The sequence below is a fragment of the Bos grunniens genome, chromosome 20 (genome assembly GCF_055505025.1).
Source record: "Bos grunniens cultivar Pamir isolate PY7600 chromosome 20, Bosgru_T2T1.0, whole genome shotgun sequence".
Taxonomy (NCBI): Eukaryota; Metazoa; Chordata; class Mammalia; order Artiodactyla; family Bovidae; genus Bos; species Bos grunniens.
The window spans coordinates 38,468,917-38,613,095 of NC_141184.1; the positions used below are offsets into that span (position 1 = coordinate 38,468,917).

General features: G+C 39.3%; 1 protein-coding gene across 2 annotated transcripts; it reads right to left on the reverse strand.

Annotated features, from left to right (window-relative positions):
* Positions 1-6,039: 6,039 nt before the first annotated feature.
* On the reverse strand, positions 6,040-84,772 carry C6 (complement C6). 2 transcript variants are annotated; one of them, XM_086362546.1, is made up of 18 exons: positions 84,657-84,772; positions 77,192-77,354; positions 75,014-75,170; positions 71,827-71,971; positions 64,704-64,845; positions 59,810-59,948; positions 54,365-54,565; positions 48,086-48,326; positions 42,625-42,747; positions 37,275-37,441; positions 35,647-35,872; positions 34,064-34,235; positions 33,385-33,496; positions 28,818-28,950; positions 27,728-27,916; positions 22,222-22,312; positions 15,773-16,014; positions 6,040-6,596 (listed from the first exon to the last, which is right to left on the reverse strand). In XM_086362546.1, exons 2-18 carry the CDS (start codon positions 77,332-77,334, stop codon positions 6,421-6,423), a joined length of 2,799 nt encoding a protein of 932 aa, XP_086218672.1. In that variant the 5' UTR covers positions 77,335-77,354; positions 84,657-84,772; the 3' UTR covers positions 6,040-6,420. The 2 variants fall into 2 exon arrangements, with proteins under 2 accessions (XP_086218672.1, XP_086218673.1); XM_086362547.1 differs by lacking the exon at positions 84,657-84,772 and adding an exon at positions 84,199-84,299.
* Positions 84,773-144,179: the final 59,407 nt, after the last annotated feature.

Sequence of the window (144,179 nt, forward strand, 5' to 3'; positions counted from 1 at the left end):
ATTGCTTTTGATATCATAGATTGTTAGGTTTTTGACTTCAAACATTGAGCCATCTCCATTTATATGGTATGAAGCATGATTCATTCTAAAGAGAACTTAAAAAACCTTTACTGCTGGTGTTGCTCATTGTGGTCATGCCTGCATGAGCACAGTGAACAAGCACATTTCATCAGCTTAGTCTGAATGCTTAGTTGGAATATTCTACCCATTTCTCTCCCCTGAACAATCTAAGTAAGCCCACGGGCTCTTTAATAAATCACAATTCAATGGAAAGAATGGCAATAGATGAAGGGTCTCATACGGCAGGAAATAAAGGGAGAAGTCCAGCTACTCTCATCCACTGGTGTTAAATGATAATAATAATAGTATTTGAGTAGGTGAATGCACATAGAATTCCAGGCTTTTTAGTAGTTGTGTGTATTATATGTTCTAGCCTATTCTCAGAACAAATAGAGAGTTGGCTGGTATTTTCCTGTTTTTATATGAGGAAAGAGTCTTGGATGTTTGTTCAAGTTCAAACAGCTGTTCAGTGTCTCCAACTGTAATAAAACTTTGGAATTTAGATTTTATTTTATTTTATTGATGTTATCCTTACTTCTAATTTTAAAATAGTTTTCTATATTATATAATGCTGATTTAAATACACCTTTAAAATCTCCACAGGGTACTGTAGGTACCTCCAAAATCTTTGCACAATTATAGGTCTAACCCTTGTGACTTGGCAGGTATTCAGACAATGCTTATGAATGAATGAATGCATCCGTGTGAGGCTCACATGTCTACCCTAGCTGAAGACTACCATGTGTGCAAATCTAGACCAGATGAGCTGTCTGACCTCCAAGGCCAATTTGCTATCAGTTTTCTATAAAAGCAGAATCAGTTATCTGTTTTTTCTACGTAGGTTGAAAAGAACATTTTAAGAACAATTTTCATGATTGATTATATAAAAATTCATGCTGAATAATATATTTAATGAATAATAGCAGCAAACGTGTGAGCATAACAGATCAATATGAAAATAATTTGTTAAATGTAAATTATTTGTACTATATTTTCTAAACATTTGCAATAAGCTTGTGCTACTTTTATGATTGGAATAAAAAGAAAAAAGATTTAAAAATACATGCTGATTCTAGAAAATCTAGGAAATGCAGAAAGATATAAATAAGAAAATAAAAATAATTCCAAATTCCAGAGATTTGTTCTCTAAATTATTCTTTCTAAGGGCATGTGGACACACAAAACTTACACAACGGTAAGCATACATAGTATTGCAGCCTGATTTTTCACTTTATTGTGTCCTTTAAAATCTTTTTAAAAGATGCTTGTCAGTGGTCTCATACTGTTCTATCGTATGGAAGGTGCATGATTTATTATTGCACATTTAGGCTCTGTCAATTTTTTGCGATTATAAATAATGTTGTGATGAACATCTTTCTATATAAATCTCTGTGAGCATGATTTTCAGCGCACTGTCCTTCACTTGGAGTCCCTTGATTGGTGACGCACACCTTTACTAACTGATATTAGACATGTGGGGCTGAAGCTGTGTAGCTAGAACTTGTCAAGAAGACAAATAGTGTATCAGTGGCCTGTTTCACGCTCATAAAATAAAATGGTTACAACCATAATTCTGCAGACCATTTATTTGGCTAACAGCTAGATGCTTCATTGATTCCATACACAAAGTATCCCTAAAGAATGAAGGTGACCTTGGAGACAGCCAGCCATCCAGAATCCAATTAATCCAGCCTCAGGATATTTGGTGCCCAGCACCGACCAGACCCAGCATGATCTATTAGATCCTTGTTACTCAGAATTAGAATGTAGGAAGGGATATGGGTTCTGTTTAGTTGTGGGTGCTCTTCAGGAGAACAGAATAGCTTAAATTTTAACTCTAAGGAATATTGGTTGTGGAAGTTGTAGGCCTTTGTAGAAAGAGTAACAATGTAGTCTAAAATTTACTGAGCTTTACTGAAGATTACCAAAAAGAGGAAATATTTGGTTAAGCTTGAATGTCACCACACCAGAGAACTAGAAAAAATCATAGTCTTAGAACTCTGCTTCTAGGACATTTGAGATTTATAGCATGTCTATTTATAAAGTTCTTTAAACTGAGGTCCCATTTATTTTGTAGAATCAACAAAAAATTAAAATCCATATAAAAAATGGACTTGAGTTGGTTTCCGATTGCTTAAGTTACCAGTATGAGTGCTTAGCATTCATCTCTAGCCTAAGAGGATAAAGCTTTTACCTTTGATCTAGAATTTATTTAATCTTCTAGGACAGCACTGGAGATTCTAGGTCCAAACTCCAGGTATTTAATATGTCTCAGTTTTGCTCTTTGCTTCAGGTGACAATTTTATCACTAGCTTTTAACACTTATTGTACTAAATTGTTATATTAATATTAATGTCAGGGTGTGAAAAATTCAACTGGTAAGTGGTATGCAAATTAGCCTAATGCAAACTTTAATGGATTCATGCACTCAAAAAATCCTTTGAAACAAAGGTAACTAAAGTGATAAAAAGACCAACTAATCACCATTAAAAGGGAATATTACTACAAGTATAAGAACAAAATAATTTCAAGCAAGCAAGCTTGACTGATTTTAATCAAACAATATGAATGTAATAGCTGGTATAAACCTTTGATTATATTATGGGGTATAAATAGGAAATATTTTTTTTTTCCCCCGGTCAGGGTGCTCTGGATTGAATTGTGTCTGCAGTAAAAGACAAGTTGAAGTCCAAATACCTAGCACTTGCAAACAGAACCTTATTTAGAAATAGGGTCTTCACAGATGTAATACAGTTAAGGTGAGGCCCTTGCTAAGTCACTTCAGTCGTGTCCGACTCTGTGCGACCCCATAGATGGCAGCCCACCAGGCTCCCCGTCCCTGGGATTCTCCAGGCAAGAACGCTGGAGTGGGTTGCCATTTCCTTCTCCAATGCATGAAAGTGAAAAGTGAAAGTGAAGTCGCTCAGTCGTGTCCGACTCTTAGCGACCCCATGGACTGCAGCCCACCAGGCTCCTCCGTCCATGACATTTTCCAAGCAAGAGTACTGGAGTGGGGTGCCATTGCCTTCTCCAGGTGAGGTCATTAGAGGGGGCCTAATCCAACAAGATTGCTGTCCTCCAAAGGTAATGCACATTTAGGCAGACAGATATGCACAGAAGGAAGGCAGTGAAGAGGGCCATGAGATGATGGAAGCAAAGACTAGAGTGATGCATCTACAAACCAAGGAATGGGCAGTATTTCTGGCAAACGCCAAAAGCCAGAGGAAGCAGGGAAAAGTTCTCTACCATAAGCTTCAGAAGGAACATGGTCCGGTGGACAGACTGATTTTGGATTTCTAGCCCCCTCGGTCTGTGAGACAATGTATTTTCATTGTTCTAAGATGCCCAGTTTGCAGTGCTTTGCTATGGTAGCTCCAACAAGCTAGCAATAGTCATAGTTTTCCTCTATGCTCTGCCAAACCCCATTCTTCTCTTGCCTCAATTAAGTCTGAGACAGGTCACATAGATTTCTGGTCAGTTACTATTTTTAAAAGTCAGTCCAGTTTACGTTTCTAATCTCAGATCCAATTTATATCTCATCTCCTTCCCTGCCTCCAGTATCAGCCAGGCCTGTTGGTCAGAGGACTCGGAGTAGGGAAGGAATGAGAACGGTTCTTGCAAATTTCCCACCCCTCTTAGAAGTGATGGGCAGAGGCATGTCTCATTCTAGGACACCCTTGTCCCCTGCATCTGTTGGATCTGGTTCTCTGCTGTTGGAAGGAAGTGGACTCGGAAAGATGGCAGAAGCTTCTTGATACAACAGTCAGTGATGGGGCATGCCCTCTGGACTTGTTCTTACTAAATCTGACTCTATGATATTGGTGGCCCCTGTGTTTCCTTGGGGTGGTATTTTGCTTTACTCTTACCCATGCTGTCTCCCAGAACTTTCTGTGAGAGAGGCAGCTATGCTTCCTTTTGGTGTTCCCAATAGGTTCATGTCCAAGACACAGGGTGGCCTCAGAGTTCCTGCCTTTCTTCTTCTCTGTGCTCCTTCCTATGGAGCCATGTAACTCACCAAAGTCCTCCATTCCTTGTCTATGCCTTGGGATTGAGGTGGAGAAAGGGCTGCACCCATCTTTTTTCCCAGTCATGCCACACCACTCCCTGGTCACTATGGAAACAATTCAGACCATTTTGTCAACACTCTGCCTCCCACATGCCCTGGGCAGCAAGAGGTCATGGGCTCATATAAGAGAGAATTGCTCTGGTGTGGATCCATACCTTCCAGAAACTCCTCCAGCAACCTGCTCACTAGCAGATTCCACAGCCTCCAGCCAGTGAGGGTGGCATCACATATCCTGGATATGGGTGCCCTGACGAGTGATTCTCTCAAGGCTTTGGTTGCCTGGCCTCAGGGGATACTTAGAGCATCTCCCTCCCCCTCACCAAGGGGAAGAAAAGGACTTTGGAGAGGTAATAGGATCTTCACTATGAGCACTGCCTCCCTGCGCCTGCAGAGCCTCATAGCCCCCCCGCTCCCCGTCACCCCCAGTCCTGCTGTACAGCCTGGAAAGGTATGGTGCTGGTGTGAGAGCTGGTAGAGCAGAGCCAAGTCAGTCCTGAGCAAAGTTTCCGGACTCAGTTGTTGGTGTCTCTCCTTTGAATGTGGGACTATTTAATGCCTAAACTTTGCCTTCATTCTGGCACCTTGGTTTTGCTGAGGGCACAAAACTTACAAGAGTAGCCTGTGCCACTTTGGTAGTGAGAAGGGCGTGAGGCTGCATGATGGGAAAAGATGGGTCACTGACTCCTGGACAAAGATCAATTCCAGGAAAATGGGTTTTCTATTTCTAGGCTTTTCCCTTCCTCATACTTATCCTTTGATATTGCAAGATGTTTTAGAGGTATTTTTTTTTTTTTTTTGCTGTGCTGCTCAGCATGTGAGATCTTAGTTACCTGACCAGGGATTGAACCTGTGCCCCCTGCAGTGGGGATGCAGAGTCCTAGTCACTGGACCACCAGGGAACTCTGTAAGATGTTTTAGATTTTGGCTGAGATCTTAATGAGATGGAGGAGGAGTGACGTTTAATGTGTAAGCCTAATAAGAGTGCTGCTGGATGGCTGTGACTCATAGCCCCTTCCATTAGGTGAGCATCCCAGTGAGATTTAGAGGAAGGGAATCTGCTTCCACTCACCTGCTTGGAGACTGACTGGCTCAAGTTGGGATCAATTACTTTAGTAATTGGATTAGCTGCTTGATGGCTCCACTTCTAGACTGAAAGTTCTCAAAATGTGATCATCATCAGCAGTCCCACCTGCTGTTGGTAGGAATACAGATTCTCAGGCCCCACCCCAGACCTACTGAACCAGGAACTGGGGGTGGGTTGTAGGCATCTGTATTAAAAAGTGCTCCAAGTGACTCCAACGCACCCTCATGCTGGAGAACCACTGCTCCAAAGACGTTTCTCTTCTCCAATTCAAAATGACACCCTAGCCTCTCTAAGAAACAGGTGTTTACTTGGTAGGGCCTAGTATGATAGATATGACTTACCTTAAGAATTATTCTTTTGAAATTTTCTGATGATTTTTCCATCAATCACACACTTTTAGCTTAAAAGCTTTCTGTTGCACTTTAGCTGAAGCAAAAAGAGTCTCCTAAGAAGGAGGAAACTTTTGGAATTTAAGTACTTTAAGCAAGGCAATTTCCACTTGGATTCAGTTGTCCTTACTATGATGCTTATTAACTATGGAATATTTCCTCACATAAGATGAGGTTTAAGAATGGGACTCACTTTTCCATTGTCTTCTCCATAAGAATCATCACCATCAAACATACTATATATTTTGTATGCTTCTATTATGTTCTGTATGTCTTCCTCCACAAGAACGTGAGCGTCATGAAGACCAGGGCTTTTGTCTGTTTTATTCAGTGCTGGTTCCCCAGAGCCCTAAATAGTGCTAGGTTTGTTACAGACATTCCCAATTATTTATTGAATGAGTGCATGAAAGTTGGGTTTCAAGAATGTGTTGGACAAGTTGTTTAGATTTCTATGTTTATTGATTCATTGAAGAAAATTATGATTTTTATTCTGATTTCTACTTGTCAGTATGCTTAATACAGCAGGCATCATAAGGTCGTCAGAAGTCCAATCATTTTAGTGTGACATGAACTGAAGAATTTACTAGATTGATGTGGAAGTTATTACCTAGAGATATGCTATAGAGCTGCATGGATGGGAACTGGACGAGGGAGAAGACACGAGAGAGGCAGGAAGAGTTATTGTGTGAAACTAACACCTGAGGATTTTTGTCGGTAACTCCTGAATGTGCCAGTCTGATGTTTATTCAACAGTGTCCTTTTGTAGGGGTTATTTGTGGGGGGGGGGCAGTAACTCTGTTTTATGGGTAATCGTGTTAGTGTTAACACCTCCCAGAATGCAGTATTTCCATTTCCCTTTTGGCACATTTTACAGCTCCTACTTCACATATGTTCATTGTTTTCCCGTTCGCTGATGATCCTATTTGGACGCAGAAGAGTTGGTCTCCGCCCTTGGTGCACTGGGAGGGTAACAGGCAGACACACTTGGAGGTGGTGGCTGCAAGGAGAGAGACAGTGTGACTCTCTATAGAGCTTTAGGATTTGATTTTACCTGACTCCTCCCCCGTGCAGCAAGCACTTTGGTGGCAGTGAGTGAGAATGCAGGCACAAAGGCACTGACTCAAAAGACCCAACTGTGGTTGAATGGAGTCATCTGGATGTAAGCGAGGTGAGGCTGCTGGTAAGTCAGTAAGATGTAGGAGCTGGGCTACCTCTGACACCTCCCTCTCCCTCACTAGCCACATCCAATCAGCTGCTCAGTTCAGTTCAGTTCAGTCGTTCAGTCGTGTCCGACTCTTTGCGACCCCATGAATCACAGCACGCCAGGCCTCCCTGTCCATCACCAACTCCCGGAGTTCACTCAGACTCACGTCCATCGAGTCAGTGATGCCATCCAGCCATCTCATCCTCTGTCGTCCCCTTCTCCTCCTGCCAACAATCCCTCCCAGCATCAGGGTCTTTTCCAGTGAGTCAACTCTTCGCATGAGGTGGCCAAAGTATTGGAGTTTCAGCTTCAACATCAGTCTTTCCAATGAACACCCAGGACTGATCTCCTTTAGGATGGACTGGTTGGATTTCCTTGCAGTCCAAGGGACTCTCAAGAGTCTTCTCCAACACCACAGTTCAAAAGACTCAATTCTTCGGCGCTCAGATTTCTTCACCATCCAACTCTCACATCCATACACGGCCACTGGAAAAACCATAGCCTTGACTAGATGGACCTTTGTTGGCTAAGTAATGTCTCTGCTTTTTAAAATATGCTGTCTAGGTTGGTCATAATTTTTCTTCTAAGGAGTAAGCGTCTTTTAATTTCATGGCTGCAATCACCATCTGCAGTGAGTTTGGAGCCCCCAAGATAAAGTCTGACACTATTTTCACTGTTTCCCCATCTATTTGCCATGAAGTGATGGGACCAGATGCCATGATCTTCGTTTTATGAATGTTGAGCTTTACGCCAACTTTTTCACTCTCCTCTTTCACTTTCGTCAAGAAGCTCTTTAGTTCTTCACTTTCTGCCCTTAGGGTGGTGTCATCTGCATATCTGAGGTTATTTATATTTCTCCTGGCAATCTTGATTCCAGCTTGTGGTTCATCCAGCCCAGCGTTTCTCATGATGTACTCTGCATATAAGTTAAATAAGCAGGGTGACAATATACAGCCTTGACGTACTCCTTTCCCGATTTGGAACCAGTCTGTTGTTCCATGTCCAGTTCTAACTGTTGCTTACTGACCTGCATACAGGTTTCTCAAGAGGCAGATCAGGTGGTCTGGTATTCCCATCTCTTTCAGAATTTTCCACAGTTTATTGTGATCCACACAGTCAAAGGCTTTGGCATAGTCAATAAAGCAGAAATAGATGTTTTTCTGGAACTCTCTTGCTTTTTCCATGATCCAGTGGATGTTGGTAATTTGATCTCTGGTTCCTCTGTCTTTTCTAACCAGCTTGAACATCAGGAAGTTCATGGTTCACGTATTGCTGAAGCCTGGCTTGGAGAATTTTGAGCATTACTTTACTAGCGTGTGAGATGAGTGCAATTGTGCGGTAGTTTGAGCATTCTTTGGCATTGCCTTTCTTTGGGATTGGAATGAAAACTGACGTTTTCCAGTCCTGTGGCCACTGCTGAGTTTTCCAAATTTGCTGGCATATTTTCTACCTCCTGTCAATCCATTTCCACAATGTCTTCAAACTGTCCTTCGTGTTCTTTTCTCATTGGCGCCACCTCGGAATACTTATATCACTTATTGAGTATGCATGATGAAACCACAGAATATACCAAGTGCTTTGCATGCTTTATTTCATTTAAGCCTCACAATGAACATATGAACTACAAGGTATCGTACTAACCCTACAAACGAAGTCAGCTCAGAGAGGCTGAGTGATTTGCCCAATGTCCCACGATTTAGTAAGTGGTAGAGGCAGGTTTTAAATCATAAATGACTTATAGGGCTGCCTTCTTATAATTCTGCACTGCATTTTTTTATTTCTTCCTAGAATATTCCTAGGTTATAACTGGGAATCTGGATTTTAATAAGCAGTGAAATTGGGTGATACTTTTCTCAGGCTTGGTTTCAAAACCACCCCATCACTTCATAATTCATATAAATCTTGTATTCATGAAAGAGTTTTAAAATGACCATTTGGGGTAAAGTTACCAAAGCCAAGTATATTAAATCATTTTAGAGTAAAGGGATATAGGCTCATTTAATCAAAGTTCAAGGTCTTCCACCATTTGGCCTCAATATCCCTTTGCAGCAGATATTCTCTGCTTTCTTCATCCCAGATAGGGTGACTCTCGCTCTGTTTCTCAATAAGGACCCCAAGGGTGGTCCAGTTTTTGTCCATTGCCCATCCTATTCCCTTCTTTTGCCAGACTGGTATGCTCTTTCCAATATTCCTGCACATGTCCAATGCCTATAAGCCTTGCCTCCTCCATGAAGCATTGTATAGCCACATATCCCCCACCAAGGTTTTCTATAACTAAATTTTAATGGTGTAAATTTCTCAGTACTACATTTGACATTTTTATAATTTTTTGTTAATTAGCTTCCCTGGTGGCTTGGATGGTAAAGAATCTGCCTGCCATGTGGGAGATTGGGGTTCAATCCCTGGATTGGATAGATTCCCCTGGAGAAAGCTAGCTTTTCATATGTCTTTCTCCCAAGACTGTGTGAGAAAGCAGTAACCACGACTCATCCTTATGTTTGTCCCAACCAGCTCTTAACAAGGTGCTCAATTAATTCTGCTTCATCAATTGGTTTCAATTCTGAATTTGGGGTGCAGATATAAGTATTCAAAAAGAAAAGTATTCGATGGATTTGGGATAATTTATGTTGCCAAAATATCTGAGTCAGACTGAGAAACAGTCTGCAGCTTCTTTTGGGCAAATATCAACTCTTTCTCATGTATCTCAACTGATGGGAGAAAACAGCAAAAGGAAATGGGGAGATTTTGTAAGCACATAAACTTCCTGTCCATGGTAGGAAGCATTTCTTGAAAAGACATGAATTTCCCTTTTACCTTCTTTGTCAACCAGCTAGAGAAGATTTTAGTTGGGGACAGTCTTGTTTGTTATTGGAAACTCTAGGATTTGACAAAGAACAGGAGACAGCTCTACCTCTAGAGAGGATGTCAGGTCCCCAGGCTTGGGGAAAGGCCATGGTCACCACTCTTGCAGTACGGTTTTAACCTAAGTGCTCTTAGCAAGATGATTTTCAGGTTACCAGCATGAAGAGGCCCTTCCTGCCACCTCCAACAGTCGGTTTTCATGCTTCCATCCTAACGAAACCCTTCCAGGCGATAAGATATTTATCTCTCTTATAGCTCTTATCACATACTGTCTTGCATTAAATGTATTCATGTAATTATTGTGAAATTTTGGGGCTTCCCTGGTGGCTTAGTGGTAAAGAATCTACATGCTAAGTGAGTTTGATCCCTGGGTTGGGAAGATCCCCTGGAGAAGGAAATGGCAACCCACTCCAGTACTCTTGCCTGGGAAATCCCACGGACAGAGGAGCCTGGTGGGCTACAGTCCATGGGGTCACAAAGAGTTGGACACGACTTGATGACTAAACAACAACACTGTGGAATGTTATTCCAACTGTGAACAATTTGAGGATATAAAGATCCTTTATCACTATACCCCTCACCTTACTTTGAACAATGACTTTAGCATAGGGGATACTAAAAGGATGTTTATTGAATACATTTTCCCCTCTTGGTAGATATTTTTGAAATTTAGACAAAACATTTAATGCCACAAAATTAGACTCCTTGGGAAGGCTCTTGTGTTCCAACTTTTGAAAAGTGAATTTCATGTTACTTTGAAGTTCCACTTTAAACTTTTTCTCATTTCATTTTAGATAGAGAAGGAAAAGGGTAGCAGACTATACAGTGTAATCAAGAACACAATTTAATCAAGATGACATTGAATTCAACTCAAAATTAATAATACCCCAGCCTGTCATGAGTAGATTGAGTATGAAATACGTTTTTTGTTTCCTCTTTTCATAAATGCTGCAGTCATACTTTTGTTCTGGAGTGCCACATGAACAGATATCTCTGTGACACTGACTTTTGCTCACCAGCTAAAGAAGGCTGGCACAGGCAGATCATATCTTTAGGGGGGAAAATGCTTCAGTTTTTGGACTGTGTGTAGGATCAAAGGATATTTTAAATGACTTAACTCTCTTATTAAGTAAGGTTTATGCTTTATTTTTACTACCCCAAGACATTCTGCTAACTTGACCAATATTTGTTAAGTATTCAAACTTTATATTTCTGTGAAATGAAAATAATTCCTGCCATATCAATAAACAAGAAATGTCACAGCCATTGGGCTTTCCTGGTGGCTCAGCAGGTAAAGAATCTGCTTGCAATGCAGGAGACCTGAGTTTGATCCCTGGGTTGGGAAGTTCCCCTGAAGGGGAACATGGCAACCCACTTCAGTATTCTTGTCTGGAGAATCCCCATGAACAGAGGAGCCTGGTAGGTTACAGTCCATGGGGTCGCAAAGAGTCAGACATGACTGAATGACTTAATCACAGTCATAGCCATCAGCGATTTCTGGCTTCCAAATGTGAACGAGGCCTCCCAAAACTGAGATCTAGCAGATGCTGCCACCACCTGCAGTGATTGCTGAGGAGCTGGGGAAATGCAAGAAGCAGCCATCTGCCACTCCTTAAGGTGAACAAGGAAGGAAACAGGATCGGCTCTAGATAGCTGAGGTGCATATGAAAGGAATGAGTTCAGAGAGCAGAGAGGCTTGCATCTTCCCTTACAAAGAATGCTAAATTCCTTAACTTGGTATCTGATCTTTGATGTTCAGAGGGCCTGCTCCCTTTGTTGCAAACTTGTATAGAGCCTGACTCCCCCTCCCACATCCTTGGAGCAGTTTTCTCAGAGCTACTGAGATCCTGTCTCCTGGGCTCAGGCTCAAGGTCCTAGATGTTCCCACCAAACAAAATAACTCTCTACTTTCAGATTGTGACTACAGTTTTAGTTGACTGCTCTTTTTTAAAGACAAGCTTAGGATCCTGGTGGCTGTGGGATTTAGATATACGTAAGGGTCACAAAGAGTTGGACCTAACCTAGGGGCTAAGCATGCATACACTAAGCAAAGAGCTAATAATAAAGATATATTTTGACTAAATCATAAGTCATGATTGTTACTCAGCCAAATTTGGAAAGAGTAATTTGTAGGAAAAGAAAAAGGGGGGAAAAAAAAGAAACTCTTTGAAACAGAGGAGTTGCATGAAGACCTTTCTCCATGATAAACAAGGAAAATAGATGTTAACACTAAACACATCCCCGAATACCTGTGCTACCTACTGTGGTACAGACAGGCACCATTTGTCCTTCCTGCTGTCCAAGTCCCTTTTATTTTTTGTATGTATTTTTGCAATAATGTTCTTACATTATAATTTTTAGAGAAAAAGTTTATGTTTTAAATCCAAATTTTAAATAAATACATAGCTGTATAGTACTTTCAGCTCTTGTCTACCACAAATTATTGTCTCTGAGAGAGATGTCAGTTAGGTAATGGTGTTGGTCAGGCAACAAAAAAATGAATAGTAATGCTTACCTACATGATGATTGAACAATGATTAGAGTCAAACAATGTAAGTATTTAGGCCTGGTTTTCCATCTCCTACGTGAAATTGGAATGCTCAAACTAATTGCACTCATCTCACACTCTAGTAAAGTAATGCTCAAAATTCTCCAAGCCAGGCTTCAGCAATATGTGAACTTCCAGATGTTCAAGCTGGTTTTAGAAAAGGCAGAGGAACCAGAGATCAAATTGCCAACATCCGCTGGATCATCAAAAAAGCAAGAGATTTCCAGAAAAACATCTATTTCTGCTTTATTGACTATGCCAAAGCCTTTGACTGTGTGGATCACAATAAACTGTGGAAAATTCTGAAAGAGAGGGGAATACCAGACCACCTGACCTGCCTCTTGAGAAACCTGTATGCAGGTCAGGAAGCAACAGTTAGAACTGGACATGGAACAACAGACTGGTTCCAAATAGGAAAAGGAGTACATCAAGGCTATATATTGTCACCCTCTTATTTAACTTATATGCAGAGTACATCATGAGAGACGCTGGGCTGGATGAACCACAAGTTGGAATCAAGATTGCCGGGAGAAATATCAATAACCTCAGATATGCAGATAACACCACCCTTACGGCAGAAAGTGAAGAACTAAAGAGCCTCTTAATGAAGGTGAAAGAGGAGAGTGAAAAAGTTGGCTTAAAGCTCAACATTCATAAAACGAAGATCATGGCATCTGGTCCCATCATTTCATGACAAATAGATGGGGAAACAGTGGAAACAGTGGCTGACTTTATTGTGGGGGGCTCCAAACTCACTGCAGATGGTGATTGCAGCCATGAAATTAAAAGACTCTTACTCCTTGGAAGGAAAGTTATGACCAACCTAGATAGCATATTAAAAAGCAGAGACATTACTTAGCCAACAAAGGTCCGTCTAGTCAAGGCTATGGTTTTTCCAGTAGTCATGTACGGATGTGAGAGTTGGACTGTGAAGAAAGCTGAGCGCCAAAGAATTGATGCTTTTGAACTGTGGTGTTGGAGAAGACTCTTGAGAGTCCCTTGGACTGCAGGGAGATCCTACCAGTCCATCCTAAAGGAAATCGGTCCTGGGTGTTCATTGGAGGGACTGATGTTGAGGCTGAAGCTCCAATATTTTGGCCACCTAATACGAAGAGCTGACTTATTTGAACAGACCCTGATTTGGGGAAAGATTGAAGGCAGGAGGAAAAGGGGATGGAGGATGAGGTGGTTGGATGGCATCACCGACTCAATGGACACGAGTTTGGGTAAACTCCAGGAGTTAATGATGGACAGGGAGGCCTGGCATGCTGTGGTCCATAGGGTTGTAAAGATTCGGACATGACTAATCGACAGAACTGAACTGATGTGAAATTGCTTTATTCGGGGCACAAGGTGAGAAGCCCCAGAGAGTGACCTGCTGAGTTGCCACCATCAGATGGCCTGTTGGCTGTGCCAATCATGGTGACCTTCTGTCATGGATTCCATCCTGCCACCTGTCAAGGGAGCTGGACCTTGATAATCAGCTTTAAGTGGATTGAGAAAAGCCTGGATTTGGTTTATAACGCCTCTCCCTTTTTCCAGGACTGACTCAAAGAACTGGGTTGAAAAGTGAAAGAGAAGTCAAGGGTAATAATAAGGTTTTTATCTTTGTTTTTGCAAAACTAAAGTGGCTTCAGCAAAAGGTAGATGTTAACAATTCAGTAAGTTCCCGTTGCTTACTTTATGCCTCGATTTCAGATGATTTTTTGAAGATGAGCCAGAGGGAAATCTAGCTGCCTATTTGAGTTCTGTTAGGTCCTAATCTTCAACCCATATTTATGTATTATATGAAATTCAGTCGAACTATTTCAGGTTCCAAGTTCACCTTAGTGCAAATGCACTGCTGTGAAGTTTCTGCTTTTAAGCAGTTCACAAATGAAATGCCAATAGGCAATACACTTACAGAAAATAGAAATGTAATACTACTTTTTAAGTATCAAATAGGCAGAGATATAAACGGGTAATAGCTCCAAGGTTTGGTGAGGGTGTGGAAGGAGTTATCACACACTGTAAATATGAATATAATATGATAAAGACATTTCTAGAAAGCAAGTTGATACATAGCATCAACAATGACTTTCTATTTTAAAATAGTATTTATCTAGAAACATTCCATTTAAGTATAATCTAAGGATAGAATCTTGGAGTATAAATTTACCTGTGATAGATTTGTCTATCACAGCACTGTTTCTAACAGCAAAATCTGGGGGAAAATCTAAATATCAAATTAAAGATTGATTAAGTAAAATCACAAAATGCCCATATGAGCTTTTGCAGACATTGAAAATTATGTGGCAGAATAATATATAATGATATGGAAATAGTTTCATGATACATCAAAGTGAAAAAAACAGCAATATATAAAATAAGATGCAGTATATGATCCTATTTTTTTCAAACATATAATGTAATCAATGCCATCCCTGAGGTGTGTGAGGCTCCAGGGAATTTTTAAATGGGGTGTTTCTTTTATATAAATGACTGAAGTCATTCTAAATTAGTGTCAACTCTTTACTAGCATTCCGATCTCAAGCAGTTTTGAGAAAGACTACTCTGCTGGCCAGTGGCTCACCAGGCTGCTCACTGGGAATGAGGGTCTAGCTCTGAGCCGGGAAGGACTCTGTAGATAGAGTCCTAGAGCTTCTTGGGACATCACACCTAATGAGGAGAGAAGCAGTAGAGGGTAGAAGAATGTCCCACAAAGGGGGAACAGGGCTTGGGCTCACAAGGGATCTCATGTGGGTTCAAGGCATCCTGCCGGTGAACCCTACCAGCATGGGCTGATCCCAGCCACTACAAAGGGACTTCAAAACACTTGAGGCAGATGCTTCTGGTAATTGGTATTGGTGAGGAACCCAGTCCAGGCTCAAGGCACTCTACCTATGCTGGCCCAAGCTGGTTCCATCTGCCAGAGAAAACTTAGACAATTTGATAAAGGCCCTCCAAAGGTGGGGAAGAGGGGTACTGAAGCATGAGATCAGGATGGGTGTTCTTACTTGGGGACGATGGGTGGGTCTGATTATGTATGTACAGAAAAAGACTGGAAAGATTTACACCAAAGTTGTTAAAGTAGTTATTTCTAATTGTGGGTAGGTTGGGTTCTAATTTTCCCTTCTATTTAAATCATTTCCTAACACTTTTTTATAATGAAAAAAGAATTAGTTTTGATTAAGGAAAGGTTATTTATAAGAAACAATGTATAAATACAAATAAGATGTACTAGCTGAGGTGATGGAGAAGGCAATGGCAACCCACTCCAGTACTCTTGCCTGGAAAATCTCACGGGCAGAGGAGCCTGGTGGGCTGCAGTCCATGGGGTTGCTGGGAGTCGGACACGACTGAGTGACTTCACTTTCACTTTTCACTTTCATGCATTGGAGAAGGAAATGGCAACCCACCCCAGTATTCTTGCCTGGAAAATCCCAGGGACGGCGGAGCCTGTTGGGCTGCCGTCTATGGGGTCGCACAGAGTCGGACACGACTGAAGCGACTTAGCAGCAGCAGCTGAGATGAAGGTTAAGTGATAGCTTTTCTAGTATGAATTACCACTGGAGCTTACCTGAACATTTTTCCCAGTTGTAGCAGGTGTCATAGCCACAGGATGCATTCTTTGTGCTACTGGATGAAAGTTTTATCCTTTCCAGACCCCATTTTAACTGTGGACCCTCTTCGCATGAACCAATATGTAGAAAATGGAGTTGCTGATTATTTAAACATTTCTCAGCCAAAAGCTTACAAGCAGATGAAGTAAAGTAATCGCTGGATGTTGTATCAAGCACACAGATTTCTTCTGAATAATGGCTGTACGGGAGAGAAAAGCAAGCATTTATACATGAAGACTAGAAAAGATGGTGTGTAGCCAACTCATATGTTAGCTTACCACCTAGTTCTGTACCCCCTACTCTCTTCCCCCCAGTTTCTCTTCTTTCAGTCTCTCATTTAATCTTGCATGCTCTGGGATTCATTTTCCTTAAAAAAATTTTTCATTTTAAGCTTGTTACTACTCACAATTGCCTTCAAATTAAAGTCTGAATTCGTTAATTCTGATAATCAAAATCTTCCGTATTTTGAATTCATCCAATCAACTTTCCTTTCTAGAATCAGTTTCCCATCCTCCTTAATCCTTTTTTATTACCTGACAATTGTATTGAGCATTTTCTAGACTGACAAGATTATTCTTCCTTTGCTACCATCCCATGCCTTGCTCAATCCATGTTGCACTGTCTCCCCTCTCTGGCTGTCTATGTTCAGATCAATTCTTGGCTACATTAATCCTGATCAACCTAGACTATTTTAGTCTGCACTTCCCCTGAACTCAATTGCAACACCAAAGTCTTATACATAATTATATAGCATTGCAAGTGTGTTTGTATTGTGACTAAGAGCATGAGTTTTTAGGTCGATCTCTGAATAAGTCACTAAATCTAAGTAAAGAGATGGGTCCTGCTAACAAGAAGATAGCCATAGTCTTTCTCTTGCTGAGAGGACAAGAACTTGATTACTCCAAGCCTGAGTTTCTTCTCCGATGTCAACTTCAGAGTTAAAAATCAGTGCACCAGTGTGTAAATTTGTTTCCAGGAACTGAAGCCCAGAGAGAGAACAAAAAGCCACTTTCTAAGTTCAGGGAACTTAAGCTGTGGGGCCAGTCACTCTCACAAACACCTTTGATGCCATATCAAAGAGAACTGAGGAGTATAGGAAGAGGCTGGAGAGGGAGGGCTGAGCTGAAATTCAGACAGTTCTAGAGGACAGTCTGTACTCTCATAGTCTGGTATTGCAAAGACAAAGAAAGAAGTTCCCTCTGGTTACATGGGCAATGTGAATGTTGTGAGTTCTCCCTAGAAGGCCATCTTCTGGGTGAGGAGACCCCAGCAGCAGTAGCTCATACAAGGTGGACCACTTGTGGTCGATTCTTAGGAAGGTAGACAGAGCCAACTTTGGGCTGAATTACAACAGTGGGATGTTACAGAAAAAGTCCCTGTAGTGTTCTCATAAATAAATAAATAAACAAAGTGTCTCTACAAGCGTTTGTTTACTTGGAACTCAGAAGAATGTGAGAGGCGATCAGTGTTAAAGCTGAAAAAAAACCTGGGTGCAAAGAAATAGAAGAAAAATTCAAAGGTAGCAATTATGAACTGCTGCTGCTGCTGTTTAGTCGCCAAGTTGTGTCTGACCCTTTGTGACTCCATGAACTGTAGCCCAGCAGGCTCCTTGTCCATGGGATTTTCCAGGCAAGAATACTGCAGTGGGTTGCCGTTCCCCTCTTCAGGGGATCTTCTTGACCCAGGGATCGAACCTGTGCCTCCTGCATTGGCAGGTGAATTCTTTATCACTGAGCCACCTGGAAAGCCCCAACAATTATGTACATGGACAGCAAAAGAGACACAGATGTATAGAACAGTCTTTTGGACTCTGTGGGAGAGGGCGAGGGTAGGATGATTTGGGAGAATGGCATTGAAACACATATAATATCATATGTGAAATGAATTGCCACTCCAGGTTCGATTTATGATACAGGATGCTTGGGGCTGGTGCACTGGGATGACCCAGAGTGATGGTATGGGGAGGGAGGTGGGAAAGGGGTTCAGGATGGGGAACATGTGTACACCCGTGGCAGATTCATGTTGATGTATGGCAAAACCAATACAATATTGTAAAGTAATTAGCCTCCAATTAAAATAAATAAATTTATATTAAAAAAATAAAAAATAAAGATGGAAATTGCCCTAGAACAGCCTGCATTGTTTAAAATATATAAAAAGTGAAATATCACAACTGGACACAGTCTGTTGACTTGTTATTTCCCCATTTATTCATTCTCTTCCTCAGTAACTTAACTCTAATTTTATTCACCATGTAGGACCACCCAAGACAGACAGGTCATGGTGGAGAGTTCTGACAGAATGTGGTCCACTGGAGAAAGGAATGGCAAGCACTTCAGTACTCTAGCCTTGAGAACCCCATGAACAGTATGAAAAGGCAAAAAGATAGGACACTGAAAGATGGGTGTGCAATATGCTGCTGGAGATCAGTGGAGAAATAACTCCAGAAAGAATGAAGGGAAGGAGCCAAAGCAAAAACAACACCCAGGTGTGGATGTGACTGGTGACAGAAGCAAGATCTGATGCTGTAAAGAGCAATACTGCATAGGAACCTGGAATGTTAGGTCCATGAATCAAGGCAAATTGGAAGTGGTCAAACAGGAGATGGCAAGAGTGAACGTTGACATTCTAAAGGAATCAGCAAACTAAAATGGAGTAGAACGGGTGAATTTAACTCAGATGACCATTATATCTACTAGTGTCGGCAGGAATCCCTTAGAAGAAATGGAGTAGCCATCATGATCAACAAAAGAGTCCAAAATGCAGTACTTGGATGCAATCTCAAAAATGACAGAATGATCTCTGTTCATTTCTATGGCAAACCATTCAATTTATGGTAATCCAAGTCTATGCCTGGACCAGTAACGCTGAAGAAGCTGAAGTTGAACGGTTCTATGAAGACCTACAAGACCTTTTAGAACTAACACCCCAAAAAGATGTCCTTTTCATTATAGGGGACTGGAATGCAAAAGCAGGAAGTCAGGAAACACCTGGAGTAACAGGCAAATTTGGCCTTGGAGTACAGAATGAAGCAGGGCAAAGGCTAATAAAGTTTTTCCAAGAGAACGCACTGGTCATAGCAAACACCCTCTTCCAACAACACAAGAGAAGCCTCTACATATGGATATCACCAGATGGCCAACACTGAAATCAGATTGATTATATTCTTTGCAGCCAAAGATGCAAAGAGATGTATACAGAAGCTAAAACAAGACCAGGAGCTGACTGTGGCTCAGATCATGAGCTCCTTATTACCAAATTCAGACTTAAATTGAAGAAGTAGGGAAAATCATAGACCATTCAGGTATGACTAAAATCAAATACATCATGATTATACAGTGGAAGTGAGAAATAGATTTAAGGGACTAGATTTGATAGACAGAATGCCTGATGAACTATGGATGGAGGTTTGTGACATTGTACAGGAGACAGGGATCAAGACCATCCCCAAGAAAAAGAAATGCAAAAAAGCAAAATGGCTGTCTGAGGAGGCCTTACAAATAGCTGTGAAAAGAGAAGCAAAAAGCAAAGGAGAGAAGGAAAGATAAACCCATTTGAAGGCAGAGTTCCAAAGAATAATAAGGAGAGATAAGAAAGTCTTCTTCAGTGATCAGTGCAAAGAAATAGAAGAAAATAATAGAATGGCAAAGACTAGAGATCTCTTCAAGATGATTAGAGATTCCAAGGGAAACTTTCATGCAAAGATGGGCTCAATAAAGGACAGAAATAGTATGGACCTAACAGAAGCAGAAGATATTAAGAAGAGGTGGCAAGAATACACAGAAGAAATGTACAAAAAAGATCTTCATGACCCAGATAATTACGATGGTGTGATTACTCACCTAGAGTAAGACATCCTGGAATGTGAAGTCAAGTGGGCCTTAGGAAGCATCACTACGAACAAAGCTAGTGGAGGTGATGGAATTCCAGTTGAGCTATTTCAAATCTTAAAAGATGATGCTGTGAAAGTGCTGCACTCAATATGCCAGCAAATTTGGAAGACTCAGCAGTGGCCACAGAACTGGAAAAGGTCAGTTTTCATTCCAATCCCAAAGAAAGGAAATGCCAAAGAATGCTTAAACACCGCACAATTGCACTCATCTCGTACTCTAGTAAAGTCATGCTGAAAATTTTCCAAGCCAGGCTTCAGCAATACGTGAACTGTGAAATTCCAGATGTTCAAGCTGGTTTTAGAAAAGGCAGAAGAACCAAAGATCAAATTGCCAACATTCCCTGGATCATGGAAAAAGCAAGAGAGTTCCAGAAAAACATCTATTTCTGCTTTATTGACTATGCCAAAGCCTTTGACTGTGTGGATCACAATATCTGTGGAAAATTCTGAAAGAGTTGGGAATATCAGACCACCTGACCTGCCTCTTGAAATATCTGTATGCAGGTCAGGAAGCAACAGTTAGAACTGGACATGGAACAACAGACTGGTTCCAAATAGGAAAAGGAGTACGTCAAGGCTATATATTGTCACCCTGCTTATTTAACTTATATGCAGAGTACATCATGAGAAATGCTGGGCTGGATGAACCACAAGCTGGAATCAAGTTTGCTGGGAGAAATATCAATAACCTCAGATATGCAGATGACACCACCCTTATGCAGAAAGTGAAGAAGAACTAAAGAGCCTCTTAATGAAGGTGAAAGAAGAGAGTGAAAAAGTTGGCTTAAAGCTCAACATTCAGAAAACTAAGATCATGGCATCTGGTCCCATCATTTCATGGCAAATAGATGGGCAAACAGTGGAAACAGTGGCTGACTTTATTTTTCTGGGCTCCAAAATCACTGCAGATGGTGACTGCAGCCATGAAATTAAAAGACTCTTACTCCTTGGAAAGAAAGTTATATTAAGTTTCAGCATATTAAAAAGCAGAGACATTACTTGGCCAACAAAGGTCCAGCTAGTCAAGGCTATAGTTTTTCCAGTAATCATGTATGGATATGAGAGTTGGGGTATAAAGAAAGCTGAGTGCCAAAGAATTGATGCTTTTGAACTGTGGTGTTGGAGAAGACTCTTGAGAGTCCCTTGGACTGCAAGGAGATCCAACCAGTCCATCCTAAAGGAGATCAGTCCTGGGTGTTCATTGGAAGGACTGATGATGAAGCTGAAACTCCAATACTTTGGCCACCTGATGCGAACAGCTGGCTCACTGGAAAAGACCCTGATGCTGGGAAAGATTGAGGGCAGGAGGAGAAGGGGACGTCAGAGGATGAGATGGTTGGATGGCATCACCGACTCGATGGACATGAGTTTGAGTAAACTCTGGGATTTGGGGATGGACAGGGAGGCCTGTTGTGCCGTGGTCCATGGGATCACAAAGTGTCGGACATGACTAAGCAACTGAACTGAATTGAACAGAATTTTATTGAAAAAGTGCTTTTCCTTCTAGCCAATGATTTTGATTCTAGGCATTTCATCGCCTCCCTTGCAGGGCCACATGGTCATGTGAACAAGAGAAGAGTAGTGAAATGGAAGCCATGATGAATCCCCCAGGAACTCTCCTTAAAAAGAGAGCATGTGTCCATTTCTGGTCTTCCTTCTATTGTACTCCAGCAGAGAAATCTTGGACCATGACATAAGTTCAAGAATGTTAGAATAGACAACTTTAATAAAAAGAAAGAAAGTATCAGCTATACCTCAATAAAAAATCAAGTATGAATATTAGATTAAAAAAAAGCATAGCAGAACAGACAGCAGGAAGGAGCTCCAGTTCTATCTGAAAGAAAAGAATCACCAGACCATCCCTAGACTGCCTTCCCCATGAATTTATTTTGTAAGATAGAGAAACAAAATTTTTCCTTAAGCGAGTCTTACTTTGGATTTTACTCCCATGAATGTAGTCCTGACATTAATAAGCACTCGACACTCCTGGGTTTGTTTTTGTAGAAAAAGGCAATTATAACAACAGAGAGTCATGGCAGCCATATAAGGATATATCATTTTTCTTTATGCTTTCTGCCAACATGTGAAAGGATAAACTAACAAAGAGATGTGTGTGTTTGTGTGTGTTCATGTGTGTGTGAAGTCCATGCTCATACCTCTTTCTCTACTCCAACCTCTTGGAGTCACAACTTTGCCCCTATAGTTAGTGGGGAGAAGAAGGCTTTGAGATAATTGTGTCTGATGCTTTAAACAGGATAGAAATGTCTTTATCACCAGAATGAAACTGTTTTAGTACAAAAGCTATGCAAACTTAGGGAACAAGGCTGAGAGATAATTAAGAATGCCTGCTACTCAGTGGGGAAGGAAGAATTCAACAGAGCACAGGGGTATCAGTTATATTAAAAATTAATATGCTTTGTATTCATGCTTTAAGAAGCCCGGCTCCTTCATGAAGTTGGTTACACTAGACTGGTTTTCTCAGTTCCTAAGCTCAGTCCAGAGAGTATCTCTTACCCACAGTCTTCTTCTGGAGACATGCAAACGCATTCAGATCCCAACTGTTTTTGTCCTGGTTGACAGTGACCCCTTAAGCCTGTCAGGACATCTGAAACAAAAGAAAATGAAGAAAAGAACAGTTCACAGCATGGATTTCAAGTGGTAAGTTTGAATTTAGGAGAAAAGGCTATGGTGAAATGTTCTCACTTATCTCCTAGAGTTAGAGCACTCATTTTAGCTTTTTCAAATCTGTTGTTATGAAATAGTCCATCCGAAAAGTCCTTTCTAGCCCTTGTGAGCTGTCACGTTTCCAACCTAAAACTGCTATTAAGTTCAAGAAAATGAAATTGGTGGAATTTTTGTTCGTTTTTCAAATATTTATTGAACGACTGTGATTTACCAGCACTGTGATAGATTCTGAGGATAGTGAGTTGAGCAAAATTTGACCCAGATCCCATGCTCTCAGAAATTCTAGTCTTGTGGGCAGACAGACATTAATCAAACAAACACACTCTACACATAGAATTTCTGCTGTTATTAGTGCTATTAAAGAGAAAGCATATAATCAAGCAAATTGATGTAGCTAGGAAGGTTATGAACGGTAAAATGGGAAGAGAACAGGGAGTATGATGGAGGGAAAGGAAATAGCAGACATGAAAGTGCTCAACAGAGAGAGAACATTTGACTTTCTTGGAATTGAAAGAAAGCCAGGGAAACAAGGGCAAGCAACAAGAAATGGCCAGAGAGATGGCTGTGCGGTGAACTGTGTAGGGTCATAAAGGGCTTTTGAAGGATTTTTGTCTTATTTCATAAGCAGTGGTAAATCTCTGATAGGTTTTAGCAGGGGGTGGTGTGACAAAATCAGGTCTGGATTTGGAAAAGAATTTAATTTTGGCTTCTGTGTAGAGAATGCATTTGGAGAGGCATGGTGGTCAAGACAGTAGACGATTTATGAGGTTATTATTGGGAAGATCCTCTAGAGATGGGAAAAGGCTACCCACTCCAGTATTCTGGCCTGGAGAATTCCATGGACTGTACAGTCCATGGGGTCGAAAAGAATCTGACATGACTGAGCAACTTTCACTTTCACTATAGTAGTTTGGGTGAAAGAGAATGGTCATTTGGATCAAAGTGCCAGAGGTGGAAATGGAGAGAAGTGGGTGAACCTGAGACATTTCAAGCATGTAAAATGCATGAGATTGCATATTGTGGGTAGGTTATGAGAACTGTCAAGTATAATTCTTAGATTTCTGGTTTGCATAAGAGAATAGATGTTGGTGCCTAAACTGAAATAGTAAATATTAGAAAAAGTTAGTGGTAGGGAGGCAAGGGTGGTGACTCAGGAATTCCTCTCTGCAAATGCTGAATCTGTGATCTCTCTAAGACAGCCAAACAAAACAGATGTATAGAAATTTGGATACTCAGGCCTAAAGCTCAGTGGAGAAGTCTGTGGGAAAGATTTAAATTTGTTATTAGGCTACGGAGGGATCATTGAGGTAGAAGCTAAACCAGATGGCATTGTGTGTTGGAAGCAGGGAAAGAATGCATCTGCAGAAGAAGGTCAGCTCTGTCGAACGTTGCTGAGAGACCAAAGCAGATGAGGACTGAAATATTGTCCATTAAGTTTAGCAATATGGATGTCAGTGTCAACAATTGTGCAAATGGATTTTAGGGGATAATGAAAAGCCAGACTTTTCTTATACGAATAATCAGTGGAGAAATGGACAGCTCCCAAATGTAGCTATTTATCCCTGCCCGATATTCTAGGTACTAGGATATTATGGTGGGAAAAAAGAAGTAGAAAAATGAAGACAGCAGTTATCCTCTTTTTCCATGAATCTAAGCAATAGTGGAAAAAGAGACATTAATCAAATAATCATAGTGATGAGTTTATAATTAAAAGCTGAGTTAGGTATTTGGAAGAAATATGATTTCAGGAGACCATATCAGCAAAAAACAAAAACTGAGAATGGTAAGGAAGATTTATAAGGAAATGATGCTTGTGCTAAGGTGAGCAATTGAATGCTGAATAGGAGGAAGGGAGATTAAAGTAGAATGAAGAACACGGGTATATTATGTTCTGAATGCTGTGTTTAGTTGCTCAGTCATGTCCAGCTCTTTGTGACTCCATGGACTGTAGTCTACCAGTCTCCTCTGTCCATGGGGATTCTTCAGGATACTGGAGTGGGTTACCATGCCCTCCTCCAGGGGAACTTCCCAACCCAGGGATCGAAACCAGGTCTTCCATATTTCACGTGAATTATATATCTGCATTGCAGTAGGTATATTATATGGAAGGGGAAATCTTGGCTATCTTTGCTTATGTTGAGGCTCACCCAAAGAAGCTTTAGTTTTGAATTAAACATGGAGCTGACATCCTGAGCCTCCTGGATGAAACACACGTCCCTAGACTGGATCTGATTAATCAGGCATCCATACGATAGCAGTGGCCTCTGAAGCAAGCAACTGACAAAGGAGGGAAGTAGAAAGGTATATCAGGCAGGAGGTTTGGTAGGGAAGCACGTTTATGTTAGAGGCAAAAATAAAGATTTTAAAAATTGGTACATTTTCTTCTTTGCTGCTATGCATTTCCTACTATTCTCCTCTTTTAGGACCCTCATTCTATCTGGTGAAATTTGGCTCAGAGCTTTCATGAACATGGAGACCTATAACTGCTGCTAAGTTCTCAGATACTAAGATTTCCATTGACACGGGCTTGTTTTTCTTTGGTGTCTTGTGTGGCTATGTCTCTTTGGCTTTTGTAAATAAATCCACACTTACTCAGGTCAAGGAGGGACTCTAAGTTATACATTTCCAAAGAGCATCAGTTTTCAAGCACACAGAGCTTTGCTCCCTGCCTACCAGTTTGACGTCATCAGTGAACACATAAAAGGACTCTTTGCTCCCTCACTAAGTGTCAGGTGGAAGCCAGCACTGGTCCTCAGCTGCTCACACTTTCTGCCCTGCACAATTTGTGAGCAACCTGGAAATGAAAACATTGCAATCTTTAAAGAGTGATGAGGGCAAGGGGATCTTTGGAGGTGCTAACTTCTTAGAGGAAGGGATAAAAATGACAGGGGAGGTGTATGGCATCTCATTTCTTCAGGAAGCAAAATTCTTTTTCACATTAAAAGAATTAAAAGTCTTTCTGGTCAACCAACGACCTGGACATCTCTATATCACATATCTCCTGCCACATTGAGAGGAAAGAGGTTCAGTTTTATTGATGACTTTCTTTTTCTGTGACTCCTTTCATTGATCTTTCTGCCAACGTTGTCAGAGAGAAAGTAGATGAGATAGAGTATTTCTTTCTTTTATCTCGATGTAGAGCATTTCGTTATCTCTCAGTTTGAATTATAATTGCAATTTCTTTTAAAAACATGGAGGGGTGTGTGTATGTGTATACATATGCTGTTATTTGTATAAAGAGAAGTATCTACCTAAGATGCCCAGAGAATCTTAATTTTGTAAACTGTGTGGTCCCCAAACACATTTATCTCTGATGTGTATGATCAAGAATCAAGTGAAGCTAAGCCACAATACCAACCTGAAGTTCTCACAGATTTCCATATGATCTCTTCATCAATAGTTTTAAGGTTATGTAACAGTTGAAAAGTGAAAGTCACTCAGTTGTGTTCAACTCTTTGTGACTCCATGGACTGTTGCCCACCAGGCTCCTCTGTCCATGGGATTCTCCAGGCAAGAATACTGAAGTGGGTTGCCATTTCCTTCTCCAGGGGATTTTCCCAACCCAGGGACTGAACCCAGGTCTCTTGCATTGCAGGCAAATGCTTTACCATCTGAGCCACCAGGGAAACCCATGTAAGAGATTAAGTTTCCCCTTTTCCTTCAGACATTATAAAAGCACAGAACAGGATAAAGAAAACAAGGTAGCAGAGAGCTTGAGGAATTAGCAGAGCTGCTTGTTCGACCCAAACTGTCTGGTTTTGGGTCTAATTTAACCTCTCTTTGCCTTTAGTTTTTTCATAGGCAAAATAGGCCCAATCATATCTGAGCTCAGATAAACCCTCCAGGATTCTCTGATTAAAAATGAGATATAACTTGAACAAGCATGTTGAGAAATTTGGAAGATATGAAACAGATGAAGCTCCCTTCCTTTTCCTCCAAGTAACCAACACGCCAGACTAATGGGAGTTCTCAGCTCCTCCTGCCAGCTGCCTGTCAGAAACTGAACTTCTGGGTTTATATGTTCCTCTCTTTCACAGCTTCACTCTTCTGCATTCACTAGTCCAGTTATAGACTTACCAAGAGTCAGTTTTATTTGTTTCCAAGTCTATTTATGCCAATTCCTATTGTAACTGTGTAAGTTGATTAAATATATCAACTTACATAATATATCAAACTTACATATAAGTTGATAAATATATCAACTGATAAAATGAAGGAGAAAAATTATTTTTATAAAAACTAAGTCAAAAACATTGAGTAATTTAAAATGGTTTGCAAAAATGTTTCTCTGAATTAATTGTGGGTTTGAAACTACTGTAAAAGATTAAAGTAAACAATACATATAAAAATTTTAAAGCATTTTCTAGTCAAACTTGCTGCAAAAGTTGCCTTTAAGCCTTCAACTCTCTTCAAAACAGTAATTCTCAACTTTGGCTGTATCCAGATTAACTTGGAAAGATTTTATATAAACACAAATACTGGCCGTCTTAGCTCAATGACATCAGAATCAGGGAAAGGGACTTAAGCAGAAGTGTTTTTTAAAAAGGTTCCCTACTTGGAGTTTAAAAACTTATTTTTTTAGAGAAATTGATATGGGATAGCAAAATTTCTATCTATGGGATAGCAAAAGATGAATTAGGTATTTGTTTTATTCAAGAAAGAAATCTTGGAACTCAAATCAGGAGACCCTTTATGAAATAAGAGGTTGGTCCTATGTTAGAAAATTGGGAAATATTTGTATATTTCTATCTTCTAAATTAAAAATAATAGGCTCCCAGTACCTCAGCAGTAAAGAATCCACGTGCAATGCAGGGACTGTAGGAGATGTGGGTATGATCCCTGGGTCGAGAAGATCCCTGGAGGAGGAAATGGCAACCCACTCCAGTCTTCTTGCTTCTCCCCATGGATGGAGGAGCCTGGTGGGCTACTGTCCAGGGAGTTGCAAAAAGTCAGACAGGACTGAAGTGACTCACCAAACAAGCAAATAAGTTAAAATAAAATATTTAATTAATCAAAAAGCAGTGTGTATTATTTTTTTGTCACTCTCCACTTGAGCTAAAATTTCAGTTAACTCTCAATTCTGATCTTGTTATATGAGAGCACTTGTGCTGTATCAAAATATTGAAGTATTAGATTAGAAAATAAAATTGATCTCACTCTCCAAGATTTGAAAGTATCCACTTGACCAATAGCTACTTACGTGTTGCCTGAGCTCGTCATCGATACAAGGTGAAATACAACTCAGCCCATCATAAGCAACAGCGTCTCTGTGGATGCTACACAGATAATCTCAAAGGACACCACCCTAGCAGACCCCAGGATCCTGAGCTGTTACCTTTTGCACAGCTGAGTGAGTCCGAAATGGGTGGTGTCCAGGAATCCCCACTGCATGTGTACCTCGATGGCCCATTGACAACCAAACCTCTGGGACAGGTCAGCTCAATGGAGTCACCAATTTTATATAATGTCTGAAATGGTGACAGCGTCAGTCCTTCTGGCACTATTGGCTTGAGGCACTCTGTCCCTGCAGAGAGAAAAACATTTCAGATGCTTTTGGTGGAGCAGAACACTCAAGGGATACAGGCAGATTTTGTGCATTCCAAGAAATGATTTTAATGTGATTGACCACATTGGTTCAGTGTTAATGCTGCCTTTTGAGCAGAAAAACAGGGGGTTGAGGATCCCAGGCTCCCACTGAGAAACTGCCTTTAGTTCCATTAACGGAAGAACTTGCTATGGAAACGATCTCAGATATTCGTAACTTTCACTACATCACTGGGACATTTTCAAGAAATAATCTTTTTCACTCTTCTCCCCAGTGAGCTTTCCCAAAAGCAGGTGGCTGCACCATGGGTGACACAGAGGCAGAAGTTCTAATTGATACTGATTTCAACTTTGTGTTATGGTATTCAATAATAACTCTTTGGAGTCCCCATCTGAACCTAGTTTGATTCACATTTTGACTCCGATGAAGCATGGGTATATGTGGAGCCTACAAACCCTTGCTCTCTTTTCCAGCAAAGCATGCCAATGTGCTCCAAGGAGAAAACCTCATTTCACATGATATGCCGTCTCTGACACGTAAGAGTTAAGCATCATTTCCCTGGGACCCATTAGCTTGCATCTCTTGGTACACTGGGCCAGGCCGATGTCGGTGGTTGGATGCAGTTAGCAAAAGTCCCCAATTTCTTTTTAAGCACAAGCCTCACAGTCCGGCTAACACGCAGGGGCGAGAACTAAAATATGAAGACAGTTTGAAGTCTAACTTTAGCAGACGAATCCTATTTTCTGTTTCACTAAATCTTTTCACCAGAGTTACTGAAAAATGGTAAAATGTACTAATTTAAGGGTGTGACTTTGCTTTATTTATTTTGGGCACGTTCATTCTTTAGCAGAGTCACATAGAGGGTCTGCCCAGTTCTCACGTTGGCATTCCACGTCTCCTTGTCTCCAGCTTCTGTCTGGTAAGCATCTGAAGTACTGGTATCCAACAGCTTTGAATCCAGTAAAGCATAAAATTTCAACTTCTTCTCCAACTGAGTACTGTTTCTTTTCATTCTAGAATTAAAACCAAAATCAGCGCATTACTAATGTGATGAATGGTATCTTCAAACACCTCAGGGCCTTCCTAGATCTTTTCTGTTCCTTCATTCCTGTATCTACTCAAAGTCTGCTAAATTTATACTTCCAAATATCTCTCAAAGTTCACTCCTTTCCTTTGCCATCATCACTGCCTTTGCTCACAGTACATATTATCTCTTCAACTCGATCCCTGGATCAGGGAGATCCCCTGGAGAAGGAAATGGCAACCCACTCCAGTATTCTTACCTGGAGAATCCCATGGACAGAGGAGCCTGGTGAGCTATAGTCCACAGGGTTGCAGAGTCGGACACGACTGAGCGACTTCACTCACCATAACTATCTACCTATCTAACAACTAACTAGTCCCTCTTCTAATCCTTCTTCCATATTGCTACTTTAAATTGATTAGAATATATATATATATATATATATATATATATATATATATTTACTTAATAACTTACTCCCCTCTGTATATGTGTTGGCTTACTATTGCAAGAATAAGAAAACTATATACTATAGGCTGCAGTCCATGGGGTCACTAGAGTCGGACACGACTGAGCGACTTCACTTTCAATTTTCACTTTCATGCATTGGAGAAGGAAATGGCAACCTACTCCAGTGTTTTTGCCTGGAGAATCCCAGGGACGGGAGGCCTGGTGGGCTGCCGTCTATGGGGTGGCACAGAGTAGGACACGAGTGAAGCGACACAGCAGTGGCTATAAACTGAATAAGTAATGTATTCTACATATGAAGCAAATATATGTAATTGCTATGGTAACAAATTGACTGCAAATCGTTTGAAAGTGTTCCTAATAACCTATTGGGCATTACATATTTTCCCAGTTAATGTGTAAATAAGTACAACTATTGGCATGTGGGAGTTCACAAAAAGATTTTAAGATAATGTGGGTTTTATATTCTTAACTTGGAATATGAAACTTAACCCACTTCCCCATCCTCACCTCTTGCCATTTCTTCCCATAGAACCTATGCTCTAGGAAAACAAAGGCATTTAGGCATCTACCATTCTTTGCACATGATATTCTCTTTCATGCCTCCATATCTTTATTAGCTGTTTCCTCTGTCCTCAACATCTTCTCTATTCCATTGTCCCGAGACGCAACTCAAGTAGAATTTCCTGTGTGGGAAATCTCTTTCATTTATCAGTTTCATCACATGTATCATCCTTTCGGTTTTGGAGAGAAACTTGCACAAAGTTCTATTTTATGTTGATCACATTTATCAGCCCCACCCCTATGCTTAAACTTGTATAAGCTCTACTTTATGTTTATCACATTTATCAGCCCCACACCTATGCCTGAGTGGTATTTCTTCTACCAGATCTCTGCCTCACAAATCTTTGTGTGTTAGTTACTCAGTTGAGACTGACTCTTTGCAACGCCATGGACTCTAGCCCGCCAAGCCCTTCTGTCTATGGGATTCTCCAGGCAAGAATACTGGCATAAGTTGCCATTCCCTTCTCCAGGATATCTTCCTGACCCAGGGATCAAACCCTGGTCTCCTGTATTGGAAGCAGATTCTTTACCATCTGAGCCTTACACAGGGCTTGATAACTATGCTGAATAAAATGAAAAACACTCTCCTTTTTAGGAAGACAGTAATGTAACGGTCTCTCCTTACTGAATGGGAGGCAAGTACAAAGGACTGACTAGGAAGTTATTCTCTGAGAATTGAAGATGGGAATTTTGAGGGACGTGAAAGTTCAATTATCAACCTTTGTTACTACGTGGCCATGTGATTCAACTTGTCTCCCAGAAGATGATTAATTTTCTGAATACAAAAAAAGTATCCCATCATTGGTTATTATGGATATGGCTGTGTTTCCAAGGGGAATGGCATGATGACTAGTATTAATGATCTGGATATTTTATTCAAAGGCTGAACATTTTCCCTCACAATCATTCTGAAATAAGTTATTGTCACAAGCTTCTGCTTCATTTCTCTTATGAAGCTATAACCTATAAGTATATGCTGCAGCCATCAAGCTTTGGTCAACACATCTGCTAGACCAACTTAGCAAGGGCCTTTACCCAGAGTCACTGTCACTTGCCTCTGGGGTAAGTGCCTTTGGTCACTAAACAGATAACTTCAAGTGCAGTGGCACGATTGTTCTAGCCTGGAATGAGGCATATCTGCCTTTGACTCCATAAAAGGGGCATTTTGCTACTTGGAATTCTAGAAGGTGCTCATTAGGAAAGTCAAAATTGTCTTACTTTTGAGCAAAAACTATTGTTAGGTAGGAATTAGGCCTTTAATAAAGAGTAAATTGAAGCAAGGAGTGAACTTATTCGTAGAAATGGAAACATATATTCTAATTTTGTGAAGAGTCATTGGAATAATGAATCACTGTTAAACCTTTTGTGTGTTTTTAAAATTAGAACGTCAATCATTTTAACACTTTATGTAAGCAACTGACGCAAACAGATTAAAAATTATTTAGAAATCTGGATGTGACAAAGTGTAATTTTGAGGATAATGTTGAAAAGGGCAAGGATTGGCAAACTATTTCTGTAAAGGGCCTTGAGAGTCAGCTACAGGCCAGGTAGCGCCTGTCACCTTGTGCCACTGTTGCACAAAAAAGTCATAGTCATCATGTAAACAAACGAATGTAGTTGTGTTCCAAAAAACTTCACTTGAAAAAGGAAGAAAAGGGCCTCTCTGGTGGCTCAGTGGTAAAGAATCCACCTGCCAATGCAAGGGACACGTGTCGACCCCTGGTCCCGGAAGATCCCACGTGCCCTGGAGGCAACTAAGCCTGTGCACCACAACTATTGAGCCTGAGCTCTAAAGCCTGGAGGCCGCAACTCCTGAAACCTGCTCACTCCAGGGCTTGTGTCTCAACAAGAGACACCACGGCAGTGAGAAGGAAGGGTAAGCCCTGCTTGCTGCAACTAGAGAAAAAAACGGAGCAGCAACAAAGACTCAGCACAGCCAAACATGACTAAATAAATACTAAAAGAGAAAAGAAAAAGAAAAACAGAGGGCAGACCAGATTTGGCCCATGGGTATAGTTTGCTGATCCCTGTCCTAAAGGATTTGTTCCCCAAGTGTGGCTCCCCAACTAGCAGCACCAGTATTACACAAGATCTTGCTTGTTACGGAAGTTTCTGGGCCTTGCTCAAGACTTTGGAGTTTGAGAATCTCTGGTTCTCCAGTAAGGACTAATGAACGTTCGGTTCAGTTCAGTCACTCAGTCATGTCCGACTCTTTGTGACCCCGTGGACTGCAGCACGCCAGGCTTCCCTGCCCATCACCAGCTCCTGGAGCTTGCTCAAACTCATGTCCATCGAGTTGGTGATGCCATCCCCTTCTCCTCCTGCCTTCAATCTTTTCGAGCATCAGGGTCTTTTCTAATAATTCAGCTCTTCACATCAGGTGGCCAAGGACATTACTCCCCTCCAAAATATTTCTCCCCCTTCACACCTCTAGGCCTAGCACCTTATACATGAGCAGATGTATGAACAGGGAAGATATATAGTGCAGACACTGTTTTGTGGCTATTTATTTGCTGGCTTTGGAGAATCAAAGCTTATTGCTCTTTAATCATAAATATGACACAGTTGGAAACAGATTAAAGGCTTTACTGGGTTTAAGAAAGGTAAAATCTCTTTTAAAAATGTAAAATTGATTAAGGCACATGTCTCCTGTGATCAATTTAAGTATTATGTATCTCCTGAAAATTTATATCTAAAGTCACAGAACTGTCTAACAAAAAAGTTGTTTTTAATCATAGAAACATACAGTGGTTTAAAGAAAAAAGATAAAAGGTAATAAAACTTTGATTGCTTAAGAGTTCTATAGGTATTTAGCCTAATAAATCATTATAGGCTCAACACTGCCTATGTTATAGTCAAACTAGTTTGTTTCCCTGATAATGTGCCATAGATAGGGGGTTAGTTTGTTCAGATTCAGAAATAAACAGTCAGATCTTATTTGTAGACTCTTAGAGAAGTCATCCGGAGAAGGCAATGGCAAACCACTCCAGTACTCTTGCCTTGAGAATCCCAGGGACGGGGGAGCCTGGTGGGGTGCCGTCTTTGGGGTCACACAGAGTCGGACACGACTGAAGCAACTTAGCAGCAGCAGCAGCAGCAGAGAAGTCATCCAATCCATTCTCCACTCACATAAATATGTCATCAGCACATGAGTTAGTGCCAAGGAGCACAAAAGACCCTGCCGTTCTTTGGTCTAACAACTAGGTATGAGGATGTCTTCAGGGAATTCAAGAGGGGAAGTGGTGGAGCCTTTCTAAATATTACCTTTTTTACCTTTTAAGTCAATAGGTTATTAAACTAAGAAAAAAATAACTCCACATAAAAGAAAATGCATGCTTCCTAAGTTCTCCTTTTAGGAGTCCAAACCTAAAGTGAAGGTCAGGATGCTTACCCGAATAAATCCATTTTCTGGAGGGACTGGTTGAGGACACCCTGAATCTGATTCTAATTCAGGGAGATCAGTTTCTTTCATGTCCTCATCATCACTGATGCATGGTTGTCCACTAGAAGGGAAAAAAAAAGACGTGTATAATAAAATAAATATGTACACATACTTAAATGTCTATGTATACATATATGGATGCATATATATATATATATACACACACATTATGTATGTATGTGTGTGTATATATATATTTTAGAGCATGCTAAGTTGCTTTAATTGTGTCTGACTCTTTGCAACCCCATGGACCATAGCCCACCACGTTCCTCTGTTCATGGGATTTCCCAGGCAAGAATACTGGGGTGGGTTGCCATGACCTCCTCCAGGGAATCTTCCTGACCCAGAGATAGAACCTGTGTCTCTTATGTCTCCTGCATCGGCAGGTGGGTTCTTTGCCACTAGCACCACCTGGGAAGCCCATATATATATATAAAACAGATAAAAAAGAGAGAAAATATTAGAGAGGAAAGGGGGTAGTAGCATATCTAACACCTCACTGATATGTTGGAATAGGTAAAATTCTAAGTATTTCTTCACTTAGCAATAAGAAAATAAATATTGCAAGTCTCTAGCAGCGGGGATGGGGGCTGCCCGCTCTCTCCGGTGCCTGTCTTCCCATCCTTACTCGTTCTGCATTATGGAGAACGTGCAGTGCTCCTCTTGCCGCCTCTCCCCCTCACAGTGTTTTCCTCCTTGCTGAGGGGCAGGGTTGTTGCATTCGCGGGTTCTCGATCTCCTATAAGTAGCATCACACGAGCTCCAGGAGGACCAGCAGCCCCAGTTCCCGTCCACAGCATCTGGAAGACAGGGACATCCACCCACCGATCTCAGTGCAGCCCAGAGAACTGGGCTTTGAAGCCAGGCCAACTTGGTTGCCTCGCGTTTTAGCTGTGGGATCCTTTGCAGCATATCATAGAGTTGTTGTCAGGATTAGAAGAAATTCTCTGTGCAAAGTGGCTGATACATCATCTGTTTTTACTTTCCTGTTCCCACAGGAAGAATAAAATGGCAACAGCTCTGAATAATTTTCAACTATCAGCAATGTGTCACATAGTACATATATGCATACACCTATGTGTACACGGAGAAGGCAGTGGCACCCACTCCAGTACTCTTGCCTGGAAAATCCCATGGACGGAGGAGCCTGGTGGGCTGCAGTCCATGGGGTCGCTGAGGGTCGGACACTACTGAGCGACTTCACTTTCACTTTTCACTTTCATGCATTGGAGAAGGAAATGGCAACCCACTCCAGTGTTCTTGCCTGGAGAATCCCAGGGACAGGGGAGCCTGGTGGGCTGCCGTCTATGGGATCGCACAGAGTCGGACACAACTGAAGCGACTTAGCAGCAATGTATACATATTAACATCTTCTGAAAAGTATATCTATCTATCTAATATATATATTAAAATACATTTCTAAAGCTAATAGACTATATTCTTACTCCCATGACACATTTCTTTCTAAAGAGGATTAGAGGTAGCTATGAATATATCTTAGTCCAGTATGAAAATTTTGATTGTGGCGTAATTTGTCCCTTATTACAAGCCATCCTTATTCTACATTATAATGCATAAGAGACTCATAACATCAGTATCATATAGTTTACTTTATAGTCTGTTTTTTAATTTTATTTACCTTATGTTATAGGCATTGTGCTGTTTATTTCATATTCATATGTTGTTGTTGTTTAGTCACTTCCGTTGTGTCTGATTCTGTGTGACCTGATGGACTGTAGCCCGTCAGGCTCCTCTGTCCATGGGATTCTCCAGGCAAGAATACTGGAGTGGGTTGCCATTTCCTTCTCCAGGGGATTTTTCTGACTCAAGGATCAAACCTAGTTCTGTCTCCTGCATTGCCAGGTGGGTTCTTTACCACTAGCACCACTTGGGAAGCCCAACTACATAAACACACATATATAGCTTTCGAGTGTTTAGTGGCCTTATCCCCATTTTATGGAAAACAGATTGAGGCACAGAGAGGTTAGGTGACTTTTCCAAGGTCACACAGCTGATAGGTTACAGCTGAGATTGACATCAAACTGTTTGACTTTTGAGTCTAATTTTCTCCAGGCTTAATTTCCTTGTGAATTTGCATAAGGTGGAAATTGCAAGGACAAGTTTTGTTTGTTTTGCTGTTTTCATCAACCAACCCAGAATACCTTGGGGAGGGGAAAGTTTCCTGCCCCCTAGTAAGTTACTGACACTTACTAGATTTGTAATCCGGGGACCGTCTCTCACAGTTCTCGCCATAGGTGCCGCTCTGGCAAACACACAGACATTCGGTCCCTGAGAGCACGGGGCGGCCATTGTTAGGGCATCGAGCACACTGGCAAGGGTCAAACTTGGCTGCATACTCTCGAAAAGCTCTCCTGAGGTTGTTCCGTCTTGTCACCGCACAGGGGATGTTTCTGACCAGGTCCGTGATGGGAGCAAGCTAAGAGCAGATGGGAGGGGGAAGCTCTAGTCAGAGTCACCTCTTTGGCACATGTTGACATCACCACCCAGTTCTCATGGAATCAGAGGCAAGACCTGGGCAATAGTATGCTTCAAAGCGATTATTGTAGAATACGGCATATCTGTCTATTGAACCAGTAGAGAAAAGCCCTCTCCATGAGGGAAGGGGAGGGCAGGGAGCTTCTTCCCTTCTATCCTGGGTAGAGCAGCAGTCTTCAAGATTAGCTGGCTTTCACTGTCCTTAAAGTACAGCAAGTGTAATGTACTTAGAGTTTACTTTCCCTGCGCTTCTACTATGGAGGAAGCCTCAGATGAGGTGTCACTTATGAGAATCTTACTTATTGAGCATCAGCGTCTGGAGATAAGTGACTAAGAGTCAGGCAGCTCAGGAATGTTTTGGTGAAACATCAACAAGTTTGACTCAAGCAGAAAGATCTGGGAAGAGTGAAGTCTGTGTTCTTTGTTTTTCCAGGGACAATACTATTGGCTTTTGGTGAATCAGGTGAAAAAATGTGGAAAGAGAACACAAAGAAATGAACTTGCTGGTAGAATCTATAGAAGAATTACAATAACAAATATGGGGGCTAACACAAAAATCAAGGCTCATCAACATTTTAAAACCCCAGAGGAATGACTCTCTATGCAGTGTATGACTCACAAGTGCCCAGATGGATGGCTGGACCACATTTTCCTACCATAACCTGTAGAATTCCAAATATCTTCACACTGCATGTAAATCATCCTACTTTCATGATGGTTGAATTCCTTTATTTTCATTTGAATGAAATGAGCAGAATAGCTCCTTCAGTGGCTTTAAAAAATGTGCTTCTGTTTCAGGCAAAACTGGTTTAAGTGGCATATGACTGATTTGTGGACAAAGTATTTCAGACATAATAAAAAAAACCCCTTTAATGTAATTACAACAAATATAAGACTGGTAAATTTAATCAATGGTGATAGAAACAGAATTTCAAATGGATCTAAAATCTCATATATCCCACAGAGCTATAAATGAAGATTTAGGAGTGCTCATCTACTAAAGAATTGCAAGAAAAATACAGAAATCAAATGTATTATATACATGGGAAGATAAAGAGCCCTACTTTAGGCAAGTTTAGGCAGTTTTATGCATCAAATTTCCTCTTTTGGTATTTTATGTATGCTATGAATTCTAAATGCCTAACTACAGAATGCTTGTTCGAACAGCTAAAACAAGGGATGTGTAATTCAATGTTTTTTAAAAAGGTATATTGTGCATGCACACCAAAGAAACACATTTCTTTTATCATCTGAGAAGAAAATGGAAAAGGAATTGTGTGATGCATAGTTTGGGCCGCCAGACAACAGCTTTAGCTCTTACCCATAATGCTTTTTGACCTTACCGCAAAGTCGATCACAGAAGGATTTTCCTTCACTGATTCTAACCAGTCAGAAAATACCCTCTCTTCCGGAACCCGGCTCCCTTTCTCCCAAGCCAAAGCCGCCGCATACGCGCTCCTCCCACCTTGAACCAGCGATATGGATTTCTCTGATCCCTGCATAAAGGAACCTGCAAGGTATTTCAAGAAAATGACTTGTTTAATTTTATTGCAAATTCAAACTTGAAAGTAAAGCCTATTTGCACAGGAAAAAGGAGCAGATGGCAGAACCTTGTAGCTCCATTAAGTCAGCTAAGTGAAAGCTCTGGAACACACCTCCTGTCCCTAGAGGGAGTTTAATAATAGAAATGATAACCATAGTGCTAACAGCTACCATTTATTAAGCAACTCGTGTATGTTGGGCACTCTACTCTCATTATTCATGTAATTCTCATAACAGTCCTGAGAAGTAGGTGTTATAATAAACATGGACTTTGAAGCCAGAAGTAATTTGGCCCAGAACACGTGGTTACTAAGGAGAGAGAAGAGGTGGGATACAGACGTAATCCAAGGCCTAAGGACTCTGCCTCCTGCTCTTTGATGCCAAACCTCCCACTTTTGACTTATATAAGCATATGTCTTGGGCCCCAGAATAACATAAATCACATGGTTTCTGACACCCATTCAGTGGACCACCATGCCATAATTGACTACAGTTACAGAAGAAGGTGATAGAATGCTTTTAAGCTTAAAGATAGGAGTAAAAGTACAACTAACCAAAGGGAAAAATTAAACATAGGAGTTGGCACAATGTTGCTTTAGAGGTAAAGCATTTACTGTATATAGGAAAGATCTTTTACATACATTTTCAGGACAATTCCTATTAACTAATAGTGTCTTTAATATGAGTCTGTGTGCGTGCTCAGTCGTGTCTGACTCTGCGACCCCATGGACTCTAGCCTGCCAGGCTCCTCTGTTGATGGAAGTTTCCAGTCAAGAATACTGGAGTGGGTTGCCATTTCCTTCTCGAGGGGATCTTCCTGACCCAGGGATCTAACCTGAGGCTCATCTCCTGAGGCTCTTGCATTGGCATGTGGATTTTTACCACTACAACACCTGAGAAGCCCAGCTGGGTGATAAGAAATTGTAATGAGAAAATGAAATGGTAAAGAGGTTAGTGATATGGGTAACAGTTAATGGCATTGATTTGATGTCTGTTCTGGAGTTTCAGTAAAGTTCAGCCATGCCCCTGTTTAGAAATTCTGCAGTGAGGGAGACTAGGATGATTAAAACAATGGATGAAATACTCTCTCTATGGAAAAACTATGGTCTTTTTCAAAGTGAGCTGCTTAAGAGGGATATAGGAAGAACATTTTAGAAGGTGTTTTTTTTTTTTTTTTTGCATTTATTTTTCTTGTGAAATACGAGAGAAATCATTATTTACCAATATATCAAATACCTACTGACGGTGATTCTGACTTGCTAGATTGATATCATATATGTCATAAGTGGAATGACACTATGGTAAGAGTTATACATGATAAGCTTGGAATCTTAAAGAAAGAACTAGAGTTAAGTCTATTTATTATTCTATTAAGTACTATGAACAGAATGCTTACAAGTGAATAAATGGCTTAAAAAAAATTCCAGAAAGAAAATTCAGACTGAAGATGATACCTATAGCGCAAACATAAGCAAAACAACTAGAAGGAAGAATAGATATTTCTCTTTCTTATGCAAGCTTCTCATTGTCACAACATGAGTTTGACACCAAAGCTGCCTCAAAACACATCAAAAGTTTCAAGCAGATTTATGAATTATTATCACTGTGATATGATATCAAAACCAGGGGTTTCCTAGTGGTTCAGAGGTGAAGAGTACACTGCAAGGCAGGATAGTTGGGTTTGACTCCTGGCCTGGAAAGATCCCCTGGAGAAGGAAATGGCAACCCACTCAAGTATTCTTGCTTGGAAAACCCCATAGACAGAGGAACCTGGCGGGCTATAGTCCATGGGGTCACAGAAGAGTTAGACTTGACTGAGAGACTCAATGACAACGATGATGAGCAAGATAATGAAAAATTCTATTTTATATAGACTATCTTTTGAAACTAGCTCAGGGTTAGAAATAGACATATCTATATTCTTAAGTGTGCTTTTAGTAAACAACATAAATACGTCTTTGTTTTTAGGCAAATTGTCATTGTGATTGATCAATGTTAGTTGACAATGTTCTATAAACCAGGCACTAAAAACTTGGGTTGGGGAGATGACACAATTCAGGAATATTAGCGATGTGTAAGCTGGGTAGGATGGATGGTTGGGTTGATTATTCGGTTTGGATACCACTGCAATAGTCTCTGGTTTTGCAGTGTCTTCCTGTTATGAGTTCATTTTGGACATTTTCTCATCTCTATGTTGGAGGGATTTTACAGTTGAGTAGTTTTTATTCATTGAGTACTCAAGAATGAACATTTCCAGAATGCTCTCAGGTTTTGAGATATCTTTCTGATGAACACATTTTCTTTTCTGTGTTAGAAGTTTGTGAACATTCCTCTATTGTCTTAGCATTGCATTTTGTGAATAAGTCTGATGCCAGCCAGATTTTGTTGTTATTCTATAGGGAAATTATTTTTTCAGCTAAGGTACTTGAATTCATTTTAAAAATCTTTGAATTTAGTTAATTAGCTAGAATTTGCCTTGAAATTGCATATTTGAACCATATTTCTGATATAATTAATCAAGACACATTTCATCCTTTCTTTCAGGGACACGTTCATATATTTACTTATTTATTAAAATAGTTTTTCTCTTTCATTTCTTGGGCTCGCTATTTCAGGAACACGAATTCCCATATATTAAATTATATTTGTCATTCTATTTCCATTAGATATTCTTTAATAATGGTTAATATCTGAATTTTTCTGCATTTATTATGAATTACTTTGGATCTTTGTTTTATTAATTTTACTTTCAGACAATTATATCTTGAATTTGCAGTGTCTATTTATAACTATAATGGTGATTCTTTTCAATATTTGTGTCCTTGCACCTTAGTTTTGAAATCTTCCTTTTCAGTTAATTCTTATATTTAATCTTTTCAAACTCTGAGCTCTTGATTTATTGAATTCTCGTTCTTATTAGGTTATTCTATTGCAAGACAAACTGGTATAGAATTTGTATATTCTCTGGTTTACATTACAAGGTTGATTGCATACTGCTCTTTTTTTGACTGTAATACAAATGTGTAGTTATCAAATCAGCTCTCATTTTGCTTATACTCAACATGGGCATCCACATGTAAACCATCAATAGCCTCTGATACTTAAAACTATCTACTTATTATTATAAGTAGCTTGGCTATTTTTAATACTGGGTGACCTTGGCTGTCCCCCAGTGACAATATAAGCTTCATATTTTGGGAGTTTCTGTAATTCCCTTTGTTCTGAGCAGTCATCAGTCAGAAAAAATAAGGGAATGAGAGAATTTTACACAGAGAAGGAGGTATTTATAATGACAAGGCACAGTCGAGAGCATGACTTATTTAGGAAAGAGAGGCAGAAACTTAGCTAGGCAGAAAGTGAGGCAGGAACTTATCTTCAAGGCTATGTGAAGCCATGACATGTTTAAGGCCTGAGTGTTTCATGATAAGATTTGCCTTGGAGAATATTCCTCTCACAGAAAATGTGTAGAATAAGGCAAGACCAGAGGCAAAGGGACCAGTTGGGAGGCCTTTGTGGTAATCCAAGTTGGAAATGATGAATGGAAGGCATGTGCATGAAAATGAGGAACTGGGGAGAACTGGGAGAAATATTAAGGAGGAGGAATGACTGCTTACTGCTTGTAGAGGCAAGAAAGAGGGAGGGAGAAATCAAAGGCAGCACTCAGGTTTCTCACTTGGTTGTCTGAGCGTTTTTAATGTATTACTTTTAGAGCTTCCATGCATGCGTCTGCCTCGTTGCAACCTCATGGACTGTAGCCTGCTCGGCTCCTCTGTCCATAGGCTTTCCCAGGCAAGAATTCTGGGGTGGGTTGTCATTTCCTTCTCCATAGGAGGTTCCTGACCGAGGGATCAAACCTGTGTCTCTTGCACTGGCAGGCAGATTCTTTACCACTGAGCCATCTGGGAATCCCCCTTCTTAGAACTTATCAGTCTGTTTTTTCTTTTTTTTTTTTAATTGAAATATAGTTGATATACAATTTTGTGCTAGTTTCTAGTGTACAACAAAATCATTCTGTTTTATATATATATTAAATATATATATATGTAAATATTGGAGTAGGAAATGTGAACCCACTCCAGTATTTTTGCCTAGAAAACTCCATGGACAAAGGAGCCTGGTGGGCTACAGTCCATGGGGTTGCAAAGAATCAGACACAACTGAGCACACATGTAAATATATATATTTTTTTTCATAGTTTTTTCCATTATGGTTTATTATAAGATATGGAACGTAGTTTCTTGTGCTATGCAGTAGGACCTTGTTGTTTAGCTATTTTATGTATAGTAGTTTAGGTCTTTCCTGGTGGCTCAGATGGTAAAGAGTCCACCTGAAATGCAGGAGACCCAGGTTCGATCCCTAAGTTGGGAAGATCTCTTGGAGGAGAAAATGGCAAGCCACTCTAGTAAACTTGCCTGGAGAATCCCAAGGGCAGAGGAGCTTGTTGGACAGAGGAGCTACAGTCAACTGAGTCGCAAAGAGTCAGACACAACTGAGTGGCTAGGCACACATGCACACACAGACTAGTTTATATCTTCTAATCCAAAACTCCTAATTTATCCCTACCTCCACTTCCCATTTGATAATCATAAGTTTGTTTTCTATGTCCATGAGTCTGTTTCTGTTTTGTAAATAAGTCCATTTGTATCTTATTTTAGATTCCACATATAAATGATATCATATGTTATTTGTCTTTGTCTGACTTAGTATGATAATCTCTAGGTCCATTCATGTTGATGCAAATGGCATTATTTCATTCTTTTTTATGGCTGAGTAGTATTTCATTGTATGTGTATACTACATCTTCTGTATTTTTAATGGTTGTCTGTATATATCCTTACTTTGTAAACTCCTTGAATGGAAGACCTAGTTCATGTCCGTCCTTACTTTACGTCTAGTACTGGGTTTGGCCCACAGGAAGAATCAATAAATGTGCATTCAGACAACCTAAATAGGAGATGAAGAAAATACTAACCATGTCCCGTTTTGAGTAGTAACAATATTTGATTTGCTCCCTCCATACCACACATAGGACTCTGAGGCAGATAAATAAAACTAATGCAATAGAAAAATAGTGCAGTCACAGTCAAGTGCAATACTTAAGTTATTGCCAGTCAGAACCCACTAGGTAAGCTGCTACGAGAGTACTGTTACCTTCGTATTTCTCTGACAGTTTGTTAGTGGTGCACCGGTGTTCTACTTTTGTTTTTTTAACAAAAAGGAAGCGTTTCTTTGTTTCAATCCGGATACAATTTTTGGCTTCTTCCTCTGTTAAACCTGGGAAATAAAGGACAAGAAAAAAACCTTGAGAATGCACCCCGGAGAATTCAGAGACGAGCATGAGACTCTGAGCACTCGGGAAGGTACAGGTACTCTGTACCAGCATCCAGCTCCTCTGCTTCCCGTGAGCTTGAATGATTAAGGCTTTTACTACAAAGGCGGTTCTTCACAGGCCATGGGACATCCTGAAGAGTAGAGGTATTTATGAGTCCCTGCCATCCTCCCTGTGGGGATCATGTTGGCCTCTCCATGTTGCCTGCACACAGTAAACCTCTAAGCTTGCCCATGCTGTTGGCCACTGCCCCTGTACAGCATATCAGGAGATGAACACCTGCTCTGTTTGGTGCCTCATCGTCAGGGGGCACTGTTCTTTGGGGGCCACAGCTGATTCTGTGAGGACTGAGTCCGTTTCACTTCTTCCTCTGTTCACCACCTCAAGTGTAAATCTCGTTGGTCACCTCTCCTTCTCTGAACACTCATTCCCGTCCTCCTCTAAGCTTCCTCTCCCTGAGTTGGCCATTCACTCTATCTCCAAAACCCTTTGGTTTTGTCTCAGAAACTGACTTCCTGACTCATGAACTCTTCAGTGTCCTCCGGGACTGTTCACTCTTTCTGTTTATCTTAATTCAAGCCCATACTTGATACGTTTTCCCTGTTGTCTTCAAGGGAGGTTGACGCTGCCTGGTTCCCAGGCTCTTTAGGAACGGGAACTGGGCTTGATACCTTCCTAGTTTCCCAGGACTGCTTGCACAGGATGACACACCACAGTTGTTGTATAAGTCTTGTAAAAACCCTCATGCTCCAAGACTCAGAGTATCCAGTTCTAATACCTTTGGTCCTCGTTGTCCCGATCTTTTGCCAAACTTCCTCGTTTGTTGAAGATTTTGGTATCTGAATCAGTCTTTCCTGCCCTAATGCTGGTCCATTATTCTTTTTTAAAAAAAATTTTTATTATTTATTTATTTTATTATTATTCTTATTTACTTTACAATATTGTATTGGTTTTGCCATACATCAACACGCACCCACCATGGGTGTACATGTGTTCCTCATTATTCTTAAGGACTTCAAAAATTGGTGGGGGATGTCAGGGATTGAGTGGGACAGAGGCAGGGAAACAGGTCTGGCTGTTTGGAGGCTGACTTGGTACTGCGTCTCTGGGGTAGTTTGAGAAGTGTTTCCTTTTTTTTTTTTTTTAACAGCTTCCCAAGTCACCTGACCTGGTACGTGAAACACCAAAATTAGAATCCAATTTTTTTTAAAAAATTGCCTTGCAAAATACAAGCACATAAGAGATAGAGCTGTTAGGTGAACTATCAAGCACCTTAAAGCAAAGTAGTTTATCAATACTGATTCTTAGGGTTGCAGGTTACAAGAGGCAGGGAGGAGTGTTATCAGAGCCAGAGGCACCATGTGAGTATGTGATGCTAGAATATAAACCTGGGTGTGCGGCTCACCAAGGAACGAAGCTGAGTAGATGCGGATGAGGCTTCCTACTTTGTCGTTTTTTCAATAGTTTGACACATTCAAAGAGAGAAATCAAAGATTGGGAGTAAAAAAATGTCTTGGTTTGAGGCCCTCGTGTGTACCTGGCATTTTAATTTCTAACAAAAAAGATGGCTGTTTTGATTAGGCTGAATAAATATGACTCATTCTTCTTCCGGTGGCATTGTTCTTATAAATGGGTTAGTCAAGTGTTTGGGCCGTGTGAGGAATTTAATGGTCCCCTAACCCTTTCTTATTCTTTCATTAGATTTCTATGATTTATTTTAAATGATTTTTTGAGGTGGGCCATTTTTAAAGTCTTTATTGAATTTGTTAGAATGTTGCTTCTGGGTTTTTTGTTTTGCTTTGGTTTTCTGGCCTTGAGGCATGTAGGATCTTAGCCCCCTGACCAGAGATCAAACTTATATCCTCTGCATTGGCAGGCAGAATCTTAACCACCGGACCGCCGGGCAAGTCCCTAGCTTCTATGACTTATAAATGAAAATTAAATTGCATGTGACCAATTCATTAACTATAGGATAATTAATGAACTATAAACCTCGTTAATTTCAGTTTCTGATGGTTACAGGGGAATCCTTCAAGATTTGAATGACGAATCTCTCTTGTGAGCCGTGGTATTGGTCATGTGGTGTTGAAAATGTCAAGGCTTTATCAGTGAATTTCTGTACCAGCCTTTTCTTCCCCACAAGATGCCCTACAGCTTACGTCTGACCCTATCCACACTGACAAAGGAGTTGCTTCATGCTGAAGCACTTGCAGTCTCAAACCTGAGTTTGATGTGGCACAGGAATGAGTATTGCAGAAATGTCCTCAGCTACTCTGGGCAAAGATCAACAGTGTCAATCAAAAATGTCATACTGATAAACAGTGGGGTGAATAGCTTTTATTTTTCAGTCAGAGCAGAACATGACTTCCCAGCAAAAGAAATTTAAAATTACCATGTTGTAATAACATGATATTTTAATTGTTTACTGTTTTCTCTGTGTCCCTGAAGTTCTTTTTACCTTGCACACTAGAGCAAGGTCAACTTTTTATTCAAGGTTTTAAATTGACCATGGAACATTGCAGAATTGAGGAATACATCAAGAGATGCAAATAAAAAGCAATTTAATTTTGTTTTATTCTTCTTGCACTAGAGAAAGTACTCAGAGGTATTCGAGTCATTTTTTTTTTTTTAAATTAATGACAAGGGATATAACTCTTATTGAATAAAGCAAATAAAATTAAGCCTAAACTCTAGCTCTACATTGTGGCAAACGAAGTAAGGGGAAAAGAATTAAAAAGGGGAAAAGGAAGGAGGCCAAAATATGGATTCATCCACATGAGATGAAGCATATGAGAGTGGCAAAAACATTCATCCATATGAGAGTGGGCAAAGACAGACGCACACCCACTGGAGAATTCCATTTTAATGAGATTTTTTCTAAGTGTGTTTCATCTTAAACCACAGTTAAAATTAAGTGCCAATATTATTATTGTGACTCAGAGAAGTATATATATATACACACATATATGTATGCACATATTTCATGACTATAAGATTATATATTACATATAAAATATGAGAATGTATTATATACATATACATAAATATTATATATATGTGTGTAGTGTTTGTATGTGTACATAGGTGTGTATGGTTGTATGTTTCCAGTTTTATATGACACCTCAGACTCTCTTTCTTTCTCTTATTATGTATATCTGTGTGTCTAAAGTCTCTACCTTTATTTAAAGAGAAAGAGATGGAAAGTGAGAGTGTTTCAGGAAGAAAGTATAGCTCATCACTCTTCATTTTAGTTATAGGGCTTCAACTATTAAAATCCTGGATAGTTGATTAAAGATTCACATAGTTCTTTAACTGACCTGAATTCTAAGCCTTTAGCAGCTTTGCTGTAAATACATGATGAGTATAGCTTATCGAATGAGAAATTATTCTCTGGGCTACAGCAGCAGTGACCAGAATAATTTCTTCCCTAGGGTGAGACGAAACCAAGACAAGGGCCAGAGACTTCCCCCAATCATTTTTGCTCAGCTTTAAGGTTGATGCTGTTCTCAATGGCAAAGACATCAAATTCAGTGAGCAAACATTACTCCAGTAGAAAGGATAACTGTAATGAAATGTAAGAGGCAACGTGGAAAGCCCATCGTAGTGTAAATCTCTGGGATTTCAGTTAACTCTGTCAGGCAAAAAATTTTGAAGACTTTCTTACTGAAAATCCTTTTCAAAGACATATGTCCTATCTCCTCTCTTAAAAAGCAGATCATGATGGACCTCTGCTCATTTAAAGTTAGGAAAAACTCAGGGAACCCACATTAAATATAACTATTTGCCATTATGAGATATAAGAATAGAGGGACTGAAATTCTACTGACCCCAGGGTTGGCTTGGTGTCTTTTAAAATAAATTCCTGATTTCTTTTGTAGAAGAGTCAAATGATCAAGAATTCTGATTTATTTAGGAGAATTGGACACTTGGGTTCTGGTTATTACATAGTTCCTAATCATGTTTTAAAGATAGAAGCATCACAAGGATGCTGTGTCATTTCACACTGAAGCCTGAAAACAAATTTATAAAAAGGTACTTAAGCTCTAATAGAAATGAATAGTAGTGACTGAGTGACTTCACTTTCCCTTTTCACTTTCATGCATTGGAGAAGGAAATGGCAACCCACTCCAGTGTTCTTGACTGGAGAATCCCAGGGACGGGGGAGACTGGTGGGCTGCAGTCTCTGGGGTCGCACAGAGTCGGACACGACTGAAGCGACTTAGCAGCAGCAACAGCAGCAAGATAATAGTTAAGAAATCAAAAGTTATTTTTTAAACCAAGATTTATATTATTATTTTATATGTAATCAGAAAATATCACAGATTATATCCCTAGATATAAAATTGCAACTTTTCCTCAAAGAAAAGTGCCTCCCATCTGGTTTCAAGTTTTGACACCAGTAGGGGCATGTCTGGCTCATATTAACTTAGTCCCTTGTCAAGTTATTAATTGCTTTTCATCTTTTGTCCTTGGCTTTTAGTTAAAATCATTAAAAGAAAAAGACTAGGTCCAGTCTTTAGAACTCAGTGCTTTCATTGCCTAGGGGCCCAGGTTCAGTCTCTGTTGGGGAACTGAAATCCCACAAGCCATGTAGCAAAAAAAAAAAAAAAAAAGTGTCAGTGGATTTGTTGTAATTACAATTTTATAAAATTATCTCCTATAAAAATTCTATAAGTAAATTATTTTTTAGAGTTTAGTTCCAAGACAAATTTTGTTTTCCTAGGTGATAGCATGTATCTATCTCTCTTTAGTTTACCACTGCTAGGCAAAATCCCATGGACGGAGGAGCCTGGTGGGCTGCAGTCCATGGGGTCGCTGAGAGTTGGACAAGACTCAGCGACTTCACTTTCACTTTTCACTTTCACGCACTGGAGAAGGAAATGGCAACCCACTCAAGTGTTCTTGCCTGGAGAGTCCCAGGGACGGGGGTGCCTCGTGGGCTGCCGTCTATGGGGTCACACAGAGTCGGACACGACTGAAGTGACTTAGCAGCAGCAGCAGCAGCAGCAGCAGCAGGCAGTTTTTGATGTTCTTAAATGTCAGGAAATTCTGGGACAAATCTGATGCCCAAGGAGGTTAAGCCTGTTTATTTCTCCTTCTTCTTTTGGCCTGAATTTTCTATTTTTATTTTCTTGAGTATGTACATTTTCGTTGTTCTTCATATAATTTTGGAAATAAAGCATGGTCAAAATAAAGTCAATAAAGAACTGAAAGGATATAGTAAGAGAAAAATGCAATACACAGTATCTTATCAGTTAAAAAGAAGTGTTGAAGAAATCGAACCTGAGTTCTTTAGTTCCTCCTTGCTAAACTGATAAAGGAGGTCGTACACGCCTCCCAGGGAGCCAGAGGTGAAATAGTGAGTCCCGAAGTCATCAAAGATCCGGCTGTATAAAGCAGAGTTGTATTCTAGAGGCAGATGGTTAAGTGCTTTCAAGAAGACATCAGAAAGCTGCAGATCTTTAGTTTTCATTGTGAAGTTTAAGACTTTTATGACTTTATGGATCCTAATAAAACTGGAAGCCTAAATGGAAGAGAAGAAAGAAGTGAAAAAAAAAAGATGATTAAAGGTAATGAAAGCTTGAGGTATCAAACATTAAATGTTTATCATCAGCTTCATTGTACTCATAGTATTATAATTGTTAACTGTCCATTGAATGTTCCCACATACAAAATGATAATTTTCATCTTATTTTTCCAGTACCTTTTCCATCAGTTCAGTTTCCTTAGATATCCAAAACGCTAAACAGATAAGCTGACCTCAATCATGTAAATTGTGTGATGGAGGGATATGCTGTCTACCAAAAAGAAATCAAGGATCAAAAAGTCAATCTTGCTTTTTTGATGGTCAATCATGGGTGCACCCCTACTGCATTTTTATTTAGAAAGCCTTGCTAATGCAAATAATTGAAAAAATATTGTATACATTTTCAGCTGGAAGTTACACAATGAAATTCAAGTTGTAGCTTTGTCCACCAGCTGGGGAAAGCATGTCAATTCTCTGGGCCTCAGTTATCTGGGAAAACTCACCTGTGCACAGCCTTCATCTGTGACACTTCACACTCCTTTCAACGCCAAGATGCTATGACTCAAAATTACTTAGGTGGTAAAATTAAGCAAAATCGTTTATATCCTCTGTCCTATATCCACAAACAGAACTATTTGTTTGGAGGTTCTTTTTTCTTTAATAATCTCTTGTTATGTCAGGTTAATTTAGGATTATGTGGTTGGTAGCTGCCCCAAATTTCATTCCATTAAATTGTCCTTTCCCACAGACACTGAATTTTATGAGTATATCCACAATACTGTTGTTTTAAAAAATTTTAGATATTATAACTAATTTCTTAGTTTTAGCAAATTGTAATGTTTAAGTAATAAAAAGAGAGGGGCATATTTTAGCCAAAAATCTGTATTAGTTAAATTGTTAAACCTGTTATTATTATGGCTGCAAATTATTAAACAGCTATCTTTCCATGTGCTATAATTATGACACAAAATGACTATTAACACAGAAGGGAAAAAAAAAAAAAAAACACCACAAAGCCTGAGGAAGAGGCAACATTTATTCCCCTCCCTCTGTTTTCCTCTTGCTATTCCTCCCTCCTCCCCTCCCTTTCTCCTTGCTCCCTTCTTCCCTTCAGTACATGTTTCTCTCAGCTATCTCAGAGGCAGTGGACACAAATGGGAGCAAGGCAGAAAAAATTCATGCCGTTGTGGAGCTTACATTTTAAGTGTCCATTAACTGTAAGTTTAATACTTGAGTTTTGTCATGGAGGTGTGGCTTTGGAAAGGTAGAGGGACATGGTGCTCTTAGGAAGAAGCACCCTTACTCCCTGAATATCTGAAATGCCTGTTTGGTTATGCGCATTGAAATAGGCTATTCAAAATTTTCAGGTCACTTTAAAAACGAAATTGTGGGACATACAAGGTAACTCGGCTTAGCACAAACATCTCCCTGGTGCTCCATTTGTCAGTTTCTGATGGCTAGAGCTGGCTATTTTGGACTAAAAAATTACATGACAGCAAGTTATTAACTATGTATGGTCTATTTCAACATTTTGTGAAATCTTGCATTATTTTAACCATCTTTTTGTTGGTTCAGTTTTGTAAAGCAATTCAAAAACACACTGAATCCTACTGAGATAACTGGTTTTTTGACTTTGAAACAGACTATCTGACCAACCAATGTTTAGTCAGATCTGTGCTTGACAAAGCATTGAGCACCGCTGAAGGGCTTGAAATGATTTTCAAGCTTGTGGGACCTTGTTTTCAGTATTTGAAGATTAAGAGAGGTTGCAGAAGCATTTTCTATTTAACCCGAGATATCCTGATTCCGTTCATATCTAATCAAAGATGTTGGGTTGAACCATACAAAGTTGCCAATCTTGTAAGTCAAAAATGGTTGAATATCAGCAATTTCATATGTTTGAACCTGATACTGTGAATAGTCTGAAATGTTTCCACTTTGAGGCAGATATTAGAGGATCAAATAAAAACTGTTTACCTACAAATAAGAGTTTTGTAAGTATTCTCTAGCATGTTTGAGACATTTAAAAACCAATTCTGAGAAGCAAATCTTAATATTGAAAGTGAAAGTGAAGTCACTCAGCCTTGTCTGACTCTTTGCAACCCTATGGACTGTAGGCTACCAGGCTTCTCCGTCCATGGGATTTTCCAGGCAAGAGTACTGGAGTGGGTTGCCTTTTCCTTCTCCAGGTTGTCTTCCCGACCCAGGGATCGAATCCAGGTCTCCTGCACTGCGGGCAGACTCTTTACCCTCTGAGCCACCAGGGAAGCTGGTATATATATGTGTCTGTGTAGATACACACACACACACACACACACACACACACACACATGTGTGTGTGGCTCATTCAATAAAAGAAACCAGCCTGCAATGCAGGAGACCCGACTTCAATCCCTGCGTTGGGAAGATTCCTTGGCGAAAGGAATGGATATCCACTTCAGTATTCTTGCCTGGCAAATTCCATGAACAGAGGAGCCCGGTGGGCTACAGTCCATGGGATCACAAAGATTTGGACACGACTGAGTGACTACAACACACACGCACACACATATATATTTCAGCACCTCCATTTCTCTCCTCATCTTTGATTATATTTTTGGGCAGTCATTTCCAATCCTGGATATGCAACCTGGAGGACTTTCAGTAAACTAAAAGAAGGACGTGAGGGGCATCATATAATCCATGATATAACCCATAATCCATTCAGAAGTGAACTAACAGGGGCTCCCCTGGTGCTCAGTGGTAAAGAATCTGCATGCCAATGCAGGAGAAATGGGTTTGATTCCTGATCTGGGAAGATCCCACATGCCGTGGAGCAACTAAGCCCGTATGCCCAAGTCCATGCTTCTCAACAAGAGAAGCCCCTGTAGTGAGAAGCCTGCACACCGTGACTAGAGAGTAGCCCCCACTTTCTATATTAGAGGAAAGCCTGTGTCACAACGAAGACCCAGCACAGTCAAAAATAAATAAATAAAAAATTTTTAAAGTAGGCTAACAATCTGTGTTATAAAAGGAATCTGTTTTGTTCTTTTTTTACATGCTCATATCACTAGAGCTATACTCTTTTCAGAGTTTGATGAAAATAAGCAAGAAGCTTGAAATAGAATGTGGTAGATGTGAATAGTGGGCAAAAATTAGAAAATTGATTTCATTTCCCAATTCTGGCATTTACTCATTTTACGATCACGAGTCACTTAGCTTCTTGTATTTGAGTATAGTGCCTGATGCAGGGTAGGTCTGTGATGGATGTCAGTTGAATTAAAAATAAATATATGGACTTCAATCTACTTATCTGCAAAATGATGTTAAAAATATCTACCATTACATGTTAAATAGTAAAGAAGGCTGAGTGCCAAAGAATTGATATTTTTGAACTGTGGTATTGGAAAAGACTCTTGAGAGTCCCTTGGACAGCAAGGAGATCAAACCAGTCAATCCTAAAAGAAATCAACCTCGAATATTCACTGGAAGGATCGATGCTGAAACTCCAGTACTTTGGCCACCTAATGCCAACCCATTGGAAAAGACTCTGATGCTGGAAAAGATTGAAGGCGGGAGGAGAAGGGGACAATAGAGGATGAGATGGTCAGATGGCATCACCAACTCAGTGAACATGACTTTCAGCAAGCTCCAGTAGATGATGATGGACAGGGAAGCCTGGCATGCTGCAGTCCATGGGGTCGCAAGAGTTGGACATGACTGAGTGAACAACAACATTACCTCTTAGGGTTCTTTTGAAGACAAATGAAATGCTTGGAAAAATTATCTGTAAAGTATTATATGCTATGCTAAGTCACTTCAGTCGTGTCCGACTCTGTGTGACCCCATAGACGGCAGCCCACCAGGTTCCTCCATCCCTGGGATTCTCCAGACAAGAACACTGGAGTGGGCTGCCATTTCCTTCTCCAATGCATGAAAGTGAAAAGTGAAAGTGAAGTCGCTCAGTCGTGTCCGACTCTTATCGACCCCATGGACTGCAGCCCACCAGGCTCCTCCGTCCATGGGATTTTCCAAGCAAGAGTACTGGAGTGCGGTGCCATTGCCTTCTCCGAAAGTATTATAAGTACTCATATCTACATAAGTATATGAATGAATTAATAAAAAATATGAGGGGCACTATGGTAGAAACATAAAGAGCAATAAAATGGTGCCCTCCAGTGCTGGTCTTTTTGGTTCTGACACTGGTACTTTGGTCTATTCTTTTCACATCTCCCCTCAAGTTCTAGGATTCAGGACTCAATCTTCCCATATGTCTCTTTGGAAAGAATAAATCCTACTTAGAGTGGTGGTTGTAATGAGAAATAGATACTATTTTAAAAGACACTTGTAAATGTCTAAAAATGCCTAATAGAAATCTAACCCCTAAATCACTTAAGAGTTGGAATACATATCTAGAAGATTTTACAAGCAAACAAAGGAAAAAGGAAGATATGAGGAAAGATTAACCAATGAAGATGCAGTTTTATGTATTGAAAAGTTCCATTAATTCCTGGCAAGAATAGTAGATAAAGTCCAATGCTTAGAGTATTAAAAACTGCAAATTTCCAGAGAGAGAACAAAAGAAAGAAGATCAGCTTACATGTAATTTTTCCTATGTAACAATAGAAATTAGAAGATAGTAGAATAACATCCACCAGCTATCAAGAAAAGAAGACTGTGTTCCAAGATTTCTTTATCCAGTCAAGATATTTTGCATCTTTATTGTTCAATTAAAAGGTAGACATTTTTGTATATATATAAGGATTTAGGGAATATACTTTGCATGTATCCTACCTAAAGAAAACACTGAAAATATGGCAATTGCATGAGAACAGGATCTCAAGAAAGGGAAGATCAAAGAAGAAGTGGTGATGAGCGTGTATATGGGAGGTCAGTTCAGTTCAGTCTCTCAGTCGTGTCCGACTCTTTGCGACCCCATGAATCGCAGCACGCCAGGCCTCCCTGTCCATCACCAACTCCCGGAGTTCACTCAGACTCACGTCCATTGAGTCGGTGATGCCATCCAGCCATCTCATCCTCTGTGGTCCCCTTCTCCTCCTGCCCCCAATCCCTCCCAGCATCAGAGTCTTTTCCAATGAGTCAACTCTTCGCATGAGGTGGCCAAAGTGCTAGACCTATATAAAATATATACTCATACACATATACATAGTAATACACAAATACAAAATACATATTCTGGACTGGAATTTATCAGTATTATGTGAGGAATTGTTAATAGGGAAGATGAGATCCAGAATAAATTACTAATGAACATATATAATATAAAAAAGAATACGAAACAATCCCTAGGAATAACTTGGAATACAAAGATTTTGAACTATCTCAATAAAACTGGAGGCTTTGGAGGCTTGTGGTGGTAGTGGTGGGGAAAGAAAGAAGCAAGTATGTTTGGAGATTGTGGGAATGGAATGCGGGGAGTAGAAAAATGATTGATCCTTTGGTGGAGGCTATATATCACTTTATGGAATAAAAGAAAAACATTGGTTTAATTATGTGCAGTAACCAGAGAAGGGTAAGTACCAGCAGAATTTAAAAGTTTAGTAGAACTTCCAAAATGACCAAAAAAAGTAAGAAGAAATGTGACAAAGAAAAGTAAAGAAACAAGAAACTAGCAACAAAGTTAAATGAGTGAAATATATTAAAGAGGGAAGGAGCATGATTAAATATTTCAGGAAAGATACTAAATAGAAGTTGGCTGAATTTCTCCAGCAAAGACCCTAGACTGTCAGATTATGTTAAAAAAAAAAAGCAAAATTCTGTTACATGTGTTTTATAAGAAAAGCATTTAAAATAATAAGACAAAAGTTAAAAGAGCAAGAACACAACCACAAACACAGCCAAATGCTTGCAAAAAAGGCATTATTATCTCTATAACTTTTGAAGTGGGCTATAACAACAAAAAAGTAAGTCTACTTAAATCTATGTTAGAAATCCTACTATTTGATATTAAAATGATCTCCTTCTCCTTGCACGATTGCTGGAATTGGTGTTATTTTTCAGGAGAAATTAAGAAGATCAAGAACCACTTTTATTACCTTTTTTTGGGAGGCTTGAATGGCTTGTTTGAAGGCAGAAGAATGGGAGCTGCTTTGACTTCTCTTTGAGGAATAGAAAATGGGTACACGAAAAGAGCTCGTTGCTAGGCCAGAACCTAAGGCTTCTTGATCTTTATTATCTTCGAGAGCAATTAAATCATCGTAGAAATCTGTTTCCAAATCATCTTCTTTAGTTTGCACCTGGAGGAAAATCCACAAGAAATAAAACGTAATTCAGGAAATTAGAGCTATTTGTGAACACCTAATGCAATGATCATTCATTCATTGATGCATTGAGTAAACAGTTATTGTGGACCCGTTTTCCTAGAGAACAAGGAATAGTATTAGTCTGTGTCTTCAGGAAGTTAATAGTTTAGTGAGGGAGAGAGACAAGCAGACACTCAATGAGAGTAGCATTATGTTGCCAAGGGGATTGCCACAAATAACTATAAAATTCAGAAAGGCAATACTAGGGAAGTTACCACCAAGGAAGTGACCCCAAACTGAGATTTAGTGAGGTGACAAGAACACAGACCTATGTTTAGTCTGCCTGTGAATTTGATGCTCTTTGCAAGCTAATGGAAGGTATGTTTCAGAAAATTGAGACCTAGAAAAGTGGAGGGCAGATCTTGTCCTACTCTGCTCTGGCTCCATCCTGAACCCCTCAGCCTTATTCATATACTGGGCATTAGCACTTCACTGGCCAAGTCTGCAAGACAGAGAACAAATCACCAATAATCCATTGGTTCTGTCTGGTAGGTGGTGATCGGTTTTCATCTGACTGGGTCTGAGAAGAAGAGAAACAGCAGCCAGTGAAACTTGAATTATGAGTACTTGATGAATTTTCCAAGCACAAGGTAAACCCTTGCTATGGTTATGCTAGTAAGAAGAGAACATTGGACAAATTTTTAAAAGTTGCAAAGTTGATTGATTGAAGAGTACCTCTTTATGTTAAAAATGCTTGTTTTGTTGGTAATGAAAAAAACTCTTGTTTTAAATTATTTAATATTAAAATGCACAGTGAGGCAAACCACATGTCATGGTTAAATAGCTTGCACAATTAGTCAAGGGAAGAAATAACCCAGCTGCAAGAGAGTCTTGCTCAACAGTAAAATACGGTCAAAAGTTCAGGGTTCCTTTGAGACATTGCAGTGCATGCTAGTTAGCTTTTAAAATGTCCACAATGAAGTGCATCCATTAACAACAAAGCAATACAACCATAATTAAATGTAGTTGCTGACATTTCTTTAATATTTGTTTAAAAACCTCGGCTACATATATTTAGTTTTATAAATTAACCCTCATGTAAGAAAAGATGTGTCAACTTAAAGAAAAAATATATTTGCATGTAAAGTAAGGACATTGGGTATCCTGGGAAGAAGCTCAGAGAAAATCTGACCATGTATGTTAGCTTGGTGAGAAGGCAAGTTTATCGCTGAGCAATGCTGAAAAATTGAACTGGGAAACTGGGGCCAGGCCTCGTATATTCTGATAAAGCATTTGAATTGACTTCTAAAGGCAAGATTTTGCATCTAATAAGTTCTTTAACAATATTAATTGAAGGATTGAAAAATTGGGGATGCCACAGATTGTTTTGCAAAGATCATGTTAACTATAGCTAAAGTAGAGGCAAGGAGAGCAGTTTAAAAAACTGTTGCAAAAAAGTCAGTTGAAACAGAATGGCTAGGTCCAAGGCAACATTGGTTGGATAGAGACAGAGTGGTGGATTTGAAAGATATTTAGGAGGTAAATCAACAGAAGTTGTTGACCAAGTAGAGGTGAATGTGTGTGTGTTCATGTGCGTGGGGGTGGGGGGGCGGGGCAGGGGTGGGGAGAGAGAGAAATAATGAATGGGAATGCTGTTCCATGAACAGGAATATGGAAAGCCAAGACAATTTCAAAAGGAGGAAGAGTTCTTTTCATAATGTGTAAAGAACAGCTGGCGAGCTCTGATTAGCTTCATCTTCCTAGCTTTTCCCAGAAAGAGATGTTAAGCAAGCTCTGGGAAAAAGGTTTTAATCCCCATTTTACATCTTATTTCTAGCCCATCCTGACTATCTGTGGATCTTGTGGGCTGATGACTCCTAGAGCTTGAAATGTGTCGACATTTTCACTTTTGTGTCTGAAGAAAGGAGCTGGGTTTGTAGGGAGGGGTAGAAAACAGTTGAGAGAGGCTGGGGGAACGGACAGGATGGGCGACACTTGGTTGCTTGTGATGTGAGGGTTAGAGACAGAGCCTAAAGTTCTGAATTTCACAAGGGATTTAGAGAGGCTTTGGGGCACTGCAGACCTTTGAAGTCTTTCAGGCTTTAGGATGCAGCAAGAAATGTTATCTAGGTAGGTCAGTGTATTGGTAAGAATCAAAAAGACTAGTGATAACTGTGCTCTGTACTTCGCTGGTGACAGCGAGTACTTAGTGTCTAGCCAGTAGCAAGCAGCAACTCCTAAGAAAAGAGATGAGGTGTCCTGAGATAGTGATACAACTCTGGGGACTGGTGCAGGGGTAGTACCGTGACAGAGCTCTGCATTTAGCACTTGGGAGATCCCTGAGGGGCAGGATTCTTCCTACCGTCTTCCATTCTGACTTCCTGTCCAACTGCCTTCCATTCAGCAGCCTTCTCTAGTCTTTGTGTACCGGCCAGCTCATGATTTCCTTTGTCTCAATATGCTCTGATACTGTAGAAGAATGGGAGTCAGATGCCTGCTGAATTTCTCTTCCTCTGTTGTTTTCGGTGGGGAACAGCTTAGATTTGCACAGATGCCTGTTAACGGCCGGAACAAAGTAATACAGGGGTCAGTGGAAAGTAAGCTACTGTAAGGAAAGTAAGTGACCTTGGCTCTGGTCATTTCCATACCTTTGAAGAAATATCACCATGACCTTCCTCAGCAGTTGAATATTATCTAAAACTCAATGACATATAGATAGAGACTAACTCAGGCAGCTTCTTAAGGTTGAATGAATTTCAGAACTACATGGATAACGAGAAGAATCTACTTCCTTCTGAATGAGGAATTTCAGGCTGTATTTCCTGCTGAAACTTGGCATGCAGGCTTGGGTTACTAAGTTACACGGGTAGATCCAGTATTCTGCTGGTAAACGTTTAAAAATCAATTGTCTGAGAGGGGGAAAAAAAAAACAAACCTGTGATTTAATACTACAGCATTGACCTTTCTCTTGCTGTATATATTCCTACTATGCTGATTTCAAGCTAACTACCTATGTGATACTCCTGAATTCAAACTTGGAAAAAGATACACAGTAGCAAATTATTATTTTTAGTGGTGTGGTGGGGAAACTAATGGTTTATAACAATTAGCAAGGACTGCCAATTGGCATTGATGGTTAAGTGTTGTGTCCTGCAAATTATTACGTAGTACTTTTATGATACAATAAATGCAAGTAACTTCAAGAGCATAGATTCATGGTCACATGTGCCAAAATAATTGAGAAATGATATATTTTGAGTAATTATCATGTGTTTTTAATATCTTTATTTAAATTTAATATCATTAATCTTAATATAAGACCATATATTTAATATCTAATAATGGTCATGCTTAATAATCAGCTTACAAAAGTCCTGAAAATTTAACAGTTGGCTTTTGTAAGCTGGAAAAACTGGCTCTAGCACATCATTGGGAGAAGGAAATGGCAACCCACTCCAGTATTCTTGCCTGGAGAATCCCAGGGATGGGGGAGCCTGGTGGGTTGCCATCTATGGGGTCGCACAGAGTCGGACACGACTGAAGCGACTTAGCAGCAGCAGCAGCACATCATTGGTGAACTTCACAGGTGATACCTTTTAAATGAGAGTTTATGACAGGTACTCAGACCTGGCACTTGTTGCAGAGTCATTAATATCTTTCTTGATACTTTACTATCAAGGTCTCATCTGGCACAAATTCTAATTCCACTGTGCCATTTACTTGCTGCATTACTCTGAGAAAGTTTCTAACTTCAGTGATCTTAAACCTCCTATTATTAATAAGAGGAACATAAAGTTCATTTCTCTTTCTGGGAAGGTGGTTATGGCACCTGAGTAAAACTCATAGTATTATTTAAGAGTAAAGTGTTAACTCTGTCCACATTTGTTATCATGTGTTGAGCCAAGAGTTTTTACTTGTAAAACTGTATAAAAGAGATGCTTGCTGAGAGTATAGGCAGTATTTTTTTTGGGGGGGGTTTATTTTGAAAGTAAGCTAATGGATTGGTTGTTTAGGAGCCAGAAACCTTCCTTCAACATAACAATCATGTATATAAACGTTTGGGTTTTAGCTCCATCTAGAGAGCCTACGTCTTAAGAATAGAATACATCTTCCATCATTGACAGAATTTTTGATGCTATCTTTTCTTTGGAAGTATGTCTCTTCTGAGTTCTTTTTCAGCATTCCAGCAAGGCCTTTTCTACCTCCCTTGGTGGTAGTGAATCCTCTGGGGTTAGCATCTTCTGGATCTGTGGCGAGAGAGCGAGTATTTTCTTTACCTGGTCAGGGTCACCTGTTACTCTTGTCACATTTACTTCCAGGCAGAGGTGGGACTTCTCAAGGTAAGTCTCCCCATAGGAGTTTGAACTTGGCAGTTGGATTCCAAGGATATTTCTCCACATCCATTAATATGTATTAGATGGTTTTTAAGTTGAGTTTGTCAAATTGGAAAATGATTATATTTATATGAATATAATCTTTTTTTTAAAGGATCGAATGACTTGCTGAATGCATATTATCTGAAAAGTGGTCTCAGAAATCATTAGGTTTTCTGAAATTCTCTCTAGCATGTCAAATTTGTATGCATGGATACAACAATTAAAGTCGTGTCTTTCTTGTTTGCCTTATCATAAATGAGAAGAAACAAACTGTTTACTTTAGTTCAGCAAGTATGGAGTACTTATCATGTGTAAGGCACTGGGCTAGATTCTAAGAATATATAATACACGGCCCCTTATCACTCAGAAGAATGAAAAGAAAACCAAACCAACTAGTAAAATGGGATGGAAGGTAAATAGAATTACCCCCATTATGCTTAAATTCATCTGGATTTTTTAGATGTGTTTTATGTCTAAATTTTGTGGTTATCTGAGAGAACTATGGTAGAGGATTCTGAATATACCAAGTCATTTATCTGAGTGGGGACCTATTATAGCTATTTGTTCATGGGAGAAAGCATGGATTCCAGAATTTGGAAAAGTTGTGCTTAAATCTTGAACCCAATTAAATGATAGATGTATAACTTTGGGCAAATTAGTTTCCTTGTTTTCCATCTGTGAATTAAGGATGAAAACACTGACATTACTGAGCTGTGGAAGGAATAAATGTCAGCACATGATAGCGATGAAGAATGCTCATTACCTTTTTATTCTGTCCCTTCCTTCATGACTCTTTTTTCACTGAAATTTAGCTTATAATCACCATTGGCACTTGGAATGCCCTCAAGATAGGCTGGCGTACCTCGAAGTTGACATTTTCTAGATTGGCCGGAACACGGAATGGATTACTTGCTCTACTGCTTTTGACAGTTCTACACACTCCTCCAGTGAAAGAATTATCAAGGACTTCTCCTCTGGGCTCTCCTGCCAGGAAATGAAACCTAGAAACAGAGTAATTTTTAAGAATTCAATAGATGTAAAGCAGTCTTTAAAATTTATTGTAGTTATATGAAAGAAATTCTTCCCTTAGGCATTTTTTGACTCTTGACAAATGGCTTGAAGGAAAGCCCATGTTTTCCAGTTTATGGTGAGGTATCCAAAAAGATCTGGAAGTCAAAACTCAACCCCTCTCGCTCTGTTAGGTTCTCTATATTCCACTTATTTAATTGTTCCAAGCTTTCACTATGAAATAAAATTTAGGTTTATAATTATTTCATGACTTACAAAACCAACACAAACTTTGGAAGCAGATTATGAAATAAATTACTACATAATTTATGCCATTCTGGATCCACTCTCTTTACTATCATATAGTAAAAGAATTCTTATAAAGAGCTAATAATGAAATAGTAATATTTTAATAGAATTGTAATCTATTATTATTGTTTTTACTAATAAGTATAATGATATTTAAAATCTGTTTAGCAAATGCTTACATAATGTTTACTGTGTCTAGTACTGTTTGATCTGTATTTGATATTAATATTATATTTAATTAATATTTATGACAACCATGTGATATAGGTACAATTATTATACACATTTACAAATGAGGAAATTGAAGCACAGAGAGATTAATTAGCTTAGTATAAATCAAGTATTTAAGAAACTGTTTTGTGGTAGATAAGAACTTCTCCAGAATGCTACTTGTTTTCCAAGTTCTCATAGATATTAATATCTGTTAAATTAATTCTTTTAAAAAAAGTTTTTTGTCAAAAATTTAGTATTGCTGAATCACATATGATGAGATAATGCGTGCATGCTCAGTTGCTTCAGTCATGTCTGACTCTTTGTGACCCACCACAAAGACCCACCACCTGGTGTGACTGTAGCCCACCAGGCTCCTCTTCGCATGGAATTCTCCAGGCAAGAATACTGGAGTGGGTTACCATGCCCTCCTCCAAGGGATCCCTCAACCCAGGGATTGAACCCACATCTCCTGCGTCCCCTGCCTTGCAGGTGGATTCTTTACCACTGAGCCACCAGGGAAACCAATGATGAGATAATAGAAAATACCCATGATGGCGTCTGCTGCCCATTTCTTGGACAGAGCTCCCAAAACCTGTGTAATTTACGTAGTAAGAGCTCTAAGAGCATCTTTTTTTCTAATATTTGGTCTTTGACCCCAGTTTTTGACACAAGGCTTCTAACCCCTTGAAATTTCTTGAGTGATAAAAGTGTCTTTTGTTCCAATGAGGTGATTCTTTGTGGGCTCCTAGATGGGTACTGGTCACAAGAAAGATCATGCCATGAATCAAAGCTTAGAATTTTCAGCCCTACCTTCCATTCTCCAGAAAGGGGAAAGGGGCTGAAAATAGAGATATTGATGGATTACGCCTATGTAGTGAAGACTCCATAAACATCCCAAAAGTATGGGGTTCAGAGACCTTCCAGGTTGGTGAGCACATGGAGGTGCAGGTGAGTGGTACCCAAGCAAGGCATGGAAGCTCATGCCCCTTCCACATCCTTGCCATACCTCTCTCTCCCAACAGGATGTTCATCTGTATCCTTTATCATATTCTTTCATAGCAAACTAGTAAATTTAAGTAAATTGTTTTACTGGTTTCTATGAGTAGCTCTTGCAAATTAATCAAACCCAAGGAGGAGTTTATGGGAATCTCGATGTGACAGAAGCACATATGCGAACCTGAACTTGGAATCAGTATCTGACATTCTGGGGGAGTGGCGGCAGTCTTGCAGGACTGCGCCCTTAACCTATGAATCTAATACTATCTTCAGGTAGCTAAGGTTGAAATTCAATTAAATTATGGGGCAGTCACCTGGTGTCACAGACAATTGCTTGGTGGGGGGAACCCCCTGCCTATGTCTGGCATCAAAATTGTTGTGGTGTGGCAATGGTGTGAGAATAAAAGATGTACATAATAGGAAAACCCACATGTCAATCAGATCTCAGTAAAACTGATAAAAAAAAAGAATGATTCTTACCTTTCCTGTAAGATATATCTCATAGTCAAATTCTCATCCATATTTGAGTTTGTATCAGTGGGCATTTGAGAGAGGAAGTAAGAGGAGCTGGTCTGGGAAAAACTTTCCAAAGTACTTAAGTTAGCATGACTAACACAGGTGTTTAGGACTCACTTTCTGGTTTAAGAGGGGTCAATGAGGAAAAAGGAGAAGGCAGTGGCACCCCACTCCAGTACTCTTGCCTGGAAAATCCCATGGATGGAGGAGCCTGGTAGGCTGCAGTCCATGGGGTTGCTAAGAGTTGGACATGACTGAGCGACTTCAGTTTCACTTTTCACTTTCATGCATTGGAGAAGGAAATGGCAGCCCACTCCAGTGTTCTTGCCTGGAGAATCCCAGGGACAGGGGAGCCTGGTGGGCTGCCGTCTATGGGGTCGCACAGAGTCGGACACGACTGAAGCGACTTAGCCGCAGCAGCAGCAATGAGGAAAAAACAACTGATGATCTTATACTGCCTTATACAGTGTACTTATAAGTTCATCACAAACAAGAAAGGGCTTGAGAAAAATGGCTCCCAGGTCATGAGGAATCTCTCTGATGGTAGTCACTGCTGGCAGAGGCTGAAGATAGGACTTCTGTGGAGGTGGCTCTGTAAGGGCACCCCAAGGAGACTTTTAGAAGTGAAGTCAGCTATGGAGCAGTTTTTGGCTCTATTTTCTCTGCTCGCCTCTGTGGTATTTAAGTTGATTTTAAACATTTTGGTGTCTCAAACACATGGTGGCTTTTAATATGTTAGGTTTCTAAAGTGTTTTATCTAATTTGACGTTAATGTTATATTTTATAACTTTTTGAATTTCATTAGAATTTCTGTATATAAATATGCATGTGTGTTTGTGTATTTACTTCTACGTGTGTGTGTGTGCATCTGTGTGTATGCATTTGTACCTTGTCTGAGCCTGAGAGAACACAAACAACACACTGTTATTGCCTGATTCTTGCTTCAGATTTCAGACCTGGTGACTGATGCTGACAAAGTAGCAATGTTGGAATGTCTTGTTAAATTCTTTATTGGAAAGATGCCATTTAAAAGTGAAGGACAGTCACTCAGGAAGCTTCTTTTTTGGGGTAGAAATGTGTTGGAGAGAAGCAGTGATTTTAAGGCCAGATAATTAGAGATTCCAGTAAGCAGCTCTCAGAACTCTCAATCCCTGGGGAGGCGAGGAGAGGACTGGCTGTCCCTGAGCCAGCGGGTTTTGCTCATTTCTGAGAATCCTTGGGACAACAGCTCTGGTTGGCAGAGTCCCACATGGTCCTTCTGCCAAAGTACACATAGCATGTGGTCTTTCCCATCTGTAACTCGAGAGTCTAGATCAACTGAACAAGAGGTGAGTTTGTAATGTTACCCAGAATCAATCAGAACATTGGAAAATGGTATTATCAGTGGGAGTTTTTGGCTGAGCTTTTCTTCCAAAGAAAAGAAAAAAAGGAAACCATTTCTGTACCTTGATAAGAAGATGCTGTGAAACACTCTTGTTGAAATAACTCTAGGAGTTCTCAGGACAACCTCAAATCAGTTTGTAGCCATCCAACTTAGAGATGGGGAAATTACAGCTGAGAGATGTTCACTTACTTGGTCATAATATTGTGAATTAATGCAGAAGTAGGTGGTGGCTCAGACGGTAAAGAATCTGCCTGCGATCCGGGAGACCCAGATTCGATCCCTGGGTCAGGAAGATCCCCTGGAGAAGGGAATGGCTACCCACTCCAGTATTCTTGCCTGGAGAATCCCATGGACAGAGGAGCCTGGCAGGCTAAAGTCCATGGAGTTGTAAAGAGTCAGGACACAACTGAGCGATTAACACTTTCAGGTCTAGAACAGGGCTCCTCTTACTTCCAGATTAATGACTGTTCCACTTTCTGCTATACTTGAGTTTGGTTCTACAGCTGCTAGTTTTCATTCTAATCAAATGAGGTTGTATTTGCAACTGCTGCTGTTTGTCTTTAGTGCCTCAAGGTTTCTTTTTATGCAAGTCGGGCAGTACAAGTAAAGACTTTAAAAATCTCACTACAAAGCAATAAAAGCCTGTATAATACTATTTGCTTTCTGACCAAAAACTGAAGGGAGAATTATTTATCATGAGAACAGGAGAGTACAAGAAATTACCTTTACTGGTTTTTCTTATGCTTTCAACTAAGGCTTAGCTCCTGTTTTCTTTTCTTTTTCTGCTTGTTTGTTTGTTTTTTTTTAAATAGGATTGTAATAGGGAAATATTGTGAATAAGTTTTAGAAGATCAAAGCACAATGGTGATTTTTAAAATACCCGTCATTGAATGATGCTTAAAAACCATTTGAGAAATGGAATATTTCCTGCCATATCAGTAAACAAAGGATGTCACAATCATCAGCAATTGCAGCTACCACCAAGGGTGAACGGGTGAGCCCTGAGGGAACTCAGGAAGGAAAGAATACCTGCCATAAGACTTTAAACAAACTATGTTTATGAAATACTCATAACATTGTCTACTACGCACTAAATGTTGAAATGCTAAACTGAAATTATCATTTTAATTTATTAAATAGCTAAAAATTAAAAATAATTATTTTTATCATTAAGCCTGGCAGCCAGGTATCAGGGACAGATAGGACTAGTGGAAGGAGTAAGAGGTTAATGAGGAATGTGGACAATGGTGGGTCTCACTGCTTCATTGCTGCTTCCAGCTCTGGTTTTGAAATGGTTTTACTTCCCAAACGATAAAAAGATGTTACATACCCCATGCCCATCAACTGTACACCAGGGATGGGATTATGGCTCCGTGAACATACTGTTTTTTTTCTCCCACAATTCCTTTCATCTGAATTGTCTCCACAATCATTTTCTCCATTGCATTCCAACTTGCTGGCAATGCAGCGACCTGGTCAAGAAATAGTAATATTGACAAGTAATGGTCATTGAAGAGAGTATTGATTTGAAACGTGATTACTTTAAATTTCAAGGGAAGGTAGAGGGCCAGTTTTCATTATTTTTGATAGGAAATAAGGAAATGGAATAACAAACTGATATTTTCTCTTGTTTAGAATTGCAAGAGTCTGGATAGAATTATTTAGTCACTCTTGAGCTGATTGTCTTAAAGAAATAACTCTAGAATCCCATTCCCACTACAGTGAGCTTGCTGCATAAATCATGTTCTGTAGGAGAAAATTAACAAGAGGCTCAGAATTTTAATTCAGGATAATAGACTCAAGGTCACTGCTTTTATTTTTAAAAAACTATAGTTTCACACACACGTCTACTGGTACACATAACGTGACTTAATGTCTAAAATTTTATATTGAGAGAAAGAAGCTGGACACAGACGAGTCATGTCATCTGAGTCTTTTATCTCATGTTCAAGAACAAGAAGGATTAAAAAAAAAAAAAAGAACAAGAAGGATTAACTAGAAACAGGAAACAAGGAACTTTTGGGGTTTATGGAGATTTTCTGTACCTTGATCCGGGGTTATTTATATGGGTGTATATATTTGTCAAAATCAAATTGCACACTTACTATCAGTATATTTTACTATAAAAAATTATTTTGAAAAGTGAAAAAAAAAGTGAAAGTGTAAGTCACTAAGTTGTATCTGACTCTGCAACTCCATGGCCTGTAGCCCTCTAGGCAAGAATACTGGAGTAGGTTACCAATCCTTTCTCCAGTGGTTATTCCTGACCCAGGGATAGAACCTGTGTCTCCTGCATTGCATGCAGATTCTTTACTGTCTGATTCACCAGGGAAACGCCTACTTTACTATACATTATTAAATATTTTATTGTAGATATTCACTATATATGATTCCTGTTATAATTACCATAATAAGAGTTTCACTACATACAATTTACTATATCTATTTTTTGGACACATTAAATTCCTGGATACCACAGTGTTAGATAGCAATTTATGTGAGTGAGTTTAGAAAATAGTACCAACTCGGATAATTCCCTTTCTTTTAAAACTTGCTGAATTTCATAATGATCCTAGGAAACAGTGTGTGCCTGTATATTACTGAAATTGAAACACTTTGTCTACAATGACAGATAGCCTGTCTCCTGCTCCTCAGTCTCTTGCATATAATCAGGAATGCTGGCATCTGTACCATTTTGTACAAGTCTCATCAACAGTGATTGAATGTTTTACTCAGGAATATCTTGTCTGGAAAATTCCATGGATAGAGGAGCCTGGTGGGCTATACAGTCCATGGGGTTGCAACGAGTCAGACATGACTGAGCGACTGAGCACCCTCACGCATACACACACATCTCGTTACCTATCTTAAATTGTGATCAACATTTCAATACAGCTATGAGTGACTATTTTGATCAACTAAAGTGCTTGAGGAAATTATATATTTTGTTGAATTGTTTTATTTTTTATTTTTACTAATAAAGAGTTCCCCAGAAAGCACTTAGTTTCAACTTTTGGGGGGTTAATAATCTTAATGGATCATAGAAAAAGCAAGAGAATTCCAGAAAAAAACATCTACTTCTGCTTTATTGATTAGGCCAAAGTATGTGACTGTGTAGATCACAACAAACTGTGGAAAATTCTTCAAGAGATGGGAATACCAGACCACCTGACCTGCCTCCTGAGAAATCTGTATGCAGGTCAGGAAGCAACAGTTAGAACTGGACATGGGACAACAGACTGGTTCCAAATAGGGAAAGGAGTACGTCAAGGCTGTATATTGTCACCCTGCTTATTTAACTTATATGCAGAGTACATCATGCACAATGCCGGACTGGATGAAGCACAAGCTGGGATAAAGATTGCCGGGAGGAATAACCATAACCTCAGATATGCAGATGACACTACCCTTATGGCAGAAAGTGAAGAGGAACTAAAAAGCTTCTTGATGAAAGTAAGTGAAAGAGGAGAGTGAAAAAGCTGGCTTAAAACTCAGCATTCAAAAAACTAAGATCATGGCCTCCAGTCCCATCACTTCATGGCAAATAGATGGGGAAACAATGGAAACAGTGACAGACTTTATTTCCTTGGACTCCAAAATCACTGCAGATGGTGACTGCAGCCATGAAATTAAAAGACATTTGCTCCTTGGAAGAAAAGCTATGACCAACCTAGACAGCATATTCAAAAGCAGAGACATTACTTTGTCAACAAAGGCCCATCTAGTCAAAGCTATGGTTTTCCAGTGGTTATGTATGGATGTGAGAGTTGGACTATAAAGAAAGCTGAGCACCAGAGAATTGATGCTTTTGAACTGTGGTGTTGGAGAAGACTTGGGAATCCCTTGGACTGCAAGGAGATCAAACCAATCCATCCTAAAGAAAATCAGCCCTGAGTATTCATTGGAAGGACTGATGCTGAAGCTGAAACTCCAATACTTTGGCCACCTGATGTGAAGAATTGGCGCATTGGAAAAGACCCTGATGCTGGGAAAGATTGAAGGAGGGAGGAGAAGGGACGATAGAGGATGAGATGGTTGGATGGCATCACTGACTCAGGATATGAGTTTGAGCAAGCTCTGGGAGTTGGTGATGGACAGGGAAGCCTGGCATGCTGCAATCCATGGGGTCACAAAGAGTCGGACACGACTGAGCAACTGAACTGAGCTGAAGAATCATCAGTAAGAAGGTGGAATATAATGAAAGTAATTAAATCATCCTTTGATTATTCAAAATTTTATAACAAGACACTTATAGGTACGAGCATCATAATCACCCAAGACTGAAAATATAGAGGGAATTGAATTCCTGTCGGTCCTAAGATATAACCTGAAAGATACCCTGTTTTTAAAAATAACACATCTCTGGTTTTTCTTGTTTGCTTTTCCTAGAGCAGTGCAGAATGGGTAATTTAGTTTGAAATAGAGATGCTTTACCTAAAGGAGAAAAAAATGACACATCTCACAGTTTTTAAAAGTTTTGAACCTAGTACTTATAAACTTGAACAAGAGCTGATTTTTTATATTTTACTGTAAAACTCACATTTTATCAGATGGAGGTAGGGATACACATGCAAGGTACAATTCTCATTAACCTAGGTTTGTGATCAGGGTACCAGATATGTAAGAAAGTCTATTCATTTGATACTTCTGTAATGGAGCAGGACCCTGTGGGGCTTTCCCAGCTGGCCTTCTCTCGTATCCTCTGCTTTAGCTCCTCTCTGAAGTACCTACTGAATATACACACACATTTGATGCACATATCCTGAGTTGTTTCAAAGGTGTGAAAACCCCCTACCAAATGGAAGATGTTAACCTCTTTATGACCATGAACACGTAGCCCCAGGCTTCCTGGAGCCTAAGGACTGATAAAGTTAACCTCTGTGACACAACCCTGTTACCTCATCACCAGCCAGTCAGAGAACTGTGCATGAGCTGATCACATATCCTGTGACCCCCTTCCCTTACCTGGCTTTTAAAAATGCTTTACTGAAATGTTTTAGGGAGCTCAGGGGTTTTTAGGGCTTGAACCACTCATCTCCTTGTATGGCTCTGCAGTTAACCTTTCTGTGTTCCAAACTCTGACATTTTGGTTTGTTTGACTTCACTGTGAACTTGTGCTAACAATTTTAGGGATATTATAGAGTCTCTGTTAAAAAGGGTGGGCTTCCCTGGTGGCTCAGTGATAAAGAATTCACCTGCTAATTCAGGAGACTCAGGTTTGATCCGTGGGTCGGCAAGATCCCCTGCAGAAGGAAATGACAACTCACTCCTGCATTCTTGCTGGGAAAATCCTACAGACAGAAGAGCCTGGCAGGCTATAGTTCACGGGTTGCACAGAGTTGGACACGACTTAGTGGCTAAACAGCAACAACAACATTAGCAAGGGTAGGGATGAAAGCAGGAGGACTTCTCTTGAGCGAAGTTTAGGAATGGGTGGCAGTGTGAAACAGGACTGATGGGACACAGTTGAGAATGGTTCCAGGTCATGGAAACACAATGGAATAGGAAGGGGAAAGATTTGTAAGCCACAAATATATCCTATACTAAATAAGGAATGGCAGATGTGAAGGGACATTTCAATAGTACAGAATTTGTAGAAGTCAGCTTGCTTTAGCCAACACATGCATGTATATATTTACACCTGGAATTATGTAGTCATTTAGAATTATATATGATTTTCCTATTTACTTGAATTGATTTATGTTACTACATGGTATATTATTTTTATAACCAGTTGCAAATTCTCATCTCTGTGTTAAAGTTAGCACTTTGAGAGGAGTTGGCATAGTGCATGGGAATTTGCCTCATGGGTACTTCTCAAAGATCCATGCATACATTAAAGGGATAATTTGAGAGAATAGCATTGAAACATGTATATTACCATATGTAAAATAGATGACCAGTGCAAGTTCGATGCACGAAGCAGGGCACTCAAAGCCAGTGCTCTGAGACAACCCAGAGGGGTGGGGTGGGGAGGGAGATGGGAGGAGGGTTCAGAATGGAGGGACACAGTGCACCCATGGAAAATATTTTAAAAAAATAAACAAAACAAAATAATACAATTAGCCTTGGAAGATTCTGAAGAGCAATCATGAGAGTGGAAAGGAAAGATAGAGATTTTTTTCTGTTGTTAACTGATCCAAATATCATCCTGATATTTGTCAGGATGACTTACATCATCCTGATATGTCAGACAAATAATGGTCCATCCAATCTTTTATTCCTTTGAGAGTGGCATTAGTGGATGTTTTTAGGAGAGTACAGTGGTATATCATCTTCAGTGGAATATTCAACAACCAAGAGCCCATGGCATTACCCAGTCAGAATGGATGCCAACCATATTTGTACCAGAGATTAACTAGTTAATGGTTGGATCCTGGGAAGATCTAGGAATTTCTGATGAAGGGATCTGGACAGTAGGGCAGAGGTCACTAAGAGAGCTCAGGGTAGCAGCTGCTTATCAACCATTACAGATGCATTTCAATAGTTCAGTTTATATCACTAGCTATGGATGTATTACTGATGAAGTAGAGATTGCTGTGCCTATACCAGTAACTTTCCTGAAATCACTCATTTTGAACTGATAGCACATGGATATATCTAAAGACTTCTCAGACTTGTGGATATTTTTGACATAAACAAACTCTTTCATAATAAATTTCATAATTTATCATCTACTGAATATAAGAATTCTCCCTGGTAATCTGTTCTAGAAACTACCCTTCAAGCTTCAAATTGATGTGCATCAGTTTTAAACTTTTATCTTAATATTCTGAATATAGTGCTTAGGTCTGTATCCCCTTAGCCATTACCATCAAGGTTTTTCTCATATTCCCTGTTTTGTCAATATGTGACATGACCTTATTTATAAACGGAAATTCAGAAACTTTTTCTCTCCTAGTTCTGGAGTGCAGAAGTCTAAACCAGATGTCTGCAGGGCCATGCTCCCTCCAAAACTCTGGGAAGATCCTTCTTGCCTCTTGTTAGCTTCCAGTTGGTTGTTGGTTGCTCAGTTGCTCAGTCACATCTGACTCCTTGAGGCCCTATGGACAGTAGCCGGCCAGTCTTCTCTGTTCATAGAATTTTCCCAGCAAGAATACTGGAGTGAGTTGCCGTTTCCTCCTCCAGGGGATCTTCCCCACTCAGGAATCGAACCCACATCTCTTGTGTCTCTGGCATTGGCAGGTGGTTTCTTTACCACTAAGGTCACCTGGGAAGCCCCTTATTTACATAGGCATAATGTATATCTCCCTACCCATGTCTCACCCTCACATCCCGTTCTGGGGATGAGGTACAGAGAGAAAACCCTGGAACCAGCCTTCCTGTCTGACTTTCAGAAAAGATTGGTAAAGCTGAAGGCAGGAAGCAAAGAGTAAGAGAAGAGAAACATTATGTCCAAGTCTGGGGTCAGTTTTCTATGGGAATTTGAAATCTGCCATCTAGTTCTACTTTTCAGTGTATTTTAGAGTATGCAAATAATTTGGATTTTATTCATCAGAACTCTAATTTTATTTTAACTAAAATTGACTATTTATACAAGGAATCAGTGAACTATGGCCCATGGACAAAAACTGACCTGCTACTTGCTCTTGTAAATAAAATGCTATTGGAACATAGTCATGGTCATTTGTTGAATATACTGTCTATTGTATACTGCCAAGTCGTGACAGCTTTGATGCCACGATTCCAGAGCTGAATAGTTGCTACACAGACTGTATGGCCTGCAAAGCCTAAAATACTCACCACCCGGACTTCTCCTGAAAAAGTTTGCAGAAATCTGACCTATATGGTTCAACATGCTGAGCTTTGGAAAGCTATTAATTAGCAAGAGAATACATAGATTAAGTAGTATATTCAAGGTTTGATTATAATCTAACAATACTTAAATATCAAAATGTATGAATCTGTATGAGAATTGAACTTGAAGGGAATGTTGCCATTGTTTAAATCATTTGCAGTCTCCTCTTTTGTGATTATCTTTGGAATCATTCAATGGACCGTACCAGAAAATTTGTTACATCATCTCTAACCATCCCCTTTACATAATATCTTAGCATTAACATCCTTATCTTAATAAACCATATTAAAATTTTAAAATGCATCACTCCTTTTCAATTGCTTATTTCAGTTGTGCTTATTAATAGCCGATTTTTAAAAGTATCTGCTTCCTCCTCTGTTTCCTCCTCCTCATTCTCTTCCTCCTGTTTCATAACAGTGTAGGAATCTGGGAACGTGTTCTTGATGAGCAAAGGAATCAGGTAAGTGGTCAAGATGATTATAGCCTGAAAGCTGTAATTTTACACATGAATAGTACGTAATTGGTAGCATAACATCCCTGTCTCCCTAGGCTTAAAATATGGTGGGACTTTTCTATCATGACTTTCTCTGGGAGTCAATTGGAATAACTTTAGTCATTTTTAGTGAAGACTGAACATTTTTCAAAAGTACATTACCACTGTCACAGCGGAATTTATTCTTGCAGTCAATCTCCTCAATTTTGCAGAGCTTGGATGGAATGCACGGCTGAAAGGTCATGAGAGGCTCCGTACATGGTTGTCCTCCAAACTGACTGGGGCGCAGGATGGACCTAACCTTGAACTAAAAGGAAAGGAGAGAAAGGTGAATACCTCTGAGGCTGGACCTAACCTTGAACTCAAAGGAAAGGAGAGAAAGGTGAATACCTCTGAGGCTGGGTCGAAGCCAGAAAGTATCTAAGAAAACTGGGCTTCTCAGTCACAGTAGTGATTTTTCCTATAGTGGCATTTGCTAAATTACTAATGATTTTTTTCCAATTCCGTTGTTGTGTTTTCTTAAGGAAGTCAATACTTTTGGGGTCTCGTTTTTCCAACCTGTAAAACGAGGAAGTGGGACAACAAATTTCTGAAGATTTCTAACTCTGAAATCATAGGATTCTAAATTGAATCAAAATCAAATGCACAAATATTTACTGAGCATGTCCTGAGTGCAATAAATCTTCCAGGTCGTAACAGTAGCCCTTTTATTCCTCAAAGATAGTGTGAAGTGATAAATGTGAAAGGGTTGATGGGGGCGGGCTTTTGTATGAGAAAGTCACTGTGGAAACCAAAGCCGGCACAGTTTCCACACTTTGAAAGGTTTTAAATGGTCAGTAGTAAAGCCAAAAGCTGGTTCTTTGAAAGGATAAATAAAATTGACAAACCATTAGCCAGACTCATCAAGAAACAAAGGGAGAAAAATCAAATCAATAAAATTAGAAATGACAGTGGAGAGATCACAACAGACAACATAGAAATACAAAGGATCATAAGAGACTATTATCAACAATTATATGCCAATAAAATGGACAACGAGGAAGAAATGGACAAATTCTTAGAAAAGTACAACTTTCCAAAACTCGACCAGGAAGAAATAGAAAACCTTAACAGACCCATCACAAGCACGGAAATTGAAACTGTAATCAAAAATCTTCCAGCAAACAAAAGCCCAGGTCCAGACGGCTTCACAGCTGAATTCTACCAAAAATTTAGAGAAGAGCTAACACCTATCCTGCTCAAACTCTTCCAGAAAATTGCAGAGGAAGGTAAACTTCCAAACTCATTCTATGAGGCCACCATCACCCTAATACCAAAACCTGACAAAGATGCCACAAAAAAAGAAAACTACAGGCCAATATCACTGATGAACATAGATGCAAAAATCCTAAACAAAATTCTAGCAATCAGAATCCAACAACACATTAAAAAGATCATACACCATGACCAAGTGGGCTTTATCCCAGGGATGCAAGGATTCTTCAATATCCGCAAATCAATCAATGTAATACACCACATTAACAAATTGAAAAACAAAAACCATATGATTATCTCAATAGATGCAGAGAAAGCCTTTGACAAAATTCAACACCCATTTATGATAAGAACTCTCCAGAAAGCAGGAATAGAAGGAACATACCTCAACATAATAAAAGCTATATATGACAAACCCACAGCAAACATTATCCTCAATGGGGAAAAATTGAAAGCATTTCCTCTAAAGTCAGGAACAAGACAAGGGTGCCCACTTTCACCATTACTATTCAACATAGTTTTGGAAGTTTTGGCCAGAGCAATCAGAGCAGAAAAAGAAATAAAAGGAATCCAAATTGGAAAAGAAGAAGTAAAACTCTCACTATTTGCAGATGACATGATCCTCTACATAGAAAACCCTAAAGACTCCACCAGAAAATTACTAGAACTAATCAATGATTATAGTAAAGTTGCAGGATATAAAATCAACACACAGAAATCCCCCCCCCCCCCAAAAAAAAGAAGTAATACTTTACTAGACCTGGGTCAGCAATTTGGAATAAGCCTTCTCAACTAACCATAAACAAACTACATTCTATGCTATATACTTTTGAGGATCTCTTTTTTCCATAAAAAAAAAAAAAAAAAAAAAAAGAAAACTGGGCTTCTCAGTCACAGTAGTGATTTTTCCTATAGTGGCATTTGCTAAATTACTAATGATTTTTTTCCAATTCCGTTATTGTGTTTTCTTAAGGAAGTCAATACTTTTGGGGTCTCGTTTTTCCAACCTGTAAAACGAGGAAGTGGGACAACAAATTTCTGAAGATTTCTAACTCTGAAATCATAGGATTCTAAATTGAATCAAAATCAAATGCACAAATATTTACTGAGCATGTCCTGAGTGCAATAAATCTTCCAGGTCGTAACAGTAGCCCTTTTATTCCTCAAAGATAGTGTGAAGTGATAAATGTGAAAGGGTTGATGGGGGCGGGCTTTTGTATGAGAAAGTCACTGTGGAAACCAAAGCCGGCACAGTTTCCACACTTTGAAAGGTTTTAAATGGTCAGTAGTAAATCAAAGAGTCAGGGAAGGATAGAAATAGAATAGGATTCAAAAGTACTGACTTTAAAGTCAGAAAAATCCAAGTTCAATATGTAGCTTTCTATTCATTAGTGATATGTGCTTGGGTAAATTACTTAACCCCTAATGAGCTATAACTTCCTTATCTGTAAAATGGGTAGAAAAATAATGTGATGTGAAGTTTGAATAAGATGATGTGTGCAAAGGAACCTAACTGTCTCTGTGAGATAGTGGGTGCTTTCCTTGTATTGGGTCAATTCCTTTTACTTCCCTAATGTCTGAATGCTTAGCACCTACCCTGACTAGGATTCACCCGGGCCAGTGCCCTACCTGGAATGAATTTGAGGTAGGTAAATATTGCAGCTGGGAACAATAAACAAATCGAGGGACTTTCCCTTAGCAGGGGGCAGTTAAAGAAAGGGCAAGGAGTCATTTTAATTAATGTACCTCATTTCTGTCTGATTTTAAATCTTGGACTGAACTGCACATTTTTTAGCACCTGTTTTTGCTTTGTGAGCTCTCACAGGGCAGAGGCAGTGGAAATCAGAGCTGGGTGAGTGCAATACCAATCCTCAGGGTTTGGGGGGTGGCAGGCAGAACTTTTTTTTGGTATTCACATGCCAATAAAGCATGTCAAATGAATCCTGCCTCCCCCTAAAATATTTCCCTCAGTGGAAGCTGGGACAGTTTATTTCCAGAAATTAAAGTAATTCATCATTTCTATGATTGTTGAGTTTGTCAGGGAATTTGAGAATTTATGATTCTGATTTCCTGAATATACCCACGTTTCACTTACCTGTTTTTGAACACAAGGGTCGCAGTCTGACCAGGGTCCATAATCTCCCAGGCGGCAATTGATAGGGCAAGTTTGCCAGTTACACTCTCTGGACTCCTGCTTGGTACAAAGCTGGCCACAAAAGTTTTCAAAATAGTACTTATCTGTAACAATCCGTCTATAATAAGGAGGAGAAAGCTGCTTAGAATGAGTGTCTTTACTGTGGCTCCAGCCCCATAAGAAAAATATTCATTGAGCATCAATTATAGTGAATAAAAGGAAAGAGGTTTTCGTGGAAAATCAAGCAGTCCACCATATGTACAGTTTTTACCACTTAATGGAACTCAAGACTGGGTCCATAATTTGTGGGGCACAAAGCAAAATAAAAGTGGGGGGGGGGGTCACATGTTCAAAGAAGGCTAAGCACCAAAGAATTGATGCTTTCAAACTGTGGTGCTAGAGAACTCTTAAGAGTCCCTTGGACTGCAAAGAGATGAAACCAGTCAATCCTAAGGTATGTCAATCCTGAATATTCATTAGAAGGACTGAGGCTGAAAGTGAAGCTCCAATACTTTGGCCACCTAAATGTGAAGAGCCAACTCGTTGGAAAAGACCCTGATGCTGGGAAAGATTGAAGGTAGGAGGAGAAGGGGATGACAGAGGATGAGATGTTTCGATGGCATCACCTACTCAATGGACATGAGTTTGAGCAAACTCTGGGAGATAGTGAAGCACAGGGAAACCTGGCAGGCTACTGTTCATGAGGTCACAAAGAATCAGACATGACTGAGAGACTGAACAGCAACACATATTCATAAATTCTTAAGAATTTCCAAAGAGAGGAGGCAGAGCATGAAGCCAAACCACAGCCCTTCTCAGAGTGGGGTCCTGTGTGAATGCACAGGCTACACGTCTATGAAGCCTGCCGTGATGGAATTCCTGGGAGGGACTGGAAGAAAAAGAAAGAAGAAAGTTTCTGCTAATTGCTTAAAAGATGACAATGCAATGTGGTAAGTACAATGATTGAGATAGAGCCAGAGCTCTGTGGGGCTAAAGATGAAAGGAGAAAGTGACATGAGAGATACGTTTTGAAAAATCCACGTGAGTTTTCCAGGCAACGAAGGGAAGGGTGTTCAGAGGAAACAGCTTGTGCACAGATTAGCAGGGAAGGAGTATGATATGTCCATGGAGGAGTTTGTGGGATGCACCTGAGAAGAGCATAATCGAGAGGGATGAACTTTTATTATGGTACTTTATTTGGCAGGCAGTAGTGAGCTACTCCAGTACTCTTGCCTGGAAAATCCCATGGACCGAGGAGCCTAGCAGGCTGCAGTCCATGGGGTCGCTAAGAGTCGGGCACGACTGAGCGACTTAGCAGCAGCAGCAGCAGTAGTGAGCTACTAAGGGACTCTTGAGTAGGGAAGTATTACGAACAAATCTGTTCTTACATCCGGAGTAGATGGTTTATTGAGGCCATCAGGTGGTGATTTTAATGAGACTCACACTACATATGTAAAAATAGTTTTCTAAATTAGATCTCTAAAAAGTTCCATAACAGTTAAAAACACATTAAGTATATGCCTTTTTTCTTCCAAGTCACGTGAGCGTCTTCATGGAACAGAAATATCTAACAGATTTAAAGAAACTATGGGGGAGGAATAATCTGAATTAATGAAAAGACTGAATTATTAAATGTTACCAAGTAAAACACAGTTTTCTTGCCTTCTTGTCCATGCCAACAATCGAGCTAATAGCTAGCAGTGCTGCTCAATTGAGGTCCTGTTAGACTCAGTTTAATGAGTAGAAAATTCTCTATAATTAACTCACTAACTGTAGGCAAGCAGAGTTATGTGCTGATTGAAAAAAAAAAAAAAACCCAAGTAGTGATTCTAAGTAAATTAAATAGTCAACTGAAAATATTGCACAGATTCTTAATTGAATTTCTTTAAAATGCTTCAATTTTATGGAGAGAACAAAAGTAGACTCCACTTTAACCTTACGTGGAAAAGACATCAAATTCCATCCAAATTCATGAGTTCTTTTTAAAAGTAAAAAATTTTTTGCAGATTGTACTCTGCAAAAATTATACTTGCAGATATATTTTCTTTCCCATTGCTTAGTGTGGCACTTTTTGATTTTGCTAATTCTGTCCTTGAGGTTTCCCAGGGCACATAGAAAAGCTACAAAGCCCACACCCACCTCTGTCTGGTCTGGGTTCCAGAATTGCAGGTTTTTGAGCAGCTGGACCACTGACTCCATGGGTAATGATCACAGAAACAGGCTTGGCTCTTGTCAATTAGAGCACTCAGCAGGATAAAATACAAGACGGAGTGTCTGGCCATGCCTGGAGGGCCTCCAGATCCTGAAAAGAAATGATGTAATATATATCAAACATTCATGGGGTAAAACTTAACAAATCATTCTCGGTTACAGCCTCAAATATGATCTTTGAAAACATCTTGCCTTCCTTAAGTCAACACGTATAAATTCACAACCTTATGAGTATAAATCCTATTTCTAAAGACTTTTAGGGTGGACATTCCCATAGTTCAAAATCCCAGTACTAGTTAAGTTTCTCTGAACTGTGAGTGATAGGCTACAAGACAAAGTGAAAGTGAAGTCGCTCAGTCGTGTCCGACTCTTTGCGACCCTATGGACGGTAGCCTACCAGGCTCCACGGTCCATGGGATTTTCCAGGCAAGAATACTGGAGTGGGCTGCCATTTCCTTCTCCAGGAGATCTTCCCAACCCAGGGATTGAACCCGGGTCTCCTGCATTGCAGACAGACGCTTTACCATCTGAGCCACTAGGGAAGCCCAAGTGGCTCACAAGACTAAGAGTCAGTACCAAATCCCAGTCATCTTACCACTCAACATCCAGCACATTGGCTGGGTAAAGAACAGGCATCAGTAAGTGTTCATTGAATGAAGGTATATCATAATGTACAATTAGTTAGTATGGTGTAGTTCAAACCCAGTCAGGAAAGTCAACCTTTTTTTAAGCAGTGAAACTTAAAAAAAAAAGAAATCTATGTAGAACTCCAATACAGAATAAAAATGAAGCTGCCACTGGCCAGCCAGGCTGAAGTCAGTGGGCATAAACTAGCCTCCAATTCCCTAAACCAGCCCTAAAATGTATGTAATCCAGTGTGAAAACCACCATTTATTTTGGAAATGTGATAGAGAGGATGATCCTTCAGTTCTCATGTTGTTAAACTGAGGACATTACCAGCACTGTGTAGAAGAAATTCTAAATGATGTTGCTAATTTAAATAAAGACAAAATTCTACAAAGAGGAGATCGTATCACTTAGAAGAATGAAAACAAACCCTGTAAAGGAAAAAAACCAATCAAAGTGTGTAGTAAATATTTGTATCACATTCCATTTCCAAATGGAATTTTTTATATGATCTTACACTTTTTAAGATAATTACTTATTTTGTGCAGACAGTACCCTCAAGTATTACCTAGTACTTCCTTTCAGTTTTTCATACCTTTCTGGGACTGGGGAAGGACTTTGGAACCTTTCTTTCTGAAGCTCTGTTTAGTTTCCTGGCATCTTGGTATTAATAGCTTGCTAAAGAGTTCATTGTCCCATTATCTCTACTTTTAGACTCAGAGAAGTTAGAGCTGGAAAGAGTCTTTGAAACCTTTAGGTTAAACTTCCTCATTTTAGGGTTGATGAGGCTGAGGCTTTAGCAGGTACATAAGGTTGAAGCTACATGACAAGTAAGCCCCAGACTCCACATTCTTAGATGAGATGTATCCTTTCATTCGATTTCTAGTAATACTAATCTACATGCTTGGAACTTCACCACCCAGACCACAAGAGGGTTTGCTCAGATGTGGCTAAATGCCAGAGAAAACTTGGATCAGTAGTTCCCCATGTGCTGTGCAGCCTTGAGGATCTGTGAGTTAATGGATGGAGTTAGCAAAACCATACTTGCCCCCTAATACTGCCATTTTGATTTTTGTATCTCTAACAAAACATGCACTCAATATGCCAGCAAATTTGGAAAACTCAGCAGTGGCCACAGGACTGGAAAAGGCCAATTCTCATTCCAATCTCAAAGAAGAGCAATGTCAAAGAATGTTCAAACTACAACACAATTGCACTCATGTCACATGCTAGTAAGGTAATGCTCAAAATTCTCCAAGCTAGGTGTCAACAGTTATCAGTATCAGTTCAGTTGCTCAGTCGTGTCTGACTCTTTGCAAACCCATGGACTGCAGCACGCCAGGCCTCCCTATCCATCACCAACTCCTGGAGTTTACCCAAACTCTTGTCCATTGAGTCGGTGATGCCATCCAGCCATCTCATCCTCTGTTGTCCCTTTCTCCTCCTGCCTTCAATCTTTCCCAGCATCAGGGTCTTTTCAAATGAGTCAGTTCTTTACATCAGGTGGCCAAAGTATTGGAGTTTCAGCTTCAACATCACTCCCTCCAATGAATATTCAGGACTGATTTCCTTTAGGATGGACTGGTTGGATCTCCTTGCAGGCTAAGGGACTCTCAAGAGTCTTCTCCAACACCACAGTTCAAAAGCATCCATTCTTTGGTGCTCAGCTTTCTTTATAGTCCAATTCCCACATCCATACATGACTACTGGAAAAACCATAGCTTTGACTAGATGGAACTTTCTTAGCAAAGTCATGTCTCTGCATTTTAATATGCTGTCTAGGTTGGTCATAGCTTTTCTTCCAAGGAGCAAGCATCTTTTAATTTCACAGCTGCAGTCACCATCTGCAGTGATTTTGGAGCCCCCCAAAAATAAAGTCTGTCACTGTTTCCACTGTTTTCCCATCTATTTGCTGTGAAGTGATGGGACTGGATGCCATGATCTTAGTTTTCTGAATGTTGAGCTTTAAGCCAACTTTTTCACTCTCCACTTTCACTTTCAGCAAGAGGCTTTTTAATTCTTCTTCATTTTCTGCCATAAGGGTGGTGTCATCTGCATATCTGACATTATTAATATTTCTCCTGGAAACCTTGATTCCAGCTTGTGCTTCTTCCAGCCCAGCATTTCTCGTGATGTACACTGCATATAAGTTAAATAAGCAGGATGACAATATACACCCTTGACGTACTCCTTTTCCTATTTGGAACCAGTCTGTTGTTCCATGTCCAGTTCTAACTATTGCTTCTTGACCTGCATACAGATTTTTCAAGAGGCAGGTCAGGTGATCTGGTATTCCCATCTCTTCAACTGTACATAAACCAAGAACTTCCAGATGTACAAGCTGGATTTAGAAAAGGCAGAGGAACCAGAGATCAAATAGCCAACATCCATTGTGTCATAGAAAAAGCAAGAGAATTCAAGAAAAACATATACTTCTGCTTCACTGACTATGCTAAAGCCATGGACTGTGTGGATCACAACAAACTCTGTGGAAAATTCTTAAAGATATGGGAATAACAGACCACCTTACCTGCCTCCTGAGAAACCTATCTATAGATTAAGAAGCAACAGTTAAAACTGGACATGGAACAACAAACTGGTTCCAAATAGGGAAAGGAGTAAGTCAAGGCTGTATATTGTCACCCTGTTTATTTAACTTCTATGCAGAGTACATCATGCAAAATGCCAGGCTGGATGAAGCTCAACTTGGAAGCTGGAATCAAGATTGTTGGGAGAAATATCAATAACCTCAGACAAGCAGATGATACCACTCTAATGACAGAAAATGAAGAGGAACTAAAGAGCCTCTTGATGAAGGTGAAAGAGGAGAGTAAAAGAGCTGGCTTAAAGCTCAACATTCAGAAAACTAAGATCATGGCATCTGGTCCCATTAACCTCATGGCAAATAGATGGGGGAAAAAAAGTGGAAACAGTGACAGGCTTTATTTTCTTGGGCTCCAGAGTTACTGTGGATGGTTACTGAAGCCATGAAATTAAAAGACACTTATCCTTGGAAGGAAAGCTGTGACTAACCTAGACAGTGTGTTAAAAAGCAGAGACATTACTTTGCCGACAAATGTCTACCTAGTCAAAGCTGTGGTTTTTCTAGTAGACAGGTACCAATGTGAGAGTTGTACCATAAAGAAGGCTGAGTGCTGAAGAACTGATGCTCTTGAACTGTGGTGCTGAAGAAGACTCTTGAGAATCCCTTGGACTGCAAAGAGAGCCAACCAGTCAGTCCTAAAGGAAATCAGTCCTGATGTTCATTGTCAGGACTGATGAATATTCAGCTGAAGCTGAAGCTCCAATACTTTGGCCACTTGATGAGAAGAGCTGACTCATTGAAAAAGACCCTGATGCTGGGAAAGATTGAGGGTGGGAGAAGAAGAGGGTAACAGAGGATGAAATGATTGGATGACATCACTGACTCAATGGACATAAGTTTGAGCAAACTGAGAGACACTGCAAGACAGGGAAGCCTGGCTTGCTGTGTAGTCCATGGGGTTACCAAGAGCCAGACATGACTGAGGGATTGAAAAACAGCAACAATTTCCAGGATACAGCAAAGTGATTTAGTTATATATATATTTATATATGTATATGTGTATATATATGTGTGTATATGTGTGTGTATATATATATATATGCATGTATATTTAGACACTAAGTTGTGTCTGACTCTTAAAACCCCATGTACTATAGCCTGCCAGGCTCCTCTGTTCTTGGGATTCTCCAGGCAAGAATACTGGAGTGGGATGCCATTTCCTACTCCAGGGGATCTTTCCAACCCAGGACTAGAACCTGGGTCTCCTGCATCGCAAGCAGATTCTTAACTGACTTAGCTATGAAAGAAAGAAAGATAGTGAAGTTCCTCAGTCATGTCCAACTCTTTGCGACCCCATGGACAGTGGCTTGCACCAGGCTCCTCCGTCCATGGGATTTTCTAGGCAAGAGTACTGGAGTGGGTTGCCATTTCCTCCTCCAGGGAATCTTCCCGACCCAAGGATTGAACCCAGGTCTCCCGCATTGTAGACAGACGCTTTACCATCTGAGCCACAAGGGTTAGAGATTAGCTAAGGGTTATAGACTTAGCTATGAGGGTAGCCCAAATATATATATAAATAAACTGGATGTATGGTTTCCTGTGCTATGCAGTAGGATCTTGTTTATTTCCTTTGTATATAGTAGTTTGTATCTGCTAACTCGAAACTCCTAATTTATCCCTCTCCTACCCTTTTCCCCTTTGGGTAACCATAAATTTGCTTTCTATGAGTCTGTCTTGTAAATAAGTTTACTTGTGAAAGTGAAGTCGCTCAGTCGTGTCTGACTCTTAGCGACCCCATGGACTGCAGCCCACCAGGCTCCTCCGTCCGTGGGATTTTCCAGGCAAGAGTACTGGAGTGGGGTGCCGTTGCCTTCTCCGAAGTTCACTTGTATCATATTGTATATTGCCCATATCATATGGCATTTGTCTTTCTAACTTACATCATTTAGTATGTCAGTCAGTAAACATTTTCAAATTGTCCTACAAGCTCAGAGAAAAATCCTAGAATAAAAGCAACAAAATCCACTGACATGTGGCTGAATATGTCCTTTAATTTGAAATGGAATTGACACCTATTTGAGTATTCATTGAATGAGTTATAAAGAAACAGAATTCATTATCACTGTCTGAGGAGGTAGACAGAAACTGAAGATGCTTTTCATGATTTTTATCCAAACTTTAAAAAAAAAATTATTTTTAATTGGAGGATAGTTACTTTACAGTATTGACCTGGTTTCTGCCATACATCAACATGAATCAGCCATAGGATACATGTAAGTCGCTACACCCATAGGCTGTTTCAATCATAAAAACAAGAGACTCGTTTAAAGACCACTGCACTTGCCTGCCAATTTTAGTTCTCTCAGTCATGTCTGACTCTTCGCGACCCCATGGACTGTAGTCTTTCAGGCTCTTTTGTCCACAGGGATTCTCCAGGCAAGAGTACTGGAGTGGGTTTTCATGCCCTTCTCCAGGGGATCGTCCCAACCCAGGGATGGAATTCAGGTCTCCCTCATTGCAGGCAGATTCTTTACCATCTGAGCCACTAGGGTAGCCTAATTTTAGTTCACTGGTATTTAACTCACCTTTTCTGGTTTTCTTCAGCAATACAGAACCATAGACTTTGGGATAAGAGTGTCCAGAAATTAGGCGGGGTTCAAACCAAATACATAGTATGAGTTCTATATGCTACACATCAAACCCAAGCTGAGACTGAATGATTTTCTACTGGCTTTCTACCAGCTGCCAAGGGCCCTGAGGCTTCTAAACAATATGAAATTTTCTTATTAATCACTAGACAGACCACATCCCATCCCCCACCCCCAAATTGGGACCTTCTCAAGCAGGAACCGTTTCAGCAAGGAAAGAGATCTAAACAGAGGGGGTTTTCCTGTTATTTATTTATTTGATCTTTTTCTTATTAAATTTTGAAGAGATAGATATGTTCCAGAATAATTCAGTTGTAAAGAAAATAAATTCTTATTTTGTGGGATCAGCATGTAAATGATCGGGCAAAATTGAATTACAAAAGATTACTAGTTCTCAATTCTCAGCAGACACTCTGTTTTAACTTCCAAAAGCTTGAAAAGTATAGGTGGATTTTATTCCTCTTATCATAAAACTGCAATAACAGAATCCATATAAAATATTCTAATCTCATATTTGGCTATACTATTCTGAGACAACTTGGAAAATGCTATAAATGAAGATGATAACGCCAAAGATTCTTATTTGAGGAGATGCTAATAAAATAGCTAATCAGTAGCTTTTATAACATTTTATTGTTATAAGGAAAAGTTGACTTATGTTAAAATAATTCTCATTCAAATAAAGATAATTATTTCTTTTATTTTTTTATTATCATAGCCCAGCATCTAATATCAAAGCATTCCTTATTTATCGATTTTTAACATCTTTAGACATTTTGGAGATATCTAAAATTTCATGCAGGCATTATGCCCATTACCACACAATTTTCATATAAACATGGAACAAAAAAATTTTCAGTGAGTAGAGAAACATAGTTAAGAAAAATTTTCCACTGCAGTAGCATGGTAGAAGAGCAGCAGTTCTGGAAGTTTTCTCATTGCCAACCCTCTTGAACTCTAAAAATGAGCAGTTCCATTGAACCATTGAAGATGGCTATGTGAGCATGTGGAGAATTCTATTATAGAGTGAAATCCATTTTATTCTGATCTATCACCTTACCATGTCCTTGACTCACATGAATGATTTGTTCCTAAGGCAGTTCAGCACATCTTACCTGACAGGTTCAGAAGATGTTCTAGTCTGACCCTAAGTTCAAGTTCTTCCTTTCCATCTTCTTGTAAATGTCTTGAATCTCTTATTTTTTATTTTTTCCTTCTGCCCATGCCCTAGAAGCTCAAGAAGTTGTATTTACTGCTGCTGGTGCTATCTGGGGAGCCCAGGCACATGACTAGTCTTTGGCTAAAAGGTATGTTTGCTTTACTTTTAAATGTAGTTTATCTCATAGAAAAACTTGATTCACCAAGGCAGCTCTCTGGAAGGACACTTCTGTAAGAAATATGAACCTTTTGGTTCTTTTGAGGTTTAAGCAAAATAGTTACATCTTACTTTAAAAGGAAGGTAAAAGACTGTAATCTGTTATGTATTTTCATGCATGAAAGGGCAAGTTTGTTGGAAGCATGATCTATGATTTTGAAATCTTAAAATTACAAATGAAATCATTATGTCACTTACCTTAAACAAAAATTGTGGTATCCAGTTTGTGGTATCCAGAGAACTAATCTGCAGATGGCTAAGGAAACAATAGGTACTCACAGTGAAAAGGGTTTATAGAATAATCCAAACAAATCTTTTTTCCCCTTTGCTAGCTGACACAAGGTCATGTCCCAGAGATCTAACAACACCTAGAGCGCTGTCAGAACAAACATTCCATGGGAAATCTGGACTTTGGAAATGATTACTTCAATCAGCAGTAATCCTGAAACTTTTTTTTTCCTTGTTACGTTTTTTAAAATTTATTTTTATATGGAGGAAAATTGCTTTACAATGTAGTGTTGACTTCTGTCTTATGTAAGTACACATATGTCCCCACCCTCTTGAACCTCCCTCTCACCCTCTAACTCATTCTACCCTTCCAGGTTGTCACAGAGTACTGGGTTGAGCTCCCTGTATTAAACAGCAATTTGCCACTATCTCTAGCTATCTATTTTACATATGGTAATGTGTGGAATATCACTCAGCCATAAAAAAGGAATGAATTTGAGTTACTTCTGTAGAGGTGGATTAACCTAAAGCTTGTTATACAGAGTGAAGTAAGTCAGAAAGAGAAAAACAAATATCATATATTAACACATATCTATGAAATCTAGAAAAATAGTACTGATGAACCTATTTGCAGGGCAGGAATAGAGAGACAGACATAGAGAACAAACTTGTGGACACAGTGGGGGAAAGACAGGGTGGGATGAATTGAGAGAGTAGCACTGAAACAACTCTGCAACAACCCTGTATCTCTTAAGAGTGAGATATTACACAGGGTCCTGCTTTTTCAATGATTTTCCCATTCAAGAACTATTGTAATGGGTACTGCTACTGAAGATAAAAGAAATCTCTGACTCCATTTTAAAAAACTGTCAGAATAAAGTGCTTAAAATTGCCTTCTCCTTTAGCAATGTGTCCATTTAATTAAAAAATATATAGATTTTTTCTGATTATGTAATATTTATTGAGAAAGATTTAGAAAATGTGAAAAGCATGAAGAGGAAAAGCAAAATCATTTTTCATAAACAGATAAAATTATTCATAGTTGGAGTACATACCCCATATATAATGTGCTTCAATCATATAATGTTCAGTCAGACACATGTATGTGTCTCTCCACATACACGTATGCAAAAAAAGCATATATATATATAATTTTGTGACAGTATACATTTTTAAAAAGATTTAAATGGCGCAGAATTTATCATATTCCATGATCTACAGAACCATATCATCATTGGTCTGTGCAAGATCTTTTAGTTAATTGCACTATCTTCCCCCGTGATTTTGTTTCATTTCTTTTCCAAGATTAGTTATATATTAGTCTATTTCATGTTTATCCTTACATATGGTTGTTTAGATATATGTGTTTAAACCCTAAAAACACGATGTCTCATTTTCTATGAGTATTTTTGTGATTTACACAAATGGTATTTTGCTAAAAGTTTTATTTGATTTCTTCCTTTCTTCATCCAACTTTATGCTTCTGAGCCTTATGCGGTGTATGTCTACTGGAACACACACATTCACTGTATGGACTACCTTTTATTTTCCCACTCTCTTAGCACTTCTGTTGCCTTCATCTCCCTGCAATTATAAACACAATGTACTCTTTCCTTGTGAACCTTTGAGAAAAATTCCAAGAGACTTCCAGGTTGCTCTTCAGAAAAACTATACGTGTTTAAACTCTTACTAGCAGCCTACGAAGACTTCTTCCTAGCATTTTTTGTTTGTTAAGTGTTGTTGAAGTCGCATGTCAGTGATCAACAGCGAACTTCAGCATTTCATTCTCACCTGACAGTCTGGCTTTCTATCTGTACAGATGTGTCCCATACATTCTAGATATTAGTGTCTTGTACGATATGGATTTTACAGATCTCTCAGTCTGTCACTTATCTATTAGTTTTATCTATGGTATTTTTGATTGATGAGAGACTTTTAATTTTAATGTCATCTAATTTGTCTATTTTCCTCTGATAATTTTTGCTTTGGATAGTTTTTCTTTTGTTTAAGAAATTATTTTAAGAAATCTGAAGTCATAGTCCTAAATTTTCTTCAGAATCCTATAGTTTTATATTTTAGATATCCTCCTTAGTTCTCTACAGTCACACTATGTTTTTATAAATGGTATAAGGTAAAGTAAAGTAAATGAAACAAAAACAAAAAACCTTGTAGCTAATATCATAGCTAGTGCAAAAATATTGAACTTTTTCTTCCTAAGGCCAGAAAAGAGACAAGATGTCTGTTATCACCATTTTTATTCTGTAGTGCACCAGAAATCTTATCAAGTGCAATCAGGAAAGAAAAAAAAAGTATCACATTGAAAAGAAAGTAAAGTAAATTGAATTATAGACAGAATGGTAGTGTACATAGAAAATCCAAAAGGAGTTACAGATATAGATTAGAATTAATAAATGAATTTAGTAAGGTTACTGGATACAAGTTTATTATCAAAAAAGTATTTCTATATCCAAGCAAAACCAAGCAAAATACTTAATCTGGAAAGATTTAAAATAACAGTGATCAAGTGGGTTCTTTACATCTAATGACAATTATGATTCTATGAAAGGTTCACAATATATTAATAGCTTGATATTTGCTAATATGAGTATTTGCTAAGGTGAAGTGAAACAAAATAGTGTAATAGGAAAAGAGAAAACTAGGGGAGAGAAAAAATGTGGAGATAGAAATTGCCTTACTGTCGATTCTGGTAATCACCAGCTAGGTGATTTTTAACAAATCACTTTACTTCATTGAAGCTGTTTCCTCATTTGTAAAATAAATGTTTCTCTAAAAAATTTTTTTTAAAACAGTATAAAATGTCTTTAAAATATTAATTATATCCTCAATATGGAAAGCAGCTAAAACAAATATTCTTCAGAAAAATTAAATTTTCACCAAGTGGTGGGAGTGATTACCTGAGTAGTATAAAGACTCGTAGGAGCACAGCAGAGAGCCAGTACTCCAAGATATCATGCTTTAACATGCATCTAGTAACCTACCCAAGACCGAAGCAGGTCAGACCCAGAATACAAGTCTGTCTTCTTTCTCCTATATTGTATTGAGACTCTAAAGACTGAAAATTTAAGCTAAGAAGAAAGGAAAAGTGGTGTACTGCACGCCAGTGTTGAGGACACTTGGGGCTGGTGTAGCAATTTCAACCATGAGGATGTGAGACAATAAAGAAGAGAGAAAATATTTTATGCCTGGGTAAGAAAATATATCCTTTGTGTGTGAGTACTTCTTTTTCTAGTTGGTTCTTTGAGGGCCTAAAATTGAATGCATTTTCCCTAAGGTATTGTGTTTGGACTTAAGGGAAAATGCTAAAAGTCAGACCCTGGAGAGATAAGAGTCCAGACTCAGTAGAATCAGGCTAGATAGAGCTATTAATTAATGTGTGCTATAAGAAAGATAGGGAAGTAAAAATATTGTGTGTCATGGTACAGGAAAAACACAGGTTGAAAGAACTGAAGGATGTATAGAGGAATTCTTGAGAGAAGGTACAAATGTCTAAGATGCAAGAGTGACCTGGCATCAAAGGAGAATTTAGCATCTTTTCAATGATGTATTTGGATTCTCCATCTTGTGTTCTCGTGGATGGTTAAATGGCATATCCCACTCAGGGTCCTTTTCTAGAGCAGGGATTGGAAAACTAAAGCCAGTGAGACAATTCTAGCCTGATGCCTATTTTGTAAATAAGGTTTTATTGGAATAAAGTCACACAATTAGTCATTGTCTGTGGCTGCTTTTGTACTACAACAATAGGGTTGAGAAGTCCCAACAGAGACTATATAGCATGCAAAGCCAAAAATATTTATTATCTGGCCCTCTACAGAAAAAGTTTTCTGAATCCTACAACACCAAAGGGAAAGATTTCTAGTCTGATCAATACAACTACTATGTCCAGTTGGCTTTGAGAAGTAGTAGTAGTGTTACTTCAGTCCAATAATTGGGTGTTGTTTCAGAGCGAGGAACTGAATGCTTGTGTACAGTTATGTTCAGGTCTACCTCTGGGTGAGAACACGAGTACTCTCTAAATGATATTTGGATGCATGCTGCTGAAAAACGAAGCATACTATGAAGTTCATCAGAGCTCTCTAAGCAAGTGCAGACTTTATAAAGTGTTGGCTAGTGACAAGAAATATCTTTTCGCACAAAATGCTCCATATTTTCATAATGTAGAAATTTGCTAGTGAGCTTAAATTTGACTGACCAGTAAAAAAGGCTTTAATTGTAGAGAAACAGAAGGGTGTGGGAGGAACTTAGAGCCAGGACATGGAAACTTAAGAGGGAGCAATTATCGTTTTTCCAGAAGGAGAATGTGTATTGTTAAAAATCTTTATTCCTCTCCTAATGATGATAGATTCACAACCAAATGGTATTTTCTGCCAAGAAAATAACCCCACACATAAGATAATGAACAGTGGGAGCAGCTGACTCTCTGAAGGCTTTTTCATATGTTAAATATTCACATGCCAACTTATCATTATAGCAAAAATACTGTAATTTCTCATTAGCGCCAAGACTAATGACCCTGTCTATTTCACAAGCCCTTTAGAGTGTACTTTGTCAGTCAATGTGTGAGTCGATAAAGTGAAATGCAAATTAAATTATTTCACATGGAGAATCATAGATAAAAAGTCTCAAGTGGAGAAAATATAAGTTTGCTTTGGACCTCAGGCTACTACGATCTTTTTCTCTTTCCCTTTACTACTAAAATTATTAGAATAGTCTAAATTCACCACATTTAATTTCTTACCATCTACTCCTTATCAACTTCACTGTTTGAAACTGTCATAAATACAACCATCCTACAAGAACAATAACTATCAGTAACTTCCTCATTGCCAAACTGAATCACCACTTTTCAATTCTCTATTGGCTCCTGGACCTGGTCAGTCAGTTCAGTCACTTAGTCATGTCCAACTCTTGCAGTCCCATGGATTGCAGCATGCCAGGCCTCCCTGTCCATCACCAATTCACAGAGCTTTCTCAAACTCATGTCCATCAAGTCGGTGATGCCATTTAACAATTTCATTCCATGTCCAGGTACAAGATGTATTGTACCTATTGCACGTGGTACAATACATATTTTCCTCAGGAAATTCCTCTTTTCTCTTTTTATGATTCTCTTCCTACCCCCATCTGGTATTCTATCTTCAGTCTCTTTTCTTTTGTAAGGTATTTTAAAAACAGCCTCAGATACATAGATGATACTACTCTAATGCCAGAAAGTGACGAGGAACTAAAATGCCTCTTGCTGAGGGTGAAGGAGGAGAGTGGAAAAGCTGCCTTAAAACTCAACATTTAAAAAACTAAGATCATGGCATCCGGTCCCATCACTTCATGGCAAACAGAAGGGGAAAAAATGGAAGCAGTGACAGATTTTCTCTTCTTGGGCTCCAAAATCACCAAGGATGGTGACTGTAGCAATGAAATTAAAAGACACTTGCATCTTGGAAGGAAAGCTATGATAAACCTAGACAGCATATTAAAAGTCAAAGCTATGGTCTTTTCAGTAGTCATGAACGGATGAACACCCAGGACTGATCTCCTTTAGGATGGACTGGTTGGATCTCCTTGCAGTCCAAGTTACCCTATAGGGTCTTCTCCAACACCACAGTTCAAAAGCATCAGTTCTTCGGCACTCAGCCTTCTTCACAGTCCAACTCTCACATCCATACATGACCACAGGAAAAACCATAGCCTTGACTAGATGGACCTTTGTTGGCAAAGTAATGTTTCTGTGTTTTAATATGCTATCTAGGTTGGTCATAACTTTCCTTCCTAGGATAAGCATCTTTTAATTTCATGGCTGCAATCACCATCTGCAGTGATTTTGGAGCCCAGAAAAATAAAGTCTGACACTGTTTCCCCATCTATTTCCCATGAAGTGGTGGGACCGGATGCCATGATCTTCGTTTTCTGAATGTTGAGCTTTAAGCCAACTTTTTCACTCTCCTCTTTCGCTTTCATCAAGAGGCTCTTTAGTTCTTCTTCACTTTCTGCCATAAGGGTGGTATCATTTGCATATCTGAGGTTATAGATATTTCTCCCAGCAATCTTTTATTCCAGCTTGTGCTTCATCCAGCCCAGCATTTCTCATGATGTACGCTGCATATAAGTTAAATATGCAGAGTGACAATATACAGCCTTGACGTACTCCTTTTCCTATTTGGAACCAGTCTGTTGTTTCATGTCCAGTTCAAACTGTTGCTTCCTGACCTGCATACAGGTTTCTCAAGAGGCAGGTCAGGTGGTCTGGTATTCCCATCTCTTTCAGAATTTTTCACAGTTTATTGTGATCCACACAGTTAAAGGCTTTGGCATAGTCAATAAAGCAGAAATAGATGTTTTTCTGAAACTCTCTTGCTTTTTCGATGATCCAGCAGATGTTGGCAATTTGATCTCTGGTTCCTCTGCCTTTTCTAAAACTAGCTTGAACATCTGGAAGTTCACAGTTCACGTATTGCTGAAGCCTGGCTTGGAGAATTTTGAGCGTTACTTTACTAGCGTGTGAGATGAGTGCAATCATACAGTAGTTTGAGCATTCTTTGACATTTCTTTTCTTTGGGATTGGAATGAAAACTGACCTTTTCCAGTCCTGTGACCACTGCTGAGTTTTCCAAATTTGCTGGAATATTGAGTATAGAATTTTCACAGCATCATCTTCTAGGGTTTGAAATAGCTCAACTGGAATTCCATCACCTCCACTAGCTTTGTTTGTAGTGATGCTTCCTAAGGCCCACTTGACTTCGCATTCCAGGATGTCTAGCTCTAGGTGAATGATCACACCATCGTGATTATTGGGTCATGAAGCTAGGTTCTAACTCCTGTAACTCTCTCTTGTCTATGCACTTTGCATCTTTTCCACCTCCTCACCTAGTCTACAGTTACAGCTCCCCCTCCAGCCATGATGAACTCACACCTTGAAGATCTTATCAGTGGCTTAATTTGTCTCTAGCCTTTGGACTCTTCCTGCAATTCCTTTTGAACTACTTGGCTAGAGTAGTTCAGAAGCTCAGCTCAGTTCTGTAGCTCACCTCCCAGTGGCAGGAACTATGCAAAAATCTCAGTGTTGCTCTTTTGTAAAAGGCTGTTGGGTTAGGAATAGAGTCCCAACACCTAAGTTTTTAAGCCCAGAGCGATGTGACCCTACATTAGCTCTTTAGACACATTTCTCTTCTTCCATTCGTATGCACCATCATCCAGCTAGACTGGAAAATCTGCTGTTCCTTGAAATGAGATATAATTTCTCCTGCCATTGTATTTCTTTCTTGGAACTCTCACCCCTCAACTCCAAATTCTGAATTATTAGTGTATTGTGCATCTGTTCTTCTGAGGCCAATCCAAATTTATTTCCTTCTTAAACTTTGTAGAAATTAACGAATCAGCTAAATATTTGCTAAAAATGGCTTACTTTTCCCCCTAGGGTTGTATGGAAAGAGAAAGCTAGAAATTGGATAGCTTTCTTCAGGTAGCACCATGTAGGATTAACCTGTAAGACAGAAGGAAAGAGGCCAAGAAAAAAAGGCCATTCAAAGTTCAAGTGTGACTGTTAAAAGAGGTGAGTGGGCTGTACTGAACACTGCTTATCTTCAGGGTTGTAAGTAGCTAATGAGTGAAGCAATAAAAGCAACAGAGATGTGAGGTCCTTGAGATAGTTCTGATGATGTGCTTTGAGGGAACATTTTTATTTTGATAATGAGGCTGTGGCAAAATACTGAAAAGTTAATAATGATCACTGATGTGATCCTCTAGTCTTAGGGCAATAGATGAAGCATGGAGCAAAGAATAAGTCCAAGTAAGAGATCAGTGAGGTCTTGGCTAGGTTTGAGGCTTCAAGGCAAAGAAAGGAACCTAGCTTCATGATCCAATAATCACGATGGTGTGATCATTCACCTAGAGCCAGACATCCTAGAATTCGAAGTCAAGTGGGCCTTAGGAAGCATCACTATGAACAAAACTAGTGGAGGTGATGGAATTCCAGTTGAGCTATTTCAAATCCTAAAAGATGATGCTGTGAAAGTGCTATACTCAATATGCCAGATTTTGTTGGGGCAAATCAACATCTCCAGTTTTTTTTTTTTTTTTTTAACATCTCCAGTTTTTAACAACAGGCTAAAAGTCAATGAGAAATAGAGCACATCCTCTCTTCACAATTTGCATCACACAAATAAATACCCATTTTCTTCAAGATCTTTAAGGGAGGAATTATTTTAGTTAAGTATTTGGAAGTCTAACAGGACATGAACAGGACATATATAGCATCTTTACCAGAGCAGTGCAACACAGCGAAAGTAGAAAGGAAAAGAAAGAAATGGGACGAATTGAAGTGTTTAGAGAGGTGTTATGTAGCTGTCTGAGTCCATCAATTACCAGTGTTGTGGTGCGACTAGCTTTGTGGTTCTTATGATTGCAAAATACCCTTTAACCATAACCATCAGTAAACTTTGAAAAAATACAAATTTATTACTTACAGAAACTGGAAATTTTACAGCATACCTGGAACCACACAGTGAAGTCTTGGGTAGAGAGAGAGTGCAAGAGTGAGTGAACAAGCACCAGGGGTTCTTCTTTTATTGGGGTCAAGGGTGGAGGTCTAAGGTTCCCCAGGCTCACTCTTTATTGGTGAATTTAAAACCTAAGAGCGGGAATTTAAAGCTTGAGAAGAGAAAAATAGTGGCCCAAAACAAAGGAGCCTCAGTGGAGAAGGTGGCCTGACTCTTTATCTAGTCATGTGACTGCATTGTGTTTATCCGAGATAGCTGTGTTTGCAGTGAATGCCTTGGCAATCAAAGCTTAAGTCAAGCACCTGGATTACAAAAAACAGAAAAAGAACACCCTCCTTCCCCCGTAACTGTCAAGGGTTGCACTACGGGAAGTCACTTTTAAAAATAACTAAACTCTGGTGTATATTTGTATTTTTTAATAAATGATGACAAAGGACAGTCTTACAGTGACAAAATATTCAACTTCTGTTGACATGGTATAGTATGTGATGCAAAGACAAAGAAGTTTCTTGATTTCATGATTTTTTTTTTTCAAACACTTATGAAAATGAGACTGATTGCTTAACTGTGTTTATTCTTTCTATGACCCAATAAAAAGCCACTGTTTCTTACCAATCTATTAAAATTTGATTTTAAGAGTGTTGATAATGAATTCAAACTACTTCCAAACCTATCCTCAATTTGGAAATATTTTTAAAAAACTGTTTCTCAGTTCATTTTGAAAATACCCCTGGAGTGCCACCTATATATTAGTGAATGAATTCAACCCTGAATATAATTGTGGCTAAAATAGATATTGCTCTCATGAGCTTACTTATAGTATATTAGGCAAAACATATTAAAAAATAAGCACACACATAAAGTGTATAACTTTTGAAATAACAACTTTAAAACTGTTTAATATGAACAGTGATATAAAAATAATAGGTTGCTAGGAGAAAGTATAAAGGATTTGGAGGTCAGAAAAGGATGAAGGATGAACATTTGAGCTAAGCTGTGTTAGATGAACGTGTGTGTGTGTTCTAAGTCCCTTCAGTAGTGTTCAACTTTTTGCAACCCCATGGACTGTAAACTGCCAGGTTCCTCTGTCCATGGGGTTTTCCAGGCAAGAACACTGGAGTGGGTTGCCATTTCTTCCTCCAAGGGATCTTCACGACCCAGGGATCAAACCTGCCTCACCTATATCTCCTGCATTGAAGGTGGATTCTTTACCGCTTGAGCCATCCTGGAAGCATTTCTTAATACCAGCACCCACAAAACTGCCTTTATTCTAATCCCAGGCATTTACACTATAGTCTTAATGTAACTTACATAACACACTGTTACAATTGTTGCTTTAAATTATACATTTATGATAGGGATGACATTGTTCTCAAGAGGATGAAAATGGCTGTTGGTGACGATGATGAAAAATTCTTGGCTATTACAATAGTCTGTAAAAATTCATCCAACAGAACCTTATTCCTTAGGATTTAATTTCACTTGCTGGGTTTCTTGGGTAGCACATGAGTGGTAATGACCTTGGATTCGAGGAAGATATACAAAATATAAGATGAGTGCTAAGAAATTGTGGTGAGTAAATGGCTTCTTTTCTTCAATTATGTGATTTATCTCAAGGCATATTTGCAAGAAGTGGTCTTCGTGTCTTTTGGCTGCCATTGGATCATTGATTGATCCTCAGTGTCTCTGTGTATGGCTTGGGCTTGAGAATTAAATAAAAATTATTTTCAGTTTATTTTATTGAATTCAATAAGTTATTTAACATGTTGAGAACTAAAAAGACAAAAAAACCAACAATATTCAAATAAATATCTAACAGTTCTTTATTGTCTCATGTCAAGTAAAAATTAAAAGTTGATTTCACTAAAAATAATTTTTAAGAACTTTAATATTTAAGTTCAGTTCAGTTCAGTCGCTCAGTTGTGTCCAACTCTTTGCAGCCCCATGAACTGCAGCACGCCTGGCCTCCCTGTTCATCACCAACTCCCGGAGTTAACCCAAACCCATGTCCATTGACTTGGTGATGCCATCCAACCATTTCATCCTCTGTCATCCCCTTCTCCTCCTGCCCTCAATCTTTCCCAGCATCAGGGTCTTTTCAAATGAGTCAGCTCTTCACATCAGATGGCCAAAGTATTTGAGTTTCAGCTTCATCGTCAGTCCTTCCAATGAACACCCAGGACTGATCTCCTTTAGGATGGACTGGTTGGATCTCCTTGCAGTCCAAGGGACTCTCAAGGGTCTTCTCCAACACCACACTTCAAAAGCATCCATTCTTTGGTGCTCAGCTTTCTTTATAGTCCAACTCTCACATCTATACATGACCACTGGAAAAACCATAGCCTTGACTAAATGGACCTTTGTTCACAAATGTTATATTGCTTTTTTCAAAAATGTATTGCTTTGAGAGGTCTTATTACTGTGTATTATATACCTTGCTAATTTGCTGTTATATTTTTTTTACAACTTTCAGAACTAAATAAATGACATTAAAATTTACTTAGCAGTAATTATGCAGTTATGGGTTTCCCAGGTGGTGCTAGTGTAAACAACCTGTCTGCCAATGTAGGAGATGCAAGTTCAATTCAGTTCAGTCGCTGAGTCGTGTCCAACTCTTTGCGACCCCATGGACTGCAGCATGCCAGCCTTCCCCGTCCATCACCAACTCCCAGAGCCTGCTCAAACTCATGTCCATTGAGTTGGAGAGACCCAGGATTAATCCCTGGGTTGGGAAGATCCCCTGGAGGAGAGCATTGCAACCCACTCCAATATTCTTGCCTGGAGAATCCTATGGACAGAGGAGCCTGCAGAGCTCCAGTTCATATGGTTGCAAAGAGTTGGACATGAGGACAGTGACTTAGCAAGCATGTGTTTATGCAGTTATAAAATTAGGTTACGTGATGTCGCTTTTAAATTTTTTAACGTAACTTTTAAGTTAAAAATTCAGTCATTCTAAACACTATACTAAACAAAAATAACAAACTTTAGATTGTTGTTTTTGTACATAAAGCAGATATATGTACAACATATAAACAGGTGTACCATATATGTCAAGTATTAAAATTTTATTGCAGGAGTTGAGGGAATGACTAGGCAAAAAGTGTCTAAATAGACTTCAAAGGGGCAATAAGGAAAACAAAGGTTGGAAAACTGATTTAAGCTAATGTATATATTTTAAAGAAATTAAGAGGGAAAAAACCACTATTTGTGTGTACCTCCAATGTTCTCCATCTCACATGTTAAGATCTGTTTTTCTAAACCTAAAGTTAGGTATCTTGAGTGAGGTGAATTGGTGCTTCCTAGTCCTTTTCCTCCACAGGGTTCTCTGGAAAATGGACTGTCTTCTCTTCAGAATTCTTCTCTGTGTGACTCTTAGCATATAGCTTCCTCTGTTCTAAGTCAGGTACTATCCTTCCATCTGTTTTTTGTTTTCTAAAAGATGTTAAGATGTTATGTCTTCTGAGCTCTCCTCTATTCTCCCCATCCGTTTGAATTTGCAACATTTTACTTCTTTCCCGTTACAAAGAAAAATTGATGAAGTTTTAAGTCCATATGGCCAATTGAAGTTCAGTAGAATTTCACGTAGCCTTTCAAGTGAGAATACATTTAATCTCTTAATCGTATTCATTTAACCAGATAATTTCCCTGTTCTTCTCCTCATCCTAAGAAATTTTAACATGTGTAAATCCTTTTGAATTTCTATCACAAATTAAGCTTTTCAATATGTTTTGAATACAGATATAATGAATACAATTTATGAGAATGTAAAGGGAAAGATTTGCATTCAGCCTGAAGCTGAACTTGCCTCAGGTACTATTGTAATAAATAAAGGCATTGCGTTTTATGGTTTCATCTGTAGTTGACATTTATGAATTAATAGTTATTGTTACCCCACTGGGTACTGGGGAGATATATGTTAGGTGAGGCAGGAAAACAAAGAGAGTAGCAGAGAATTAGTTACAAAACTGTGATGCTTTTATTATTTTAGAGTGACTAGATGGTTGAATGAAACTGTGCTTGATTAAACATGCTTCTTCTGCTCTTCTCTCTAGTGATACTAAAGGGGATCCGTGAGGAATACAGCTATACAACAGGCTCGGTGGATGAGCAATCCCAGGTGCCAGGTTACCAAGTGAAGCTTTCAAGATGCAAGGATATGATAAAAATATGAAACCCTTCAGGAAAAGAGATCTCAAAATATGTTTTCTTGGCACCATGGAATATGCCTAACTGAACTTTTGCATGATTACATTGACTCCGGCTTTGCTAACAGGTAAAGTGAAGTGCAGTGCTCAGCTGCCTCAGTCATATCCAACTCTTTGCAACCCTATGGACTGTACCCCGCCAGGATCCTTGTCCCTGGTGTTTTCCAGGCAAGAATACTGGAGTGGGTTGCCGTGTCCTCCTCTGGGGGATCTTCCCAACTCAGGAACTGAACCCGTGTCTCCTGCATTGCAGTCAGATTCTTATCCGTTGAGCCACTATGGAAGCCCAAAGTGAAGTAGTCTATTTGAATGAAAACAGTGTTCCCCTAGGTTTCAATGCATAGAAGACAACAAAGAAGACAACAAAGATAAGTTCCATTGTAGGAACTTCACAGTTTATTTAACCAGTCTACTTACTTAAAAAAAAAAATTATTGAAGTGTGATTGATACAAAAAGTTGTATGTATTTGATGTATACGACCTGAAGAGTTTGGAGATAAATATACACTATTACCACAATCTATGCCATAAACATATCCATCATTTCCAAAGGTTTCTTTCCATCCTCTTTATAAGAATACTTAACATAAGATCTACCCCCTTAACAAAAATTTTTAAGTATACTATACAGTATTGTTGGAGAAGGCAATGGCACCCCACTCCAGTACTCTTGCCTGGAAAATCCCACGGACGAAGGAGCCTGGTAGGCTGCAGTCCATGGGGTCGTGAAGAGTCGAACACACAACTGAGCGACTTCACTTTCACTTTTCACTTTCATGCATTGGAGAAGGAAATGACAACCCACTCCAGTGTTCTTGCCTGGAGAATCCCAGGGACGGGGGAGCCTAGTGGGCTGCCATCTATGGGGTTACACAGAGTCGGACACAACTGAAGTGACTTAGCAGCAGCAGAGGCATACAGTATTGTTAAGGACAAGCACTATGGTGTAGAGTAGATCTCTAGGATTTATTCATCTTGCACAACTGAAAGTTTACACCCTTTGACTAAGAGCTCCCATTACCCACTCCCCATAGTCCCTGGCAACCACCCTTCTCCTCTCTGCATCTAGGAGTTGTATCCAGTGTACTGCTGATCCAAGTACATTTATAAAATTTAGAAAAGCTAATAACAAATACAGTACTTCTATCTAATTTTGTTATATTGTTTATGACATGAACAGTTTACATTTTTCACATTTCAATACTGTTAATTGTTTCAATACTATCCTTTATGGCTTTTTTTCTCTCCAGTGTAGAATCCAGCCCCAAATCTTGTTTCCTTTAGTTTCATTGCCTCTTTTAATATAACAAGAGATGCCTAAATTTTCATTGTCATTTGTGGCATTAATTAATTTGAGGAATAAAGACCAGCTAATTTTAGAATATTTCTCACTTTGGATTTGTCTAAAAGTACCACACCTGAAGATAGATAGCATCAAATGATTTCTAAATCTCAAGCTACCATTGCATTTGAGACTAAGTGCAATTTGGAAATGTTTGAGTTTGCTAATATATATTTAAGATTTATGTCTTAAATTTTAATTTAAGATTAATAAATTTTATTTATTAAATAATTTATTAATATAATTAATAGGATATTAGTTGAATTTAATTTGCTTATATACATTTAAGATTTATGTCTCTATGTTCATGAGAAAGACTGGCCTATAATTTTCCTTTCTTCTAATGTATTGGTCAAATGTCAGTAATAAGATTATATTGGCCATGTTAAACAAACTTTTTTTGTAAATAATGTGACAGAGTTTAAGATTAATGTTATTTAAAATTATTTGCAAGTAAGTCCAATACGGACGTAAGTTTTGGAGAGGTAAAGAATTTAATAAAAACATAATATCTATTTAATCAAAATAGACTATGCAAATTATCTATTTCCTTTCTTGTGTTTTGATATTTTTGTTTTTCAAGAATTTGTCCATTTCTCTTTTTGTTTCTATTTTTTGGCATAAAGTTGTTCAAAAAATGCCTGTATGGTAAATTTAGATTCTGCAGGCTCTCTAATGATGTCTTTTATTATTCCTAATGCTAGCATTTTTGTTATTAATAATTATTTTCTCTCAGTATTAAGTTTTCTCAATTGTATTAGTCTTTTCAAAGCTCCAATTTTTGGTCTTATTAATTTTCTCTTCAGCATTCTTGTTTTCTGTTTTATCACCTTCTGCCCTTTATCATTTTCTTTTCATTTCGTTTGGGTTTAATTTTTTTAAGTTTTAATAAACTTGTATTATTTGTTTTCAGTTTTTTCATCCTAAACACATACATTTAAGGTTTTAAATTTACCTTTACACATTGATTTCATTTTATTCTACAGGATTTGATATGTTGCATTTGCTTTTCAAGTTAAATTTTTTTTAATTTTCCATTTTTATTATATCTTCCATCCATAGATAATTTAGAACTGTATCACTTCATTTCCAAACATTGTAGAATACACATACATAGATAAGTACCGCTGTTATTTGAGAGTATATTTATATATTTCCATCCCTTTGAATTTCTGAGGCTTGTGATTTGATCCAATGAGTGATTGTGCGTGTGTGTGTGCCTGCTCAGTCACTCAGTGCTGTCTGAGTGACTTTGCGACCCCATGGACTTTAGCCCACCAGGCTTTTATCTACCAACATATGACAAATGTTTCACATACACTTGAAAAATGTATATGAAAAATTTTGTAATCTTTTACCTATTCCAATTTAGTCAAATTTATTAATAGCATTCTTCAAATCTTTTGCATCTTTACTGAATTTTGGTTGCTTGTCCTATAAGTTACTGTTGAGCAGTGGATTAAAATCTTCCATATTATTGCCTATCCCTTGAATTCTGGCTATCTTAGAAGCCTACTAGCTTTTGGCTCCCTAGGACTAAGAGACTCCAGAAAGCTCTAGCCTCCCACTTTTTGTTAAGACTCTAGCCCATATCATATGTCAGACAAGTCTTTAAAAGGAAAAGTGACCGAGAATTTCTTTTACCACAGTGGATTTTCCTTTGCTCAGTCTTCTTGATTGCTAAAGTATTTCTTGTCTTGCTTATTCTCTTTTTAATTTTAGCTTTTAGAATTTTTTTAAAAGAGTTTGGTCTGATGGGAAGTACTCTGCCAGAGAGAAAAATCAAAAGTCACACCTGTTTATTTCCTAACTGGTAAAGTAAACTTCATGTTTTGTAGAAATTTGGAAAGTCAGAAAAGTAAAGAGAAAAATTTAAAAATCATCCAACATTTTCACCTGGTTAATTCCTAGTCATCTTTCTGCTTGCAATCTCGATTAACTCCTTCAGAGTCTAATCAGCCCTTATTCATATTAAATTAGATACTATTCATAGCACTTAGTTAACACTTTCCACAATGTGTTATCATAGATTTATTTTTATATTTATTTTATTAGCATTCAATTATTAGTGACAGTGTGGTAAGGACCATATTTCTGCTCCTCTTTGTAAATAGTATCTATCATAGCCTAGAAGATAGCAGATATTTGATATAAATAAAATATGCTTTTCTACCAGCCTTATTTCTTTGTGTGTGTATATTTTAAATTAATATTCTGTCATGCATGTCATTTTGTCTGCATTTTTATATTTTTAAAATTCATTTGACACTATCATGAACATTTATCTATATGAAAATTTTCTTCTAATGCTAGCTCAGTCACCAATTTTGACCTGGGAATGTAAATTAACATTTTTAGGGTTCAGTTATCTCATCTTAAATAAGGAAATGATAATTGCTCTAACTACTCCTTCTGATAGTTGTCAAAAGTAAATGAAACCACTGATCTGTAAGGAGATGGTGGCATAAAAGATACTGGATATGAAGTAAACAATGATGTCAAACTGCTGTTACCACTGTTATTTGATATATGGTCTACAAAAAGTGTAACTGGACTATCTGATTTGAGAGATGCTCACCTCAGATCTCTAAAGAAGGTGTAACTGTTTCTACTGACATCATAGATAGAGAAACTCTTCACCGGTAGAACATTCACATCATGGCAGAGGGATGAGCATCAAAGGCCAATAACGTAAGAAAAGAGCATAGAGCTATTCTTGTTACAGAAAAGTAGGCAATTAACTTTTTGTAGTGCACTTTAGAGGGAGGCAAGCACATCTGCAGAAATGTGATAAATAGTTGTTTCTAAGTAAGTGCATGAGCAAAAATAAATCAGTGCATTTTTTAATAAAGGTTGGGAAGGAAAAAGAGCTCTCCCATCTTAAAGATTTGAAAGAACACTGTGAAAGAAACAGCAATATCCAGGTGAGACCAGATCATTTTGTCTAGCTATGCTAGATCATCATCTTCTGCTGCTGTTGCTAAGTCGCTTCAGTCGTGTCCGACTCTGTGCGACCCCATAGACGGCAGCCCACCAGGCTCCCCCGTCCCTGGGATTCTCCAGGCAAGAACACTGGAGTGGGTTGCCATTTCCTTCTCCAATGCATGAAAGTGAAAAGTGAAAGTGAAGTCGCTCAGTCGTGTCCGACTCTTACCGACCCCATGGACTGCAGCCCACCAGGCTCCTCCGTCCATGGGATTTTACAGGCAAGAGTGCTGGAGTGGGGTGCCATTGCCTTCTCCGAGATTATCATCAGGTGATACGAGAATGTTACCTGGGTATACATTTACAGTTTACTTAGCTTTTTCACTAAATTAATTTGTTGTTTGATTCTGGTTATACTAAGCATGGGCTTCCCTGGTGCCCCAGTGGTAAAGAGTCTGTCTGCAATGCAGGAGGCCCAGGTTTGATCCCTGGGTTGGGAAGATCCCCTGGAGGAGGGCATAGCAACCCACTCCAGTATTCTTGCCTGGAGAATCCTCATGGACAGAGGAGCCTGGTGGGCTACAGTTCATGGGGTTGCACAGAGTTGGACACGACCGAAATGACTAAGCAGCAGCAGCAGCATTAGCAGCATACTATGCATGTGGTAATGTTATTGAACATTGCTTCAGTAATTTCCAGAAATATTTCTGTCTCTTGATAAATCCCTGAAAGTAAATTAAACCTTCAAGTATTCCTATATATGATACCTGGATGGATAGACTTAGCTTAACCAATAGAGATAAGGTTTTGGTAGCTAGAGTTTACAAAACCAGGTAAACAGTATAGAATGCTCTTCCATAAAGATGATTCTTCCTGGGTGAGCATAACATTATTTCTTTTAAAGGATAAAGTGGAAAGCACTGTATATTATAATGGCAAGGTATTGATATTGATGTGGTCCAAAGTAACTAGATTCTTTGTCTTAATAATAGAAATTCCATTTTCTCGTGTTCAGGGAAAAATTCTAGCATTTTCCCATGAATGAAACTTTGTTATTCTGTTTCTTTGGGTTAGAAAATGTTGCATAACTCAGGGAACTGGGATCATTTCATCAGAGAATTTGACAATGAATATATTTCCCCAAAGCTTGTTCTTTTAAGTTCTCTCTGGCAAAGTGGCCATTTAATCAACAGAGTGAGAAAATAGAGATTTGGTCTAGGGCTTAATTAACTAAGACTGAATGTAGGAGCTGGAAGAAACTGAAACATTCATTAGTCTGTGGTTTCTCCAATTTAAAAAATAATTGTTAGTGATTAATGAAGCAATCTCTTACCTTTTCCATTCCATTTCTGGAAACAGAAACACAGAAAATCCTCTGCTCTGAGATTGCTGTTCTAAGGTGATTCCATTTGTTAAAGATGCCAAGGGAACACAATTACTTATGTTCATTAATTACTAGATAAATCAAATCAACTTGATAACCATGAGAAATTAAGAAAGTTATGAGGAACCAAGAATGCCAAAGTGGTAAAATATGGAGGGACATTTGAAATTGTGAGTTATTCAGAATAACTCACAGTTTATTGCTACTTGTTGCTATAATAAATCTTTACTAATGGAACTCTATTAATTTGGAGTTTGGGATGATTTGAAACCTTGGCTGAGACTTGTCCTTTCATTCATTAGGAAGATAAAGTTTGCAAAGCAAGTTAGTAGTCATGCAATGAGGATAATATTTTGAAAGCCCAGGTCCTCTGCTGCCCTTATTTTAAAATAAATAATAAATGTCATTGTTACAGTTTTAAAATTTTCCCCTCAAGAAGAGGAAGATACAAGGGCAGGCCTTTCACACATGAAGCAGAAGTAATAAAACCCTACGACCATGGGAAAAAAAGAGAAGAGATGAAGAATTCAAGGGAGTAATGGCAAGAGGTGAATCATGAGCAGTGGTGTGTTGGTAAATGTTTTCCATTGCATTTGCCAATTTCTGTTCTGTAAATACTTTATGGAAAATTTCAAGCTACCAATCTGATTTCATTGAATGGGGAGCTGGGAAGATACATTACACATAAATAACCTCAAGGGCATAGATATTACTGAAGTCTATTTTATTAGAAAAATGCTAATAAAATTAGTAAAGATGTATTAGAATTATTAGAACAGGATGAGTTGGGTATTTATTACCTTTGTTCTTGATATAATTAATTTAAACTTAAGTCTGTATGATTTTATTTAAAATGATGTCCATGTTTAACAGCTGCCTAGCAACATCCCTGAAAATACAACAGTCAACTTTCATGAGCTGGTATAACCTGCCTCCAGTATACCACTGGATCTAGGGCTACACTCTCTCTCCCAAAACTGAGATCCTGGGAGATAACAAAACATATCCAAATACATTTTGGGAAATCCAAATACATTTTGGGAAATCCAAAAATGTTCAATCTTGAACTTTGATTCCTAGGATTCTGAAGAGATTATACAGATCTTTCAGGGAAGTCCCAGTTCAGAATGATGTCATGAATAATATGGTGGGGGACATAAAAGCAGTGATGTTCTTGGAGGAACTGAATGCACCAGGAATAATTTTCTCAATGCCTGAAAGCCTGTTTGTGGTGTCCAGAAGCTTCTGTGTGACTATATAGTGTGATGAGAAAAGGTTGAGAAAACTCGAAGAACAAAAGAGGCCTTGACTAGATGCTATGACAGGAACACATATTTCATAACGGTTGTTAGGGTAAAGCATCAAAAGAACAGATGGAAAGTGGTTCCAGCAGGTTCAGCACCTGCTGAAGATGCTTAGCAATGGGCTAAGACAAAGTGTATCCTGGTGGCAGCCAGCAGGATATGGAAGGGCAGTTTCTGGATCATTGACCCCACCCCACCACCTCTATGAATATTTGGATGAATCTTGAAATGGTGAAGGCAGAATAGAAGCCCTATAACACAGCATAAACAGTTTTGATAAGGAGTTTAAATTTTGAGCTACTGAGTACTTCCCTTAAACAATACTACTAACAGAAAGGTTGAGCATATTGAATTTAGTCATTGAATTAGGGGCAGGAAGGCAAGAAGAACTCATAGAAGATAAAGTTACATTTTTGAGGTACATCTGCGTTCTGGCAGGTAAACTTCAATTCCACTATAGTCAGCACCCATTGTTAAGGAGAATGTTTCTTTACAAGTCATTTCTCAAAGATTTGTCTATAAATTATGTATTTAAAGTAATAAATTTTAAATACAAAATAGAAAATTTGGTTTCATTCCCAAATAAATTTCTGGCCAAGATTTTCCTTTACATTTCAGTCTTATGTTTGTAAAAGCTTAAAAAAATCTCATGCTTATGCTTTCTGTCACCTCCAAAGCAATGTGTCTAAAATCCGAACTTCTTAGTCTCCATTTTTTCCCCACCAACTGATTTCACAACTAATTCTTCCTTATCTAATAGTGGTGCCATGCTTGTTCTGATTCTCTTGACTTAGAACTTTGATACAACTGTTTATTTCTTCCTTTCATGAGATCTATATATTCTTTCAGTCAACATGCCCTTTCAATTCTGCCTTCCCGGTGACTCATCTCTTTATTCCTTTCGGTTCCTCATGTCTTAATGGTGATCCAGGTCCCTTTCATCTAGTGTTTAAATAACTCTGGTAGCATCTTAGCTGCTCTCTACCTTCAGTCTCTGCTCTTCCTTCATCCTTCTAAAAATAATGCTGTTGTGATCTTCCCGCTGACCCTTTTCATCACCCTGCTCTTAATCCTCCGCTGCTCTCTGTCATGTCTTACGTTAGTCTAAGAGCTCAGTGTGGCAGTCACTGCCTTCCATCAGCCAGTTTGTTGTTTTAAACAGAGCACTGCAATTCTTTCCTATCACAAACTGTTTTTATGGCTAACAATTTGCCTTTTTGTTCTACTCATCTACCTCCTATGTTTTCCTGGTTTCAAACGGTAAAGACATCGCCTGCAATGCAAGAGGTGCTTGTTCAATCCCTGGGTCAGGAAGGACCCATGGAGAAGAGACTGGCAACCCACTCCAGTGTTCTTGCCTGGAGAATTCCATGGACAGAGGAACATGGCAGGCTACAGTCCATGAGGCTGCAAAGAGTCTGATAGGACTGAGCACCTCCTATGACCAATTTCTCTAGCTTTCTCTGTCTTTCTAAAATTCTCTTACTTCTACTAATGAAAAGCCTACATTCTCTCACAGTCACTTCCTCCTGTAAACTATCCTCCCTTCTCCAGCTCTCAGGAAGTAGTCCCACTTGGAATATCTGTAACATTTCAGTATGTGTCATACAAAATGACACTTGATTAGAGATTTTTTAAAAACTGTCCATTATTTGTCTCATCTATCAAGCTAGACTGAAAAGTACTTAAGAACAAAGCTTAGGTCTTCTCCTTCTTATATATTCTCCGTAATACTTAGAATAATCTTGGGCATATGTATTGATATTCTGAAAAATTACTGGAAAAGCAAATGATAACTAATTTATTAGTGAACCAATAAATATCCAGTAAGCAAATTGTCAGAGAAAACAATGGCAACCCACTCCAATACTCTTGCCTAGAAAATCTCATAAATGGAGGAGCCTAGTAGGCTGTAGTCCATGGGGTCGCTAAGAATCAGACACGACTGAGCGACTTCACTTTCACTTTTCACTTTCATGCATTGGAGAAGGAAATGGCAATCCACTCCAGTGTTCTTGCCTGGAGAATCCCAGGAACGGGGGAGCCTGGTAGGCTGCCAGACTTGGTTATTGTGATAAGCATTTAAGTAATAAAATTTTATTTCTTTAGGATATTTTATTAATTGAACCTGTCCTTTCTTGTACAAGTCTAAATTGAGAGAGTTAACTGAGCAATTTCACTTATATATGCAAATGGAAAATTTTTTAAAGAAAAATCTAAAAACATGCTATAAATTACTAAGTGGTTTATAATTGTGGTTCCATTTTGGTCAATATGCTTGATTTTATCCTAGGAAAATAAAAATACTGATCACTATCAACCTATCAACTATCTCTTAAGTTATTTTAAGATATAGGATTAGATATCGACCAGTTTGTTCATTCACTTATTCAGCAAAGGTAAACCAGACACCTGTTTTGTGTCAAACGTGGGTCTATGACTTACCTATGTGGCAACATAGATATGATCCCTTCTTTCACAAAGCTTAGAATTTTTCAAGAAGATAAACAGTAAACATTCTTGAAAAAACAAATCAAAATACTTTAGAAGCAGTGGAGGAGTATGGGGGAAGAGTAAAATTCTGGAGTTACGCTACTTGAGTTTGATACCGGACAGGTTCAAGGCTTTCTAACTGTGATGCTGGCAAATGCCTTAACCTTATCAAGCCTTACTTTCTTCATTTGTAAACTTGGAATTAATTTGGTCATCATGAAAGTCAAATTTGAAAAATGTAAGTTGCTAGAGCTTAGAGGGCTCTCTAAAATACTGACAATTAAGTTGAATAGATACATTTGGAATTTTAATAATCACTAATAGGGTAAAGAAGAAGTGCAGGGCAGGGCGACAGTGGGGGGGCAGAGAGAGTCAGGACGTTTTCCTTACCAAGTGAGAAAAGGAGAGACTTAAATGATGGGATTGGAGGTGGAATTAATCTACAGAAGACAGAATTTACAAAAAGAACAAGAGTTATGATCTGGAAGAAGAACAGAGGGAGTCAGGAAAGCAGGAGAGGAAGAAAAACACTAAGTTCTATTCCCTGACCTTCTTTGAAAGTTAGTAAGTAGCAGCTATGACCAGGGAAAGGTCAGGAGAGAGCCTGGTTTTATTAAGGACAGGGGATAACGAAGCTGTTAAGGCCATAAGAGGGCTTGTTTAAAATGGGAAATATTTAACCTAAAACATATGAAGGACTCATCTTTGAGTACCATGTATCAATGAGTGATGGAAAAGGAAGTTACTTAGGATTCACGCAAACAACTAGACTAAGTGTTGTTTAAAAAATATATGGAATGGCTTTTATGTTGATATATCTTATGATTTAAGGGTACATTGTTTTTCTATTTTTGTAGCATTATAGGCATTCCAAATAACTCCTCATTTGATGATCCATTATGTAAAAAAAATTCTTGTCCTTGGCCCTTTTAAGCTGGTATCATGCTTCATAATAATGCATTAGGTTTTAAAGTAAAATTTCTTTAGTTTCTTTATATATTTTTTAAAACTTCTTTTTGTTTTATAAAGCTCTTTTGGGAACAACAGGACTAGTTACTGAATTAGACCATTATTATTCAGTATTTCCTATCTGGAGTGTGGGTGTAGCAATAGCTATGTAGGGCCAGCCATATCCCCTTAGCTCTGCACACCAAAGCCTTCTTAATGAATTTTCTGCTACTTTCTTTTGGAGGGCTTTTTCTAACCCTGGGAAAACTCAGCCTATGCAAAAGGAAAGGCAGAAATGCCCCCAGAAAATTTATGCTGCTGGAGTAGCCTTCCACCTTGGACAGTTGGAGGAGTTGATGGAAAGATATTCTAACTTTCTCTACTCTCGTTTCGGATAATCCCAAGATGTGTTCCACATTGTTTTCTAGAGATCCAGGGTGGAATTAAGTCACATTTGTTCACAGTGCTAACAAGGTGTCCAGATGATATTGACCTAATTCCTTACTCTGTTTCATTCTCAATTGCCCTACCAATGTTTCTTGGGATCACCTCCCAAGTAAATTATGTGCACTTACTTCCTTGTCACTGGATCTGCTTCTGAGAGAACACAATCTAAATTGGTGGGGAAATAAAAACTATAAAAAGATGCTTTTGATCTCAATATAGTAAAAATAGAGTTTTATCATAAATATGCAAAAACAATGTTATAAATATGAAAGTTCTAAACCAAAGGACTTTCAGGTCTTCTCCATATTTCATGCTCTTTTCTTTCTCTCAAATAACAGCAGTAATAGCAAAAACTGAAGTTTGTAGAATTTTTTAAATTAGACAATAATGAAGTTAGTTGTCTAACTCAATGAAACTAAGCCATGCCCATGGGGCAACCCAAGATGTGCAGGTCATGGTGGAGAGATCTGACAGAATGTGATCCACTGGAGAAGGGAATGGCAAACCACTTCAGTATTCTTGCCTTGAGAACCCCATGAACAGTATGAAAAGGCAAAATGATAGGATACTGAAAGAGGAACTCCCCAGGTCAGTAGGGGCCCAATATGCTACTGGAGATCAGTGGAGAAATAACTCCAGAAAGAATGAAGGGATGGAGCCAAAGCAAAAAGAATACCCAGCTGTGGATGTGACTGGTGATAGAAGCAAGGTCCGATGCTGTAAAGAGCAATATTGCATAGGAACCTGGAATGTCAGGTCCATGAATTAAGGCAAGTTGGAAGTGGTCAAACAAGAGATGGCAAGAGTGAATGTAGACATTCTAGGAATCAGCAAACTCAAATGGACTGGAATGGGTGAATTTAACTCAGATGGCCATTATATCTACTACTGCGGGCAGGAATCCCTCAGAAGAAATGGAGTAGCCATCATGGTCAACAAAAGAGTCTGAAATGCAGTACTTGGATGCAATCTCAAAAACGACAAAATGATCTCTGTTCATTTCCAAGGCAAACCATTCAATATCACAGTAATCCAAGTCTGTGCCCCAACCAGTAACGCTGAAGAAGCTGAAGTTGAACAGTTCTATGAAGACCTACAAGACCTTTTAGAACTAACACCCAAAAAGGATGTCCTTTTCATTATAGGGGACTGGAATGTAAAAGTAGGGAGTCAAGAAACACCTGGAGTAACAGGCAAATTTGGCCTTGGAATACGGAATGAAGCAGGGCAAGTACTAGTAGAGTTTTGCCAAGAAAATGCACTGGTCATAGCAAACACCCTCTTCCAACAACACAAGAGAAGACTCTACACATGGACATCACCAGATGGCCAACACTGAAATCAGATTGCTTATATTCTTTGCAGCCAAAGATGGAGAAGCTCTATACAGTCAGCAAAAACAAGACCAGGAGCTGACTGTGGCTCAGACCATGAACTCCTTTTTGCCAAATTCAGACTTAAATTGAAGAAAGTAGGGAAAACCACTAGACCATTCAGGTATGACCTAAATCAAATCCCTTATGATTATACAGTGGAAGTGAGAAATAGATTTAAGGGCCTAGATCTGATAGATAGAGTGCCTGATGAACTATGGAATGAGGTTCATGACATTGTAGAGGAGACAGGGATTAAGACCATCCCCATGGAAAAGAAATGCAAAAAAGCAAAATGGCTGTCTGGGGAGGCCTTACAAATAGCTGTGAAAAGAAGAGAAGCAAAAAGCAAAGGAGAAAAGGAAATATATAAGTATCTGAATGCAGAGTTCCAAAGAATAGCAAGAAGAGATAGGAAAGCCTTCTTCAGCGATCAATGCAAAGAAATAGAGGAAAACAACAGAATGGGAAAGACTAGAGATCTCTTCAAGAAAATTAGAGATACCAAGGGGACATTTAATGCAAAGATGGGCTCGATAAAGGACAGAAATGGTATGGATCTAACAGAAGCAGAAGATATTAAGAAGAGATGGAAAGAATACACAGAAGAACTGTACAAAAAAGATCTTCATGACCCAGATAATCACGATGGTGTGAACACTCACCTAGAGCCAGACATCCTGGAATGTGAAGTCAAGTGGGCCTTAGAAAGCATCACTACGAACAAAGCTAGTGGAGGTGATGGAATTCCAGTTGAGCTATTCCAAATCCTGAAAGATGATGCTGTGAAAGCACTGCACTCACTATGCCAGCAGATTTGGAAAACTCAGCAGTGGCCACAGGACTGGAAAAGGTCAGTTTTCATTCCAATCCCAAAGAAAGGCAATGCCAAAGAATGCTCAAACTACTGCACAATTGCACTCATCTCACATGCTAGTAAAGTAATGCTCAAAATTCTCCAAGCCAGGCTTCAGCAATACATGAACTGTGAACTTCCTGATGTTCAGGCTGGTTTTAGAAAAGGCAGAGGAACCAGAGATCAAATTGCCAACATCCGCTGGATCATGGAAAAAGCAAGAGACTTCCAGAAAAACATCTATTTCTGCTTTATTGACTATGCCAAAGCCTTTGACTGTGTGGATCACAATAAACTGTGGAAAATTCTGAAAGAGATGGGAATACCAGACCACCTGACCTGCTTCTTGAGAAATCTGTGTGCAGGTCAGGAAGCAACAGTTAGAACTGGACATGGAACAACAGACTGGTTCCAAATAGGAAAAGGAATACGTTAAGGCTGTATATTGTCACCCTGCTTATTTAACTTCTATGCAGAGTACATCATGAGAAACGCTGGACTGGAAGAAACACGAGCTGGAATCAAGATTGCCGGGAGAAATATCAATAACTTTAGATATGCAGATGACACCACTCTTATGGCAGAAAGTGAAGAGGAACTAAAAAGCCTCTTGATGAAAGTGAAAGAGGAGAGTGAAAAAGTTGGCTTAAAGCTCAACATTCAGAAAACAAAGATCATGGCGTCTGGTCCCATCACTTCATGGGAAATAGATGGGGAAACAGTGGAAACAGTGTCAGACTTTATTTTGGGGGGCTCCAAAATCACTGCAGATGGTGACTGCAGCCATGAAATTAAAAGACGCTTACTCCTTGGAAGGAAAGTTATGACCAACCTAGATAGCATATTCAAAGGCAGAAACATTACTTTGCCAACAAAGGTCTGTCTAGTCAAGGCTATGGTTTTTCCAGTGGTCATGTATGGATGTGAGAGTTGGACTGTGAAGAAGGCTGAGCACCGAAGAATTGATGCTTTTGAACTGTGGTGTTGGAGAAGACTCTCGAGAGTCCCTTGGACTGCAAGGAGATCCAACCAGTCCATTCTGAAGGAGATCAACCCTGGGATTTCTTTGGAGGGAATGATGCTAAAGCTGAAACTCCAGTACTTTGGCCACCTCATGCGAAGAGCTGACTCATTGTAAAAGACTCTGATGCTGGGAGGGATTAGGGGCAGGAGGAGAAGGGGACGACAGAGGATGAGATGGCTGGATGGCATCACTGACTCGATGGACGTGAGTCTGAGTGACCTCCAGGAGTTGGTGATGGACAGGGAGGCCTGGCGTGCTGAGATTCACGGGGTTGCGAAGAGTCAGACACGACTGAGTGACTGAACTGAACTAAGGACATTTTTTAAACATTGGGCATGTAAAATTCCCTTAATTCTCATAACATCCTTGTAGTGTTCTATCAAGTAGATGTATTGTAATGATTGGTATACCATCATTCTAATTTTAAAGAAGTAAAGTTACAAAGTGAACTACATCAGAAAAAGAGAAGCAAATATCATATATTGATGCATATATACAGCATCTAGAAAAATGGTATGCTGCTACTGCTAAGTCACTTCAGTCATGTCCGACTCTGTGTGACCTCATAGACGGCAGCCCATCAGGCTCCACCGTCCCTGGGATTCTCCAGGCAAGAACACTGGAGTGGGTTGCCATTTCCTTCTCCAATGCATGAAAGTGAAAAGTGAAAGTGAAGTCGCTCAGTTGTGTCCAACTTTCAGCGACCCCATGGACTGCAGCCTACCAAGCTCATCCATCCATGGGATTTTCCAGGCAAGAGTATTGGAGTGGGGTGCCTTTGCCTTCTCTGAGAAGAAATGGTATAGATGATCTTATTTTCAAAACAGAAATAGACAAAGCATATAGACATAGAGAACAAATGTATGGACACAAATTGGGGCAGGGGGTAAGATAAACTGGGAGACTGGGATTGACGTATATACACTATTAATACTATATATAAAATAGATAACAAATGAAAATTTACTGTATAGTACAGGGAACTCTGCTTAATTCTCTGTGGTGACCTATGTTCTGTGGTGATATAGTGAAAGTTGCTCAGTCATGTCCAGCTCTTTGCGGACCCATGAACTATACAGTCCATGGAATTCTCCAGGCCAGAACACTGGAATAGGTAGCCTTTCTCTTCTCCGGGGGATCTTCCCAACCCAGAGATCAAACCCAGGTCTCCTGCATTGCAGGCAGATTCTTTACCAGCTGAGCCACAAGGAAGCCCATGGTGACCTAAATGGGAAGGAAATACAACAAACAGGGGATATATGTATGCACATAACTGATTAACTGTGCTGTACAAGAAACTAACACAATATTATAAAACAAAACTATACTCCAATAAAAATTAATTAAAAAAGGAAGTAAAGTGAGAAGTTGAATTTCTTGCCTGGAATCATAATACTAAAATGTCAGAATAACTCAAGCAGTGAGATTCCAAAATGCATGCTCATAAACACCATGCTATGAAACCTCTGTGCAACCAACCATGCCTGTAACCATCCCCTCAATAATCTCTTGTCAACCATGACTTCAACATTATTGTCCTATTCATACCTGTTTATAACCTTCAGAAATACCAACCATCTGTCCCCTTGGATTCGCTTCTTAGATGAGAGCAAAGCCAAAGCCAAAGCACTTCAAACCAGATATTTTAGAAATCAAACAAATGATTTTCCCATCCAAATCTAATTCTCTTTTACATACCAAATTTTAGTTAGTATTGCTAACATTTAACCAGTGCAAACACAAAAATACTGAGGATATTACCTTCTATTTCTATTATATGAGCTTTAATCATGAATTAATGTTGATTTGTTTTCAGATGTTTTTCTACATCTAATGCAATGATCATGTGGTTCTCTCCTTTATTCTATTAAAATGGTGAATCACCTTGACTGATTTTTTTTAATGCAATGTAGTTGATGTACAGTATTATATTAGTTTCAGGTGTTCTATCTAGTGATTTGACATTTGCATACATTAAGAAATGACCACCACAATAAATCCAGAAACCATCTGTTCCCAAGAAAAATTATTACAATATTATTGACCATATTCCTTGTGCTGTATATTACCTCCCTTGGCTTATTTATTTATAACTGGAGGTTTGTACCTCTTAGTTTCTTTAATCTGTTTCACCCCACCTCTCTCCTCTCTCCTCCCATGGCAGTTACCTATTTGTTCTTTTTATCCATGAGTTTCTTTCCATTTTGCTTTGTTTGTGTGTTTTTTCAAGATTCAACGTGTAAGTGATATCACTTATTTCTCTTTCCCTGTCTGATTTATTTCATTCAGCATAATACCTTCTAGGTCTATTCATGGTATTGCAAATGACAAAATTTCTATGTTTTGGCTACTGCAAATAATACTGGTAAGAACATGGAGTGCATATATTTTCAAATAATGTTTTTGTCTTCTTTGTGTGTGTGTGTTTGTGTGCTCAGTCACTTAGTCATGTTTGACACTTTGTGACCCCATGGACTGCAGCTTATTAGGCTCCTCTGTCCATAGGATTCTCCAGGCAAGAATACTGGAGTGGGTAGCCATTCCCTTCTCCAGGGGACCTTCCCAACCCAGGGATGGAATCCATATCTCTTGTGTCTCCTGCATTGACAGGTAGATTCTTTACCACTAGTACCACCTATTTTCTTGATTTGCACTTATTTAGCTACATGTGCAGAGCTGATCTCTTTTTCACCTTGTAGCCAACAACTTTCAACCAGGGGCTAATTATCTTTAGCCAATGTTAACAGAAGCATTTAATATATGGATCTGGCTTTTTTGGCATTTTGCCCTATGTAACAGTACACTCCACAATGGGCAATTTCCACCCCTGCTCACACCCAGGCTTGGGGTGGATGGGCAACCTGAAGTTATGCTCTCTGATAGAAAAACCACCAACTTATGGATCTCAGCTTCCCAATCCTTAAAATTAGCTGGAAGGTTTAAGTGACTTCTAAGAAATATTTTAGAGTTGTTGTCTATCCGTAAATGGCCCTGGTACTGCACTCAGCAAACACATTTTAATCACTTAACTTGTACCAAGTTATATTCAAGACTCCGTGATAAAAAAATAAAAGGACTTGTCTCTACTTATTGGTAGCCATGATAGATTGTATTACTAATGAGCAAATAAAATAAAAATAATAAAAATGGACCCACTTTCCCATTCCACCACTCTGTATAAGGAGGATACCTCCCTGATCCGTTCACATTCATGGTCCATTCAGGAGGAGGTCACTGAGGGGATGTGATCACTAGTTAATCTATGAGCAGAATCCAGGCAATCAGAGGCCCCTCAGCCTCCTTTTTCATCCCTGAAATGTGCTTTCTGGGCATTGTTCCCACAGTGGGACCCATTTTCAAAGATGCAGTCTTGTGGGAGCAATCTGGTGTTGAGAGACCACCTGGATGATATATGTGACTGAACCCAGTGAAGGCCTTTATGTAAGCTCTTAAGATGCTGATGGGCAGGTATGGAGACTGACTCATCTTGCAGCCACCTATAGCAAGCCTCCTATGTAAGTTCCCTCGCTTATTAACCCTGACACCCACTGATCCGGAGTGGTCTGCCTCTTTCCTCAGTCTCTTCTTGTTCTCCAGGTACAGGGGCCACTTTGTATACCCACATCAGTGGAATGTGAACTGATCTAAAGTACACAGGCTTCAAATATCATCCATTATATCCAAAGAGAACCACTGCCCTCTAGCTGGACCCCAGAATAAGAGAGCATGGAGCATTTCTGACTCAGTCAGATGACCCCGTTGAGTCCAGCCAAGCCACAGTCAACTAGAAATAAATATTTACTGTTGTAAATCATGAGGTTTTGTGTTTGTTTCCGGCTGCAGCAGAAACTGGCAAATACAGTAGTTTATAATCTAGTAGGGAGAAATATCACCTTCCCATAAACAATTTTAACCTAATATGAAAAGATTTTTAAATATTTATAGCCTTTAAAGATCTTAATCTGGACTGGTTTACTACATTAGTTGATTTAATTCCTCTGATTATACTATTATGCTTTTCTTCTGCTTGATACCTAAAGAACTTGAAACTCAAAAAAGAAGCATTACTTGCCTCAAATTCCCCACTTAGAGTGGGAGGAGCTTTGTTTCAAATCTGGGACCTCTGAGTTTTGAATTCAAACTCTGGGTTCCTATTAAATATTATCTTTCTGCCTCTGGCATAAGTATTTTAGTTCTTATGTATTCAATTAGGTTTATACATGCAGGCTCTTAGAGAAACTAACAATGGCTGATTTGGGTCAAAAGAAATTTATTTTAAAGAGACTTGAATAGCTCAATTAAACAGTGAACAGACTGAACTATCAAGCCCAGAGCAGCCTGAGTCAGTTCTCTGAATCACCTTCAGAACCCTGTTTTTGCTGCCATCCTCCAGATGCAGTAGATTGGGCCTGGTGAACTCTGCTGGCCTGACATCTCTGGACTCCCCACTCTGCTTCCTCAGCTCTGGGAGACTGCCAGTCTTCACTCGAGTTTTCCTCTCTGTCTTGAGGCCAGAATATCCTGGCTATAAACTGGGCCCACCTCATTTACTTTTCTTCTCTCAGTTATCATGCTCCTACCTTGCCTGGAATCCAAAATCTGAAGGTCTATATTGTTTTATTTGCTACTGCTGCTGCTAAGTCGCTTCAGTCGTGTCCGACTCTGTGTGACGCCATAGACGGCAGCCCACCAAGCTCCCCCATCCCTGGGATTCTCCAGGCAAGAACACTGGAGTGGGTTGCCATTTCCTTCTCCAATGCATCAAAGTGAAAAGTGAAAGTGAAGTCGCTCAGTCGTGTCTGAGTCTTAGCGACCCCATGGACTGCAGCCTACCAGGCTCCTCCGTCCATGGGATTTTTCAGGCAAGAGTACTGGAGTGGGGTGCCATTGCCTTCTCCGATTATTTTATTTAGTTTGTCTGTGTTTTAGTTGTTTCACATAGTCCCTGTTATTCCTTCTGGGCCCCAAGCTGAATGTAATTGTGATTGTGCAAATAATCTGTGTTATTATCTTTAACAACAACAATGAAAAGTGTGTGTTTTAAAAGTATATTGTTGCTGTTTCTCCAAATCTGTAATTAAATTGATGTGCTTCTTGATGGTGTTTTAGATTTGTGAAAACCCATTGTATGCAGCAGTGAAAAAATATATTTGATGACTATGCCCAAAGGCAATGTGTGTAAGAATTTTGTAACATTTTTATTATCTAAGCATAGACCCTCACCATCACCCTAAACAGTGGCAGGATGGGGAAATTTCACACAGTTGGCTTTACTTGACAAATGCTTCTAGGGATGCTTGGTGTATGCAAATAAATCTCTGTATATATTACAAAAAATAGAAAGGATAGCTGTATGACTTCTGTCTTTCTCTCAACCTTTTTTGTTTTTCTCTCTGTCTTTACTTTTTCTCAAAGTAAAATAGAGTTTTTGAAAATGTACATAAATTTATAGCCTTAATTTCTTTATTTTAAAAAATTTTATTGAAATATAGTTGATTTGCAATGTTCTATTACTTTTGGGTATATAGTGAAATGATTCAGGTATATATTCATTCTTCTTTAGATTGTTTTCCATTATAGGGTAAGATGACTAGTACAGTTCCCAGTTATCTATTTTATATATAGTAGTGTATATATTTTAATCCCCAACTCCTAATTTATTCCTTCCCTTCCTTCCCCATAAGTTTTTTTTCTATGTCTATGAGTCTGTTTTATAAATAAGTTCATTTATATTATTTTCTTAGATTCCACATTTAAGTGATATCATATGTTTGTCTTTCTCTGACTTACTTGACTTATTATGATAATCTCTAATCCATTCATCTTGCTGCAATGACTTCATTTCACTCTTTCTTATTAGCTTCAATTCTTAAGTTTAGTTAAGATATTACTTATAGATTGTATCTCTAGCCTCATTATATATCTACCAAGAGCAGACAACCTTGATTACTCCATTCACCACACGATACTAGATGCTTGGGGCTGGTGCACTGGGACGACCCAGAAGGATGGTATGGGGAGGGAGGAGGGAGGAGGGTTCAGGATGGGGAACACATGTATACCTGTGGCGGATGCATTTCGATATTTGGCAAAACCAATACAATATTGTAAAGTTTAAAAAAAATAAAATTATTTTGATCATTGTCTGATGAATCAGAGATTATCACTGAATATTTTAGCTCAGTATGAAGGTTAAGAATTTCCCTTAGTAAGACAATCATAATATAGTGTTGGAATAGACTTTATTCAATTTAGTAATGTTAAATTTTTAAGAATTTTTGACTAAGAGCTGCAATCTAGAAAGAAAGTTATGTAGGGAGTAAACAATGAGGAGACCTGTCATGGGCTTATGTAATTTCTACTATTTTGGGTTCTCAGTGACAGCATCTTAGTGTCCTAGAATACTTTTACAACAGAGTAAACAGTATAGAAAGAATGAAAGAAAGTCGTTCAGTCATGCCTGACTCTTTGCAACTCCATGGATTATACAGTGGCATTGAATTCTCCAGGCCAGAATACTTGAGTGGGTAGCCTTTCCCTTCTCCAGGGGATCTTCCCAACCCAAGGATCAAACCAAGGTCTTTTGCATTGCAGGTGGATTCTTTCCCAGCTGAGCCACCAGGGAAGCCCAAGAATACTGGAGTGGGTAGCCTATCTCTTCTCCAGCAGGTCTTCCCAACCCAGGAACAGAATCGGAGTCTCCTGCATTGCAGGCAGATTCTTTATGAACTGAGCTATCAGGGAAGCCCATAGAAAGACTGGATTACTTCAAATTTTACAGACAATTGGGGGACCATTTAGAGTTTCATCACACAGATGTTTGCCCCCCTGGTTATCTACACCATTTTTCCAGAGAAGGGATGCTTTGAGGGGCTTGTGAAGTTATGCTTAACAAAGAACTGATGTCTTGAGATGATCCTAAAGGATACACTTTGAGTATTTCACACTCTTGGAAGAAGGGAAGTTGGACTCTTTGATCTACAAGTAACAGAAACAATGGCTACTCAGAGGAAACTGCATATGATGGGACAAGAACATCGATTCTCATGGAATCAATGGCAGCCATCAATCCAGTGCACATTTCCACTTCTAATGGCAACCCACTCCAGTATTCTTGCCTGGAAAATCCCACAGACAGAGTAACCTGACAAGCTACAGTTTATGGGGTCGCAAAGAGTCCGGCACAACTTAGCAAGTAAGTCCAGCTATCATATGTGTTCTCATACGTCTGCTGACTGGTTTCCCCTGTGTTCAGTCTATGAAGAGGAAGGCAGCATTCCATAACTGAACTCATATGATACAAGTCACCCAAAGGCAAGGACAGATTGGCAGTCCCAAGTCTTAATTCCCAGAGAAGAGAATGTGAGTAGCCATCTTGGTCAGGAGCTCACTTGCGGTCCCATGGGGGATTGCATTACTGTGAAGAGCTCATCCTTTCAGATTATTATCTGTAGAGGGAGTAGTTCCTGAAGGAAAGATTATTGTGAAGAAAATGTCTCTGTGCCTATGAATTTAAATGTATTAATGGAAAGGGAAGAGGAGGGTTATATTATCAATTTGAAAAGTTAATGTCATCAGGATACTGTGCAGTAAAAATAAATAATCTGTTAAATTTGATGTGGCGCCAAGAATCTGACAGTTCTATAATGTCCTCAGACTGGACTGTATTATCCAGTCAGCTAAGGTCCTCTCATTTCTTACCCCTTCAGTGACTGAAATTAGAGGGCTTCTCTGTTGATGAAATGTTGTGGTTTGGCAGCAGCTAATCTGTTTATCATTATTGTTGTTTTTGTTTAGTTGCTAAGTCATGTCCGACTCTTTTGCAACCCCATGGGTTGTGGCCTGCCAAGCGCCTCTGTCCATGGGATTTCCCAAGAATACTGGAGTGGGTTGCCATTTCCTTCTCCAGGGAATCTGTATGTGATACACTGGAGTTTCTCAATCTTGAGTTGAAATTGTCTGGCATTAAGCTTGTCTGGTTTTATGCTAAGATATCATGCCTCTAGTGACATTGATAATCTTAGCATACTCCATACCAATCCTTTTTTTCTTGAACTTCTGCACCTGTGAGCTGTTATTAGAGCTGCAACTGAAGGCCAACCAATTCCTTGATAAAACAGTACAGGTTTGACAAGTGGGTAAAGGAACAGTTACCTCATGATGTAGTATCAGTGGAGTTTCCTATACCCCTTCCCTCTCAGACCAGCTTCTTTTTCTTTTGATTGTCTAAATGAGATAGGCTTTCTGGAATTCAAATGAAAGCTTTCATCTTTATCCAACAAATACTACAGCAGGTAATACTTCACCAACTTTTAATGAGTTTTATACTTTCATGTTGGAGAAGAGAATGGCTACCCACTCCAGTATTCTTGCCTGGAGAATTCCATGGACAGAGGAGCCTGGAAGGCTACAATCCATGGGGTGGCATAGAGTCGGACATGACTGAGCAACTAACGTACAAATATACTTTCATATAAATAAAGTATCTGAGAACAGACTTCTTTAATTGTAAGGAAGAGTTACCACTAAGAAAATCTTAATAGAAGTCACCAACACTGAATGTCCACAAATAGCTACCACCTCCTCTACCCACCTGTCTGCATCTGTGTGCCCATACTCAGCCCTCACTGCTCTTGATGGTCTTAACAGTTTATTCTCCCATGGAAGGTCAGATTTCACCTGCTCTTCCTTAATCAGGAAGGTTCCTTTGATATATCTACCTTCTTTTTTTGCTAATTATTAAATTCTCTCTCTGTTGGATGGCTCCTATCAACACATATACATACTCTCATTCTCCCAGTTTAAAACCAAAACAAAATAAAGCAATCACTCTCGTTTTAACCTCCAGCTTCCCTCCCATTACTCTGCTTATGTTTTTGTCAAAACTTGATGTCACCTATTTTTATACATGTTTTTCTCTTTTCATCATTTAATCTCTTTTTCTTCAACAGATACAATGATTAAAAATAACAAATAAAATACTGTCAGTACACAAACTTTTAAATCAAATTGAAAATTTCACACAGGAAAACATTTTTATATAAACATTAGCATTTTGTTTTCTATAAACCACTATGTTTCCACTTCATTATAAAACTTGATATGATTTTGAAAAAAAAAAAGAAGAAAAACACCAGAGAGATGGTCCTCAAAAGCAAAAATTTTAATTGCTTTAATTCCCCTGACCACTCTATATAACATATTTGTAGTACCATCCAAATCTTGATTGAAAGTTCTTACTAATGTATTAGGGCTTCCCCAGTACTCAGCAGTAAAGAATCCACCTGCAGTGCAGGAGACATGGGTTCTATCCCTGGATTGGGAGGATTCCCTGGAGAAGGAAATGGCAACCCACTCCAGTATTCTTGCCTGGGAAATCTCATGGACAGAGGAGACTGGAAGGCTACAAAAAGTCATTTGCAGAGTGGGATGTGACTGAAGCGACTGAGCATTCCCACATACACTAATGTATTTCATTAAAAAGAAGAATAAAACAAAATTGAAAACCAGTATTTTTGTTTTGCCTTACTGAGTCTAAATATCCAAAAGAGATTTATGAAGTCAAATTTTATAAATTTCTTTATTCCACATGGAATGGATAAGGATTTTGTCCCTTATTCAATTTTTTTTTTAGTTTAAAGTCTGCACTGTAGTAATTTCATTATTTTATTTAAATCTTTTATTAGCTAAAATATAAGGTAATTGCATTTAAATGAAAGTGGGGAATTTTCTTTGAAATTATAAGAAAAGTTTCAGGATGGAAGGCGGATCTGTGCCTTTCCAAATGTTAGACCTGGGACCCAGTCATTCAAGTGTTCCAAAGATGTTATTTGGTTGCTCAGTTGCGTCCGACGCTTTGCGAACCTATGGACTGCAGCACGCTAGGCTTCCCTGTCCTTCACCATTTCCCAGAGTTTGCTCAAACTTATGTCCACTGAATCGGTGATGCCATCCACCCATCTCATCCTCTGTCATCCCTTTATCCTCCTGCCTTCATTCTTTCACAGCTTCAGGATCTTTTCCAATGAGTTGGCTCTTTACATCCAATGATGTAGCTTGGAAATAATACAACCGACCTAGATGGTTGTTGTGAGGATTAAGATAATGCCAAAGAACTTTCTAACACAAAACTAAAGTATGTTTCAACTAACTGTAATAAAATAGCCAAAACGCAGTTCAAAGCCAAGTAATTATTTTATCTACTTTACTTTCTAGCATAACTCAAACAATTGAGAAATACACAACTAAACCCAACCTCATGGGCTTCCCTTGTGGCAGAGATGGTAAAGAATACACCTGCAATGCAGGAGATCCCTGGGCTTAATCCCTGGGTTGGGAAGACTCCCTGGATCTTCTCCAGTATTGTTGCCTGGAGAGTCCCCATGGACAGAGGAGACTGGCAGGCTACAGTCCACAGGGTCGCAAAGAGTCAGATACCACTGAGTGATTAAGCACATGCACACACACTAACCCAACCTCACCATAAAGGATTTACAAAAATATTTTTGAAAGCTCACAGAGGTCTATTTACATTAAACAGTTTTAAAGATAGAGACTTATTGGATAGAAGTACAATATCTAAACACAAACAACAAGATTAATCAAGATGTTCATGAATTTTAGTTCAGTAATAAAGAACTGGATTCTGGGTCACTATCACAGGTGAGAAATTGCATCTTAAAAGCTTAAAAAGAGAAAGAAGGTAATAAATTGATGTTGCCTTTAGGGGATACTGCTCTAATGGACTTGAAGAGGTTAGTTATTTACGTGACCTGAAAAACCGTTAAATCAAAGATTTGATGAAATTTTAAAAAATATGAATCCAACCTTAGTTCTTATTGGAGGAAACAAATGATAAAAATGCTTACTTGGTCAAGAATGAACTAAATATATGGTTTATTTTACTCTTGGCTTCCCAGGTGGTGCTAGTGGTAAAGAATCTGCTTGTAATACAGGAGTTGCAAGACACTTAGGTTCAATCCCTAATCGCTCCAGTATTCTTGCCTGGAAAATCCCATGAGCAGAGACACCCGGTGGGCTATAGTCCATGGGATCACAAAGAGTCATACATAACTCCTTGGTATATATATGGAATTTTAGTCTCATGTTTACTCCATCGTCAGTGTAAACAGTGATGTCTGGGTTCTTAACAGGGTTAACTTTAATTTTAAATCCTATTTTTCAGGTTCGGTAATATTAAACCTTCACAGTTGTCCCAGTTTTGAGCCACTTGGAATCACAGAAAATCTTTTGTTTTCTGAGATATTTTTACTATTTTCCTATAATAAGATGAGCAGTTTCCAGTGCATCACCACCTTATACAAAACCAGCAAACCCCTTGGCACAACTCTTGAATATTTAAATTATCAATTGCTTACAGTGGGTATTAACTATGATTTTAGGAAGAGGAAGTTTCTGTTTCATAATTAGTTCATTGTACCTGCCTGTGGCTGCTCTGCCCCCTCAAAAAAGAAAAAGTGTTATTCCATTCTAATTTCCTAATATCACCCATATGTCATACCTGTAAAGAAGGATACCAATGGTTCTCAACAGAGGTACTATTGGCATCATGATGTGACAGTTCTTCATTAAGCCAGAATGTCTTGTATGCATTGAGAGTTATTTCCTGTCTCTGACCTGTACTCATGAAGTGCCTGGGGCTGTCTCCAGTCATTATGACAATCAGAAACCTCCACCACACATTTCCAAGTGTCCTCTAGTGAGCAAACTACCCCCAGCCGGAAACTGAAATCTCATAGGAAGAAAAACTGATTTTTTTTAAATGTGTCTGTTTATTATTTACTTATGAATAAGGATTTCTAGGTTATTCACAAATTTCAACCAAAATTTTCTATAGTTTAGTATTTCTGTTGAAAGTAATTCAGGTTAGCATTTTGTTTTTATTCTACTATGAGCTTAATATAAACCCTAAACTCAAGTTGAATACCTTTTAAATTCTCAGTTTGGGCAACTGAAGTGGTTACCAAAGGTAAGCTGATCAGGCATACCTAAAAACCCAACTTTGTGACTCAGTTACATAATACCTTTCAAATTCTGTGTTTCTGACAGGCTTTTGGAATACATAACATTTGAATTAGAAACATCCCATTGAATGAAATATGCTAAATGCTGTAAAAAGCAAAACACCTTCTTTTGGGATGACAAGAACTGCTACCAAAAAACGTTCCATCAATATAAGTGAGCAAGCAAATTCTTTAACTTTCTTTCTCTTTCCCTCCCTTTCTTCCCTCTTCCCTTCTTTCCCTTCTTTCTTTCTTCTTTTGTGCATCCTTCCTTTCAAAATCCACTTTTCCTAAAGTATGTTTCACATAACTGGAATTGAAGAACTAAGGTGGGCAAAGAAAGAGGCAGAAAATACAATCAGAAAATAAAGAGGGATAAAATTGTGGCAAACAACTTCTAGACTACAGCTGTATCAAGGTGGTAGAAGCTGCTTGAAGACATTTAAACTGGAGAGGAGCTCTGGTTTGTACAGTGGGATGTTAAGACGAGGGAAGAATTTGCCCCCTGAAACTAAGGAAACGTAGTGTGGAAACGTCTAATTCCACATCTTGCTGCCCGCTGCATCCTCACCTCTGTTCTACTGCTTCACTCTTTTTTATGTGCTTATTTTAATAAATTTATTTATTTTAATTGGAGGTTAATTACTTTACAATATTGTATTGGTTTTTCCATACATCAACATGAATCTGCCATGGGTATACACGTGTTCCCCATCCTGAACCCCCCTTCCACATCCCTCCCCGTACCATCCCTCTGGATCATCCCAGTGCACCAGCCCCAAGCTTCCTGTATCCTGCATCGAACGTGGACTGGCGATTCGTTTCTTATATGATATTATACTTGTTTCAATGCCATTCTCCCAAATCATCCTACCCTCTCCCTCTCCCACAGAGTCCAAAAGACTGTTCTATACATCTGTGTCTCTTTTGGGGTCTCGCATACAGGGTTATCATTACCATCTTTCTAAATTCTATATATATGCGTTAGTATACTGTATTGGTGTTTTTCTTTCTGGCTTACTTCACTCTGTATAATTGGCTCCAGTTTCATCCACCTCATTAGACCTGATTCAAATGTATTCTTTTTAATGGCTGAGTAATACTCCATTGTGTATATGTACCACAGCTTTCTTATCCATTCCTCTGCTGATGGACATCTAGGTTGCTTCCATGTCCTGGCTATTATAAACTATATAAACTACTTCACTCTTTTGAAGCACTTCCTGGTACTCAGAGAGAGCAGCAAGTTTGAGTTTTCTGGGATAATTTAAAAGATCATTTTTAAGATGGTGTGTGTCTATGGAGAGTGCTTATATAACTCATTTTTCAACTTTGGAACAAATTTCAATCATTTTTAAATATTTTCTTTTTTAGTCATCACCAGAAACTTGGAAGACATTCTTTGATGTAGGAAAACTGAGATTATTAGAAGTTTTACTCTTCTGAGTACTGTCACCTGTTTTGGAAATGAGCTTCATATGTTACTGCTGTTTGAGTCACTCTGAAACCTGGCATTACAATATCATGAAAAGGCTTATGATGATAAATATGTTTGAACATCCAATAGAAGGTATAAATGTGAAATGACTTAGTCTTATCAACTATCTGAAAGATATTCCTCCAAACAAGGGGCTTTTCTAATAAACTCGATTCCTTATCCATGGACCAGGAAGTAAATTAACCAATTTTATTTTTCAAATAATTTTGGCTAATGGCACTTTTCTGGTGGTCCAGGGCTTAGGACTTCACCTTCCAATACAGGGGTGAAGGCTCCTTCCCTGATCAGGGAGCTGGGATCCCACATGCCTCTTGGCTAAAGAACCAAGGTGCGAAACAGAAACAATATTGTGACAAAAATTCAATAAAGACTTTAAAAATGGTCCATGTTTTAAAAAAAGCTTTAAAAAATGATTTTGGCTAAGGTGTTGTCATTTGGCCACACTCCGAGGAAGAAAGGAAAATTATTGCAATAAGAAATGCTGGAGTATAAAGGTCATTGTTGCTTTTGTTTTTGTAGTTGGTCTTGGGTTGAAGCATGAAGTCCTTCACAGGGATGTAATTTTGAAGCGACTGAGATGGAGAATTAGCAGAGGAGCAGAAGATGCTTTCAAGAAGATGGCTCCCTGACAACTGACCAGGGAAGCACTTATAGTTCTTGCAGTGACCTATAGACCAGGTGACCATGTAATGATAATTTATGGATCAATGGTCCCACTCACTGTTCCATTTGAAAAGGATAAATGAAAACTTCAGGTAAGTTGGCTGGAAGATGTTTGTCACTTTAAGTTTATTTAACTTTTTAAAAAGTCTACACACAAATTTCAAATAATCTATCTGAACAAGATTTATTCTTTTTAAGGGCATTTGAGTTCCTCAAAGTTTACATTCAAATCAAAGGTGAGCTTCACTTAAGATTGGTCTGTGACACCATTTTACCTTATCTATCATCGCTATCATACCTCCCCTCCCAACTTTCCCTATGGTTTCCCTTCTCCTGGACTTCGAGTCATTTCTCTCTAACATCACGTAGGCACTCAGACCTTGAGTGATAAACCCTGAGTATGTATATAGTGCCCTTATTTTGCAACCTAAAAGATCTGAACTAAGAAATCTTTCTTAATTTCCTCCTCTATCAAAATATCTTGCTTTCTTTATGGATTTGGACGCAAGCTACCTAATCTTAACCAAACCTGCTAAATTGTTCACTGGAGGTCAATGGGTCAGCATGCCTTTATTCCAGGTAACATTCCTATGTTTTCATGGAGTTCACTTGGAACCATAACACATTAACTCAAATATGGATGAGATTTCCCTCTCTCAGTATCATGGCCCAAATTTATAACACTGGTCTCAACAAGGACTAATGGCAGTAATATACGTGGTTCTATTATTCATCTATGTCACTGGGAAACAGTATGGAACACATGCATTTTCTGTTGTGTGGTTGTGAAGTTATGGGGAGGGGCTCAGCAATTGCATTTGTATCCAAGAAAGACAGACCATTCATTTTCCTTTCATAACATGAACCAGAATCAAGTCTTCACAAGCCAATTTTGAATTTGAGGCAGATTATGTTTCCTATATCCTGCCACTATTTTTCTCCCCAGCATGTGCTCCATGAAGATAAGTCCTATGAATAATTATCTGACTGCATAAAACCATTAGGCCAGATTCCAATGAGGCACCACAGCTGTGCTAGGGACCAGATAATAGAAGCACTCAGAGCTTCTCATATCATCTGTCTCTGCCATGAATAGTGTAGTGGAGAGAAGATAGGACCCAAAGTGGAGTGTTCTCAGCTTCCCAAGGGGCTTTGAGACACCAGGTACATGGGAGCCAGCAGATGAGGAGAGCCAAGGGACTGTTCTAGGCTATATATATCCTAAAATCTAGAGCCTGGGACAGTTCTGTCTTTCAGTCTGTCCTTATGCAGATAGGATGCAACCAAGATATTACAGTTAACTTTTGCCTCCAAGATAAAGCCCAAGTATAGGATGAGCTCAATGATTCGGAAGCATATACTCTGAAGTTCTGTCTCTGGTAGTGATTGTGGTAGGTAAAACCACACCAAATCTTTGGAACATGCGTAATTATTTCCTAAAAAAAGCTTAAAGTTGGCTAAGGTGATATTGACTGTATTGCCTCCTCTGATCAAATTGTGATGTTTTGTTTATTCAATTAAAGGCTTTCTTTCTCTTTAGGCTTGTTGCCACAACCAAATGGAAATCTCTCAGTCTGCCAAAAAGATGAATCTGGCCTGTTTGCTTATATCCTTGAGGTTAACTTTTTGCTTTCTCTGTCTAATTTTTTAAAAGCTGTCTTAAAGACATGACTCCAGGCTACAGTAGAACCATAGGTAAGTATCAGCAAATCCCACTGAGAAGAGTAAGTGAATAGACTCCAGGGTTTGTACACAAAATGTAAGATTTAATCCAATAGCATTTCTGTCTGAGAGTCAGAATTAGACTATTTTTGAAAGATCTAGGTGTTTTCTTCATAATTAGGTCAAAAATGCTGAACCTATTCACTGGGAGCCAATTTTTAAAATAAACTAAACACTTCCTATCCAACTCAAAATACAGGTAGAGTCTGGCAAAGTCTATATAACATCAATACATACACAATAAAAGTGAGCTATTGATTTTTTCTCAGATGATTGTTTTATGAGATATGAACATGTGGGGTGCCTGAACAATGTCCTATCTTAGATTTATGCTGATACCTGCAAAAAGGAAAACACGAGAAAACTCACAGTAAGATGAGAAAGGTCACAGTAAGTTTAGAGGGAAGAGTGAACAAGAGTTAAAGAAGACTTATGCAGGAAGATTTGGTGGTTTCTGGCACTAAATGAAGAGGAATAACAGAGACTGGTATGCCACCACTGGGCACAAATGCGCACATTGCAAGGCCTGGCTATTTCCAGAGTTTCTGCTCTGGTTTATCCTTTGTCCACACTAGTCTTGGCAAAAGTTAAAGAAAGACCTAATTTGTAAAAATATTTACCGTTATATATAATGTTAACAATTTCTTAATTTGGAAAAATTTGACGAAACCATCTATAGCAAAAAACAATGGCTCAAGGAATTTCCGAAGCAAGCCATTTTGATGTCAATAAAACATTATTGAGGCAAATGTGAAACTCTCATCCCCTTTGTCTTACTTGTATTAAGACAAATTGCTGTTTGCCTGTCATCCGGGGCTTATCTATATGGACCAATTGAACTGCTTGAGAAGAAAATGTTTTTGTGAATGAGAGGGAAGGGGAGATTTCCAAAGCTTTTCTCTATTGTATAGCAAATGTTAGCATTTCTTTGGGGAGGAGAATAGCTTCAGTTGCATTTTTTACATTCATCAAAAATTACAATATAATTATCCGAGGATATTCCAATTATTCCTCAGATATTCCAATATCTGAGGATATTCATATTCTAAATGAAGTTCCTTCATTTAAACATAGGAACTGCTTGGGAATTAGAAAGCTGGACTCTAAGTTCTGATGTGCGTCTATGTGACTGTAGTAAAGGCTGCTAAGTTTTGGTCTCAACTTTCATATCTGGAAAATATAAAGGCTGACTTAGAGGTATTCTAAGATTGATTCCAGTGCTGCAGTCTGGAAATCTATGCTTTTCCCTAAAAGCTCGGAGGAAGAAAACAGGCTCAGAAAAGCAGTGTCTCTAGTACCTGTCTTGTTGATTATGAATAAGAAAAAGGTAGTCTAATAGTATGGTTTAGTAATAAAGAAACATTTGTGAACAACTGTATTTTTTAAGGGCTTCCCGGGTGGGCTTCCCTGGTAGCTGAGTTGGTAAAGAAACTGCCTGCAATGCACCAGACTCTGGTTCATTTCCTGGGTCAGGAAGATCCACTGGAGAAGGGATAGGCTACCTATTCTAGTATTCTGGGGGTTCCCTGGTGGCTCAGCTGGTAAAGAATCCGCCTGCAATGTGGGAGACCTGGGTTCGATCCCTGGGTTGGAAAGATCCCCTGGAGAAGGGAAAGGCTACCCACTCCAGTATTCTGGCCTGGGGAATTCCACAGACTGTGCAGTCCATGGGATGACAAAGAATTGGACATGATTGAGTGACTTTCACTTTCACTTTCCCAGGTGGTGCTACTGGTAAAGAACCCGCTCGCCAATGCAGGAGACATAAGAAATGGGGGGTTCGATCCCCGGGTCGGGAAGATATCCTGAAGGAGGATATGACAATCCACTCCAGTATTCTTGCCTGGAGAAGCCCATGGACAGAGGGGCCTGGCTGGCTACAGTCCATAGGGTCACAAAGAGTTGGACATGACTCAAGTGACAGAACACATGCATGTATATTTTCTAAGCTCACCCCAGTTAGGAATTGCAGTGCAAGTAAAAGCAGACTTGGTAACCATGTGTCTCAGTGTGTACATAGTTAGGGACCTCCCTCAGTGGCCAAAGAAGTGTTAACATATCACCATATGAATTCCAGGAGTTCTGAAGTGGAGAGATTAAAGCTCGTTTCATCAAAACAATACAAGAATTCTGGAGCAGGTGAACAAGATGCAATACAACTGGCAGAGCTCTAGGATTTAGCATCTCAGTAGGCAATGAGATAATGGAACTAAAATACGTCTTTAAAGGCAAGTAAGTCTGTGAAGGGCAGAACACATTGGCCTGGCCTCTTTGCCATAAACAAGCTGTGTGATGTAAGGCAAGTCTCTTCACCCCTCTGTGTCTCCGTTTGTTTGTCTATAGAAGATGGGATTAGAGTGCATGCATTCCTAACCACTTTCAGTTCTAGATTCTTATGACTCTGTAAGAAGAGATTTAAATGCAGTCAACTACAAATTAATAATGTAAACACTACAGATACATATTTCAAATCCTTAAGGGAATAATTTCTACAAGGACATTCATTTACATATAAATTACTTATAAGCTAATTTAAACTCATAGACTCATACAAGTTTAGATATGAAATAGACTTTAACAACCAGTACTGTTACAAAACTGTGCATTATAGTTACACATAGTATGCCCCTTTCCTTGTGAGTTCTTTGAGGCATGAATCATCCTGTGTTTGTTTATATCACTGAAACTTAGACCAGAACAGATATAGAGTAGATACTAGACTAGTTAAATAAATTTTTCAGATAAAGAAACATAAACTCTGAAAAGGCATGCTAAGTTGTCCCAAATCCCACAGGTAGTTAGGATGAGATGTTGCTTTTCTAAGACTCAACCCAAGGAAGGTGTTTTTTACAAAGGCCAAACTGAGATGATTTTGCCCAAAAGCATCATCAGCAATAACATCTATTTCATGTAAAGAGGACTTCTACCCTTACGGCAGAAAGTGAAGAAGAACTAAAAAGCCTTGGATGAAAGTGAAAGAGAAGAGTGAAAAAGTTGGCTTAAAGCTCAACATTCAGAAAACTAAGATCATGGCATCCAGTCCCATCACTTCATGGGAAATAGATGGGGAAACAGTGGCTAACTTTATTTTTGGGGGCTCCAAAATCACTGCAGATGGTGATTGCAGCCATAAAATTAAAAGACACTTATTCCTTGGAAGGAAAGTTATGACCAACCTAGATAGCATATTAAAAAGCAGAGACATTATTTTGTCAACAAAGGTCCGTCTAGTTAAGGCTATGGTTTTTCCAGTAGTCATGTATGGATGTGAGAGTTGGACTATAAAGAAAGCTGAGTGCCAAAGAATTGATGCTTTTGAACTGCAGTGTTGGAGAAGACTCTTGAGAGTCCCTTGAACTGCAAGGAGATCCAACCAGTCCATCCTAAAGGAGATCGGTTCTGGGTGTTCACTGAAAGGACTGATGTTGAAGCTGAAACTCCAATACTTTGGCCATCTGATGCGAAGAGCTGACTCATTTGAAAAGACCCTGATGCTGGGAAAGATTGAGGGCAGGAGGAGAAGGGGATGACGGAGGATGAGATGGTTGGATGGCATCACCTACTCAATGGACATGGGTTTGGGTGGACTCTGGGAGTTAGTGATGGACAGGGAGGCCTGGCGTGCTGTGGTTCATGGGGTCGCAAAGAGTTGGACACAACTGAGTGACTGAACTGAACTGAACTGAAGGGCTTTAAGGCAGGCCAAATAAAATTTAACAGAGGGTAAGTCCTATAATAAATATTCAATAAATAATCATTGACTGATTTAAGCCTGAATCAAGTTACCCATCTTCTTAAAAGAATTAAAATTTTATTTCTGTGCTTAGCTATCCCCAGAATATCCACCTTTATTTCTTCTCTGCCTTTTGTTTATTTCTGCTAATCCTGATGGAGTAGTGTCACAAGCTACTCCATCAGGAGATGGAGTCTACTCCACACCCTTGAATCTAGCCTAGCCTGTTGCTGCTCTGACCGATAGAGCTTGGTAAGAGGGCACTAACTACAGCAGTTCTGGTCCTGATATTTAGGAGGAGATCAGCTTTCAGCTTGGCTTCTTGGAGGTTGTAGCTGATATTTATAAAGTGCAGCTTCATTGCTAAAGAAGTCCTAGGACTACGTGGAGACCAGGAGGAGCCCAGCTGGATTCAGTGTCTCAGCCACCCCTACCCAGGCATGAGGCATTCCTGAGAAAGCCATGTTGAATTATCCACCACAACTCAGCTAGCTAGAAAGCTAAATATCACAAAGCAACCATAGTCTATGACACATGGAGCAGAGGACACAGCTGAATCCTAGTTGACATCATGGCAGACAAAATTAAAGATGGTTGTTTCCAGTCACTTAGTTTGGAGATAGCTTATTTGCAGCCATAAATAAGTGAAAAAATTCCTTATTTTAAAAGTATATAATTCTCCATTCTCCATAAATGAAAAGTTTTCTTATCTCCTACTCTTATCCCAGAATAACACAAGTTATAAAGACTTAATAGTGCTGACCATTTCAAGTTTTGCTATTTTCAGAATTTGTGCAGGATGTCAACATTAAGAAAAGCTATTATTTATATTATAGAAAGGACGTTTTTAAATGGTATTCATGATATATAAGCTATAATTTCAGTTCCTTTCCCCATAAATCTAGGCTTACCTTTTATAAAGAAGTCAACTGATGCAGCAAAAATTTGCCTTGCACAGGTGTATTTGTTTGGCAAAAAGTATTTTTAGAGGATGACTGTCATTTGATGGTTCAGCGGATAAAGGATCTGCCTGCAATGTAGGAGACACAGGTTCAATCTCTGGGTTGGGAAGATTTCCTGGAGGAGAAAATGGCAACCCACTCCAGTATTCTTGCCTGGAGAATTCCATGGACAGAGGAGCCTGGCGGACTATAGTCCAGGGGGTCAAAAAGAGTTGAACATGACTGAGTGACTAAGCACGCACATCATTTCTAGTCTGAGCACTATCATTTTCTTTCTTCTGCTTTTACTAATCTCTGATTTACTGTTTCTATTTTCATTCCAAATGCTTCCTTCACTTACATATGGATTCTTTCAGAAAGCCTTTATTGCCTCCCTACTGCACTTCTGACATATTCCAGGCACTGGTGAAGAAGCCATGATGACTAAGAGATAGACATGTCCCTCCAGGGGCTTGCATCCTATTAGGGAAGACATGTTCATAAACAGGGCCCGTAGGCTAAAGTAACTACTAAAATGTACTAAAATGGAATAAGTACAAAGGAGAATGAGAACTTAGAGATGACTACAGTGCCTACAAAGGTAAGGAAATTCTTCCAGAGAAGGTGAATTTAGATCTTAGGAAATAAATTTTGCAGACAAAGAAATGATAGAGGATGTTTTGGGCAGAGAGAATGACATTTGCAAAAGCTTGAAAAAATAAAGCAAAAAAGGCAAAGCTCCCATTGTTGATGTAGCCAAGGATTGATGAGGGAGGGCAGGGGTTGTGCTTAGTCACTCAGTCATGTCCGACTCTTTGCAACCCCATGTACTATAGCCCACCAGGCTTCTCTGTCTGTGGAATTCTCCAGGCAAGAATACTGGCATGGGCTGTCATGCCCTCCTCCAGGGGGTCTTCCCAATCCAAGGATTGAATCCAGGTCTCTCACATTGCAGATGGATTCTTTACCATCCTAGCCACCAGGGAAGTCCTTGAATACTGGAGTGGGTAGCCTATTTCTTCTCCAGGGGATCTTGCTGACCCAGAAATCGAACCAGTGTTTTCTGCATTGCAGGTGGATTCTTTACCAGTTGAGTTACCAGGTAGCCAAGGATTTATGGGAGAAGGCAGGGGGAGCAAGAGATAAATAATGGATTATAGTAGAGATGGCCTGGAGGCACAGAGTGAAAAACTTCTATGCTATAAACTTACAGTCAGATGGCCTTTGCCCAGTGCTTCCTCTGGGGCTTACTGAGTAGGTAGCATACTTATAACCATCTACAGCTGATTAGACCAGATTGTGTACCTACTGAAAGTCAGTCCATCCTTTGGCTTGGTTGTGATCAAGCAGATTCTGTCTCAGACATCTGCCTTAAGAGATATGGCCTGTGACTCTGCCTGACCAGTACTATACACTGGATCAAATGATCAAGGAGACATGGGGTCAGCTTTGATCTCATGGCAAACTAAAGCCACAAGTAAGTTGATGCTTGCTACAGGGCAGCAGAAATACTACAGGCCTTACAAAGTCTGTGGATAAGAAAATGGAGCTGTGGTGCTGAAAGAGGCAGAAATGAAGGAGCATGCCGTCAGAGTGAAAGTGAGAAAGTCATTGATGGAGACCCACAAAAAGTATCATGGGGAGAAGATCACTTCTGAGAGGAGGGTATGGGACTGGACAGTTAGGTCAAGTATAATACAAACATCAGCTAAATGAGGACTTGATTTTATCCTTTGGATTTGGGAATGATTACAGACCTCAGAAAGAATGTAGTTTCTGGGCACATGTACCCAGAATACTTGACTCTACTACTAGGAGTTCTGAGTCTACATGGAGGGTCTGTGAAATAAGCTAGATGCAGTGTAATTGGGTGCTGATGATTCATTCAACCAGCTGGTGAGCTGTGGGTAATGCCTGCAAGGATGACGGGTTTCAAGACATGTTCAAAAAGGCCATGCCTCTCTAAGTATATTAAAGGTGGATGATCTCCCCTCTCCTCCACTCGGTATCTCCTAATTTGAGGAGGAATTGAGCTCTGCCTTCTCCTGAGATGTGTTGTCTCCTTTATAGTTCATAATCACAACAAATGTGGGTAAGGTTCCATCCACTTCATCCATGTGAAACTCAGCAAGCCCCCACTTTAGTCTGACTACTGTGCATATGTGGGCTTCCCAGGGGGTATTAGTGGTGAAAAACCTGGCTGCCAATGTAGCGTACTTATGATATGGGTTCGATTTCTGGGTCGGGAAGATCCCCTGGAGGAGGGCATGGCAACCCACTCAGTATTCTTGCCTGGAGAATCCCATGGACAGAGGAGCCTGGTGGGCTGCAGTCCATGGGGTCACAAAGAGTTGGACATGACCGAAGAGACTTAACACACGCACACACATGCACACACAGCATATATTAAAAGATTAGGTGCAGGACCTGAGGAAACTTTACCTTTCAAAGAAACTTGTGTAGCCTAGGGCTGCAGAGAGATGGAGTGAATGTGACCTGGGCTCTGCATTGTGATTTTTTATACTACTGGATTCCTTAGAGTGCAGCTGTGTTCTCTGTAGGCTATGGCCTCATATTTAGTAGAACAAATGCCAAAAACATAATAAAACTTATTTTCTCATTGCTGGTGCAGCAGTTGATGCCTTGCCCATTCTTGGTTCTTTCTTCTGGTGATATCATTCTCCCAAAAGAGCAGGATGAGTGGATGTAACAGGGAGTGTAGAGGAGCATCTGTTATCTTGAGAGGATCCGTAAGCCATTGGAGAATGGCTGTTTGTTATAATATCACATTTCCCATTAGTTACCCTCAAAGGATCTAGAAGGTAAAATCTAGGAAAATAGCTCTTATGTTTAGAATAACAGTAGCAATCTACTTATTTCCCATCTCAGTTTTGAAGGATAAATGAGAGTGGGGGGGAAATCAAGCAAGGAATGATGATCAAAAGAATGGGGGAAAAAAACCCACCAACAAAAGAATGTCCTCTGAGAAAGCTTGGAGTTGAGTTTTATTTGTTTGTTTATTACCGGCTACAATATAAAGGAATTAAAAAAAATAGAACTGCCTTCTTTGGTTAATATATTAGCCAAATATAGCAAGTCTGACCATCCTTTGCTAACCACCAGAGTGCACCAGTGCTTACCTTGTGGCTCAGTTGGTGAAGAGTGCCCGAAATTTGGGAGACCCGGCTTCAATCCCTGGGTCAGGAAGATCCCCCGGAGAAGGAAATGGCGACCCACTCCAGTATTCTTGCCTGGAGAATCCCATGGACAGAGGAGCCTGGTGGGCTGCAGTCCATGGGGTCACAAAGAGTTGGACATAACTGAGTGACCAACACTAAACGGTGCCCTCTATGGAGTGCCACAGTGTTCTGCAAAGAATATGGCGGGGGGCAGGGATTGGACCTCGGAGGTTGTTGTTTGTTGTTGTTTAGTCACTAAGTCATGTCAGACTCTCGTGTGACCCTATGGACTGTAGCTCACCAGGCTCCTCTGTCCTTGGGATATCCCAGGCAAGAATACTGGAATGGGTTGCCTTTTCCTTCTCCAGGGGATCTTCCTGACCCAGAGGTTGAACCTGCATCTCCTGCATTAGCAGGTGGATTCTTTATCACTGAGCCACCAGGGAAGCCCCCACCTCTTAGGCTCTGTTTATCATAGCACCATGCTCGACTTCTTTGGATTTTTAAAATTACATCTACAGTCTGTTCTGCTGCTGCATATACTTTAAAATGCAAATCAACTTACATTCAACCAGTAATTAGGGGAATGATGTCAGCATAACATAGAAAACAAATTGGACCAAACATGATTTTTCCTAGTGTGTTCATCATTGGAAGTGATTAAATTTCAACTTTTTCACAGTGCAATAAAATACAAACTTTGATGATATTTGAAGAGATTTGAACAAGAAAAAAAGCTGAGAAGTCTCCAAATGTTTTCCTTTAGTAGAAACAGTGGCTGGTTCAATGGCATGAAGACCTGCTCTACTGTCCATTATGTTACGTTACCTGAGAAAGCTGTAAATTCGGATTAAGAACCTGTGCAGACACTTCCGTGTGTTAACACAAAAAAATCACAACAAAAGGACAAACTTCTGAATTATGTTTTATTTTGGATATAACTTTTTTTTTTAAAGTGGCTGTTGCTAAAGATCTATATCTCTAAATGGAAGTTTGAGTTCCAGGGTTTAAGACATCAAAGGGGAGACTGACTCAGATTGTGAGGGCAAAGGTCAGTGGAGATATAACTCTGCTAGTATCTTCAGAAATCTTATAGTTTTTGTTAGTGTTCTGGTTATAAAGTGCCCTAGGTTTTGTGGTATCTGTTCCTGACCCTATTTTTCCCATGAGTGCTGATATGTTTACTGTGTGATTTTTGCAAAGAAGTGAAAAATGGATACATATGGTGGTATGGCAGAAACACCTGTGCCTAGTATGTTTCTTGAACAACATTTATGTAAGACTTACAAAATGCCAGACACTTTCCTGACCATTTTCCATACATTATCTCATTTAAGTCTCCCAACTGATAATTCTATTACTAGCCTATCTTTGTGCTTCCCAGGTGGTGCTAGTGGTAAAGAACCTGCCTGCCAATGCAGGAGACCTAAGAGACGTGGGTTCAGTCCGTGGGTTGGGAAGATTCCCCTGGAAGAGGAAATGGCAACCCACTCCAGTGTTCTTGCCTGAAGGATTCCATGGACAGAGGAGCCTGACAGGCTATAGACTATAGACCATAGAGTTGCAAGAGTTGGACAGGACTGAAGGGACTTAGCACCCACACACATCCTGTCTTTACAAACGAGGAAACTGAGATTTAGAGAGAATAATGCAAAGCAAGAGAATGAATTTTTAAAGTAGATATGCATCTGGATGCAGAGAGGGGGAAGTCCTAGTCTTTAAGTTATAAAGAATAGGAGTCGAGGGCTATCTTAAAAGGTGAGTTTGCTGGGGAATAAGGTTCTGTTAGAATGAGGCTGTCATGTAAAACGTAGCATATAACCTTACTTGATGAAAATTTGCTTTCAAGTTTTGCCACATGTTTGTATGCAAAGCCAATTTCCCTTTTAACTCAGTTTTTCAAGCTTTCATTCAAATTGCCAAAAGATATTCATATGGAATAAAGCTGTGTGATGACTGTAGCCATTATACAGGCTCACATCACTAATACTGGTTATTCTGGTCCACTAGACTTGACCAACTGCAATCTCTTATTCCTTCCTTCTCTCTTTCTTCCCTCCCTCCCTCCCCTCCTTCGTTTTTTACAAATTGGTTGGATTAGCTACTGTGGTTAGCTTCTCACAAAATAATGCCAAGCATGGAATGTGGAGTCCCCATAAACCTCTTGTATACAAGCTTCTGAAAGGCTCAGTTGCTTAGTTTTCCATATACGAAATTGCTGCCAATAGAGAAATTCCTTCAGAAACTGATTTAATAAGAGTAAATGAAATTTTAATGGTAAACAGGCATTTGTGAGCTGCCTAAGGCACAGGCTTCAGGCACTAGCAGAATGTAGTAGGTGATATTATCATCAGCTGCCTTTCTGTGCATGTGAAGATTGATTAAAACTATTCTTGTTTTCATAATGTGTTCATAATGCAGCAACGTACTATAGCAGTTTGCTGTATCACCTGCTAATTGCCTTCCAGGCTCTGAAAGAAAAAAATATCATCATTGAATTAACATTTTATTTGAAATTTCACAATGAGGAGAGACTGTATAAAAGTGCAGTAAATAATGCCTATAAATTTATAAGGAAATAAAAATATGACTTTGCCTTTTATAATTCTCCCTTCCACTGCTTTATAACAGAAATGCTTCTCCTATTTTTTTCTTCAAATTTTGTTTCCTGTGCCAACTACTTAGGCTTAGTTGTAATTCCTCTTTTGAGAACGAATTTGGATTTTAAAATATTCCTGTAGATGTAGATCAATGTTTAGCAAAGTGTGGGCTGAGGACCGTGCCTATTAGAATTACCTGAAGTGCTTGTTCAAAAAATGTGATTTCTTGGATCCAAGACCTATTTTCAGAATTAGAATATTTGGATGTAGGATTCTGGACCTCTACATCTTTAACCTGGTCTTCATGGTTTTTATACATACTAAGATTTAGTGTGTGTAAAATTTAGGTTTAAACCACTGATTTAGAAAAATCAAAGGATTCACAGTAGGTGTAATTATTTCAACCAGGTAAAACAGCCATTGATTGATTGATTCAGTGATTGGTTGATTGATTACTATAGACCCCAAGTTTTTCTCTGACAGCCTGAACAGGCTTCGTGTTGTCATCCAAATTGAATCAGAGTTAAATAATCTGCTCCATTAGTTGAAAACTGAGGATCAAGTCAATAAATCAAAATCCAATCATGTAGCCAATCTCTGTAGTCTTATTTGACTGAAAAATGACATTGAAGACATCTCATACAAAGTTTGTCAAAATAGTCAAACTGATTTATGAGTGCAGAAACAACCTCAAAACAAGATGCTGGCTGTATTTAGATTTATTCTAAAATCTTCAGTTGCAAATATTGATACATGCAGGTCAATTAGGACCTATTTGTTGCTAAATCTGAAAGTCTCTTTCCAGTACTTAACTTGCTTGATTTCTCAGAAATTAGTTAACATTATTGAATGCTCCCTTCTTTTCGAAATAGCCTCTTCCCTTGGATTCTATGATTATGATTCAACACTTGGGAGTGAAGGGCATGCTTCTGACTAAATCTAGTGACTTAGCACAAAAGAAGTTTATTTCTCTCCCTGTTAAGTTCAATAGGAGCTTCCCTGGTGGCTCAGATGGTAAAGAACCTGCCTGCAGTGCAGGAGACCTGGGTTCAATCCCTGGGGATAGTGCTTTCCCTCAGAGAATGAGGAGGGTTTCTGACTTTTTCTGAATGTTGACATTGAACTACTTGTTGAAGAAGAGAGAGATCATTATGGGAGATGTGTATGCATCAACTTTGAAAGTGGCCTTCAACCCTTTGTTCCCATTCCATTAATTATGGGTTAATCATATGGTAAGACCGAACTTCCTGGGAGGCTGGGAAAAAAAGGCCAGAAAAAAGAGGGAGCAGATTGGTGCTCAGGTATCAATCTACGCCAAACAAGCTCTTTTTGTTTTCTTTCTAAGACTTTGCATGCTATTTTCTCAGATGCGTTTGTGACTTTGTTCTTTGCCCAATCCTTCAACACTGATTTTCCTCCTGACTAGAAGTCTGCTACTCTTTTTGTTCTTCAAACTTTCCCTGGTCAATATTATTCTGTCTCGTGGCTTTAATGTACATGTCTAGCCTAGGGAGCCCCCAAAGCAAAGTCAAATTGCTACTGAAACTCTATCCCCTCAGAATCTCAAATAAGCCTCAACCTCAAGTGTGCCAAATTGAATTTGTCAGCTCCATCCTGAATCTTCTCTCCTTCCAGCTTTCCTTGACATAGTAAATGGCACTTGTTCAGTTGCTAAGTCGTGTCTGACTGTGTGCAATCCCATATCCTCCACCATGTTGCCCAAATCAGAGATGTGGGAGTGCTCCCTTATTACCACAGCTCTTCCCCTTGTCACCCAGTCTCTAAGTGCTCATAATTCTAGTTGCCAAATATCTCTTACATCTAATCATATATCTCCATCCCCAATATCTGAATAAAGTCCATCATCATCTTTTTCTCCTTCTTGGTTTCTGTTCCCAGTCTGGCTCTCCCTCTGCTACCAAAGCCATTTATATAAAATTATCTCATGTTCATATCTTTTTTCTGCTTTAAATCTTTCAATGGATTCCCTATGTCCTCAGAATAAAGTCCAAGCCCTTTAACATGGTTTAATGTTCTTCACAATTTCCTATCTCTCTCTCCCTTGACCTCTAACTTCTCTCTCATTATTTCCTTTAAACATGCAATATTATTTTATTTTCTAAGGTATACCATTCTCTCTTTTTCCTCTGAACCTTTTCTTACACTGTACCCTTTATTCAGAACACTTTCCTTAACCTCTCTGAGAGTCTAAATCCAACTTATTTTTCACATCTCAGCTTACATGTCACTTCCTTTTGGAAATATAAAGAAATTCTTTAGATTAGAAGCTCTGCTTATGTTCCTATGATGCCTGGAATTTCATTGTATTTTCTAGGTTAGCACGTTTATTTCCCTCACTATTCTACCATCTCCATGAAACAAGTAGCTGTAGTTTTTGTACTCACTACTGTATCTCCAAGGTTCTTCGTGGGATCACAGGAATTTGTCGATGAATGAATAAATAAAGTAATTAAGTGAGAAATTCAACCAGCCACTATCACATTTCTGCACAGTTTATGACATAAATGGTTGCTGATGTATCATAATTAAGCTTTCTATGAAACAATTCTCCACAAGTTCAACTTCTGAGGCTTGATGCCCAACTCCAATCACTTTCTCTGATCAGAATTCAAAAAAGACATCAACCTCCTCAAGGAACTCTGGCCAAGCCAAGGAATGATTTCCGTAAGACCTCCCTGAGGAACACAATAAAGGAAATCAGACAGACATCTGTGCATTGTTTATACCTTCATTAGCCTTTCCTGAATTGTAAATTACTTAACAACAGCTGGGCAAGAGAGAAAGGCAAGATATTCTATTTGAAAAAGGAGGTATGAACATAACAACCAATTCAGTGCTTTCAAGTTTTATTATCCACAAAGTTATGGTATTTTTATTACTTAGAATTGGTAATTAAACTCCAGTCAGGAAACATCAGTATATTGCACACATGCATAAAGCAAGTGAAGAAAACTCTAAAAATGTCAATTGACTTTGGAAAGTTAAATGGAGAAAATGTGTACCCTCTGCAGATGCTGGTTTCTGCCACTGTGATCCTCGTCTGGGATGAAAGCTCTTCCCCAGCTGGGGAGAGCTCTCTGCCTCTTTGACTGCCTTGAGGGAAGAGAGTCAACCTTGCCCAAGGTCACAACACTTTTGCAAAGCAACTTGCTCCACTGACTAGGTGACTTGGAGAAGAGAGAGCCAGGCCTATTGACCCAACTTGAAACAACTCTTAAGGATTCCTGGGCTTCCCTGGTGGCTCAGACTGTAAAGAACCTGCCTGCAATGCAGGAGACCCAGCTTCCATCCCTGGGCTGGGAAGATTCCCTGGAGAAGGGAATGGCTATTCCAGTATTCTTGCCTGAAGAATCCCATGGACAGATGAGCCTGGTGGACTACAGTCCACAGTGTCCCAAAGAGTTGGACACAACTGAGAGACTAATACTTTCACTTTCACTAAGGATGCCCAGTTAAATTTGGAGCTTCCAGTGGGGCTGGCTGAGGTCTTGATGTGAATGCATTAAAGCCACAATGGTCCCTCTATCCAACACTAATTTATTTTTTCTCCCTACTCCTGATCTCAGGAATATTCCCTAATAAGCTTCCTACTTGTTAATCTTCATTTCAGATTCTGAACACATAAGCTTTCTATTCTTAGGCTTGAAATTTAGTCTCAGATATGAATTTGCTTATTTTATTATGCCATGACTTCTAGAAGGTATACTGCTGCTGCTGCTGCTGCTAAGTCGCTTCAGTCGTGTCCGACTCTGTGTGACGCCCATAGACGGCAGCCCACCAGGCTCCTCTGTCCCTGGGATTCTCCAGGGAAGAAGACTGGAGTGGGTTGCCACTTCCTTCTCTAATGCATGCAGGCATGCTAAGTTGCTTCAGTTGTGTCCGACTCTGTGTGACCCCATGGATAGCAACCCACCAGGCTTCTCTGTCCCCTGGATTCTCTAGGCAAGAAGACTGGAATGGGTTGCCATTTCCTTCTCCTAGAAGGTATACTGGGTAGATTAAATATGAATTGTTTAATGAGATTGGCAAGGAAGTAAGATTGGTTTGGGGATGGAGGTGAGAACAGGAGCACAAGGCAGAAGACAGACTGACTCCCATAATCTTAAGCTTCCTAACTGACCTGTGAGTTTTACTATTAAAGACACCTTCTCCTGTCTCTGACCAATATGTAGCTCTATGGTAATTCCTTTAACTTTGCTTTTACATTTTATCTATACTTTGTTCACTGACATGTCTGAGCATAATAATTCCCATTTAATATAAAACTGATTCCAGTTTTGAGAACTTTATGTGTTCCAGAGACTGGGCAAAATGATCCATGTACAATCTTAATAGAATTTCTGGATTTTGAAAAAAAAGCACATGTTTTTTCTGTTTATTATATTTTGTTGTGCTTAAATTCTTTAGAAATTGGCAGTCCATTTAAGGACTAATTAGACTAATCTTTCTTAGTTAGAGTTATTGATTAATAACAAAAACTTAGGCCTTACGCTCACCATGTAGCAGGATGTCTAGTGCATCATGAAGTCAGTGTTTAGGCTCAAGGTAGACAAGGTCTCATGCGAGAGAGCTGTCTCTGCCAGCCTACTGAATCTTTTTTGACATTCTAATCAGCATACCCTAGAGTCATTGCTGTTGCAACTACTTCTGGTTTATTGATGAAGAGGTCGTTCCCCATTCATAAAGGGAGGGGGAGCAGTCAAAAGACCAAGAACCACATCAAACTAGGAAAGGATTACATATTTAAACAAACATGGATGGCTTGGCATGGAGAATGTAGAAAGTGAAAGTGAAGTCGCTCGCTCAGTCGTGTCCGACTCTTTGCGACCCCATGGACTATAGCCTATCAGGCTCCTCTGTCCATGGGATTTTCCAGGAAAGAGTGCTGGAGTGGATTGCCATTTTATTCTCCAGGGGATCTTCCAGACCCAGGAATCGAACCCAGGTCTCCCGCATTGCGGGCAGACGCTTTACCGTCTGAGCCACCAGGGAAGCTGGAGAATGTAGTTCAGTTCAGTTCAGTCGCTCAGTCGTGTTCTACTCTTTGTGACTCCATGAATCGCAGCACGCCAGGCCTCCCTGTCCATCACCAACTCCCAGAGTTCACTCAGACTCATGTCCATCGAGTCAGTGATGCCATCCAGCCATCTCATCTTCTGTCATCCCCTTCTCCTCCTGCCCTCAATCCCTCCCAGCATCAGAGTCTTTTCCAATGAGTCAACTCTTCACATGAGGTGGCCAAAGTACTGGAGTTTCACCTTTAGCATCATTCCTTCCAGAGGAATCTCAGGGCTGATCTCCTTCAGAATGGACTGGTTGGACCTCCTTGCAGTCCAAGGGACTCTCGAGAGTCTTCTCTAACACCACAGTTCAAAAGCATCAATTCTTCGGCACTCAGCCTTCTTCACAGTCCAACTCTCACATCCATACATGACCACAGGAAAAACCATAGCCTTGACTAGACAGACCTTTGTTGGCAAAGTAATGTCTCTGCTTTTGAATATGCTATCTAGGTTGGTTATAACTTTTCTTCTGCGGAGTAAGTGTCTTAATTTCATGGCTGCAGTCACCATCTGCAGTGATTTTGGAGCCCCCAAAAATAAAGTCTGACACTGTTTCCACTGTTTCCCCATCTATTTCCCATGAAGTGATGGGACCAGATGCCATGATCTTCATTTTCTGAATGTTGAGCTTTAAGCCACTTTTTCACTCTCCTCTTTCACTTTCAAGAGGCTTTTGAGTTCCTCTTCACTTTCTTCCATAAGGGTGGTGTCATCTGCATATCTGAGGTTATTGATATTTCTCCCGGCAATCTTGATTCCAGCATGTGCTTCTTCCAGTCCAGGTTTTCTTATGATGTACTCTGCATATAAGTGTAGAGGGGATCGAAAGAGAATAGATTAAGTGTGAGTACGAGCTTCCCTGGTGACTCAGAGGTAAAGAATCTGCCTACAATGCGGAAGACCTGAGTTTGATCCCTGGGTTGGGGAGATCTCCTGGAGGAGTGCTTGGCAACCCACTCCAGTATTCTTGCCTGGAAAATCCCCATGGACAAAGGAACCTGGTGGGCTACAGTCCACAGGGTCGCAAAGAGTCAGACACACCTGAGTGACTAAGCACAGCACAGTATGAACAGATGTCTCTGGGAAGAACAAGGAACTGGCAAGAGGAACTTAAATCAGCAACTCACTTCATTTTTGGCATTTGTCAAGTCACCACTATCCAGATTTCTGGCACCATGCTGTAGTCTCTGCCCTAGGAGTCAACAGTGGGGAACCAATGGATACAAACGCAGCATCACT

Excerpts from the sequence above, each read along its gene's own strand:
- C6 (XM_086362546.1), bottom strand. The coding sequence starts at position 77,334 with ATGGCCAGACACTCCGTCTTGTATTTTATCCTGCTGAGTGCTCTAATT. Across the intron at positions 75,171-77,191 it reads GGAACCCAGACCAGACAGAG|ACGGATTGTTACAGATAAGT; the intron begins GTGGGTGTGGGC and ends TCCTTATTATAG. Across the intron at positions 37,442-42,624 it reads ACTGTCAGAGAAATACGAAG|GTTCCTTTATGCAGGGATCA; the intron begins GTAACAGTACTC and ends AATACCTTGCAG.